The sequence below is a fragment of the Calliopsis andreniformis genome, chromosome 3 (genome assembly GCF_051401765.1).
Source record: "Calliopsis andreniformis isolate RMS-2024a chromosome 3, iyCalAndr_principal, whole genome shotgun sequence".
Lineage (NCBI taxonomy): Eukaryota > Metazoa > Arthropoda > Insecta > Hymenoptera > Andrenidae > Calliopsis > Calliopsis andreniformis.
Window position 1 is genome coordinate 10,285,473 of NC_135064.1, and position 115,484 is coordinate 10,400,956.

At 38.8% G+C, this 115,484-nt stretch overlaps 2 protein-coding genes across 2 annotated transcripts; both read left to right on the plus strand.

Moving 5' to 3' along the window:
• The first annotated feature begins 2,156 nt into the window (after window positions 1-2,156).
• On the plus strand, window positions 2,157-79,422 carry LOC143177277 (uncharacterized). The gene is made up of 3 exons (XM_076375141.1): window positions 2,157-2,324; window positions 2,381-2,896; window positions 79,320-79,422. Exons 1-2 carry the CDS (start codon window positions 2,157-2,159, stop codon window positions 2,666-2,668), a joined length of 456 nt encoding a protein of 151 aa, XP_076231256.1. The 3' UTR covers window positions 2,669-2,896; window positions 79,320-79,422.
• Window positions 79,423-95,362: 15,940 nt separating this feature from the next.
• Tinc (transmembrane protein tincar) lies at window positions 95,363-108,722 on the plus strand. Its single transcript, XM_076375142.1, has 13 exons — window positions 95,363-95,438; window positions 97,451-97,727; window positions 97,896-98,120; window positions 99,443-99,574; window positions 100,277-101,041; window positions 101,110-101,297; window positions 101,369-101,568; window positions 101,671-102,173; window positions 103,159-103,354; window positions 103,842-103,974; window positions 104,587-104,637; window positions 105,436-105,642; window positions 106,871-108,722. Exons 2-13 carry the CDS (start codon window positions 97,457-97,459, stop codon window positions 107,990-107,992), a joined length of 3,993 nt encoding a protein of 1,330 aa, XP_076231257.1. The 5' UTR covers window positions 95,363-95,438; window positions 97,451-97,456; the 3' UTR covers window positions 107,993-108,722.
• The last annotated feature ends 6,762 nt before the right edge of the window (window positions 108,723-115,484 follow it).

Consider the following 115,484-nt stretch of genomic DNA (forward strand, 5'->3'; position numbering starts at 1 on the left):
GCTGAAATTATAATAATTTTAATAATGATTTATTTAATGTCGATTATTATGTCCTCATTTAAGTTTTATTATTCGTCTTCATACGAAAGTAACATGTATTTGATATAAGTATGATTAACAATTGAAAATATGAAGATAGATATCAAAATTCTATTTTATAAAAAATTTATTATTTTAACGAAACACATATACGTGTTGATATACAACGCAGTTCTGAAAATATAAAAACATTTACATACATAAAATAATTAACGCAACTTTCGACGTTTCCGCTAAGCGCCATCAAAGTTTGATAACGATTTGTGCGTCACATTTTAGTTATCGTTTAAAGTGTCATCAACCCTAAACTGCAACTCCGGATGCTGGGACAGCACGATAAATGCGCATGTCCTACATCCTATTCAGCAGCTACACAAATTTTCGGACACATGATGTTCCTTGTTAATTTCAACATTTGATTAATATTTCATATTCGTCTGTTCGATTTAGCTTTTAATTATTATTTTATTTGTATCTCATCTATGGTAGATAGAAATATAGAAGCACGATACCTACGATTAAAAATTAAAAGCACAAACCAGATACTAACCGTGAAAATTAATTTAGTGCCTTTATAACAAATATTCAAGTTTTATTTAAAGATCACATAATAGTTACAATTCTTCAGCGTCTTTTGAAACTGTTAAGAGGCGGGAAAATATTAAAATTCAAAATTAGTTATAATTAGATATTAGAAACGTGTGAATTTACTTAAAGGTACTGATTTAATTTGCATACTTAATACATTCACGACAGTTTCCATAGAGATTATTAAGTTAGTAATCGCCAGATGCACCATATGAGATTTCGAAAATGTGTTCATGAACGAAAAGTAGACACAGACTATACAAGACAAACCAATAATTCTTCTTTCCACATGCATCCGTGACCATCGACCGCTGCGACTATTTTCCTCTTCCTAGTCCTAGCGTACTCGGTGAATCTTGTATGACAAGTGGCAGCATTTTATACTCAACCGTACACCCCGCGCCGTATCGTTGCGAATTGCAGCCGAGCGCAATTTCGCTAAAACGTTCGCGGAAAGTAACCGAGGTCAATGCATCCGCCGCGAATTAGGTCGCATTTTTCAAAAGCCCTGACGTTCAAAGAACAAACGACGGAAGGCGAACAATCGGACGTTTACTCCTTTTAGAGTCACTGTTTGCGTTCGGCGGTTTTCTTTGTCACTCGGAAGACTCGTTTCCATTGACGCGGCGAACGAGCGTGTACACGCGCCGCATGCCAGGAAAAAGAGTAAACGCATTTCTACTTGAGTCAAACCAACGGAACCGTATTTGTTCCAGCATCGCAACGTCAGAACTCGTAAATTGAAAAAGTTTAACGATGCTTCTCGAGCGTGGTCGAGTAGCTCCTGTCGAGATTACGCCATTTTCCAGTTGCACGCGTACCCCGCGCGCTTCAAATTTCATTTATTAAACGTCCACGTCGTTGGCGGACCGACCGACGAAGCGTAAAACTCGTTCGCGTCGTAAGAAAGCTACAGCCTTGAGAGAAATTCCCAGCATTAGTCACAGTATATTGAAAGGCCGATAGAGAGCAGGAGCCGATCGATTAAAGAAGCATAATCGAGCGCCTTGTCGATCGAAGCCGAACTTTCGTATTCTGCGGAAATTCGATCTCGGTAGAATCCAAAAATATTACATCCCTGCGCTAACAACAGGCAGAGTTACTTAAACCCGCCCAACATTAATCGCACATTGTGCTCGTGAATACGAGATTACAATGATACCCGTAAATCCTGTCGGTATTGTTCAATGAACGCGAACGCTGTAAACCCCGCAAATGTATACACTCTCCCGTTTGAAAGTGTTGCTCGGGCAACACCTACGACCGCGCTTTGTGTCGCAGCCGGTCATTGATTTCGTAGCTTTATGCATTATTAATAACAGCAGGATAAATAGAGAGCAGCTGATGTACCAGCGAGGAGATTCGAGGCGATTCGATTATACGTAGATTGTACCGTTGTTATCCGTGAAATGAAAAGTAAAAAGAAAAGAAGGTCGATAAAAAAAAGAAGTAGTCAAAGCGGTGGTTGTCTGGGCCGAAGAGAACCCCTGTAGCCGAGGAAGTAGAGGGGGTAGCTACTCGGTCAGCCAATGAGAGGAGCGAGTGCGCAGCGCAGACGCGCGGTAGATTCGAGCCGCTGGGCTGCTCAGAGCGAGCGTGAACGTTTACCGCGGCGCATCCTTGGACGTTTTTGCTCGATTCCTCGGCCTCCGGGACCCCTTCTGTTCGCTCGCTCGGGATCAGCCACGAACCTGGCGGTTTGCTCGTCCAGACGTGTCGGGGGTGTTTGCGACAGTGCTCGTCCACGTGAGAGGGATTCGCCGCGGCGAGGACCTCGCTAGAGCGGCCAGGACAGGTACGGTGTGTTGCGCCGAGTTGCGACAACTTCCGGGATAGACGGACCCGCGATCGACAGTGGATCGGTGAAAGGTGCAGCGGGTGTTTCTCTTGGACGTTGACAGTCTCGTCGAGATTTCCCTGTGGCTCGGTGGCTGGGTCGGACATGGTAGGTCGCATCGCGTGTCAAGGACATAGAAGAGCTGCTCCTTCGCTGCTGGCCATCGGTGCTGTCGACCCACGAGTGCGTGCTCGGCCGATGTAAATAGAAGTTCACGTCGTACCTGATTTGTGTCCTTTCTGTGCGGGGTCGAATCGATCGGTTGTAATACGTGTCAGTTGTCAGTAAATAGACCGAGAGCAACCGGTGAGAATGTAAGGTTCTTCCTTCAGTTCTCGCGAGTGCTACGGACTTCCCACTTTCGCGAACTTGACTCGGGCCACGCTGATGCTCGCTGGAGGCCAACGTTGAGTCCAGGATTGGAGCAGAGAGGTGAGCGTCTATGTATGATTCTATTTGTCATGAGCTTGGAGGCTTGGAGTATTTACTCGCCGTCGATTTATGGCTGTTATAAATTTCATGGGATTGCTATTTTGTTTTTTCTTTTTTTTTTATTTATTTTCAGCCTCGACTAGAGAAGTGTGTTCTAGTTTCTAGTATGCATTTGTTAATTGTACCGTGTAATGAATTTATAGCTGTAGTTATCGTTTGGAGTATTTACTCGTTATACATTTCTTGCTACTATTCTTCTTGGAATCGCTCTTTCACTTGTTTTTACTCATGTTTAGTAAGACAAGTATCAGATAGAGTGCAAGCACATTACTGTCCCGTCATGTGAAATCACGTTGTATATTATAGTAAATTTGTTTCACTGCCCTCGTTTTAAATCTGTTTTGCCATGAAAAATCATACGTTCTCACGTGATGTGATGATAGTGTACTCACACTCTAATTGTCGCGTAAGTTGTCTTGACTATAAAAAGATAGTGTTCACTCGGTATAATCTCACAGTTCATTGCAAATAATCATTCTTCAGACTTTAAATGCACGCTTTTAGAATTACTTAAAGGTATCTAATTTCTGAAATTGAGATTGAAGAAAGTGAGATAATGATGTCAAGTAATAGTAGGAACAACTGTGAGTTTATAGCGAGCAAATATTAAACTCTCCCTATTCTCAGTAAATTCGTTACTTCTACCGTGTTGCAAGTTTATGACGAGTATAAATATATCATGGCCTGTACTTTGTGTACACAAGGTTTATACTCAAAACTGAATATATTATTTAGAATTTAATCACTATACTAGCCCACACCAAGTCGTAAAACTTGCGTCTTTAAACAAAGGTGCTCGTAGAGAATTCGGTATCGCATGACATCGAATTGGAACGTGTCGTTCCTTTACACACAACGGAACCTTATTATTTTTCACGAAACAGAACGCCACGAGCGTGACTCTTGAACGCGAGTCGAGTACGACTCGGAGCGCAATTAAGATCGATAGCTCGAGATTAGATCCCGTGGATGGCAGGGAACGTGTAACGTAGGGGAAGGATGAGTTTAAGGATAGGCGCGCACTAGTAACTTCAGTTAAGCAACTTTTTAGAAGCCCTGCTTCGAATTCGTGGTTTTTCATGGGGGACGCAAAGTGGTAACTTTCCAATTGCGGCAACTCCCCCATAAGAAACCATGTGTTCCTCTCTTAGATAAGTAAAATATAGTTAGATTCATTGCAGCGACCATGCTGTAGCTTTTCATGTGCTCAAATACAGTGACTCACGAGATCGTGCATGAAAAGTCATTACATTTATTAATGTGAACAGTTATTAAGTTTACATTCGAAAAATAAATGTGGCTTCACTATGCCAGTTCCACATTAACACTTTGAGTACGGTAGTGCTACAAAGGTAATTTAAATATCTTCATCATTGGTATTGTAGCAGTATTACATTAAGACTTTTTTATTAGAAAATTATCCACGTTATCAACTAAAATCTCTCACTATTTTACAGCTCATAATTCCACTTTTTATAGTATCTATTTAAATGGTGTTCTGAGTCTATAGAAGCAACTTTGCAATTCCGTATTTTTAAAAATGTATTAATTACTAGCAATTTGTGGTAATATACATTATTACACACATACGGGGTAATCTGATAATAAATCTGTACCTGATAGTCAGACTAGCCCAAATTCTTTTTTTTTTTAATTAGATTCTATACACCATGTTACTGCCTTCTTTTAATTGCTTGTATTAGGATAATAGGAATCTATTTATGCTATATTTATTATACGGAAACAAAATTTAAACCAATATGTTAGTGAGTACCAAGTCTAACAATAAGTAGCATAAAGCAAAACCCCTTACCTTATAGTTTCTCGTAGCTTATACATCAGACTTAATATATACAGCACGAAGTTTATAACTTGATTAATTAGTGTATAAGCCATTATTAAAGTAAATGCATAAACCACTAGCTATTCCAAAATTCTACAATTTCGCCTTCTGTGATAAGTTTACCAATGTAGCAATCCTTGCTGGGTCAGTCCATGCGAAATTGGATATTTTTCGGAGTAACATCTCGAATCTTATTTAAAGGATATTTCTAGTCTTTAGCGATGTTTAAACATATGTCAAAGGGTTGTCATAATTTAAAAAATTGTGTATTTTACAGTGCTCCTATATTTGAACCATTTTTATATTACAACTGTGTCGTTCCTATAAGACAGGGGACTAAATGAGGGAACGAGAGCAGCGTCAGTGCAACAGGAACAAGTGAGTCGTTCCACGCGACCGTGGCGGTTTGGGAACCGCGCACAACGACGCCCGTTGTCCTCTTCTCCGAATTTAGAATCGATGTCAACTGCCTGCACGCGTAAACGGTTTTACGGGTCGTGTAACGAGAGCCTAGGACAGCGTTAGGTCGCGGGACGCGATAAATCGTGGAGGCTCGCTCTCTCGGATACTGGGATAGCGTGTAAGACCATGAACAATTTAATCGTTATTCGACATCTCGGACTTGACCATGTTGCGTATTTGCCAGCTGAATTAAATTAAGAGGTACGAACATTGTAAGTTCTCCCTCGCCGTAAATTCGATTAGCTGCTGTGACACACGAAAACTCCTCGCTAAAATTCCGCGTTGCGTAACCTGCGCGACACCTGCGCGCAGAGGGCAATCGAATGAGCCCACGTTCGCGCCGTTCTAAATCGCCCAGATTCTTTAGTTGCCGCGTAAACCGAGTTTCCCGTGCTGGAACTGACCTTTTCACGGTCTTACGCGCTCGATCGATTCTTATCGAATCGTACGTTCCAGCCACTTCGGCTGTCGATGCACGACGGCGGGCATCAGACGGTTGATAATTTACCGCCGCTTCCTCTCGTGAAAGTCAACGTACCGTAGAGCGTAGAGTCCCTCTTGGTTCATTCATCGTTACCTCGTTGCGTAATAATTGCCGCTGGCACGTGCCGCGTACGTATATAGGCTGCTTCGAAGCGAGCAGCACACGTACGACTGGGCAGGAGATGATTCCGCCGTGTGAAAGTAAACACATCATTGCGGAGAGCAGAACCTATTTTTCTCACGGAGCTTCGTTGGCGAAACGATCGAATTTTGAGTATTCGTGGGTGATTGCGCGTGGGTGGTGAATTAACCCCTTAGTGGGCAACGTCGTCACGACTCGTGCGTGATAGTTGATTGTGGATTGCGCTGTTGGGAAGCGTTTATGTATTTGTCGTAAGAAGGTAAATCGTTACAGTATTGCCCTTAATAAGAGTAATGGGAGTTTGATCATTTGAAAATCATGCGAACGTCCTCGCATATATTATGCGAGCACTTTCTTAATCGTAATATGTATTCTGCAGCCTGGAATCTTTTACATTTATGATACTTATTTAATATGTAATACACTGTTTTGAAAAGTTCGGGAAATTTAATGACTTGTTAAAGTTAACAGTCTTTTATTTATATTTTTAAGGAAAATAATTCATACATATTATAAATACAGATGAATATAACAAAAATTTCTATTGATATTTATGTAGTTAGAGAAAGATGATATTACAAAGTGAACAATAAAGTTAACAAAAATCATCTGAAATATAGATTAACTTTCGCGACATCAAGGAGAGTTAAAAATAAATCTTCAAACTTTTATATTATTGTAATTTGTTTTCATAAAATAGTTTTATATACGTTTGCAATATTTTGTAATTTTTTGTTACAAAATAATTGTACTTTCTTTTGTTTTAATTATTACGTATGTATGTCCTCTTAGAATCTCAAGTAAGTAAGAAGCGGTAGTCAATCGTCATATCGTTACGCAATCTGTTTTAATTTTTAAAATGTTGAAAGGTTTAAGTGAGATCAAGTCCCCTTGTGAATGAACATTCCGATATAACATGCGATATGCGACACGTGACATTCTTACAGAAGGATACTAAAAAACGGAAGGAAATTGTACGTTATATACACATTAAAAGTCGGTTCTATGGCGAGTGTTTCATGTTGTCAATAATGTCAATATCGTCAATATCCCGTGTTTAGTTCACCAAAGGACAGATTTTAATTAAAAAGAGCCGAGGGCAAGAGAAAATGAAGAAAAAATGGGGATTTGCTAAAGCAGCTTCCATGAATGTTGCGGTCAGATCGTTAAACCGGCAAAAAGTAAGGTAGAAACGATTTGCAGCGTGCCTGCTTTCGCCCTGATATTGGAGGGTGGTATCGAGTTGAGCGAGGACTAGGCAGCGGCGGGAAGAACGTTAGAGCGGCTCCCTCTTGTAGCTAATATTTACCACCCTTGCCCTATCTCGTGCCATACAGCTATGCAGGTCGCGTATATTAAAGAAACTGATGGAAGAGGCTTGTTGATAGGTTACGCCATTACTCGCGAAAAGCTGTCCTCGCTCTACTTGTACGTACCCCTTGCTTTTCTGCTTGGGTATCTCGTTCGTGTTCAAAGCGACGAAATTTTCCCTCGGGGGTAATGAAAACAATTGAAATATTGATCGGTTTACTATTTAGTTGCGGGTGGCACGTATGAATGTAACTCTTTATTGTATCTCTTGATTGATCGTTACGATAAAACATTAATGTAGGGATACACTGAATGGTATAAAAGCATCTACGTAATTTTAGGGTGAGTCACGCAACTGTATCACCCGAATTTTCTTATAAACTATTAATTTGTTGTAGGAAAAAAATGTTTGTTTCTGAATAACTTTTGCTTGGAACACTTTTTCATAAAATAATGGTTTACAAGAAAATTCAGGTGATATAGTTGCATGACTCACCTTTTATAATAGTAGATATTTCTTTCTCAGGCACAACGGTGTGTGTATTAATTGAATCGATTTATGTAAAAAGAAAAATGTCTTACTCACAGAGAGACGTGTTGTTGCATATTGCATATGCATCACTGCAGTATATTTATAAAAGATAAAGAATAGGCAGTGAATAAAATTCTATTTTCTCTTCGAGATACATATATAGCTCTTTTCTTACTTGGAACTCAAAGGAGTAGTATTACAATATTATCGTATATTGGAACACAGTTCACTGGCCACGAACTTATAGTGGGGATAACATTCTAGAAATCGATTTACGTATTGGTAACTTATTTTTCTCTTCAAAGTCTAAATAAGAATTCATAAAAATACAATTCATCTGATTGAAATAATTCCAAGATATTTTAGCAAACTTATAACGAAGAAATACTATACAATTTTTTCCAGTTACGTGACTTATTTTATACATTATAGGTATAACTAAAAAAGACAATATTTATTCACGAATGTAGTATATAGCCCTAACTGTGAATTATTGTTCATATTTATCATTTTCTGATTTTTATTGTAATGGTCAATGTGAAATTACGATAAGCACATACCCACTTGTGAGTTAAGCAAACGACTGACAGCCCCTTTTAAACAATTTTGTTTTAGCATAACAATTCTATCGATACTCTTTATCAACTACTACCGTTAGGTTGAATTATAATAGAGTCCGTTTATTCGCACCAGGGGCGCGTGAAATCATAATCGTGGTGCTATTAGATCGATTATTCGGCGGTCCTTTGAACAAGAAACGGGGGCGGGGGTGGTCGATGATATCGGCTGTGCGGCATAATAGATCCTTCTTGGAAGGAAGTTCGTTATCGAACGATAATTAATTTCGTTAGGAGGTGGTAGCGCGCGCGACGTTACAGCCGTGGTTGTCGATTAACTCTCGCGAAATTGAGAGCAATAGAATTTCTATAGGCCCATCTCTCGTTGTATCTTTTATCGGGAACAATCAAACATATCCGTACTTTGAATGAATAACGCTCGATTCACCGATTCGCTATTGAGTACGCGTAGAATTAAATTGGACGATGCCTTTCGAAATCTGCTTCCTTTCACGGTAATGATTGCATTGTTCATTTTTTTTTCAATTTTTAATATGAAGTAAACCAATCAAGTTGTATAAACAGCGCACGATATTTGCGAATAATCGTATTCAGCACGGCCTGAAGCCATAGACGCCGCAGGCACGCTCGGGCAAACTACAGATTTGTGATTTCAATTTTAGCGAGGTGTGCAGTGTATATCGCGGTAGGTATCGTTGATCGCGCTACGCTGACTCCTACAACCGTGTAATGTAATCTACGCTTTTCGTTGCTGCAGTGAAGAGAGTATTTAAGACCAGTTGGTTTCAATGTCGTTAAATTGCAGATTCGTTTCTTTGCTCGGAAATTAAGACGGTAGTATGTGTTACTAGGATAGCCTGTAAGAGGAGTTTTCTGTTGTTAAATTACGGATATAGGAGGGTGTGTATCATTTAGAAATTTTTCTACGTAGGCTTGTTTCTAACTAAACGATGTTTTAAAGTTGATGTTTTAGAATTTTCTGTGTCCAGAATTACGTACTTCTTCTTTTTATTGTATAATGCGTTTTTTTTTTTAATTATGTAGGAAGATAGGATTTGGAAAATTATTTAGATGTCTACAGAACATTTTAGTATCTAATACGAGAAATTTTTGTCCGTGAAAAACTACAACACGTAGTAGTTTTAATCTTCTTATACCAATTTCGAAATTTGTTTGCATATTAAAATTTGATTGTAGTTTTATAAAATCTTTTGTATTTATGAAGAGATTTAAGTACGTATGTATTACATAATCGTCGATATTTTCAAACTTTTTCTGTGTTTCGAGGTATAAAATTCACTATTATTTGGTTTTAAAAATATTTGTTTACATTACTATTTATAGATCGCTAGTAGACTAACAATTCATTAAACAAACAAGTAACTAAGTATGTCATTAATTGAAATAAATTAATGTGAAAGACCTCCAGGAATTTTCTAAGTGATCCAACATACTCCTATACAGTCGTATGATAAGATATCAACATTCTACACAATATTGACTTTTCCCTTTAAATTTAAAAAATCTAAGAATCACATCTTTAACTGAATTACCCTCTCAATGAAATCCAATTCATCTAAAATGTGTACCAAGAACTACTTTTCAGCTACTTAACGTAAACGATCGTTTCGATTCGAACACTGTCAAGGCATGGCCTCGAACGTGACCCGAAATGGAATGAGATTCAAAACTGTGCCAGGTAGATAAATCCGCAGAAGCTTCCGGCGTTTGTTAACGCGTATCCTGCGCAGCGTGTAGGTTACAACCTTCTAATCCTTTTTCGACAACTTGTCCACAATGAAATTTGTAGTCACGTCATCCAATCTGTTCTATCGCTTTCGGAAATTAGCCTACCACGATCCTCGAATTTATATCGATTCATTCAACCATAACCACATTAATGGAGTCGTTTGTCGAGCTATTAGTGGGATTCGGTAGTCGGATCAATTACAGACGGACGGAAGGTGAAAAGAATCTCTTCGTTGCTAAGTGTGCACCTAGCCCGAGATCTGATGTTAAGTGGGTCGAGGATTCTTAAAGAAGCGGCGACTTTTACGAGGCTTTACATAATTCATTGAACTGAGAGAAGGGAGGCGGTGGGCTCTGAATGCTTCTTCCGTTTTCGCGACAATGAATCCGACTAGTAAAGCCTCTCCTTTTATCTTCGTCGCGTCAGCGTCGATAAATGGCGTTATCCCTGGAACGTTTACGACGACCAGGCCGCCGACCTCTGCACAGCTCGCTGGGGAATTTTTTTTCTCTAAGATGGTGAAATTTTCGACTGCTTTCATCGCGTCGATGTTTCACGCCCAGCCACGACTCGTCCGCTGCACCTGGTGGCCGGCCACTGATTCGACCGATTCGCAGCCTACCTTCACGATGCATTCGCGAACGTTGCAGGCTGCGTTGCATGTTGCATTATGCACGCGTGTACCCAGCCAGAGAACGTCCCAGCGAAATTGTCAGTTTTAATGAGAAATGTATGCGTTAACGTCCGATGTATTTTTAAGCGGGCTCGAAGGCGGATGGCTCGTCGCCGTTTCGCTTTCGAAGAATTTATAGCGGGAACTTAAACGGGTAATGCGGCGTGGTTACGATTAAGAAGGCGCCCTTGCAGTTTTATAACACGGAAACTGTTTAATATACCAGTTTGGATGTTTTCATCTTTATTTCTGCATATCTTAGAAGACTGTCATTTTTATAGATATATGAGTCGTTTACAGGCCAAAGTGATTAAATCCGGTTTTTGAATTTTTTTTTTTTTAATTTTAATGCTAAAACACTTGATTATTCCTTAACATTTTATGTTATGTTTAATATAAATATAAGTATTTCTGTCTTGTGGAGTTAATTGATTTGGCAGACGAGTTGCTCATATGCAGATGGCAAATTTGAGGATTATTCTGTATGTAATGGTAATTTTCGAGTTTAATGTTAAGCAAAAAATTAATTAATGTGGCAGGAAGAATTATGTATACATTATATGACAAAATATAGAGGGTAAAAAGAAATTGAATCGTTAAAATTTTACCGTTTAAATTTCTAATGTTAAGCCTTTTAATGACTTAATAAATATTACTATTTTTATTAAGGAACATAATGAGGAAGAGAATAGTAAAGGCGAAGTATTGATTGAAGTTCCACATCATCAATTGATTGCACACCTTAAGCGAAGGTGCGTGAAGGTAAATAGCCTAGGCATGTAATGATGCTTAATGAGTTAAGGCAACATAACTATTGAGCATCATAGGATTGATCGATTACCACATTTTCCGCTGTCTGAAATGCTATCATTTTCTGTTCTTTTTCTTTTTTCTTTTTCAAGTAATTACCTCGTGATTATAGGAACAGGATCCGTGGCAATGACCCCTTCCTTGACATATTAATCGATACTAGTTTTATAATCGCAAAGATTTTTCTAATTCCCCGTTAGGTTCTCACAACTTTACATTATTTTCAGTACCTTTATAATCGTTGTATATAGCCTCTTAAGTTGCATTAGGTGAACATATATCTAACTACCTTAATTTTTAGCCCTCTGCATTGGGTAAATAAATATCATTACATAACAAAACTACTTATCAATATCTACAATAGAACCTCGATCAATCGGCCTAGTATGAGATTATTGAAAAGCCTGAGGCGCCCTCTTTTTGCCTATTTTAGTTTTTGCAATAAGTAATTATTAATTGTTATGGTACCAAGTAAAAATAACCCTGAATAAAAGAGACTATAAATAACTAAAATCCCTGTTGTTATTCATATTTAGAGAATTTCACATAAATTGAATTCTTGGTAAAAAAAGATAAACCCGTTTGGTACCTCAGAGCCAGCATATCGGCTTCGCGAATTTTCCGAGAAATAGCATGAACCGATATTTCCCTTTTCCATTTTCAATACAATTTAAACACGTACAATGATGCTTTATTTATATAAAATAAGTTTCTATAATAAAAAATACATATATTGAATATGATTGTACATATAAAGCTATGTCTACACTGAAGCAACAACGAGCAACATTTTGTGACCTTTTGTTTAAAAAATAAGAAAGACATAGGACACATTTGAAGTATAGGTTCTAGAAACAAAAATAATGAAAAGCAATTACACATCATAAGCAACAAGAGGCGACAAAATGTTGCTCGTTGTTGCCTCAGTGTAGACAGCTTTACCGAGTTTAGAAAAATATATTGCTTTCATTAAACATCTCTAAAAACGCCCATTTTCCAAAATATGTATTTCTGGGCGGTACTAGGAGAACTAGTGATGTAGGTACTAAAAGGGTTAAAAATTAAAATTAAATTTTCTCTCAGTTTTAAGTGTAGACCCCAACAATGCACGAGGCTCTGAATCCTTAAGACAGTAGATCCAGGCGCCTAGAAAAATGATTGTTTTGAATCGATAGAAATAGAAAAAGCAGCAGAGGGGCGGCGTTCCCAGCCACCGCAGAGGAAATACGACCGGTGTGTCTTCCGGTTTCTCTTGTATCGCCTGTGTGTACCGGCTGTGCGCCACGGTTTTGACGGCGTCGTCTTAAAATAATCGCACACTGAAGGGAGGGTAATGTAGAATTTTGTTTGGAAGTAAGCGATTAAAAGGCACCATCGAGACGCAGTTTCCGCACGCAATGGTCCGGCCCAGAGGGAGCCCGTGTTCTCACGCAGCGAATGTGCCTCCGACAGTTACTTCTTTTCAATAGAGTGCGCAAAATGTGCTTAATTTGCACCGAGCAACATCACGCTGCTCGAAAAAAATACAATTATTCTTCTGCGTCTTTCTGTCGAGTCGGTCCGATGTTCGCGTATCGCAGCTGCAGCAATTTCGCGAAAGCATCCGGCCGGCTGAATGCAAATTATACTTCCCTTGCTCGTCGTTATTTTCATCGAGGTATCATTCGAGAGACGCTTGGTCCCGGCTGCGCTCGTATTTCAACTTTTCTGTAGAATCTGTTGTTCCTGGGATTTCGAAAACTTGGAGAACAATACGTACGTAAAGGGACACAGCCAATGTAGTATTTTCGCGTTACAATCGCGTCTCTATCATTTTCTGGAATTATTCTGTGCTTTGTTACTGCCTTTGGTAGGACGGGACGAGTCTTCTGAGCATGAATTTCGTTTAAAAGTGTGCCTTTTGTAGTTTATGAGTCCTTGGCAACAAATTGCGAGGTTATAGCACATAAATTGTTACATTCCAGTGGTGGTCAAAGTTTGTTATGATAGAAGCCATAGTTCGCTTATCAGAAATACTCGAGAATTGCAGCCTCTGTTGATGTGGTATTATATAATAGTGCAGGTTAGTTAACAATAAATATAACAAATTGTAAAGGGTGATTTTACATGTCAAAATAGAATAAAAATCAAGAATGACGAAATTACCTCCTAAACTTTGTTTCAGAGTTGTTAATTTTTTCACGAATGTATGAAACTCGAATGAAATGTGTCTGACTTTGCAGTTATTCTACTGAGATTTCGCTGTCTGGCTTGGGGCTTATTCTACTGACGTTGCTGTGTCTGACTTGGAACTTATTCTACTAGCGTTGCTGTATTTGATTCGGGATTTACTCTACTAGTTTAGCTGTAGAATGGGAAGAATATCTTAGAGAATAGGTGTATTATTAACTAATTTTAATAATGTGAATCTGGGAATCACAGTAGATATTTAAAAAAGCGATTTTTTAATTCAGCAGTCTATTTAGTATCTTTCGACTTTGTTTTTCCCAAATTTACTGTGATACCTACAAAAGAAGTACATACATAGTGAGAATAAGAATGACTATTTGCAGAAACAGTACTACATATATTATTCAACAATAATGTAAAGATTACTAAATAGAAGATTGAAGAAAGTTACTATTAAATTTAACTCGTGCCTTTAAGTTTAATTCGTATACTTTGCTCTGCGTAGCCTAGAACTGAACAGACACTTCTTTGAGTTTCATGAATATCTTGATGACACGTGTGTTTATTTTAATAGTATCAGTTAGCAATTGAGAAGTTGAAATGGCAAATAACGTAATTCCAAAAACTCCGTAGCACGCATAAACTTACAGCAAGTAACTATACATAAAACAGATCCACGGGCCATAATTTCACATAAAAGCAGTAGGATACATAATCACTCTCCACCAGCAGAAAAGCAGTAGGCTACATAATCATTCTTCACTAGAGGAAAAGAAAAAAGAAAAAGCCCGAGCGCCTTAATTTCTAAAATCGTACTCCGCTGGCGTTACTTTTATCGCCGCGGTATCTCAAACACGAGACGCGTCCCATTTTCGTCAGGCGAGATACACGTGCAGCGACCACCAGACGATTCAGCTCTCCCTTTTTTTCCGCGCAATTTCATGCCGCGATAGCCTCGTAATGTTGCATTCCAGCTGCGTTCCAAGTCGTATTTCATTTTTACGTTTGCATCGAAAGCAGCGACGCGTCCCGCAATAAATTCCCCTGCCTCCCCCGCGACGGTTAATCGCGTCGCGAGATTTCGCGAATATATTAGCCAGTAAGGAAACAGGGGAATGGGGAAAGAGGAAGTACCGCGTCGGCGGTAGTCGAGTTGCTGGAGCGACGGGCGCATCCTTCCATTTGGTTCTGCATCGGGCTGTCGTAGAGCAGCCTTCGGGGTTATTTTTGTCGTTTCGTCCACCCTCGTTGAGCCGAGTCGGAGGATGGAGAGACCCTCCCGCGGATAAATTTATCGCCCGACAACTCGTTGCCGAGGGCGATTCCGTGAAAGCCGAGACTTTGATGGAAAAACGCGCGCGACCGTCGTGTTCCATCGGTTCCGCGAGGTTATCGTCGAACGAGGACAATCGTGTCCCGCCTTGTGGATCTGCGCGGATTCGCGCGTATCGATCGGGCAAAAGAGGCGTCTCGCGTGGAACGAGCATCCATGCGAAATGGCCCCTCGCTTGTTTCGCGATGATTCGACGCAACGGAATTTCGTGTCCACTGTTTTCGCGCCCTTTGCTCGGTCGCCGCGTCGTTCCAGCGCGCCCTTTGTCAGCGTTGCGTTGCTAGTGTTCCCACCGATCGATACGTTTGAAGCGGGCAATCTACGGAGAATCTGGCTTACATAAAGCTGCTGTTTCGCCGACAATTGACACGCGATGGGTTGCGCAACGACAATCACGGGAGTCGATGCTGGGAGCGTGTGTGCATTTCACGAAGGTCAGGGTTCGCTTGGACCCCTTTCTGGAAATGCATAGAGTGATGTTGCGGGGTATGGACGTGTTCAGGCGGGCCACGGCTGGACGAAAATTGGGGGACAGTTTTGCACTGCGGTTGCGCGTAACTCGAAATCGATTCTACTTAAATTTTACGGCAATTAATCGCGGCGAATAAGGGTGAACGCACGCGGTCCATTATCTGAAACGAAAGCGGAGCAGTGTGGGATACGTAATTAAAACGCGGTAAATTTTGGCGGGCGTCGGGCCAAGCGCGCTCATTTTGAACGCGTGGAGGTTCGGGCAGTGCATATTCGCATGTCTTGACGGGTTCACCGCTACGTTGCATTTATTGGAAATTTGATCAGCTTTGCAGAGTTGATTTTTAGCGGGTACTTTATTTGTTCGATTTATTTTCTTTCTTTTTTGTATTTAGTGGCGGCTATAAACCTTTAGCGGTCCAATTTATTTTTTACAATTTTAATGGAGTGGTTCCAATTGTTTTGTTCGAAGTTTTCCAATTCATTCTCGTTCTAGTAACTTTAATTGATTTTTTATGATTTCATATGTTGCTTAAATGTATCAGTAGGTATGTGAAGTCACACTTGACGTTTAATGCGAAGGTTTAAGTGTTTTTGATAATTTAATTTATTGCTTACAAAACAGCGCAAACAATTTTTATTATGTAAAATTACAGTGTGCGAAATTATATTGCATTGTCTATGGTCGCATCTCGACTGACAAGGCATTGTCAGCTTACATCCATCACTGAGAGTGATTGGAAGATTGGATAGTTTTTCTGAACATGCAAGTTTAAAGCATTCGTTCGAGTATTCGAATTTTACAAAATTTATTACAATGTTCTACGTATATAACATTTTTAAAAACTGCAAATATTTCAATTTTTAGGAACTAACAAAGTGGTGTATCCCTTTACAGGAGCATTGAAGTTTGCAAGGTAGCAAAATACCTATGTATAATTTTTGGGGCTATGTAACAGCTGTAAAATACAAAATGTTTTTTTACAATGTTAGAATATTATAAACATAGTATAATTTAATAACATATTGAAATTTATAATGTGTGTATAATTGTTTCACTTATTGCTATATTAGATTGTTACACAAGTAATTTTATTTCTGATTACTTTATCTTTCTTAAATCATAGATTTGATATTTGTTTGTTATTGATCACTATTTTTTACTATTTTTGAATATCGCCAATATTTTAAACCTCTATTCCAAGAGAAGTTCTAATACATGATATATTCTTCTGATATTATCATAACGATATCTCCATTTTCAACCTCAGTAACAATTTTTCACACATAACTTTCCTCTTTTTCACTCATAGGGCTCCCGTAAAGCTTTTGCGGAGCTCTCAAATAATTCTACTCCACAGAAAATTTTCTACCTCGTACTAGAATAGGACAAGAATGCAGTATCATATATCGTCCATATCCTATATCGACGTCCATTTTCGTAAGAATGGAATTCTCATCTCCTTCCTTGGTTAAGGGAAACTAACGTGCACTACTCAACTTACATCGCGTCGATTGATCGAAATAAAAAACAGAATTCTTTGAATGCAAAATTATTTACGCGTCAACGTAACAAAACCTGATATAAATTCCAAATTACTCACAATCAGTCCGTGTAGGATATTACGTAACTCGAAGTTCGTTCGGAAATCGAATTAAATCGAGGCAAAGTACCTACTCACGTAGACCTTTCCCAATTACGAAACTCGATCGAGGAATACGTCTGCACGATTTGAAAGTGTCGAGGGGGAATCAAATCGAGGGAAGGTCGATGCTGTTAAGAAAATGTATATACGCTAGGGTCTTATGGACAAGGCAAATACGAGCGAAGGAACGAAGGCGCGGTCGAGGGTACGTAGTAGGTGTGCATGCGCCACGGTCGTTGGTAGGTGGAAGCAGCGCGAAGGGAAAGAGGACGAGGAGCCGGTCTTGGATGAAACACCTGCTCCACAGGTATGCGATCCTTTCGACTCTTCCCCTGGTCGGGTTGCCTCGCCACGCTCGCTCGGATTTCTCCCCTGCGCCTCTGCGATTCGTTATCGCTATCGTTTCACGTTTGCTCGTTCCGTTTGCCGATACAAGATTATCGGAAGCGCACGAGACGCAAGCCTGTCGTGCATTCCGTGTTTAACGAAAGTGTACGTGAAAATCTGTCGAGGAGCAACGCATATAATCCACAATTGATCCTCGGGGAACCTTGTTTGCAGAAGTTTGTCAGTGGTTCTTACAAGTTTAAATTATTTCAATTCATACATTTAAACCAGGCAAGGAGAGTGCGAGCACTCGCATATCTTCTGTATGAATATGAATATGTATTGACTGAATAATATTGAAATCTGTACCCTTTCATACCAAATATTTATGGATCTATTATTCATATTGAACTTAATGATGCAGGTGTCGTGTAATATATGTATTTCACATTTCCATATTATTAATTTGCTCCTTTTGCTACTGACGGTCGAGAAATTATTCTGACGATAGTTGCTGAATTTTTCGGTTTTTAAATAATCATCGTATTTTTTAACTTAGTATTCACAATGTTGAATATTTTTTTGCCAATATCTGGGTAACCATCTATTAGCTTTAATAGTAATTATTATCAGTTGAGTAATTTTTTATATTCTGGATTTGTAATTTGTCTATAGTAACAATTTTTATTGTCCTCTAGCAATAAATGAATTTTCTTTCTTAATATGACATCTTTCTCGAAATATTAGGCTTATTCGCTTCATAATAATTCACCCACAGTGTCCATCATTTAGACATTTATGTCTATCTATTTATATCTGTCAATCGTTCCCAAGCTAAAAACGTAATTTTACCTCGGCATTTCAACAGCACATACGTATCAATTTGTGGGAGGTTGTAATTTTATGCTACCACTCGTCATAGCGTTAAAATCGAACCGACCAATCCGTTGATTTATCCGACAGAATAATCACATATAGCACGTAGCATTCGATGACAAAAAATATCCCACGTTCAACACTGTCATAAATACAGGAGCCATACAACCAATACGAAATCAGCGCTCGATTTTGCTCGCGTGTATTCGAGATTGCACGATGGGCCCCATCATCAGTACATTTGCGGTAGCGGCGTGCTATATTTTTCGATCAATAGCACTCTGAAATATGTATATAAAACCGAAAAGCGGGGACGCCTTCCCGCGGGACGCGGTACATTGGCCACATTTTCCGTAGATGCGACGCGTTAATAGCGAGCGTGCCATTTAAATCCGTGGACCGACAATGGAGGAGAATGGTAAAGCGAGAAATCTGTTCGCCAGCGTGCCGCGTTCCGTTCCACCGCCTGTACGGTTCTCCATCGTTTTGCTTTTAATGCAAGCCCAACACAATCGTCGGCTCTCGCTCGGCCGCCCGCTCGTTCACTCGCATCCGGCATTGTGCGTTTCGTCGTATCGTTTGCCGAGCTCTCATCCATTCCGGTTGTGTCTCCGTTCGATGCGAGCCTTCTCGTAATTCTTGTTTGCTTTACGCGCCGCCACCCCGTCACACTTTGAGCAAACGCCAAAGCACTCGAGCACGAAAGCTCTCCTGTTTCGCTCCCGAGCGCGAGCCAGCGCTGCCAGGACGTTCCCACCGATCTTCATTGGAAACGCCTGATCGGTGTCTAAACTACTCTGAAACGAGCGGAACGTTTCGGTTTCGACAGCAGCCGCTGATGCAGAGCGCTGAACGTTTCGATGCCTTTTTCGCTGGAAAGCTTCTCTTGTTCGATTAATGGGAATTTTAATTCGCGTTAACTGGACACCTCGTTAGAGTTTGGGTCGGGTCAATTTCGCGACTGGTGCCATGAGGAATCGTTGAAACGACAAAGAAACTTTTGGGACACCTGCTCGCGAATCGATACTGGCCTCGGAACAATTTGCATGGGATAGTTGGGAGCAGATGAGGTTCGAGTTGGTTTTGTTGGTCAGAATGGTGAATTTGAGAAACGGGTGTCGTCTGTAGGTGTTGTTATCTTGTACTGTCTGCATGGGTGACTGATAATGATTTATCGTGTGTGCATTTTACTTTTTAGCAGAAAGAGGAATTTTGTTATGGCATTTTTAGTTCTTAAATATTTAATATGGTCAGTGATACAGTATAGTAGAATTACATACAAAATTGAATATTATTTGAATAAAGCAATATTCGTTATTCATAAATAAATAATTGATTTTGTTTGTAATTTTGATTCAAAGGTTATTTGAAGTAATCGAAAACTTAATCCTCTGTGATTCTATTACAAAAAATAATTAATATTAATATAACGGAAATTTACGACTTTTCAGTTTACTAATTTTTATAGTCTATAGATACTCTTTTAAATTGAACATTAAAAGTTAGTTAAGGATTAAGTTTATAATACCCTTTAACTTTAGATTCACGCTCATAGGAGGACCATAGGGTACGCTTTTATTTCTTCTTTGAAACTTTTCTTCGTTTTTCTTCGAAACTTTTTTGAACTGTAGAAGTATAAACCTTAGCTTCGGTCAAAGATCTAAGAGCGAGATCGCAACTTCCGTTGTTCATGTTACAGGCTGTTATAATTGTCAGGAATGAAATATAAGTTTTAATATTACAGTTTTTAACTTGCCATGTAGTCTTTCGAGTCGTTACTAGCGGCGGATATAAAGTATAAGATACCCATTTCTGATAATAAATACTAAGTTAACAATTTGTATTTGTTTCGTCAAAAGAGAGATACATAGAGAGTAAAATAAACAGTATACATTTGCAAAAAATAATTTTCACACTTTTGTTAAGGTACTTTTTGCATTTCCGTTTAATTGATTCTTGCTACCGAATTACAAATTCTACGCCATGTAGACACTAAATAGCAAAACTTGTTTCAGGATCAGTTTTCCATGTTTTCCCAAGATACGATTGCTTAAATTGATAATATGTATCAAACCAGTTACGTATCAGACCAGAATCAAACGAGTCGACTCTATATCTTCTACTTACTAACATCTATTCCTCGACCCAACAGGTACAAACCGATTTTCCTTCTTGAGTATAAATTTTCCTCAATACACAAGGCGAATTATTTTGTCCTCTGCTGCGGCACAAGACGCATCAGCCGATTAACCGAACAACGGATCCTTTAGCCAGACACAAGCTGGTCTTTAACGATACGCATAACTCGGTGATGCATCGCGGTTTATCTCGCAGCCGCGTCATTGGCCGTCGAGATATCGTTTCGTTTCATTGAAAGGCGACACGAGTGAGTAAGGAGTAACTGGTAATCCGATAGGCAGATTAGCGGTAGCGTTTCTAGTTCGTTAGAAGGAACGTTGGTCGGGTAGACGGTGCACGAGCAGAGATCGACTGCGATCGATTCGATAGCGCCGTTTCCTCCAGACAGCTCGATTTATCGGAGGGTGGTTTCTGAACGAGCGTCAGGATATTCTTCTTCTTTTGATGGATGCTTTCGGTGTACTGCGGGTTAGCCGTGTGCACCGTGGAAACGCTTTATCGTACTTACGACTCGCTACATTCTCGCTTTCGCGTCGAATTGATGTAGCCATTTAGAAAATCCTTTCGTGTTGTTACTTCCTATTACTACGATTTCCTGCCTCTCGATATCTGCTCACTTCCCACACTGCGCTATTTAGGTTGTATTTGAGAACCCTTTGTTCGAGTACTCTCTTTTCTTTTCATTTTTATTTTCCATCATTGTGGTCATTATGGTGTAATTACCCTTTTCCTTTGCTACTTCTTCTTACAACACTTTTAATAATTTTCGTGTTGTATTTAGGTATTATATTATTCAGTCTAACTTCAGAATAAAAGTTATTTCACTTTCTTGTATCTTTTTAAGGGAACTGAACATTGAGAACAGCATGAGCCATAATATATTTTTAATACAATAGTAAGAGAAAATGAAAAATAATTTTCTTATTTTTCTCTCATTTTCCAGCACTTTTTAGAAGAAGAATGATTTCTCAAAATGAAAAATTACACATTGTAGGATTCATATTAGGTAGATTTTAGCATAGTTGAAGATTCTTACTGTAAGAAATTTTAAGCTACAGAATTACATAGTAAAATTGATTATTAAAAACTTAAGAAATATAAATTACATTCGCCACGTGCAAGCAGAACCATCGTCTCGCCCATGCACCTTATCTTATAGAATCAACACTATTAAATGAAATACAATTAAACTAATCTGAAACGGCGTCGTAAAGAAGAGTTATAGAAATTCTTCGAGTGATACTAAATCATCTGCATCCCTTTCGTACGTTATCTGTAGGCGTTTAGAAGATCTAGTCGACCCGCAACTCCGTGCCTAATGGTCGAATTACATTGAATTAAATGCAATGAAACGCGGACTTAATTTCGCGCTCGGTTAATGGACAGCTTCTCTATGTAGGCTACAGTGCGGTCTAGTATCGACCTCTCGTAATTGCTCACAATACCCGGTAATACGTTTCGCGGCGGCATTGTTTTATTATACGATCGCGTGGCTGTAAACCAGAAGAAATCCAGCCACGATCCATATCGCCTGCCGTTGCGTTCGTGACATTCAGATAGAGAGAAACGCGAGGCTGTCGTCGGACGAACTTCGCGCGAGCGTGGCTTAATTATTCTGTAGAAGAACCGATTCGCGAACGCGAAGATACGCCGTACAAATTGTGGAATGCACGATCCTCGAGGCATGCGAGGAATCTTGATACGTACGTGTGCCACGGTACGTTCACGCTTTACACTGGAACTCGCCGATAATGATTACGTCCCGCGGTTCGATGTATAGAACTACACACGTGCCTTCCTCCCACGCGATACACACTGGTCTCCTCGCCTTGGTTTATTGTGCCTGTAAAAGAAGTCGCGTATTCGGGGAGGTAGAAAGGAAATTCGAACAGCCGAATCGAGATTTATGTTCGAGACCATGGAACCAGGTGTGCTTTCGCGAATTTAAACCTATATTTTTTATAATGGACTCAACGTTTCGTTTCAGTAATGCAGCAGTTGCATAACAAATTTTTATAGATTTTATTGTGACGAGTAATTCCAAATATTTGAAGATTTTATTGTTTTATAGTGGTTATTTCCTGAAATTTTTTTAATTGTAGAATTGTAACTTAAAGTGACAGTATATAATAATGAGTAAATAATATTAACTTATATGACTGTTACATAATTGAATGAAGAAGTATTTGTCGTTATCAGTATATTTGAACGAAAAATATATTATTTATGAATTATGTATAAGTCTTGATATACTTACAGCTACGATTTTCTTTACAAAGGATGATTAAATTCACGTATAAAATTCTGTTGTTTATTTTTTGTATTAAAATTTATGAGCTGGATAAGTATAATAAGTATGTAAAGAGATCCTTGAGTCACTGTATTTCATAGAATAAATGTATTGGAGCTATATGTTCTTTGATAGAACTATATACAGTGAACAAGACGTGTCCAATTCGATCACTGGGAAAAGTGTAACAGCCTGAAGAAAATGAACGGATGTTCTGCAATGTGTTTCCCAGAGGGTTGGTGGTGTTGAAGTCTCTGTTCAGACTTAGGCGTGAAATTTATGATTCCAGGACCCATACTGTGGGAAACTGGCATTTGGTTTTCGTTTCCCAAATGTATAGAACGCTTGGTGCTGTACAATGTTATATGCTCGATAACTAAATAATCACTATGAGTTATATACGTATCAAACAATTACTTTACCTTAGATAGAAGACAAGACACAGGTCTTTAAATTCCGCGACAAGAAAAACATTAGCTGTATTTGTCAAGAATATTCGAATTTCGAAATAACATAAAATCACACAACATAGATAGCACTTTTAAAAACTGCTACAAAATGAACAAATATTTTAATTTATAATAGTTACTAGAAACTAGTAACTCTAAAGATAGTAAGACAATCTGTATGTTCGAACAACTCAATTAATCCTTAACTGGGATAGTGTCAGTGTTATAAAACAGTGGTAGGTCATTTATTTTCAACACATTCTTTGGAAATTAAAAGTCTAAAAAAATCTGAGAAACTCGTAACTTCTTTAAACATTCTATATCTACAAAAATTATAATAATAGATAAATTTCTTAAATTACTTTCCGAGAAGTCTGAAAATATTTTTTGTGCAGTCCTGGACAAAAATGTTTCATGTTCATACACAAGGGGTTGAGGGTACTAACAATAAATATACAGAAAGTTCGTAACTTTCCAATTTATTAATCTCTAAAATATATATGGCTATTTGTCTTATCGAATATTAAAACTTGAATTATTTGTATAGTACAAATGCTCTGACCTCACTATACCAATTAAAGCTAATTTCCCAAAGTCATTGCCAGGCTTTATACATGAGAATGCGTCTCCCGATCGAAGTTCGCGAAATCGGACAACAGCCTTCTGATGAATCACGCAAGATGATTCATGCGTGTCGCGATAAACGATCAACAGGATCCTCTGGCTCGTACGACCCGAGTCTTATGCATTCTGTCAGAGTTGAAGATATCAAAACTCTTCCCTGTAGACTTCAACACATACACACCGAACTTTATCGTGGACCGCGTGGACGTTATGCGTTTCGTGTCGTTATCTCCTGTGCATACAGTTAACGTAAGGTATCAGGACTCAGGACCAAGAGCACGAGTGGCAAGGGCACACAAAGGGAGGAAGATACGTAGAGAGCGAAAAGTGACACAAGGGAAAGGAAAGAAGCAGAAAGAGGGAGAGGAAGAAATATGATAGGGAAGAGGAAAAGGAAATGAGAGGGAGGAGGAAGTGGAGAAAGCTAAACAAGGAAAGCTTGAGGGAAGGGGAAGAAGCGAAGGTGGAGAACACGACCTCTATTCACGTCCAGCCTCTCAACTTTCCAGACGACAAAACTTTATGAAATTTCTCAAAAGCGTGACCCGCGCGATGACGCGAACGTGGTCGGTGCGAGGACCTGAAAGGCTGCCATCGAGAACTCGGGAGTTCAGTACAGTGGTGCGCGTTTATACTAAGGAGCAACTCGTGAGCTTTCAGTTGGTCAAATATTCTTTTGTGCTCTGCTATTAATTCTGAGCACTCGACAGGGTTTCTCAGCTCGATTCGTCGACTGAGAGTAGCAAATTATATAGAGTACAGAAACATGGGAACTTTTTTATTATTTCGCATTTTGTATGAATCCTTGGAATAGCACATTGTTGCTTAGATCCATTCTCACATCGTACTGTATTATTTTTATAATAAATTGTTATGATCGGAATTTACACACATAGTTAAAGAAAAAGAAGTATCCAAGGTATCTAATCTCTACGTACGTATTTAGAATAGACATTAGACAGAAAAGACATTTGTTATTATAGGGACAACAGAATGTTCAAAAATTAGGATATTTAGATTTTGAATGCGTCAAACTCTACCATATGCCCTAGTACCTGGACATTAACGCAAATTGTATTTAATTTTAAGCTTAAATTGTAATAAAAAACAATAGACAACTTAAGCATCCGAGTATTGGCACAGTTAGCTTACATATTTGCATAAATCATCGTTACATGCTTCATAAAGTTAGTTCCAAGAACTAATGAAAATGTAGAACCACAGCTTACTATTTATGGACTTATACGTATAGGCAAAAGTCCTTGTAGCCAAATATCTAAGTTTCACAACCTCAAAGCGATTGAGAGTGGTTCCTTTTACGACGAAAGGTCCGGATGTACACGTAAAATCTTGCGTCATTTTCTGTTTTTCGTAGTTGTTGCCTTTGGAGTTGGTTTCGTGTCGAGCCGCGACGCCTTTGGTTGTCCTTTCACCTCGACTTCCCAAACGATCGCGTGGAACAGCGGTGACCAGCACGCGCCACGCCTACGTAGCTTATGTTCAATTCACGGAAATGGCAATAAGTGTGGCGCGCGAAACGAGCAAGACCATTTGCTCGGCTCGAAATTGAAGCGGGTGGTCGGCTGACCGGCAGGAGACTTTGTTCTTGATCCTTTGGGCCACCTTCTCGCTACGTGACCGTCGTAACTTTGTCGCTCTATGTCGGTAATCCGATAGTTGAAGCCTGGCTGCACAGTTTCGAGCACATTGCTCCGGCAAGTTCCATTGTTTCTGGTCAGTTTATCGTAATCCAACACTTATTGTGCATCCTGCGCATGTTGGTTTAGCGCTCTTGGTAGCCGGACGACTTGTTCAACGTTTGCTGGGCGGTCTGTGTTGTTGCCCTGTCGGTCTGTTTTCTTGATTGTTTTTTCGTGTAGTATTTTCTGATCGTGGATACTCCTTGTGGATACTAACGGAGCACTCTAGTTGATGAAAGGAAAAGAGAGACCATTTATGGAATTTTAGATGTTAGATTTGAATACAAGTTTATATAATACGTTTACTCTAATTTATTCTAATAGGGTTGGATCCCATTGGGGTGGAACTGGTGTCGTCCATTCCATTGTGACCTAGCCCAGAGCCATCTGGAGCAGTTAAAGCAATCCAAGCAAAGTCCTTACAGCCAAGAAAGTCAAGGGAAGTAAGTCTTCCTGACCTATCCTAATGATTCTGGAAAAGGATGAGGACTAATTCGTTCTCACTTGGACACTTTGTTGTAGTGGATGCTGGGGAGTGGATACTTATTGTAGTTTCCTTAATGAGCATTAAGTTGCTTCGAAAAGGAATGGGGTCTTTCGGGTCTCTTTGCCACACTTTACGTATATATTCTAGTACTTTTTGTCTGGATAACGAGTTAAATTGGTTTATAAGAGAAATATCTCTGTTTGAAGTTATTTGAAACAGAGTGCCTTCATTATTATAACAGTGAGACACAAATTTTAATTATAACCATGAATAAGAGATTCATAATTTTTTTTATGCCAAGAGGATAACTTTTAACATAACATTTCAACTGTTTTTATTGAATATATGTATGGGTTCTTTTAATTTGGTTTAATCAAAATTGTGAAAGACAGTATGCAATCCACAACACTCGCTTGCTGCAACTAAATTTAAAGTACAATAAATACAGTAGTAAGCTTATAACGAGGGAACGCTATACATATAATCCCTTGCTTTCATCGATCTAAAGTCAGAACTCTTTATAATTCTATATCTATCCAATATAGGACACTTATTTTATTTTAACGTATCTTATATCCAGTATGACTATACAATCAGTTTTGCATGTTAGGGGACTGTTTCCTCAGTCATATTTCATATAAAACTAAAACTAATAGTGGTATACGAAGGTACTAAAGAATTAAAGCAGTTTATTCTTGGAGAAACTCATGAAAAATCTCGCGATGAAGGGCATAGTTCACAAGTTTTGAACATGAAGTCGAATCTTCAGCACAAAGGGTCGATAACAGTTAACGCGAAAACTTGCGTGTTGACCTGTAAGGCTATTTCTAACCGGTCGATATTACGAACCTCGTGTTCTACTCAGCGGGGTTAAAGAATAGTCTAGTCGGTGACAGTGGTTGGGGGCCACTTACGCAAGTCTTTCAAGACGATTAGAGACTCTATATTCTCATAAAATATTCAATTAGAGCTATGTAATCTGTTGATACTTTAAGAAGCTTCATGTTAGAAAAGCGACAAAAAATTTAAATAACGATGAAAAACATTTTCCCACGGACCTAGAGGCAGACTTGAAATAAACAAGAGTATAACAACGTGGTATGTAGATCAAACACGAAGTCAAGGAGGCAAAGCAGATAATCTAAGTACCTGATAAGCTGCGATATGTTCAACGATGAAATGAAAGTGGATCTAGTTGTTTGGGGGTCTGTGAGAAAAGATCTCCCTTTTGAAATAGCTAGTCTAGAGAATGCAGTAAGTCATAAATATTTGCTGTTCTAAATAGCACAAACAATTCTCAAATGATCATGATCTCAAGTTGCATCGTTATCAACCCAGCTACTTTTCAAACTTACCATAAAATTTAATGATACAAAAATGTATAAAACATAAAGTCTAGAATATATAGTAACTGTACCGTTAACCAATCGTAGGTGCGTTTAAAGATGTCAAAATGGCGACACGATGGTAGGACACGATATCATCGATAGTCTTATCACATTATGGAGCTACTTAATTTCGATGGGGCCAAGTTTACGGCGCATCAAAGTCCGGTTTGTTTCCTGAATCAGTTTTAACGGTGCAAGGGAATGAAGATCTAACTCTCAGATTTGCAATTAGAATTATGTGGAAGTTGCTGCATCGGGGCACGACGTTGAAAGATTTAACGAACATCGATGCAGCTGGTAACGCGTCTTCATTACGGAGTGGTTTGCTGCTGCATTCCTCGGTGTCCGTTCTCGCGTGGAATTCACGTTCCACCTTTAAACGGAACGAGTTTTCTACCCGCGAACCACTAAGTAATCTCGTCACGATCGGTCGAGTTCACAAAAAATAGTGTAACGTGGTAAAAACGTGCGAGCAGGCAGCGTTGGCGATCCTTCTTGATGTTTCTGCAACGATCCCCGATGGTAAGGGATCAGATGGGAATACAGCTTCCGCGCGATCACCTTTGCTACGTGGACCTGACAGTGAAGCAAGGATGTAGGTCAGGAGGCGAGACATTCACAGTGTTTGCCGCTGTTCTGGTCAAAGGAATTAATTTACTGCAAATTACGTGCCAATTCTCGCTGTCTCCTTTGGTTTTTGTCGACATTCTGTGATCTCTCTGCCAGGCAGCGAGGCCTCGACGTGCTCGTTACAGTCCAATCTTCTTCTGTGAACATTTCGTTTCTAGCGCCCCTTCTTATTTCTGCTGTTTTTCCTCCGGTTCTGGTTACAAGCCTCAGTAAATGGAGGTTTTTCCTTTCTTGAAATTGGATTCACACACAATTTGATCATGATTGATAGTTCCTAGCTTAGTGTAGTGGAGTGGATTAACGAGGTAGTGCTAGATTCTTGCACAAAAACAGAATGAGAAGAAAGTTAGAATATACAAACAAAATTGAGCGTTCAGTATACAACACTAATCTTCTTTTAGTGGGCTTCTTCTTCGTCTTTTTTAACCCTAGACTGACTTCTGTCACATTTAACTTCTAAGGTCATTTGAGACTCCTCGGAGACGTAGATCTTATTAGACCTGTCATAAGAGGATTTGCAGTGTCTATAAGCAAAGTGAAACGAAAGTAGGAGGAAGGATATCATTATAATTTACATATGCATGGTAAATCTATATTTTCTATATAATTTTATTGTGAACAGAAGATATCATTTTATTAGAATAATTTATTTTGATCTAACCAATGTAGTACATAGGTTATCTAATCTACTCGTTTACTGTATAATTTCTAGGTATATTTACATCTCTTAATTTTATAATTTTTATCATAATACGATATCTCACAAGCTGGCAAGGTAGTTAGTAATTAATGGAAGTGAAACGAGTCGTAAGTAAGACCGAAGTGCAAGGTGTTCGTGGTGACCTCAGAACTTGACTTAGGGTTATTCTGTATGCAACAGTCATAGCTGTGAATATAACTGCGACAATTTATGGATCACCGTTATTATCCACTTTGTTATCCATGTTTGCACGAATGTGTTCGCCCTTTCCGACAACTAAATTCTCGACACCGTGTTTTGACAAATAGGCGCGCAGACACCCTGCTCATTACTTGGTAAACAGTTTGATAGATAGTTTGTAAGTAGGCGAATACTCGTCATTCATCAAACAGCCAATGAAGAACATCTACACGTAGCTGTAGAAATAATAATTGCACTTTTATTCATACATATCGTGTCAAGTTATACATGCAATTAAATTGCTCTAGACAAAAAGGTAAACTAGTTTTGAGAATTTATATACAAGTTACTAAAAACCTGTACTGTTAGTATAATCGAAGAAATTGGTTCGACTTAGAAAATAACCAAAAAAGAAACAAAATAGTTTGATGCCTAAGTAATAGGCATTATGCAGACTCCCATAAGATCAACATTACTTTTTCCATTTTCTCGCCAGCCTAATAGTAGCTTCAAGATTTCAAACTACAAGAAGCTGCAGAAAAACGTATAAAATCGTTTCAAGTTTTATACTATGCAAATGACTTCCTTAAGAGGGAAATATTCATAGGATCGTGGAATAAGAAGCCGCGTAAACTCTTCAGCCGTGAAATTCCTGCGAGGAGGAATACCACGAGAAGTCCCTGAACCGTCCCTATCAGCCCCGACGGAGTTTCTACCAGCCTAGTGCCGAAACACCCCCGATTTTCACGGGTATATGTTGCATGTAAACGTATTTACTTGCCCGTTTACAGCTGACTTGCTCGCCATCCGATACACCCGTATTTGATTACTTGCAAGTGACACATGTGACTGGCGCGTTCACGCACACTGCTGCCCGTATGCCCACTGACTCGCTGTACATATTATTGTTTGGGTACATGGAGGCTGGTCGAAGTAACCGATGAGATATGCGCCGACCGCTCGCCGGCTGCTTTGAACAGTCGATTAACGACGACCACCGCGCCCGTCGACGAAACTTTGCGAAAGTGAGACGAAATTCCGTGGGAAACCGTGGAACCGACACCCTGGGAGGATGCTGCCCCTGAAAGTAGGACCACGTCAACTTCGGATACTTTCCAAAGTTGGGCTGAAGTTTCGTCGCCTCTGTCTCTCGTGACGCGTGGAATAGGGGCGACGCGATGTGAAAGGCAATTTCTTCTCGTGAGCTTAAATTACAAAGCTCGATTCGAAGGATCGCTTGAATTACGTGGGAGGTCTGTTTGATGGATCTGGAGATGGTTTATTTGTTCACCGTGGAAGCCACGCAAGGGTGGCTCTTGCTTCGTTTTTGGTACAGTTATTCGGTGTTTTATTAGGGATCTGTGGGATGTTGATTTTTGTACTATGGTTATAGAAAATAATGTCAATTCAAAAATGTTTGTGGTAAAAGTATTAGAAATACCTGGTTTGAGTCTCGTATGAGCTGGGATCTATTATGTTATTGAGTATTGAAAGTTTATCATTTTCTTTTTGTGAAAGTTTGATTCATAGTGTGATTAAGTTTAGTATAACTATCTCATTTGCAATGTTTTTATATTTAAGAAATTATATTTTCTTGTTTATAAAATAGTTTTATTTATTGAGAAAATCAATCTTTAATACTTCAGTGTACCTGTAAAGAAAAAGATTTGATGAATTTGACTACATTCTAATTAGACATTACTAAAATATGTATAGGTATGATCTATAAATAGAAGAAAGGGTAGGAATAGATATATGTATTGTATACCTATTACCCATGTGTTTTAAGGAGGGTGGAGGTACATTACATATGTAAACAAAATGTTTCCTATATAATGTGCTTACTCTTTCTTCCATTAATATATAAGCAAATATAAAATATGTATATCTAATAAAAAAGACCAGTGTCTGCTTTCTTCTTAATCTTCACATGGGTTCTAAGATCAAATATTTGTACACGGGTAATAGCATTAAGAATGTCATTTACATTAGGTGTCTTCGTGCTCAAAATTGCTCATATAACATAATTCTGTTTATAGAGACCAGACGATAAATATCAGTTACTAGAGACCCAAATGGTGAAAAGACAACCACTGGTCCATTAGCAGAATAACGGTGTAGCACACTCAACCCCACTTGTTCGCGAGTTTATCAGGAAAAACTCAATAAGGGTATTAAAATAACCACCCTATTCACTGGATTTAACTCCATGTGATTGTTTCCTCTTTTTCAAATTGAGAGGAATCATGAGCGGTTGTTATGTCAGAGATGTGGAGATGTTAGCCACTTGGATACACTTCTCGAGCTCGGATTATTATTCTGCTTGAGCTAATACATGTACAATGTTTCTTTTTTTCAGTCATAACTTACAGTTACGTGGATCAAATCTCGAGCTCATTTTACATAAAGTCATTTTGTTTAAAATACTTTTTAATTAAATATATTTAGAAATATGAACAAATTCATTATTATCGGCTTCTTCACTTTACTGGAAGCTTCAGTAAACTGCAGAATATACACAGCGTCTGCAACAACATTGTTTAATAACTTAAAGTTATCTGGAGTATTATATCATTCGTTTCATGGAGACTAACCAATTATTAATTGAAATATATGGATTCCTTCGTGGTATGATTGGAGATACGGAGTAAAATTAAGTCAGGTCTGTGCGGAAAATTTCTTCAAATTAAATCAGTATCCAAGTACTTAAGAATGAATCGAACCGTGTGGTAAAGGGAAGAATAGACGAAGAGTTCCAAGAGTGTATCCACTCCTGTAAAATTCGCTGTAATAAGAATACATATAACTTCGTAGCAAAGGCTATAGATATAGTTTTTAGGAGATACACTTGATATACTACGAACACATTAGCGATTTAATTATTTTAACCAACCTATACTGTCGACCAAAAGTTTCGAATTATTTTCTACGTCGAGAAGATACAGATTACATCATTAAACATACAATTTAAAGAGCAATAAGGAATTGTAATAACTTACTGCATGTATTAAAATAAAGAATATTGTAATTATTATGGAAAATATTCAATCTGAGTGAAAAATAAGTACTTCATTACATAGTATAATTAAATGATTCCAATGACTTAGTTAATTATGGTATAACTAAAACTAACTAGTTATTATACCTAATTATATGTATATAAATAAATAAAGTTATATAAATAGTTCAATATACTATAACTAACTAAGCAATTGTTTTTTAGTGTACATTAATGTATACCTACTCTATAAAATCTATTAGGGAATTAAATGGAAGATTAATTTTACTCATTTCCGATTGTGCAAATGCATTAAATTATTCATGCATTACAGTATTGTATGATAATTTTGAATCGATTACACGGGACATTTTACTAACAATCTTACGAATTCACGCGAATAGTTCAGATAATGCGATGTTTCGATCCATTTTCATCAGGAATACCTCAATAATCCTAATGGCTGCAGAATATTTTATCAGTAATTATAGTGCATTATATCAGTGCCTTCGTGCAATGGTTAGTAGAATCCTAGTTCCTCGATAGGTTAATACTGTATTCAAATTGAAGGTACGTTACCAAGCTGTCGCCGCGTATACAGGCACTTGTTGGGTCTACCTAATGAGATTTACTGGTATTCAATTACCTAAAGTGCTTTTCTGATCGTCGCTTCGCCTCCTATCAATCAAATTTTCGATTGGTTGGCCGTGGCTCGGTTTTCATGCTTTGTGTTGCTGCATATTTAGTTTGGCGTATTAATTTCCCGCGATTGCATCGATGCACCGTGAATGTGTCGGATAGCCCCTCAATGCGTTGCGATAGTACTTGTCGCGTCTGCACAGTTTTATGGGGAATGATACGGTTGTATTTCAGTGGATGAATGCGACCACCCCGTGGCTTTAAAGCGACGCGGTGTGTGTACGTCAGACTTTCAAAAACTATGAGTTCAAAAGTTAATTAAATTGCAGGACATAGAATTTGATATTTTTAGTCAAAATAGAGTGTATAGCAGAAACTTTTCCCTTTTAAAACAAATATTTTGCAAATGAGACACAAGTCCATAACACGATCAAGTCATTTGCATTGTAGATGTCTGAATTCTAGAATAAAACTGTTGTTCATAAGTTCATAGTCTTGGCTATGCTAATTTTACGCAACTGTCTAGCCCCTTTTGCTACGTGAGATTGTCAAATATATTTTCAGATTTATAGTGTTGCTGATCTTGTAGTACCTGACCACTTTTTGTCAATTATTTATTTTGCTTCCCACATTCGATGTTACCTGATGGTTAATATGAAACCTGAAAGAAGAATAAGATAACGTAAGTTGCTTGGGGCAGTGTGCATTTATCAGAAATAGGTGCTGCAAACAGGAAAATTCTTCGCCTCTACATGTAAGAAAACTTCCCTATCTTGCAAGACCAGTTCCAGGAAGCTTAACCTTCGTCCAGTAGAATACGCATCTCGGATTATATCATACGCAGCGAAATTACCGTAATTGATGGCACTTAAAAGTAATTCAACTACAATTAATGAATGAGCAAATTTACTAATTAATTAAAAATGGTAATTAAAGTGTGTTTCAAATATTTACATACCAAAATGAGTTTAAATTAAATGTGAATAACAGGAAATAACGTAGTTCATAAGCGTGATATCAAAGAGGTAATTCCTGTTGGCCGAGCATCGCATCCTGGCACTATTATCGAATCGATTATACGCGTTTTATAGACGCACGTATAAAACGTCGAAATGGCGTGAACGTTGCCTGTTTGATATTACTTTACCCCGAATGGATACGGAGCATTCATAAAATTGCGAATTTCGCACTCACTTGTAGACATTTTCGTGAAATTGCTCGGGCTTGAGAGCCGTCACGCTTTCATTAAATGGGAATAGTATTTGACGATTGACGTACCGAATAGGGAGATTAAAATTTTTTCCCAGTTTGTAGCGTGAAACTAAAATAATCAAATTTAACGTTCCCGAGCGTTTCTTTCGATACTGCGCTTTTATACTACTTCCTTTTATCACATACGATACTTTAAGTTACTATTCACTTTCAAGGAATTGGATAGCAAAGTGAGGAATAACAGCAGTGCAAGAATAGTGTCAGAAGTTAATACAACATTTAACTCTCAGAATTCTTTATTACAGAATAAAATAATTCATACGTGTATAGACAGAATTCCTGATATTTCAATTAATTAAATTCTACGGTATCTGTAGATATTTTGCATGTTCCTCATTAACAGTTGTGTCAGTATAAACATTGTGATCTCGCTAGACCAGTTGAAGATTAATGTGCTAAACATCGTTAGAGATTAATACCATATTTCTCACTTTGGACAGCGATACAGTTTCCATTTGCGATTCGATACGCGATATGCGACTTCGTTTCGCGATACGATATTCGCATTGAGTTTACTGAACATGTCGACTGTATTTTATTAAAACAACTTTTCTGTACAAAAAAATTAGAATTTATTTTGAATATAACGAATAACAATTTTTCGAGGGTAACTTTTATGCTTACTCTGTGAAGCTAACTTTTATGAGTGCCTACTACGCTTCGTTGAAAAGGTGAGCCTCGAAATCAATAGATCTATATTCTCGCCAGGGCTTATCTTGTCAGCGCAGCACTATATTAACTTTTTTATGCTCTTCATATGAACGAATTATCTATATTCTATTATTATCATCTTACTTTATTTTCACAATCTTCTCTACCATAGCATCTAGCCAATAACAGAACACTCTCTGTGCAAACTCAAGATTATAAACTGCATTCTATGGTTCGAAATCCGACGGCGAAGTTTCCTCAACCTCTCCATCGTGGCTCGTCGGCTGAGCGTTTATCGTTTACTATATCGCGCATAAATTCACAGAAGCGGCCCGGAAATCCTTCAGTTTGCACGCGCAGTTGCTCCTGATTAAAACTTCGAAAGCTCTCGACGCAATTCCGGTACATTTTTACCTTTCGACCTGTAGCCGTGTTTCGCGGTAAAGAACGCAGAAATAAGAAGCCAAAGTCGGCGAACAAACAATAAAGTTTCCCGACAAAGAAGCTTGCCCGCTTTGTGTGCTGCCCGTAACGAGTCCGTTTCTTGCGCTTGCGTTCCGCTCCTTCTTCTCGATCGTGCAGCAAAGTGCTAAAGTCGAAGGCGACGCAAAGGGGAAAGCACTAGGAACTTGGCCATCTTGTAAAAGTTGCGCTGCCGCGGCCGGCTGTGTCGTTAATAACGCCACGTATCTCGAAAGTTGTTGCGCTGCGGGCCGTGAGCGCGGCAAAAAAGGAGCACTGAACCGGGAACTAAGGATACACGTGCTATTAAGTGTACGCGACCTCCCTTTGAATCCTTTAAAGGAAGTTACCTCTTTGTTCGATCGAGCCGCGACGACGTCTTTTAAACGCGATTGTTTTATTCGGTTGGACTGGGGCTTGGAATTGTTTATCCGAGTTTTCTGTGTAAGATGCTCGGATACTGCAGCAATTCAGGTACATGGTGACTGGGAGGCTGTCGTAATGTTCTTCGAGTATTTCTGTAACCTGTATTCGAATATTAATGGAATACTTGTGAAGGCGAATGTTATTTAAATGTGTGTGTATTTGAATATTATTCGAATGTTACTGCAATATTTGACTATTTGAATATTTCTCGTATATTTCAGGCTGTCGTAATGTTCTTCGAGTATTTCTGTAACCTGTATTCGAATATTAATGGAATACTTGTGAAGGCGAATGTTATTTAAATGTTTGTGTATTTGAATATTATTCGAATGTTACTGCAATATTTGATTATTTGAATATTTTTCGTATATTTCACTGTTGGAGTTATTATTCGAATTCTTGGGTATTTTAGTATTATTAGAATATTTAACTGTTTGAATAATATTTGAGTATTGAATAATATTCAAATTTTTGAGTATTTTAACATTATTCGAATATTATTTGAATGTTTAACTATTCGAATATTTCTGAATGCTTATTTCGAATACAATTTGAATATTTGACTGTCGACGTACTATTCGAGTATTTAAATAGTACTTGGTATTTGAATCGAATATTTTTAATTTGATTTTGATTTGATTCTGATTTGCCTATATAAATGCTAAAGTACTGGAATATATTCTAATACTGAGTATTATTCTGAAAGTCAATTTTTGATTTGAACTTAATCCTTAAATTAAAGTTTCAAATATTTCAAACTACGAATTAATTTTAGAATATTTAGAATTCATTGTTAAAATAAAGCTCGAATATTCAAAAATCAATTATTGTTGATTTTAAATACTTATCTATTCATAAAATATCTGAATTATCACTTTAATTTCAACGATTGTCACATCGATGCATTTGTTCAAATTATATTGGCTACTGCTGAACCCTGAATGTTTGTGTGTACACGGTGAAAACCGACAACGAGATTGCGTGATCCTAATGGGATTTCCAGTAAGATCGGTTAATACCTTAAACGATTTATTAAACACCCAACACAATGGCGTGACGGATTCATTAAAGCTTAAGGTAATACACTGTTTTAATTACATGGATGTTACTTTATAAAACAATAAATCCGATGGTTCGAGTAACAGGATACTCGATAGATATCACGCTCTCCTGTTACATTTCCACGCATTCTGCTGTATTATTTCAGTAATTGCAGAGTATTTGCAAATGATCTTTAAATTTACATTTAAAAGGTAAAAAAGGGTAGAAGGGAAATTTGTACTATTTAAAATATACTGGAGTAGTAAAGTTTAATCAAATGAAAATATTACTCTTACTTTCCTATTTTTACTCATTTTAAAATTGTATTTAATTTTGTTGAATGAGATTTGTACCTTATTTTTATGTGATATTTTATTTAAATAGAGATAGAAAGGATTTAGCAATGTGCTTTAATATGACGCCTGAAGCAATTCAGGGCCACGAGATTACGTGCCAAATTATGGTGAAAAATGTCACTGCACGCGCTGGCTGACTAGAACGATTACTTCTACTTCCGCAGCTAGACACTTCTCCCGTTCTACACTTCGCAGCTAGCGGGGGCGATTCCCAATCTATCCTGTGCGAAATGTCTGCGTCAGAAGTGTAATATGAACAGAAATATTACGGTGGAGCAGATTGAGAACCGCTTTGAGTAGCTTGGCAGAGATGTGCGGAAAGTGGAGGATCTAGCTATAAGAGTAGAAGTAGCTGTTTGAGTCAGACGACAAGCAAAATGAGCTTTTTCTTCATAACTTAACGTGCAATTATGCGCCGTTATATTGCTTCGAGGTTATATTTGTCTGACAGCTTTATCTTTTTAATATTAAGAAGAAAGAGGTGATATCAAATTATGAACATTCGCTTTAAAAAGCATCATGCTCACTTTAAGCTGAAAAAGCATCACGCTCACTTTAAGAAGAAAAATAGAAAAAGGAAATGAAAGAACTATCCAGACGGGGATTCTATTTTTAGAAATTCTTTAGAGACACCCTGTATATCGTTTATCGATAACGCTGCGTTCCGAGTTCGCCCAACTTCGAAGATAAATATAAAATGTATGGTAATCGTCGCGACCCTGGCGTAATAAAGTTAAGAAGTTTGCCATTTAAATGAAGGGCAGAAGACGGAGGGGTGGGAAGATAAGCTACCTTCTCTTTTTCAGTGTCCGCTAGCGTCTGCTATGGTGTTTCAAGGTTTTCACGGAGCAGCACGCTTTTAGTTTAATGCGTGCGCTTCATCAGGCCAGGCTAGACCAGATAAGGATCGATGCGATGCGTCTCCGAGTTGTTCGTTAATATTCAACGAACCCTTCCAACCGCACCTTTTCAACCACCGCCTCAAACAACTTCCTACCGCATCAAAGAGATGTCCTAGCGACGTTACTCATGCACAAAAAAATAACAAAACATTTTGTCCCGTTAACGCTTCGTTATCGATAAGTGTGCGTTCAATGAATAGGTAGAGGCAACGAGGAATGGATAGGTATAGGAACTTGTGAAACTTTGAAAAAGAATTTAGGGATCTAGAATTATTAATTAGAAACTTACCAACTTATGAATTTAGAAAGTTATAAATTTATAGACTTACAGTTTCACAAACTCACAAATTTATAAATTTACAGTTTCACAAACTCATGCATTTACAAATTTATGAATTTAAGAACTTAGAAACTTAGGCTTAATATACATAAGCGGCTTTTTAACGCACAATCGTTTATCTTTCCTTGTTTTCTCAGCTAAAAATGATTGTTGTACATACTTAAGGAATATGAGGTGGATTACAACTGGAGGTATTATACAATATTTCTAATACCTATTAGAAATAATATCATCATGTATTAATATATGTATCAATTCTAATAGGTATTAGAAATATTGTATTTCTATTCTAATAGGTATTAGAAATATTGTATTTTGATAGTTATCTGATTGTTTAGAGACTATACTCTAGATAAGTACAGTATGTCCTAGCAAATTTATGTATTTAACACATTCAGTGTCATGTCGCGAATATGTGAGTAATAGGTTGTACATGAACATACATGAATAATATTATTGTACATTAATGATATTAATAGTACATTATAACAAAAGCTGATATATAAAATGAATATAAAAATGAATTAAAAAGTGCTTTAATTTAAAATTAGAATCAGTGTATAATGGTATCTTTAATCTATGCAATATGACCCTCAAACTGTTGAAACCCATGAAATTAATTAAAATTCATTTCTACCAGCATCTTATCGTTTAGTTTACAATGTATAATTAAATCCATAAATTTTGTCTTGGAATATGTATATTAAAATGTTATACCTTTATTAAATCGAATTTATCTCTCAAGTCAAACTCTCAAATTAGACACATTCATTGTTTGTCTTCTGTTTTAAAATCAAAACATCGTCTACTATAAACTTCAAGCTCCGTAACGCCAACATTTGACTAACCAAAGTTGGTCGACTTGCAGTCCTTAAGCGATTCGGGAGTACCTGCATCTGTAGAGTCAGCCAACAGTGTGTACAGTGTTTCCAGCAACTGTGTCTCAGTCCACACGTTAGTTAAATACCTGAAAGAAGACAAATAAGTATCGGAAAACAAGGGACGGGTGTTGCACAGAGGGAATACGGGAAAAGAAAGCGAGAGGTGAGGGAGAATTTGTTTGGGCTATACGCGAACACAGTCGAAGGTCAATGCCCAATAGCCAGCTTGACAGAAGGTATAGTCGACTGTGAGGTATAAGGTAAATGTCTCAACAGTCGATCATGTCCTGGTACCTGAATACAATTTTATTTAATTTTAAGCTTAAATTCTAATAAAAGACCAGCATTACTAATTAAAAGAAAAGACAGATAAAAAATAATACAATAGCATATTTAGTTATTGGGACTCGATTCAAGTGTCGGGATACGTATTTTTTAATTGTCCACTTACTGGGATATTTAACGTTTTTAGTGATTGAGTATTAGGACATTTATCTTAGCGATTCTAGTAAAATAGCAAGTTAACAAGTTATCGGTCCTTTATACTTCTAGCAATGGATATTGTTCCTTTTGTAACTACTTGATCTCTAAATTGTCAGGCATCAGGAAAAAATATGTTGCTCGTTCCTAGATCCCTAATTGGTCACTGCAACGTCAATTCTTAGAAATGTGAAGGATGGATAGCATGCTGTTTTATTGAAGTCGCTATATCTCGTTATCGATTATACATCTCCTGTTTTTCTCCGCTGCAATCGTAATTAAATTCCAACGATCGAGTCGGTCGAGAGCCACGCGTGATTGCACGCACTCGGTCGTCAGGCATCCAGAAATTTTCTGGTTCTTTCACCGACCTACAGAGAATATTTGCCTCTTTGGGACCTTTACCCTTGATTCTAGCTATACCATTGAGAGCAGTATTTCCATCACGTTGGAGCGAATGCGTAATTTCTAACTGGGTAGCACACGAGCACTTTTCGAGACACGTGCAGTTAGTGGCGTATTTTCTGAGGAAATTCGCGATTCCGACGAAAACCTCTAATATCCGACGCGAAGCTTGGTCCTGAAAAACGGCAAGTTTCAGGGAATACCGTATGAGCGGAAGCACCGCAGCTCGTCGAATATGCTAAAAGAGGTAGAACAATAGACGAGAGTTCAATGAACGAAAATGACAAAAGTGCTCGCATTTGTCGAGTGTCTCAGTAGCTGTTTGACGAGTTTCAATCTCCTCTTTCCACGCCATAATTTCCTAATATCGTGTATCCTAGATGTACGACTGTTTCGTAGCCGCGAGCAATTTGAGAGGCGATTTTCTAAATCATCCTCGTCCTTTGTTCTCTTCATGAAACCGCTGCCCACTAATCGCATTAACGAACCGCGGATTTCACTTTGTCCTCGGCGAAAATGCAATCGGATAATGAGAGGCGACAAACAGCAGAAAGATTTACCTTATCAACGAACAAAGGGAGCACGCGATCTCGATGGTCTGACGACTGTCTAATTGAGCTCGGGTGGATTTTCTTCGTAAGTTACTCCCCCGCGTGGAAGCTCCGTGGACAAACTAATAAGTTCGAGAAGGCGTCTTGCAAATGTACGAGCGCGTAGCTGAGCATATCAGAGGCGAGGAGGATTGTCGCGCTGCAATCAGGAAGGAAGCGTTGGATGCCAACCGCAGACTAATTGAATTCTTCTCATTATCTACCACAAAAGATGCCCGACTCCTTTCTACCACGAACGAGGCTGCGATAGGTAGCCGCGCATACGTGTGCACAATAGCTTAAGTGCCATCTACTCTCGTCCTCCCTCTGATCCTCGTTCTCCTTTCTCTACCTCTGCCTCTGAGTACTCGCTTCTGAATCACGCTGCCATCCATAAGTAATTTGGACACTTGGCGAATTTGGGGGATTAGAGTGTCGGTGTTATTGTAATGGAAATCAGGGAAAGAAAATGGAGTGTTGTTTTTTTGTATTGTTCAATAATTAAGTGCTGATTTTTAGACTACCATTTTGGACTCTTTTTACTATTCACTTAATCCTTGTGCACTGCTCAAATAAGTAAATTATGGTTTCATACAGGAATATACGTCTCAAGTACTATTGTAGTATTGAGAGTCATTGAATTTTATAGATATAAATTGAATTTTGATTAAAAAAGGAGCAGGTGTCTAAAAATTAAAATTGACATATGAAAAAGGAGAATTCTCATTTTAAGTCTGTTCTAATGTAATGTGTTACATCATTAAAATTCTCTATCGTTTAGGACAAATTTAGCAAAAAATTGTTGATTGTCAGTGTGTTAAGTTTCGGATTAAATTGATCCGAACAGTGCACAAGGGATAAGCTTTTTTTCAATAGGTATGTATTTACCTATTTGTTAGGGCTTTTGTAAGTCAATTGTACGATCGAATGTTTATTGGATTTCAGGGGGACAATGGTAAGAGACTCATGGAAAAATTGAACCTTTCACCACTACGTGTCATATGCTCGTAGCATTTTAATTTGGTGATATGAATAAATTGGCACTTGGCGTCAGTAAAATAATTGTACTCCAGTTTTTTGAAATACTCGAATTGGATAATTTAAACGATATTAAACGTACATACATTAATTTAATACATTTTTTGTTAAATATTGAAAAAGAATGATAACGATGATACTTTAAGTTTATTCAATCAGAATGGGTGCAAATATGATATAGTTTTTTCTTATAAGCTCATTTCTATATTTACTGTATCCTAAAGTTATTTAGAGTTATCAATTTTAATCATACTCCACACTGGATTACCTCTACTTGCATGATCCTTGGAAATATCTATATTTATTATAAACTCGATAATGAGCAGCTTGTGTCAAGGAACTATTGCATCTGAATTTTCATAGTTTTAATTATTATTTACCAGAATAAGCTAATGTTGAAATTCGAATTTTCCTTTTTAACTTTTGTATAATATTTTAGTCATAGAATATTATACATATCGTGTTGTTTTCGTTTCTAATAGCGTACAAATTACTTTCACGATATATCGATTAAATACATATGTCCTTAATTAGCGCAAAGTGCTGGAATCTGTTACTTTTTATTACAGCCAAGCCCGTACACATTGCGTGCATGTGTGTCAACAGGTTAAGTAAACAAAAACTGTTGTAGGGATTCTGCTTCAATTATAGACAGAAAGATTGTCCCCATTGTAGCGATATTACTATAATTCACTGCTGTCAATGGGTGGAGTCCCTTAGTCTGTTTGTCCCCCTTTACACGCTATATTTCATTTATGCGGAGCACTCACGCACTGCTCGGCAGTAAATGATTTTCACAAGCATGGTAGAAGCAACAGAGTCAAGGAAGCTCATTTCACTTTCGAATAAGGCTTGGGTAGCTTTGCAGTAACTCTTTTACATTCGTTTTCCACTTTTTCTTCTCCCTTCTGCTTTCTCGTTTCACTTTGATTTCATCGATTCAAAATTCTGCCTTTAGTAGTTTCTTCTTTCGAGATTGTTTCTCAGGAATATCGTTTTGATTCTTTTCCCTACAGCCTACATTTCAGTTACGCGAGGCACTCACATGCAACTCGGAATCAACTGATTTTTACTGGCACAGTAGAGTCGAGGAAACTCATTTTACTTTCGAAAAGGTTTAGGTAGTTCTGTAATATTACCTCTACTTCCGTTTTCCACTTTTCCTTCTCATCTTTGTTCTCTGGTTTCACTTTGGTTTCACCATCACAGAAATTCTACCTTCGGTAGCTCTTATCTCCGAGGCTCCTTAAGAAAAGCGTTCTGGTTGTTTTTGATACAGATTACATTTGAACTTATTTTGACGAACATACTAGGCTAAACAGAGTCGAGAAAGCTCACTCGATCCTGGAATAAATCATGATACCCCTGCAGCAATTCTACTTTCGTTTTCCACGTTTTCCTCTCTTTTCCGCTTTATGGTTTCACTTTGATTTCGCCATTACAGAAATTCTACCCTCGGTATCTCTTGTCTTCGCTGCTTTTTTTCAAGAAAATCGTTCTGGTTCCCTTCCATACGGACGCGTTTGTCTCGCGTAGCAGATAATTGCTAACAATACGAGCGTACAGCGATGGTATCGCGGAAAAAAATGGTCGCGGCGGCAGTCGTGCACGCGATCGAGGGGCCAGCGGCCACCTATGGGTGTTGTCGCAGCTGTCTCTGGATAACTAACCGGCGACCGATTTCAAAACGGGCGTTCCTTTCACGCTGCATTATCTCCGTCATCGCTCCTTATCCAGAGATCTGAGCGACGATCATCGGCTACTCCTGTTTCCTGTAATTTTCTTGTATCCGATCGGCCCTCCGTGCCCACGCGAACGCGACGCGTGGAATCGGATCTAATTCGCGAAACACCGAAATTACGGGGTCGCCTGGCCGGAAGTGAAGCCCGCTCGGGATGATGATGATAATCGGAGCCCGTGGAACTTGGTGAATTTTGAACGCTGACAAGATCTCGCCTGCACGATGAATCCTTAAATAAAATTGCACGTTCAGCCGCATAAATTTGCATGAAACAGTCCCGAGAGGGGATTGGAGCATTATATCGTATACTGTTTCTGCTGGGCGATCTTTTTTCTGGCTCGCGAGTCACAGCTGTGGAACCAACGATTTTGAGGGAACCTTTTGGGGGGAATTTAGAACGGAAATGAGGAGACGAGTATCAGGTATCTTTGTATTTGATTTGAAGAAAACTAAGGGGTTAGAATTGTCTTGTTAGTTTTGTTTTTAACGTGATAATTATTCTCATTTAGCTGATGGTATTCATAATTCATTTGTCCTTCGGCTGTTATGATGGAGTCACAGGATGTATTACTGACTTGATTCTTTAAATTCGGTTTCAACCTAGATGTAGTCATAGGTAACTTACAGAAATTAATAAACTGAAAAATTATGAGTTTGCTGCAAACTATTATAAATAATTTATTATTGTGAAATTGTTGTAACTTCATTGTATTATGTTGTAATATTAACATCATACCAGCCAAGGGGGTTAATTTTCGATATTGTGGTATGAAACATATTTATCTATAATTTAGGGAAATTGATAGATTGAAATGTTACGACTGAAGGATGTTGGAGTAAATGTAAGTGGGTTGAATCAGATTGAAGTGTTTCGGAGCGGTTTGGGACAAATTGAAGTGGTGTGGAGTGGGATCGTCCGATCGTTTCGATTCAGTATAACTTGGTGCGGGTTGAAATGGTTTGAAGTAAGTTAGAGTGATTTCCAGAGTTGCTTGAACTCTAGGAAAATACTATGAATGGCTAATTAAAAATAGTTAGAGTGGATTGGTGCGTGTCTGAAATGGTTTAATTCACCTCGCTGATGAGTTACCATTTGGCACTTAATTATTTTCCTATCCTGCTTTTCAGAAAACGTATGAAAGTATAAACTGGTAAATTAAAAAATTATTATGAGACGATGGAAATCTCATTACAATAATTTGAAAGTAATTTTCAAAAATTAAATAGAGAATCATTTGAACTGCACGTGAGTGATTCAAGGTGTAGGGTTAATACAGGAAATATTGTATACTCGAGACAAAACTGTTACGCGTCAGGCATTTGTAGTTGTCATTTTAATGTATGGAATAACTTTTGACGTGATAGATAGATTAATAATTTTTATCTGATGCATATGTCATAGTGCCATATTTAAGTAACGTTTCAAATGAAAGTGTTTTTAACGCTCTCCTAAAAAATTTCATGTTTTCTACTTGTGACAATTTTTTTATGTCTGTGCGATATCTAATTTCAACGAATCTTCAAAAATACGTCTCATACCTCATACCCCTATCTTTGTCTATGACCAATGTTAAAGTGTCTGCTTTTCTTCCCTATGTAAACTCGTCACAGAAACTTCAGTTGAAATCAATGACACAGCTTGTTATCTTCCTTGTTAACTTCTTGAATCCTGATCCTCAGGGACGGTTCGTTGAAAAACACGCAATTCCACTTGATAAATCGTGACAACTATAACATTGTCAGAGGATGAATGAATCAATTTCTATTGCTTTTCTTCTTTGCGACGCCCTCGATGGCAGAATTTTCAAACGTTTTGAAATCTTGAGATCTGAAACTGAAGCGTGGCATGAAGGTTCTCAAGGGGGTTCATCGAATCGTAAAATCCGATAGAGGTTGTCGACCAGTTGTCAAGCGACGAAGGCAAACGAAGCGAAAGCGACAGGCGTGCACGAAGCAAGGCGGAATTCTAGAAGCTGTGAGGTCCACTGTGGGACGCTTCGGGTAAATTATGATAAATACATTGCGGGTTGAAATGGCTGTGCCGAGAAAACTGGGGTGGTTATTACCTTCAGTACACATATTTTTTTTCATCATAACGAGCGATTGGAAATATTGAGAGAAGCAACTAGGTTTTCTTCAGGTCGTTCGTCGAGCACACGCTTGATTTGTATTGCGGTGTATTCTTATAGCAATCCCCTGACGCGAGATTAACAAGATTCCAAGTATTGTCTCGCGTCCCTGCGCTGGCGTTTTTACTTCTTTGCTCTCGCTTCTCTTTCTCTGCACTCTCTTTGCTCGTTCTCGGGAGAGAAAATAAAAGTTTCCTAGTATAGAGTGTGTTTCAGGATAAATGTGGAAAACTTTAATAGCTTATTTAGGAAGTCATTCTGGAGAAAAAACTTCAAATTTTTTTTAAACAGTTCACGTTAGATTGTATTTTTTCTTGCGTTGTTTCAATTTGTTGCAGGATATTTGGTGTTCAGCTTTTGATTCTGTTGTGTCAGTGGTAAAACATTGACAAACTTGTCAATGTTTCATGTTTCATATTAATGACAAAGGTATAATATTCCTTATGAGAAATAAATATTTATTTCAAAATTTGTTAACAGAATAAATACCTTCTGTAATTGATAAGTGTAGTTAATTTTTTATCGAATTTAATACATTCATCTTTAAAAAGGAAAGCTGTAGTGACCACATAATTTATATAGTGCATTATTTTGTATACAGTGACACTTCCTAAATAATCTAGAATATTTATTTTATGCGTGCTGTTTCTAAAGCACCATGTATGTATTATGTATAGCTATTATTAGGTTTCTGTGGTTACATAAATATAATAATTGCAATAGTAACCAAACTTCATAATTCTATTAAAAGTGAGATATAATCGCTCAGCTCTCATAAACAACAAAATACAACGAGAAATCAACATATTTTAACAAGAAACTCAAGTGAGTGAAGCAGTAAATATGTAGTTTCAAAATAAGTGAAGTTAGTCAGTATAGTACATAAAAGACAGGAAGATTGCAAGGCGAAGCGACTTTGTACCTTCTATCGATTAATCAATCCATAATGTATGAACGAAAACTGTGGGAAATATAAAGCGCCGAAGAAATCGTTACTCCTAGGCTTTTCTTCCTGTGAGAAGACGACTAAAATTATATATCTCGGCAACGAGGGGGGAAATGAAAAATGATGGTTCCCGCAAAGCGTCTCTAGGTGCACTTTCGATGCGCCGGAAGCCTTTAATCTCCGTAAATACCACCTGCTTCCTATTCTGCGCGTTGACAGTGGAGTTAAGTCGACGCTCTCGTGACAAGAAACGATATCATGGTGCAGGCGTGATAAGCGCATGCCTCTACGAAAAAACTGAGTTGAATGAAAGCTTGGGGCAAATGAAATGAACAAAGACGGTTATATTAGCTTGGGTAGGAAATTAACTTCGAATTCTGTACTTTTCTGTTCCTTTGGTTCCCACCTGATGTTGTGTCACTTACATTTGGTTCTGATTTTGTATCGGAGCAGTTTAATTAAGCGTCTTAATATAAAGTGTGGTTTTTGAATGTGTGTACAGTTTTATTCAAGATATTGTGGTTTTAAAGAATTAGATATGTTAGAAAATTGCACGGAGGATTAAAAGTTGGCAATTTGAATGAAAGAAAGAAAACAACACTTGTTCTATTAAAAAGCATCATATTTTTAAGTATTTTTAACTTATTAAGAATATTAAATAAAATGAATTTTTGGATAGTGGCTGTTCTGTTCATTGAATTTAGAAAATAAATCGGTTGAAATCGCAGCAATTGCAATCGTTTAATTTAAAATTTTGACGTTTCAAAAACACTTGCCGTAATAAATACTTGTATTTCACGCGTACTTTTCAATTGTCTGCAATTTTGCGGGAAAATACAGCGATTGAAGATTGTAAACGATATTCGATTTCAATTTATTTTAAAAACTGATTCGTATCGTTTACCCAATACAGACAATTTTTCGTGCAAACAAATGAATCGTAGAGAGCCTGAAACGTTATCAATACTTCATGTTAGGACGTCCACGATCCATGATAGAGCTGATCTGTTTGGTTTGCATGTCGACGCGGATTATCGTAGCCCGTCGTCCACTCGAGTTTCTCTCTCCTCTCGCTTCTCTGTGTGCCTTCTTTTCCTTTCAGTGGTAGAGACTTTCGTGTAGAGTAGTCCACGACTTTGCAATTCGAGAGACTCATGCGCGTATCAACAGAAGCATCGGCCTTCTTTCGCTTCTCCTCACCTCAACTGCGGCAAGAGGAAGGCAATCACTTTGGGATTTTATCCAGGATTAGCATGAACATGAGAGAAGGGGGTGGAGTAGGAGGAAAAGTAAGCGGAAAAGGGAGTAATCGGAAAAGGCTCGTAGGTGGGGAAACTCTTCGATTGCGTCGGATTAAATGGAGACTTTGGCCAAGGTAAACGTCGCCACGACTAAAGCATACTTCTCATTTCTTCGCACGATTCGTCTCCAGGCTTCGTACACACGAGTTATCAGCTTTGAGATTGGAAGAATATATGAGCATTACATTCTAAACCGTCTGACGACAGAACTGTGTAGGAGGGTGCCTTTAATACATGTTGAAATACTGGGTTAGTGCTTATGTCTAAAGCTTTTGTTCTGAATACGAAAATTTAGCTGTAGAATTTTGAAATTTTACTCTTTTTAAAAAACTAAAAGTATTAAAACAGCTTAGAAAAAGTAATATTAGTTTATGTTCGATAAATCAGTTTCAAATTTCGAATCGTTGAGATTCGAGTTCGTATAATCGAAGTAAACAGTATGGTGTAAATTTGTCTGTGTGCGCTAAATCAATGAACGTGGAATTCAATATTTTTGATGTAATGGATATAGAAATAGAGATAAAATAATTTTTAGAAACATTTAGTGAGATACAAAATCAAATATCAAAACGATTTCATGAATACGTATGTTATACTATTAATTAGAGGATTTTCAATATAGTTTTTACACCTTTTTTTATTTTTCAAAGTTTCATTTTAATAGATCTCCCAAAATTTACGAAACTTATGTGTATGCAGAATGAAATCGTAGTTGATCTATATTGCTGCTGAGTCAAGGATTTTGACCCAAAAGAAACCCAATTTATTCGCCAGACCCTCAGAAACCGCATCTATGAAAATCTGAAGTGCACTTCAAAACACACATACATTATCTCGAACAGCTGAAATGTCTAGGTCAGCATCCTACATGAATCTATTTACTTACTTAATACTATACTTCAGTCATATTTCGCTCTTAAGACATGCCATGAATATTAAACAGCTATAAATCAATAATAAGTAGGCTGATTCAGTACCTAACTGCAATGAAAATATTTCATATATCTAAAAATATATTTTATTTTATCCTGTCTACGAGATCTAATTCGGCAAGCAAAGCTAGTACCTTGAAAGTTTTGAACCACTTTGATATAGAATCGAACAAGGATCGCAACAAATTCGAACATCAGAGCGTGTTAGAAGAGTAATCATATCACATTCATAGTCATCGACTGTCAGTAGTCATGTCGTTTCAATGCAAGGTATGTACTCCTACTGTTCCAAGGGAAGTCCCCTGGAATGTATTAAAGGCAATGCTATTCAGGGGACTTCTCTTGAGACACGAAGAGTACGTACCCACTCATTTTGTGCATCTCCTGTGAAGGTAATCAGATACCTACGAAATAAGAAAAACACAGAACGCTATATCTCGTAAATCAGGTGAAATAGGACATACGATTTATATGAACCTTTTCCATTGCCTTTAGGTGCTGAATAAGCTCCTGTACTATAGCTCCCTTCTTACATCACAGCTCGTATATTCTCCGTTCCATTTGATTTTTCTTACTACCCCCATAAACACTTCACCATATACCAGAGATACCTTCCATCTCCCAGCAATTGAGACCATAACCGTCACAGGGTCGCAAGATGTATCTGTAGGTTTCATTTCGTCGCAGTCTTTCCTCAGAATTCCTCCGAATGAATTTCATCGCGTGCTTGCATCGGGCCAAAGTAATCCTCGGCGCAACGCGGTAGCTCGAGCATAAAGTCTAGACGGCAGCCAGCCGAGTCGACTCGAAGACAAAGCCTCGGAACGGGAACATCTGCTCGACGATATCTTTGATGCCCCTGTAATTAGGCCTTACGGGAGATTGGGACGGAGGAAAAGGACAACTCTCTCGAGGAAGTGTTCACGCTCGCTTAGCTCCAGAGATTCTTCTCGCTGACGCAACCGACGGGAGCAGCGAGCCCCCCTTCGATCACTCGGTTATCCGAGCAAGTGCACAGCCTTGGACGCGTTCAAGTACAGGTAGCTCGGCATCGAGGCGCGAACCATAGAGATCGATCCGCGGCGTCCTCGAAACCGAACCGCCCGTGAACGCTCGAGAGCCGATGGCAAAGAGAGGAAACGGCCATTTTATGCGTCGTTCGTTTCCCGTTAAATGCAGAACGCTCGCGTATCTCGCCCCGCCCTCGTCCGTTTCTTCTTTTTCGGACTGTTTCATTGTCCCGCGCCTTTATGAATATTTATACGGAACCGTGGGACGAGTTAATTTCGCCCGTAAACCCGCTTGTATTATCCGCTCGCACGAAGACTTATTACGCGGGTAGTGGCGGAAGGGTCGCTCACGTGACAACTAGCGGCGATGACTAGCAACCTCGGAGCTTACGGGGACCGACGAAAAATTTGCCAACGTTTCATATTTAAATACAGGCAGACGGGTCGATAATTGAAAACTGCAAATCACGGGGGATGGCTGACCCGCAGGGAGGGAAAAGTTTTTCCACTCTCATGCAAATCCAGTTCCCTGTAATCGTTCCTCGGCTGTCGATCGCCGCCAGGACCCCAGCCGCTTCCGGTACCCGCTGGCTCGCTTGTCTCTCGGTTCCGGCTCGGCCAACCGCGATGGATAGATAACGCGCGAGACAGCTCGTAAAAGCTGTGCAAACGCGTTGCGCGAGATAACTCGATTTCTGCAACGTTCCTGCTCGCTTACCCTCCGCTTCCTCGCTTTCGTTTCCTCGGCACGCCCATCAATTTGCAGTTCGATTTATTGTCGATAACCGATACACGGCTGGATGGCGAACCCAGTCGAATTAATTGGTAACGCTCGCGATGGGCTTTTGATATGTAAATAACTGGGGACGAGTACCCTTTGGATTTCCATTTCAGCCTCTTGCGCGAACGAGGACTTGTGACGTAGGAAGCGGTCTGGAAGTATCTAGATGGAAGTATCCAATTGGTGTACGGTGTACTGTTGGGAGCTCGGAAGTTGTCAGTGAGACGATACAGAGGGAAAAGGGGTGCTCAGTTTGTTGCCAGTGGTAGTAATGGATGTAACCAATTCGGTCAATAAGAGTGTGGAGCCAAATGCTTGTGTGTCTTCTTTATGAGCTTTTCTACGAAGTCTGTCAGATCCATTGACAACTTTTGAGCTTCCAATGGTGCGTATTCCTGTAGCGAGACACCGTGGTCAGGGAGATTCGAAAAACACTGGCAACGAGTGTTTCTTTCGTGGAAGATTAACGATCGTTAAACCTTCTACTGCTTTGTCGCTGGTCCAGAAAGCACTTTGCGTCTGTGTTTTACGGTTCGCCTCGCGAAAAGCGCGCACTTAAGGGATTCTAGTTATTAGTGGACTCGACGACTCGAATTAATCGTGCCGCGCGTACAATGTGTGGAGCCGGAAGCGGAAGATGTACGCGCGCTGAGTAGGACGATTTGCTGGGACAGTTTTTCCGAGCGTAAATTCCTCCCTTGGTTACTGTTTGTCATGAAGGACCGTGTAGTTGGTCGCAGAAGTGTGTATATGAATGCTTTATATATTTTAAAATAATTTCAGAAGTATAAACTTGTTGATAATGAAGAAAGGCAGGATATTTATTATGAAAATTATGAACACTTTAGAAAAGAATGTTAATCAATGTATTTAAACCAATGCTACCTCAGATTCATTCTATTGATTTTTTTATGTCTGACTTGGGATCTATTCTACTGATTTTTCTGTCTCTCACTTGCAGCATGTTCTACAGACGTTTCTGTGTCTGGCTTAGGAGTTATTCTATTGACTTTTCTGTGTTTGACTCGGAACTTATTGTACTTATTTTTATAACAATTAATTGTATTACTACTATTTTTGCAATAATTAACAATTCAGGAATGAAGTCCCAAACGCAGTTTCATCATTCTTGATTTTCGTCCGATTTTGACATGTAGAGTCACCTTTTTGATTGTTGACACCTGTTGTCCAACATCCTGCATATATAGACATATGCTGTTCGGCATAAACTCTGACAAGTACAATATGACAATCAACGTATAATTTATTAAACGTATCGATTTTATCCAGTTTTTCATCAATGATACATTCTTATATTCACTAAACTCTTCCCCAATCAAATAACAAATTATTCATACTGCATTTGACTAAACCAATATTCCTACAGTTAAATATATTCTAATGGTTACTAAATTTCCTTTATCTCAATTAACGTTTAATCTCACGACCTTATTTGGTTACGAAATTGCTGACAAAATATTCATATCTTCTAAACCGTGACAAAAGAAAGTGCATGTAGTACTCCACGAATAACTGCAACTGTTGGATAAAGGGACCTGTTTCGCAGTCACGTGCGCCTTCGTTCTGCATAATTGGTCGCCGTTTTCCCTGGAGAGCTGCTGCTTTCCAGGGAAAAGTCGCAGAACTGGCAAGGCAATTCATAGCGTGCTGTGTACGCTTTACGTTCATTGACCGTTGTAACATGTATTCTCGTGCACGTTATCGCGATATTCGCGCGCGTAGCCCGAGCGTCCGATGCTCGTCTACGTGACGTCCGGACATCCGACATCCGTGCCGCGTTACCAAGGATGGCAGTCGCTGAAGACTGCGTCAGCGATATGCGTGAAGAAATCAATCGTCGAGGAGCTAACCATTCAATACGTGGAACAAATTGTATTTGCCCGCAAAATGGTTAAATTTTCCGTGAAACAATGCAAAAAAAAAACGTGCACAGGGAATATCGGAGGTTTGCTCGATGCGCTATGTAATGTTTATTTTTCCTGGTCGGTAGGGGCGCGAGCAACGCAGCGAAACCAAATATAACACCCTCCTGGCGGGGTTCGCAGGCGCGTCAAGTTTCGTAGAGCTCTGCTAATCGTGTTTGGGACCTGTTCGACTGTACGGACGAAAACGAAGTTAAGCGAGAACAGGGTTCCGCTTGTACCGTGCTAACTCTTTCCGTCCAGCGCCCATCTTCTCTGGTACAGTCCGCATCTCTGATTAATCCAGGCAAGGAGACAATTTGCTAAATTCTGGTTTCTTTTGATACAGTGATTTAAAATTGCTTTTTATTGGGTCTGTAAATTAATTTGAGGATTTTAGATTTACTTATTTTTTTAAATGATGTATTACACGGCTCGAAATTATTCGAGGATAATGTAGTTGAATGAAATATTCTATGATATGAAATATGTTCCTACCTGTATCACACTTATTTTTTATTTTCGATATATTTAGTTTGGTATTAAATTAGATTATTCTTGTTATCTTGAAATCCTCTAATTATTTCGTATAGTATGTTTTAAATTCAAATACATATTTTTTCTCTTTACATAAATCTTTAAAAAAATCTGTGATACGTCATCGCGTACCACATCACGTATATCGCGTGTAACTAATCTTGTTTTGGTTTTTTTATGTATTATACTTTATCTAATCTTGGCCACAGTTAAACCATCAGTTAAATAGTTTAATGAAGAAAAATGTTCCAAGGAAAGAATTCTACTAATTTTCCCAATGTTCGAAAACCCGAATCGAAAAATACATCTGTCTGATACTTACACATAGATATAGTACCTGTACTACTTTCATGTTCCAGCAATGAATCTTCCTCTATCTCCCTCTGCTTTATTGATCTGTAATTCTGAATCACCCTCTGTCAGCTCGTTTCCATGTGCAGCTTCCTCGCGAACGTTTTCACGCACCACGCCTATCTGCTACTTTTCTCTCGTCCCCGATTATAAATCAGGGAACGGCGATTCGATCTCTTGAACGTTTAAATCCGTGTCCACGCTCTCTGCAATACCCGTCGACGTTTTAATCCTCACCACCCTCGCATCTCTACGTTACCGTTTCGATAATCCACCCTTTCCGACGACAGTCTTTCGCGGAAACAGCCCAATAGAACCGATCAAACTCGGTCCCCTCTATAGCCAGATCTGGCCTCGCCCTACCTCGCTCTGGTCTAAACGTCGCGAATCTAATTGCGTTCGTAAACGCATTAATATTCCTGGTCGAGGTAATCCAGACGGGAAGGAAGCTTTGGTTTCAGTCGGATTATTAGGGTTTGCATGGATTTCCGATGTAATCTGTCGTAAAGCAAAGAACTTATCGCGCGCGGCTGTCAGATCGTTCTGAAGTGGGTGTTGAACTGTTGTCTTGTTGTGTCGGGAAATAACTTTTGATGAGGATTGCATTTGAAACGGAGGGAGGAGCTTACTTCGCAAACAGAGGGGAGCAGGAATTTAACTTAAAAAGATAAGGATGTAATGTGTTTTCTATATTTTAGATTCTAGTTTGAGGTGTTCGCAAAAGTGAGAGCTGTTGCTGTCTGTAGTTTTTGTAGAATCGTGTTAATCAGGTCTGGAAATATGGTTTCGAGAATAATGTATTTAACACGTTAACACCTCAGCTGACACGATGCCAGTATTATATTACATGTAACCTAATATGATGGGGTCACTGGGATTTCATTATGAAAATTGATTAATGCAATCAGAATGTGTGGGAAAGTTACAACTCTTTTCAATTAGTTTATTAATTGGGAACACTAAGGAAAATGAAAAAATGTTTACTATTAGGGTAATGACGAGTATACTCGTCACGAAGAAATAAGATACTGTTTATAGTACTTGCCATTTTATAATATTATAATTAATTCAAATTCAGTAAGTGTATTTACTCTGTGTTTGACAAGTATACTCATCATGGCTTGTTTTTACTTACGCAAGCAGATACACATTTTCAAAATAAGATTCCACAGCTAAAAGGTTAAAGGATGTGCTGCATAAAGTAGATCTTCATTTTCAGTGTTGTTTGCAGGCATTCGAGGTTAAAAATTCAAGCACTCAAGTAAACAACCAGTGCCTTTACATTTCAGTTTGTGCTTGGGGCTTTGTCATACCTCCTTCTTCTCATTTCACTTCTTCCAGTTACTAAATAGTGACATCTACCATTCCGTAGAAGATTACAGCAAACGAGATTTTCGTTGTCGAGATCTTTCTCTGTGACGCTCGCCACTGTCTTCCAAGTTTCTTCCATTGTCTACAGTTATTGTTCGATTTTCTTATAATAACTTAAAATTATTTTTTTCATGGTTAAAAGTCTTCAATATTCAAATTAAGGATGAATATGGCACTGAAAAACAAAAATAGCAAAATCCTTTTATTCTTCTTTTATTCTTCTGCAAATAAATCCTTTTATTTGCAAATATTTGCAAATCTCCAAAATAAAGCAATACGAAAAGGATTGAATTTTCCGAAGTTTTCCATTACAATATCTCTTAGGTCTCAGGCGATACCCCAAGGCTAGGCAAGGCATTACAGAATTTTCCAGGTCTTGCAACGCGAGTTTATCTAATAAAGACCCAAAGAAACGCGTTGCTCGCGCAATTTCGATTGAAGCCCCGTTTGGTCCTCAGTCAGTTTAGTGCTGCTTCGTATCTTCTCGTCTTATATTGGACAGATACGAATTCCTTCTTCGGGAACGAGATCCGCATGGAAGTGACTAGCGCAGGAGTATCGGAAATCGATGCTCTTGGAAGCATTTCTCGCGGTCCTGGCGGCGGCTCCGCCCGAGGGATCGTATGTACGCGTAATATAATCGCGGCCTGGCTAGGGAATCATTTATCGGACAAAAAGTGCCGGTTAAAGGGGGTTAAGAGTGCAATTACAGAGTGGCTGGCCGCTCGATTTGCATAATACAGGCATTACGCGAGACTGGTGGGATTTGGCGCGGTAACGCAGGGGAATCGTTGCGATAAACGTTCCGTTATCGGTGTTCGTACACGAAAAACGAACGCCACCCCTGCACGTGTCGTACAGCTTACGACGTTTGCCCTTGCGACGGTAATTAGGATCAGTTGATAATTCATTCTGTTCACCCTCACTGCTTCCTTTCCACTTAACCATCTGCATACCGTCAGCCATCGTGGATTCTCTGCGCCTTGTCTGCTGTAACGAAGTCAATGTCACTTCACTTTTCTATAGTACTGAGTCTAAAATACTGAGAAGGTTCTATTATGAGATGGATGGGATTTGGAGAATTATTCATTATGAACTTCTGAATCTCTAGTAGGATCTAGATTTGCCACCTTCAGAGTATCATCTCTGCTCGGGGAATATTATAGTAGTCTTTTTATTGTAGAAAGTAATCCGCTATTTAATTAAAGAAGTTCCTTATCTTTTGATATTAGTCGAGATGGTAAGTGAAACTGACGGGAAAATTGACGTCAATGTCGCATGCACTTGTTACTTCGTGATAACTTGTGATAATCGTGACTTTCAGAATAAACTATTTTTCGAAATTAACTTCGCGTGCTAGTTATAACAAAATTCAATTTATATTTTTCTCTGGTTTTTTGAATGAGATTCGGAAGACACAAGTGCACTTATTGAGGTATCTATTTTTCTGTTTTGTTTTTATGTACATGTTCTATAATTTTGTTTAACTTTTCTATCTAGCGAATAATTAACCTTACAGGAAGAGGCCCTCTATTCTGTACAGGGTGTTCGACAATAGATAACAGAAATTGTATTTCTATATGTTAAAATGAGAGGAAACTCAAACCTATTGAAATTGTATCTAAGGCATCGTTTCCACGTTATTAGTCGTTAAGAAAACACCTAAAATACATATTAAGTGCATCTGACTTGAAGACCCATTCTACTGGTATCACTGCGTCTGACATCTAACCTGATTAATCCACACCGTCAGGGGAATAAACCCCAAGTCAGACACAATGCTAGCACATTTCAGAAATATTTTTCACAATTAATAACTCAGAAATGAATGCTTAAACGTGATTTCCTCATTTTTAATTGTTCCCTTATTGTAGCATGTAAAATGATTTTTTAAAATTTCTCACACTTTTTATCACACATTCTATATCATAGGTATACTTATTCGTTACTAGTAACAAGTCGTTGCATTATATTTACAAGGACATGTTATGAACGTGATGCTATAGAAATTAACTCCATCAGTTTTTTAAATATAACCATCAATGCTGCTGAAGTTAAGTTTTAATGTTGCAAAAGATTATAACCACTGTTTCTTCGTTTCTCTCAGAAACTAGGACATGTTAAAAAACCCCAGTAAAATTGGTCGCTATAAAGGCTCCTAGAAACAAATATCATGTTTCAATTTTGCATAAGATTCATCAATCCCTAAGACTATCACTTTGGCAACGTCTCCATCTGAGTAAAGACTACTAAGCAATAGAAATCCTATACTACAGCTAAAGCAGTCTTACAGAGATTTCCAAGGCTAGTCAACTCAGTCGTGGTAAGAAGATCGCAGGAACCCAACACGAAGCTATGACGGATTCCGACGCGTGTTTTCAGATCGATACGACGACATTTGATCCCAAGACGAGACGTTCCGTGTGCACGCGTGCAAATTCGCCCGTGAAACGGGAGCTTTGTACACAAAGCGTTACGTCAGTAATTATACGCCGAACGAGACAGGAGGACGATACAGCTTGTAGGTGGTTGTGCGTCGCACACCGTACATAATGGAAAGCTTTCTCCTTTCGCAGTTCGGCCGCGTAACGAGACCAAATGGATTGCTGGGCCCTCTATCCCGCTGCCTATTGAAATTAGTTGATGCACAGAGTAGAGTATTAGGAGAACCATTACGTGTAGTATCGATGAAACCTGCGATTAGGAGCTATACGACCGAACTGATAATTATAATATACACATATACATGTTCAATAGGGGGTTGAAACTACTCGTCGAACATTTCTGTACTCCAGTATATTTACACACTTCGATGATTTAAGTACATGTAGAGGGAACACTCGAGAATCTTGAGTACTCAATGTTTTTGGTTACTGACAACTTAGTTTTAAGTATCCAGTTGAGTGTTCGTGAGATACTATGGATATCTGTATAAGATTAAATGACTTGAGTTACAATTTCCGAAAAATGGAGTTTATAACTTAATTAAAAGTTACACTATGGACTTCGTATTTATAAGAAAGAAAGATTGAATTGAAGGAACTTTTCGAGATATTGGTTTCTCGAAAATAGAAAATAAATCAACATATAAATAAATTGAATAAGTAGGTGTAGTACTTGAGACAGTGAGAGAGAAAGAGGTAATGAATAATGTATCTGAAAATTCATTGCAATAGATATGGATACTTCTGTAGTTAAGTATTCCATAAACTTAGACATTTCACAAAGAGAGGAACACATTAACTTGGCTTTTCCCACATCCACATAAAATGTACGTATAATAAAATAGTATTTTAATGATCAAGCTCCAACACACAAAAATTTATGAATTATTGGAACATGAAATTTTTCAAATAGTTTCATTTGCCGGAGTAGCTAAGAGTCGTTCTACTTTACGATGTAGCGAGAAAGAAGAAGCAATTAATCGTAGACGTAGCGATTCCAAGTTCTTGATGGCCCAAGTTCTGCTTTGTTCCGTGCAATTAGGGAATTTATGACGCGATCCTGTAGAGAATATAACCGATAATAAATTGTTGAAGCATGCATTGTGTTCGAACACGATCACAGCGAACGCGTTCCTATCTCCTCGACATCGATCCGAGGATTATGGGGATTATGTCGAAGTCTCGCGGAAGGGATGATTTGCCACGCATAAGTGACCAAGCAGTTTTATCGGCATCGTCTCAATCAATCGCGCGAAGCTAGTCATGTCCTTCAGATCGTTCGATTACGGCCTTCGAAGGCTGTTATTTTGCCTCTGTGCGCGGCGCATGTAAAACAAGAAAAATTACGTCTGCACGAATAAATGTAATAACGCTACTTAAGGGATAATGTAGTGCAAAATTGGTTCGATGCTTTAGGATTTCCTCATGGTTGGGAGTCTTGAGAACATCCCTTTTTTGCTGCATAATTTCCCATAAAATGAGCTACTACTGTCAATCAGATACATACTATCATTGTAAAATGTGTTTAAAAGATTTCGTTGTCACTTCTGTAGTTAGATGGCAGAACCCGATATGTCATGATTTTTTAATTTTTTAATAGGTACAGCGATTTTAATGTTAGGTAACACAATAGATACATCCACATGTCATGAGTTGCCATCTTATTTTTGTTCAGCTTATGTGATATACAGGTACTATTTTCTGCAAATTAATAGATCTCATTTAGATACACGTGGAAGAGTACTATCTCGATTTTGAAAAAAGAGTGAGATATTAAGTTTTACCATTGACTATAGATTTATAGAGATGATATAATTGAAATTTGAAGACCTAGTTACGTCTTTTTTTGATATTGCTTTGGTAGTGAATGTCAAGTTTTTACGAAATGTAGAGTAGATATCTTTATTATAATGTAGAATATGAACAATATAATATAATTGTGTAACGTTTCAGGGGAAAATAGATGTATTTTCTTCAGAACATAGTCATTTTTTTTTTATATTTTATATAATATGCGATTAAACTCGAGCTTAAACATCGCTGGGTCAGGTCTAGGTTAGCTGTGTTCATCGTGAAAGCTTGCAGACGACTGGTTCTCGTTACTGTCGTCTTACCTTGTCAGACTCGATACATCAGCATAGGCAAAAGGCTTTTCCTATATCGCGCAGTTTCAGGCTGCCTAAGTTCACACGAATACTGCGTGGAACAGCCACGATATTGGCAAGTGTATGGGCTTATATTCACAGGGAAAATCTTGGCAATCCATTCATGACACTTCTACGAACATGTAGCGAAAAATAGAAAACGTGGAATTTTCTAAAAATAAAGATAAACTCTTATTTGAAAAATATTGTAATCTGAACACACATTGGAATTATCAAATTTTATCGTAATATGAGGTTCTAGAATTATATTGTACTACTATTATTGATTTAAAAAGCTGAACTTCTTGTAGATATGTAATCACTAATTAGCAGGTGTATCAATAATAAACTAGTGTCCAGCAATCACCAAAGTTATGGGCTTGAAAAAAGAACATATCTAAGATTTAGATATCCACTTCGTTACTTTAGAATCTAAACTTTAAGAAATTTGAAATCTCTCACGAAAAAAATATATCACCTGAATAGAATAGTCAATTTTCATATATTACAAAGAAAAAAGGTGAATACAACCACTCTTCCAAAACTATTTCTAAAAATTCCAGTACACAGTCTCAGTACCTAGACATGCACAATTATCCTTTTACCATTACTTTTCTCTCAAATAATTCAATAATCAAATACTAAGATCCATCATTTAATAAGATTCTCTTTCACAGACATCAAGTAACTACATCTCTCATTTCTAAACATCTCACACAACATTAAGACACTGTGTGGTGCATTCAACCATGAAAACCACGTACTTAACAGTTTCTCCTCGACCATCCCCCGACAAGTTTCGCAAGTCCTGACCAGAACAGGATCGATCAAGAATCGCTTCCGATTTACAAGAAGATGCACTCTGCTGAATAGAATATAGAGGTCAGAGTTTCCTGTAGCTGGGTTTACTTAGATTCGCGACATTTAGTAATGTGCAGTATCGAGTATTGATTGAACGAGAGGGTGGGAGGATCGGTTCGGTGACGGGGATAGGCACGGGAACAGAAACAGGAATGGGAACGGGAACAGGAAGGCGTGGGATAAGGACAGAGGCAGGGAAACAGGGAGGGAAATGAGGGTCGGTGACTGTCGGAAGGGACTGCGGTAAAAGGGACGAAGGAAGGGTGAGAAAGACTATTACTTTGGCCGGTATCCGTGAACCATTGTCGTTCTCCTATAGAAGAATAGGAGCCAGTCCAGAACCATTCGAACTCCGGATGGACCTTTAAAGACGCGAAACCAATACTCTTCCTATCACCGCATAATCTGGGATCCGATTGCGTTCTTTGCCGATCCACTTGTTTAATCATCGACCCTCCTCAGGGGTATACGTTACTCATTCTGTATAAGCTTACGATTAGGAACCAGTAATCAGCTTAGGGAGAATATATAGGATTTTTAAGAATTGCTGATACAAATGTAAAAGTGGCGATTTTATAGGAAACAATAAGTTGAAGATGTGGTATACAATTTTTTTATCTTTTTTATGTTTTTGAGAAAATGAACTTTGAACTTTAGCTGTGGACTTAGCTTACAGTAGAGAAGGTTCCAGTGGTTAGATCGTGAGTGTTCTGCTTACACTGTGTAGCCTTTAAGTACTTAAACTGTACTTTCGTGTAGTACACTCCTGAAGATAGAAGCATGATGTCAGAAAATTTTAGTTTATGTTTTCGTCTTATTTTTTATGTACTACCTTCCCACTTGTACTACAAGTTTTGGAACACATTTATTTAAGAGGCATGGTGACTCGTTTTTGTATTATCAGAGGAAGAATATGAAAATGTGAGAATAATTTCAAGAACTGGAGGATAGTGAATTTTTAAAGAGAAAGTAATGTATAGAGTATCTCTTGTGATGTTTGTGAAGAGGAGATTTACCTAATTCTGAGGCCAATTTATGTATTAACTCATTCTTATTGTATCAAAAATAAGAAGAAAATATGAACATTTCAGAAACTAGAAATTAGTGTATTTTTACTTTAACAAAGAAATAGTGTATACAATGTCTCTCTGATGTACAGAGAGACATTTTTTGATGTATCAAAAAATTCATTGATATCTACTAATCCTTGACTGGTCGCTGATAGAATAGCTTTAATCCTGCCAATACAGAGCAAGTGATAAAAAATACGAGAAATACTAAAAGCTGATGAAAAACAGTCAAACTACCTACGTGACGAACCGTCATTCATAAAAAAGACAAATGACGTACATATATCTCTTTCTGTCTGTTGTGTGGCGTCTCGTTGACACACCCTGTTTCTTTCGCCGTACCAGAGTTCATGAATTTTGGCCAGTCAGGGTTGTTGAGGGGTAACCCCTACTATATCATTCGACTATTTAACCCTTCGCACCCCTCGGGAGTCACGCAACTCTGAGTGTCGAAGCACGCGCCAGAGTTGAAAGGTGAGGATCGATTCTGATTCGATCGTTGCTCGTGAAGTGATCTTGACAAGCCTCAATCCGTGTAGGGTGCTTGTCAATATTTCTGCGCTCGTACCTACTTTTGTTTCTTTCAATTCAAATCATTTATAAAAACCGTACTTTTGTACATAGACTGAGGAATTATTTTTTTACTCAAGTTGACTCAGTAACATGTAAGATTGAAGAAAAAGTATTCAATAAAAATTCTCTTTTTGAAGATGATTTAAATCCAAAGACATGGAAATATGGCCAAGTACCCTATTACAGTACAGATAGACGAGATACTTTATGTGCGTGTAAATACGCGAAAAGCTTATAAAGTATCACGGTTTATTTTTATGATTATTACATAGGTGTTATTATAAGCGGTTAACCATGCTTCAGTTACTTAAACAGTATACGTAATATGTAAATAATGTTTTACACAAAATTTGAGCGATGTATTCTCTAAAAAAAATATTTAAATTACCAGAACATTTTTTTCATGAGAATAATAGCTCGGCATGGGGAAGAGTTTCGTATTGTCTCTCGCGTGTTTTCACCCTTTGCCACTCACTTTTATTAGTTCTCCACACACCCGTCGCCGCTTTAGAATGGATCATAATCAAGTTTTTTGCTCACTAACTCAAAACAATATTCTTTAACGACGTGTTAATTACATACTGTTCTTTTCATACAGATCTCGTTTTTGTTCCGAAAAAAGTAGCTGTCTATTATACTGCCATAATACCTTGTAGCTATATGCATCAAGCTATAACTACTTACTACCTTGAAGTGTTATAACTACACAGTATTCCCTCGATATAATCTCATTGCCACGATATTTTATTATTTTATCGTAACGACTTTTGTTAGGCTTGTTATTATAATAATTGACAATATGAAAGCTTGGGCACAATCTAAATAATGTTTATTACATCTTGAAGTGATTTACAGCAGTTTGTGCTGATACTGTCACGTACACTTTTACTAAAATCATATTAGACGACGAGCAGGTATATGACTGCAGGAACATACTCTTTGGCAGTGAATTCGCTAGTGAATTCATCAGTAAACATGTCAGTGAGCTGTTAAGTACACCTACATATAGGGAAGAAAGTTTACATAATCCATTTTCTTCAGCTTTTATTAAATATACTAGCGAAAGAATCAGTAGAATGATTTTACTAAAATCTCAAAAGCGAGTTCATGTAATTCTGATAAGAAAAGGACTCCAGAAGAACGACTTGGATTATAATAGATTTTTGCAGGACGATAGCGTGTAGGTTGTTAATGATATGTGTAAAAACGCTGTAATAATTCGATAATTATAAAGATACAAGCAATTAAAGTTGCATACCTGAAACATGCATAATATTAGTTGTGGCTGGTAAACCAGGGAGACTCTGAGATTAGTCCCCTTTATTGGAATTGTTTCTAAAATTTGGTATAGTTTTATTATAGCGATGGCATATATGCTGGTAATTTAGTCTAAGTTTAAAATATTATCATTCGGCATACTGGATGACAATTATCACACATAAATTTAGAACATGAAGTTCAGCACTACGAATACACAATAAATGTCTGTGTTATTTCATGTTAAGTAATAACTTGCAGGGATATTATCAGTACTGGATAAAATTTCCTTTTAAATATTAACAATTTTAATAGACTATTGTTTTAAAATATATTTCTTTTGACGAAGATACGATTCGTACTGCAAATTGCGTAGCGCGATCATGAATGCCGATAAGCTAATTGTAAAAGCAGTATATTTGGTCTTCCAATAAACAAACTTTCAACTTTGATTACATATATCTATCTTCAAAATTATCGAGTAGCTGCACCTAATATTTTAGACATACTATTAGGGACGTACACGCTATCATCCTGCGAAAGCACCTTATAATTAAACTTGACCACTCGGGGTCCTTCCCTTATAAGAGTTCCTCGTCGACCCCATGTCACGAGAGCAGGTACGTATTTCGAACAAACGCCACCTACGGCCGCGTCAAAATCATTACGGCTCCCCTCTGGTTGACTCGCGAGTTCCGCGAGGTCGCAGAGAAGTTGCAACTTCGTTGGAATGACGTTACAGCGTAACGACGTTTCCTGATCCGATCAGAGTTTATTGAATTTTAATGGGCGCAAAAAAAGCGAGGGCGCGGAGGCACGGGAGGATAGGAGAGCGATGCAAACGAGCCACCGCTTCGACAGATGCGCGTCCATTATCGTTTCCCTCCGCGGAGGAACAGGGACAGCTGTGAGCCTTTTCGAATGGAAATAGATTCTTGCACGCGCAAAGTCTGCATCGTACTTCATCGATTTCCTTTTTGCCTCTTAATGGCCGTAAGTGAAAAAATCTGAATAGACTTTCCTCAGTATTGAGGATAACGTCCGTTTCTGCTGGATCTTGATAATCGCTAAACCATTGTCGTTCGGAGTGTATGTGATAGCAGTAATCGCAGTGTGCTGCTCTCGTTGAATGTACGAGGTGGGCGAGGATGGGTGGTACTATTGACAGTGATATGCAGCGATTATTCCTGCAAAAATGTGTCACAAATGTGGAACAGCAATTTGTAGGTATTGATTAAAATTTACCTTCGAGGCTATTCAACTTCGAATATTATTATTTTGTATTTCAGTCGTGTCGTAACCATTGATAATTGTTAAATGAGTAGGTATGTTTAGATAGAAATTCGGAAATTATCACAGTTTAATATTTTTGATGGGATCATAAACGATATCAGTTAGTAAGATATATTTTCAATTTTAGTAGGTACTTCTTTTTAAGATAAACAAGAATTATTCTACTCTGATTTTGATCTCTTACAAGCTTGTTGTTAATAAATACTTATATAAACATGGATGGAAGTAATAATTTTTAAGCGATATTTGTTGTATGTTTAAATTTGAAATAATTTGAAAAATTGAATATTTGATCAAAATTTTAAGTTTGAATCAAAAAAATACTTGACATGATCTATAACTGATAGTTCTCCAAAATGAAGGATGATATTAATTAATTCAAATTCCATTTTTCTAACTTACAAATTTTTGTTCAAGGAATTGTTTATTCTTATGTAATATCTACTCATGTAGGTACAGTTTAAAAGAATTTCAAATAGTCGAATTAAACATTCGTTTATTTCTATCGATTTTTTAAGCCTGTAAATAGAGTTCATGAAAGAGATCAGAGTTTTCATGTTATATAAAAGGCAATAACGAGGAAATTCCGATGAATGTCCCAGGATAAAGTAATTGGTTTGGTCAGCAGAAATTGAATCGTGTATTAAGCTGGGACAGTATTCTTTCGACTTAGCTTTGATCGATTGTACTGCTGGCTCTGGGTATTGCAAGCAACAGCACTGTTTCATTATTGCAATCCCCGATAGTTGTTCTCCTCTTCTCGATGCACCTCGTTGGGTTATCGGTGATATTTTTTTATGCTAATTTCAGAGAACTATTGTTACCTCACAGCTATTGAAAAGTTTCGATCTATTGCGATTAATTCCGTTCCTTTAGAATTCGTTGAATGAGATACCGAATCGATACCACGTCTCGAATTGAAAAAATTCTAATTATTCCGTCGTTGAAAGCGTATTCCAAGCACAAATTGCAACTTGCAGAGGCGAAATTTTCGTGTGGGTTTCTTGACAGCGTCGATAACTTTCGGGAAACGGGTTAATAATATGATAAGCTCGAGTTAATGGCTTGTTGGCAAAGTGCAACGAGACGAAAAGTTAGGAGAGTATTTTGACCTGATTTCATTACCTAGAAAAGGAGTGGAAGCTTGTTTCTATGTGGGACGAAAGTGTTTTGGAAATTTGAGGTTGCGTATCAGTTGAGATTGCATATTCCTGTTTTAAAAAGTAAATTATTCAAATTTTCGTTAGTATAATAGAATCAAATTTTAAATAATATTTGAATATTTGGAGCTTTCCTTCACACCTAACTAAGGTTTCAGTCACCTCCAGTTTAAGTTTACAAATGGTAATTTACCACACATGACCAATATTTGTGGACAGCCTATTCACTTTCGGTTTTATATTTCACGATGATGTATCACGAGAAAGAACAAAGATAAACAAGGACGTGGGCGTTTAAATGCAAACAATTTTTTCCATGAAACATTATTAACCCTAAGATAACTTTGAGAAATACAATATCTACTTGAAAGGTTTCCTCGTGTATATACACTTTTTTCTGTGTATTTTTATGTTTATAATATCATTAGATTGCATAAATGTGTGTACGTACAAAAAGTTTCTTGAATTGTAATATAGACAAAAAATAGAAATATGTTTTTCTAAAGGGAATACAAGTGCTTATCATCACTTAAAAAAATTCTTAAAAAATATCTAATAGTAATCTCTAATAGATGAGGCCTATATTTATGTAAACTTCTTTCATTGTTTTTAGACGTACAATCAGCTCCTGAAGTGGATCTCACATATTATGAAACACCCTGTTTATGTATTTAAATGCAGAAAATTTGAAATCCAAAGGTGGAAAAGTGGGATCAACCTGGATACTGTTCTAACCTCACAGGAACATATAATAAATACGATTAAATATTGAACAGGATCAAATGTATTTGATAAAGTATAAAGGAAGCCATCGGTAATGGCGATGATAGACGTCGACGCGACGTTAAACCCTCACAGCAAAAAAAATTCTTAAAATTACTTTCACATCTCCCTTGCAATCAAGTGTCTCCATCGATCTCGACTGTCAAGACTGCTTCAAATAATATCCTTCGGTCAATCACTATCTACAGGCCACAATAAAAATATTTCAGTTTCATCGCGCCGCCTCATGAATACTCCAAGTATTGACAATCCGTCAATCAATATCCTCGCAAGTTCAATAATATTGACAGTACTGAAATGTTGATCTTTCGAGGGTCCCTTTTAAAGGCAAAGCGCTGCTCTGGTTTTTCTGCTCGCAATCGCCGAAATAACAGCATTGGGGGGGTCTACGGTTCTCGTTGGAGCGCGGCGGGTACATTCGGGGTCACGAAGGGTCGATGCTACGGAATGTCGTGGAAAGGCGTGGAGGGTAGATTTCGAGGGTGAGTCATCGGGAAAACCCCGCAAGAAGGCTGGGACTATCTTGCACGAGCGTCTCGGGGTGTCGTGACTCATCGAAGCTGATCGAGACGCGGTGGGACGTATCATCGAGAGGGCGACCTAATTTTTCCTTCGACATTGCTCGCTCTCTCGATCCCCCGAGCAGGAACATCTCGTAGCAACGCTTTCCCTTTCGTTCCGTGGGATGCATCGAGCATCGAGGGGTGCAGCGACGCGTTGCTGCGAGGCTCTCTGTCCTCGTTCCTTCCCTCTTGGAGGAAAGAAAGAGTCGTGGGTCCTCCTGGCTCCGGTCGACCTCGTTCTATCGATTTACCGGGGAAAGCCGGGCAGAAGCGGCGGCGAGAAACGTTCTGGCAGCTATGGACCCGCGTTGCAGCGTTACGGAAGCACGTGCATGGAATGATTTCGGCCCGTTCGCCGTTTCTTCCCTTTCGAGCTGGGAACGCCTCCGGGAGGGAGTTTCATGAAATAATACGGAGACGTTCTATTGTAACGAATCGATAGAAATTGTATTGAGCAATGCTTCTTTTCATTAAGGGGGAACTAAAATCGCTAAATGGAAGGGAATTAAAAAGAATCTGGCTGACGGTAAAATTCAATGCTATAACTATTTCTTTTATAGGATAATTTTTTTTTAACACTGTGTGGCAAAAGAGGAAATTGATCTACTTTGCTTTTTGTAAAAATTTTCATTCATTACCCAAAAACGGGAGTGTTAATTTTTGAAAAGTGAAAGACTTATTTGTACAATCGAGGGATTTATGAGAAAAGTTACTTCTGTTAAATTGTAAAATTCATTTTATAAGAATACTTTTAGTAGAAGGAAACAAGATTCACTACACAGTGAAGTCTATACTATGAAGAACGTAATATAGTAGATATGTAGTTAATATCATGAGTATTTTGTTCAAGAAAATTTTATCTGTAGATGTTAGAGTATTCTTTTCCTCGCCTAGAGAAAGGCAAAAATTGAAAGATTCGTTTTTGTTATGAACTCCTCATTTATATGTATGATACAACTGATACCTATCGTTATGAAATCATAAATTTATGTCGGCTAAAAAATAATGTTTAACACATCTGTATATTTCCAACGATATTTTGATCAATTTTTAGTTTAAAGTTAAAAATTCAGTACCGCAAGAACCAAACTGATTTAATATCTACATGAGCATATATCAGTTTATTGCTTTAAGTTATTTCCCATATTTTGTTAATATTTCTACAGCATATTGACATTAGGGTGTAAACATGTGTACAGTTGTTACATTAATATGTGTATAATATTGCGTGGATATTCGAAGAGTAATATTTTTTCATTCCAACATAATAGACATAAACCATAACTTTCCTCTCGCGAACATTTAGAATAAAATATAATCTCGTTTACTTGGTGCATCATATTTTACACTATGTTTCAGTTCTCACGTAGAATTTACTAACTGAACTACGAATTTTCATAAACAAATACTATGTATAATTTCGACTCTATTTTTCATATTTTTTGTGATTTTGAGTATTATATGCATCCTGTAATTTTTGACATATTTCAAATATCCATCATTGCATAAAAATCCGCAGTCCATTGATGACACTTATTCATTGTCAAACAGGCTCACTTTAAAATCCGTTTAAGATCCCATAATGCTGAAAACCTTCATATCCCAATGTCACAAGACACTTTGGGGATCCCAACCCGATGCCGAGAAAAATTCCTGACCTGACATCCTGGAGTCCTCTTGCATCCCTAATTTATTTCCATCCCAGTGCAGAGACTGGTCTCGGAATCGGAGACGATGATTTTCGTCGGAACGATTTCTCTTGCTCGAATATACGTGCGCTGAAAACGAGACAGCTTTTAAGCGAGGGACAAGTTTGGAATGTCGAAGGGACGAAACGATCATTCCATAGTTCTCGCGAAACACCGTATCGTTAAAGCTGCCGATCTAAAAATAATCGTTTCAGCTTTAAAGCGTATTCTCGTTCCGTGCAGATCGCTCCCTGCAATCGCTCGACCGTTTGTTGCGCCCGCCAATCGTTAATTTCGAGCTTTTATTCGGCGACGAATCGCTGCCACGTTCAGTTTTTCTTTTCAACTGAACGATCGTTCGGTGAATTACGAGGAAAACTTTTTCAGAGGCGTTGACCGCGCCGTTTCACTGGAGCTCCTAGAATCGGTCTTTCGCCCTGTGAAACGTCAAAGGTAGACCGTAGCAGTGAGAACAAGGAAATTGATTTATCAGACCCTGATCGGTCAGCGGCTGAAACCTACCACTCGACGTTACACGGTAACAGTGTTCTCCACGTTTTCCTATCGAATTAGAAACATTCGACTGCTACCTTTTACGTGACAGTTCTGATTGTACGAGAATTTTTTTCTTTTTCTTTTTCTTTCTTTTTAGGGAGGGAGATTTAAGTGATTTTCTGAAGTATCAGTGCAAATGTTGTGTAACTGAAGTAAAAGGAAATTGTACAAAAATTATACAAGTAAGGTTATACGGATATTTGTAATACAGCTCGTAAAAATTGAGTTAATTTTGGTTCATATTTTTACGTGGAATAGAACTTCCCAAAAATTGAGCTCATTTTATGTGGGATGTATTAAATATGATTTTGTTATTTTTAAAAAAACAACTCAACTTTAATGAGGAGCCAAATTAACTCAATGTGTGTGAAGAGTAAAATGAAATTCAGTCTCTCTAAAATAAAAGTTTTAAGTAAAAGTAATTTATTTTTCACGGTGTTTTAGATTTTATGAACTTTATTTTGAACTTATGTAATTTTTATACTTACATAATGGTTTCAATTTATGCTTTATTAATCTGCAGTGGAAATTAAAAATTACACCTACTTTCAAAAATAAGTTACTTAAAAAAAATACAAGACCTTTGTAGAATGGACAGAGCTTAATTTAATTTTAAGAGTAGCATCATGTTCAGTGGATATAAAAATGAAGTGCAGTGAGAGAAACACGCTACTGATTATAATATAAAAATTTACCTATATGTATTATGTGGTCCTTAAAATTATTTCATATTTCACAGTGATTGAAAAATTAACAAATAACTAGATCTACTTGGAATAAAAAAATGCTTACTAATAACTCGTTTTCAAAGGTGATTGACACACATCTCTTACATAGAATACGAAATGATTGAAACATCTGTATTTGCAGAGAAAACCTGCTCCACTTTTGTCACGCGAATTGAAAGTCGGTCGAAAAGCACTTGTAGGCCTCTCTCCCTTGACGAACGTTACTCTTCGATCGAACTCGAGGGGTCGACGAGCTTTACCGGATGGGAGAAACAAAACTTGATTTCCGCGGCATCGGGAAAGCCCGCGGAATCGCATTTACACTAGTTATCGACGGTGGAATTACGAGTGACACATAGGAAATCAAGGTGTCTGAAAGCGCATGACGACGACAGAAGCATTCGCGCAGGTAGAAGAAGTGTCGCAGTCATGTCGATGGAAAGTCGATTTCCGGTAAAAGCTCGCTCGGCACGAATATAACATAGTCACGTTAGTGTGCACGTTTCATTGTTCCTTCGTTTCTGGCAGTGGCGATCGATGGGAGAATCGAAATGCACGCTAGAAATGTCCGTGTTTACTCGCGACACAGTTATTTCAATCTCCGCGTCTATTCCTCGGGATTCTCTCTTTCTAGATAGTTGCGTCGCAGCTAGAAATCTGAAAATGTGGAATAACTTCGGGAGACGGCTTCAAAATATTATTTGAAAAAATGAAGGTAAAATATTCAGAAATATTCGAGCGACGAATTACTTTCGAAATTAAAGTGAAATTCTACTGATTATGAGGCAGTGTACAATTCGGAGCGTTTTCTTGTGAATAGGAGTAGAAAGTCATTGAGAGGAAGCAGATCGAGTCTTTAGGAGAAATTTCATGGCAGGTTGGATTTTTGAATGCAGAGATTTTGACTCTTTTGTTCTGTTTTTATCGTGCAAGGTTTTATTTACATTATAATTAATAACTTAGAGATATTATGTTTATTTGTTATAGGTTCATTGGTTTTGTACTGTATTGTAGAGTCATTGTTTCATTTATAAGCTCATTAGTAGGAACAAATCGCGAGATTGGAGGAAATACATACATTCATGGTTCTATGAGTAATGAAAAGCACATTTGTTAAGAGTTTTGTTTTAATTTAAAACCACTTACTAATAGCGAAGCAACGCAAGACATGTATTTAATATGAATCTATGTATGAAAGTTTGAACGAAGAGACACGAAACGTTGCACACGACAATCTTGTTAATTTATATGGCACGCTATGTGACAATATTTTTGTCGAATGGCATAAAACTGTCTCGATACAAGGGTGTGTCAATATGTTCGTTGGATTATAAAACAAAAACTTGTAGTAGTATTTTTCTTTTTTAATTTACTTTGCCTGAACTGAAATACATTTGTTACATGTAGCAATATTTTCCAATCATAAACAAAAATTAATTCCTATCTTTATTTTAGTTACTTCTCTCTAAATCTGTTTCTTCGCAACAATATGTACGTATTGTGATTTCGAAAAATCAAGTTTCTATATTTGCTATATTGTCATGACTGCTGTCACAGTTCGGTCACATTTTAAAATAAAATTGTATGCTAATTTTACACATGACTTTTTCATGAATTTTCGATTTTACTGAAAAATATTTTAAGTATTTGATTGAACGATTATATGACGTACAAGAAATATTGTTAGATATCCCAAAATTTTTTCAATTTTTTGAAAACCTAGAACAGTAGATATTACATATGCATATTTAAATATCTTTGTTCGCAAGACTGTGAAAAACTGTGTTCACTTACGGAGGGTTAAATGAAAATCTATTTCCTAATATAATAAAATGCTGATATATACCTATAATAGCACATATAGGTTATTTGATAGCAGGTATCAGAAATTTTAGCAGGTGATATAATATTATGCTAAAATAAGACGATAGTGAAGATAGACAACATTACATTTGGGACTTTTGAGTTATCAATTGTTGAAGGGACAGCAAAAATTCACATTAAATGTGTCTGACTCGTGGCATATTCTACTGATTTCGCTGAGTCTAATCCGACTAATATACACTAACAACAGAACAAGTCCCTAATCACACATCACCATTTCAGGTGTTTATTAACCCTTTACACTTGAAGGTCCTGATTTACCATACATCTTATCCCTTAGAAGGGATAACCCAGTCCAAAAAGTTAAACATTAATAACTCGTACACGAAGACCCAGACACAATTTCGTCTGTCTTCATTTCAATCTTATTTTAGCATGTAGAATTATCTCCAAAATTTCTGTCAGTATTTGTCGAACAGCTTCTATAAAATCTCTCATCAAGACATACGTCTTTATCGATTTATATCTGTTACTTTAGAACCAATTGCCACAGAACTCCAGAGTATTACTGTACTCACGGAACAACTAAATAAATTCAGTTTGAACGATGCCATAACGTCGCTCACGGCACGTCGTCAAACATTACTTCAGTCATTACGACCCAGGTAGAATGACTACACCCCCTATTTACGGTTAGTTAACGCGAAGATGAATGGAAAAACGGCGATCGGGGGATCGACGCGGCATGAAAGGAATTCGCTGAAGATCGATAGGGGCGATTCGCGACGTGTCGGTTGTTCCATCCCGACCCTACGATCCGACGAATTCGTGGCTCGGTGTAATTCGTCGGCGAGAATTTACGGTCGCGCGATCGTCTATACCGCGGCACGCGTATCGGGCTATTTCGGTGGAGCCACGGCCAAACCAAACACACAGCAAAAATGGAACGAGCGACGGGCCTATGGGAACGAACGGTGCACCCGATGCGTAACTGGGGATCCCTCGCGTCTAACGCAAATAACTGAGCAACTGCAACGGGCACAAACAGCTCTCGGCCGAACTGTCGTTATCCGCGCGAAAACGCAAAAGCGAGCTCGCAGAAAGTTATTGACCTCGCGTCGATACGTTATCCCAGCTCTCGCTGCATGGACCGCTGGATCAGGGTTGCCACACGAATTCCCTCCTTGGGCGTACTCGGGAGGCGAGGGAAATTGTTGTATTGTGTTGCTAAGGTCTCGTTTGGGTCTATAGTCGGATTAACGAGACGAGTCAGCAGATGTAAGCAAATGCACGAGCTTGACGCGGCAGAGTAGAATGGAGTTTATAGTTTTGAGATCTGTGTGTGAGTATCAGGAAAGTAATATTTAATGTATCTTTTAAAAGACGATGTTCTAATGCTTTTTCATTCATAATCAGAATTTAGGGAAGTTATAATGAAAGCATATAGCGGAAGCAAGAAGGCAGATGTAGACTTGGATTGCTCATGGAAACCTGACTGTTTATTTCAGTATTTTCTCAGGTTCGTCCCTGGATGTATCACTTGTTATTTGACAGACAGGCGAAAATTTTGTTTTTCTTTGCTGACTCGTCTCGCTGACCCGAGTATAGGGCTCAGACTTATACAGAGTGGTTTTCTAGTTAGGAGACTCAAAAACAGTATCGTCATGAAAACATCGCAGCGAAACTCTATTTATTTATTTATTTTAACGTGTAAAAGTCCTTTAGAAAATATATATACGAAGATATTATAAATTGATGATTGATAGAATGTTATACAATTCGTGTCTGAAAGAGTACAAAGAAGAGAAGAAGTCAACCGACTGGCAGAATTTATTTACATGTAATAGTGAATGCTATAAACCCTTCTAAGAAGAGCTTGCTTTCTGGTTAATGTCGTAGATGAATTAAGCTTCACGCATTGCAAGATCCTCTCACAGTGGATGAGATCATTTAAAACGTTATGAGCAAACAGTAAATTAGATATAAGACGTCTACGTTCCAGTGGCCATAAGTTGAGCTCAACCTGCAAGTGCGAATAGTCATGGTCCAGAATTGACACAGAGTCTATTGTAACCTAAGAGGCCCAGAGTGCTCTTTTGTACTTCTTAATTGAAAATCGAGGGATTTTACAGACATGGTAATCTCGCTGCAATGACTTTGTGGTGGCATTGTCTTTGAGTCTCCAAGGGAGAGGATCATTCTGTACTAATAACACACCCTTTATTTCTGGCCCTACCTCTCGATTTCCCCCACTATACCCAAGGAGGAAATTCATGCGACAACCCTATGCTGAATTTCCTCGGACCGAGTGCGCTCGGCCAAACGTGGATGAAGAAGAGTCTGGAATCGAATAAAGCATAACGATTCGATCGTCGACGGCAAAGGCAAGCCCCGCAGCGTCGCGACGTTCAGAGACGAGCGTCACGGTCGCTTCAGGTTACGTTTCTTTGTTCAGCTTTAGCCATTTTCCAGCCACGTTCCATAGAAAAGGGACTCTCGGAGTTCTCTTTCGGGGCCGAGGGCGGAGGAGCGATCCACGGGGGGCAAACGGTCGCTGGCAATTTTCCAATAGGATTTTTGTATGAATTCTCGCGATCTCCGACTCTGGCCGGGCTTTCTTCTGCCCTCTGAGCTAGACGAAGGGAGTTTAGTCGGAAAAGCGAGGCTGGCCGAGGCGAACGTGCGCCCGTACGCGGTCCAGCGTGTCCGTAGTCGATAATTGAGGTGTCGATGGCTGGCTGGAAGCGCGCTGGTCTATGGATGACTATAGCGGTGGCCTCTGGCAGCCTACCAACAGCTCGTCGCTATCGATGCCTTTGGTGTTGACCGACAAACAAAGGGGCTCTCGTTGTATTGTCCTCGACGAACGAATGCAGGTCGAGGGATGGCATCCATTCAGGAGCCAGCTTCCGTCCGAGCGATATTGAATTTCGTAAAGATTGATTGTTCGTCGAGTATGTACGTCGAGAGACGCTTCTTAACCCTTTCAGGAACAAGGGACATATTTGTTCTACACGTTCCAAATGCTTCAGAATGTGAGTAAGTTATTTTAGGGAGATTAATTGTATGTAGATATACATATATGCAGAATGTGTTATTAATTGCGAAAGTGGCTTAAGTCAGAGTTTATAAAAAAGTTTAATTTATTGCCTAGTTTGTGATGCAAATAGATAAAGTAAAAAGTAAATGATAAAATTTATATTCTTAGATTTGTTGCTTACTGTTATGGTTGATGTTGACTTATCGTAATTTCACAGTTATTAGTAAGTCTAAGTACTTATGATGGTTTAGATAACTATTGACTTTTATAATGACATATTTCCATATTGATTTGTGTCAATAATTATTTTACAACTAGAATTTCGATTTTATAAGTTAAAAATTTTGTACATAAAGGTGGTTTTGAGGTGAATAGTTGTACTGTCCCTGATAAAAAATTTTTAGCCCAAACCAACAGTATGAAGTTGTTTAAAAACATTGTAATTTTTGGAATGTAAAATACTATCGTATGAATATACAACATATGGGGATATTAGATGGGTTTGGTACAGTAATACTTTACGTTTTCAAAAAGGACAATATTAAATAGTACATTTTATTGCTTTTGGTCGAAAACATTTTGCCAGAGGTAGAACATATTTATCTCAGTATATCGTGAGTGTTTAGCAGACAGGTGATTATAGTTTCCCGAAACCGTGAAAGGCTTGAAAGACAAACTCGTACTGCTCAACGAGCAATTTACTGTAAGAATGTTTCACCGTTTCCATGGAGCATGTACGAGAAACTGGATGGAGCAGTGGTCATTTTTCTTCCTCTTCTTTCTTCTCGTTGCTTCTTTGTGCCAAAGAATCGACGAGTGCGAGTAGCCGTCACTCACAGTTTCCGTTAACGAAGATCCACAAAGAAATTGACTCTGAAGACAAATCGCTGGAAATTCTTAAGAAAAGTTTCTTTTTGATTGAAGCTTCTCAGATACTTCCTTTGATAATGGAGCTTCGTTTCTTCTGGAAATGGTATGCCATTATTGAGTATGAAAAACTAATTAAATACGAGCAGATATTGGAATGAAAATCAAATACGTAAAACTCTTTGTTCTAAAATTAAATTACATAATATTCTAATTTCCCTCATTAAACTGCATTCAGATGTTGAAGGTAATAATAATAAAAAATTCATTTTAACCCCACTGTTCAAATATCATTAACAAGTATCTACGACAAATTCATTTCTATAATTAATATTAAAATACTGTAAAATTCATTTTCATATGAGAATGAGATCATTGAAAATGATCTTTTTTCTCTATCATTGAAAACTAGCAAATTTGATGTACATTGAATTCTCAGAACATATTGAATTCTTAAAAGCATTAATAACTAAATTATCTCTCGAATTAAACCGACCTCATAGTATCGTAAAAGACTAATTTTTTAGAATTAATTTTTTTAAACTCCAAAAACATAGGGTAGGTACTTAAATCTTGGAATATTCGTGAACGGCAGTGCATTTCTGTTTCAATGGTACAACGCAGTCATTAATTTTTCCACAGAAAGGCATTTTTTTTACGTTTTGCCGTGGTTTAGTGGCTGTAGGGGCGTTTGAATACCGACGATTCTAAACGATGCTTCAATGAAAAACGAATAGGCGCTTGCTTTCCAAGAGCACCGTGTGCAAGTTCAAAGTCGATCGCTCTAATCGAATCTCGGCTCGGTGGGAAGACCGCCTGTGGTTGGGAAGCAGTTGATTGACGCGAGCACGAAACGGCAATCGCTGGCTAATGCGGCGAACGCGCCCATCTCTCTTGCCAATCGATTTCGTTGTTCCAGTCTCTATTAACTCTAACTACGGTTTGAGTGGTCCTACTACCTCAGAATCCTGAGCAAATCGAATTTTTCCCATGTTCTTTAGAAGTTTAGGATACACTGTTGTTAGGAAGAGTTTAATGATCTCCTAAACACATTCACGATAGCGTGACGTGAGTTACTGGATAATGTTCCTATCAGCATGCGATAAGGAATATAGTATGTGTATTCTATCAACATTTATTTGTGCATTTATTTATTTAGTTTAATATACAATGCACATTAAACTAAAATTTAGATATTAATGTGGTGTGTTGTTTTTTGGTTCTGATTATATGATACTCTCACTTGGCAATGGGTTTCGAGGTGGATCACAGATGACTGAAATATTTAAAGTAACGACATAGCTGGTGTATTATAAGAAATCAGTAAACATGTTTAATAGCTTAAGAAATTAGATATTGGAAAGGTAAATAGGTCTTAACAAGTAGATATATGATAAAATCAAGCCATATAATCACAAACAATATTAACGACTACGAATTTTTTAACAAGTTCCCCAAATACGTAACCTAGTACATTGGTAGCTAAATTACCTAATTATCATTAAGAAAGCCACAAGAAATATTTTACACTAAAATACTACCTTAACACACGAATTCCTCTATAGCATTATTAACCAGAAGTTACCGATACGATCTGTTCCCCCAAACCATAAATAATGCCATATAAAACAAACGAACATAATTGATATAGTTGGATCTCAACTAAGATGTACGAAGTTTACCCCAGCAAGTAGTTCCCGAGTTGTGCTTTAGATCAATTTCGGTAGCGGCGATAGGCACAGGGAGTGGAAAGCGGAGCAATGTCGAGGAAGGCTACGCCGACTTAAGACCGTTGCCAAGGAGTTCGGAATATATGGTTAATAGGGTGTTGTGGCTTTCCTCGCTTAGGCAGCGACGTAAGTAGCTGTCGGAATGTCGGAGGCGTTCCGGAAGTGTAAATAACGACCGGTAGCACGATGCAGGAGGCAGGTTACGTACGTAGGTGGTGCAGGCGAAATAAACGGTTGGCGCCAGATAAACCACCTCCTTAGATTGCTGCTCAGCGCAGACTAATTAAAGGGTGAGTATTTTATGCATGTCGGTGGCCGCCGTGTTGCAACCGAAAGTTTCTCGATTCGTTGCAATCTAGTTGGACATCAAGTCGAGTGTCCAGGCTCTTTTGTTTTCGTAGAACAGACACTTGTCTGCTTTGCTATTCCACTCCTCGACGTGCAGACGACTCTACGCCAGCGTTCGAGGTACAGAGTTTGACCTCGACGAGAAGGAAGTTTGGCGATCGATGTAGTCGCTGCAGCGGTTAATTAAGGTTCAACGGTATTTGCGTCGCGAGGCGTAGCAGGATCGGTAAATTGACGCTCTGAGCTGCAGCTTGGTTTATTTCGGAACTTGTCTCGCGAAGACAATACAGGACAAATGGCTTTCGACTGCTCGACTTTTGCTTCTAGGGGGCGATGGGTGGGTCATTTGTAGCCTAGACTCATGTTTTATCAGAGTTCTTAAAGTGAGCAAGTTTGTAAGCTTCTTTGGAAATCTCTGGGGATACTTCTTTTAGACCTTTGATTCACTTCCTCTTGTCTACCTGCTGGAGTTCGGACTTGTTCTAACTCATTTGAATTGACGTGGATTCAGCTTAGCATGTTGTAGGTTATTTTAGATAGTTTCAAATTATTTAAACACATCTCAACTTGCTGCAGGTTACTTTAGTCTGCTTCTTGGTATTTTCAGTTTACTTGAGTTTATCCTAACCTGCTTCTATTTACTTTAATCCTTTACTTTCTGGAGCTTTTTTCTTACGAGGAAATATAGTCAGCAAGTCTTACCGCTGATGAGCAAAAGGTTTACCAGTTTCAGATCGCTCTAACTCGTTCCAATTCCTTTAAATTTGTTTCTAGCTACTTTACTCAACTCTGCGTCGCTTCAGTTAACTCTAAATCACTCTAACACCCTCCTACTCAATTCAGATTATAACTTGCTTCAGCAACTTGCTCTAACTCGCTTCGATCTGTTATAATTACTTAATTCGAAATCCCTGCATTCGGCTCTAGCTTGTTTCAATGCGCTTCAATTCATTTTATGTGATTCTAATCTGCTTCGAGCCACTTCCACTCACACTAACTTGCTGTAACTTGCTTTCTCCTTCCCTACACAAATTCAAACTTCTCCAATCGACTCTAGATCGCTTCAACACAGTTCACTTCACTTCATATTATTCCCAACCTGCTTCAGGTCGCCTTAGCCCTCTCCAATTTGCTCGAACTCACTCCCACCTACTCTAACCAGCTCCAGCTTGCTACAGTTCCCTTCAGCCCACTTGGGTCCGCTCCAACCCGCTTGGATCCGCTCCAACTCGCTCCAGACAAGCTTCGCCTCGCTCTAACGCGCTGTAACTGGCTTTACTTTGCTCATATCCACTCGCAACGATCTCAAATGACCCAAACGCCGCAAAGAGGAGGCTAAAGTATCTTCACGCCAGGTAACAATCACCACGTGTAGAGGCACACTACTTGGTCGTTGTAAGGGGAATAAAGAGGAAAGGGTAAGAAGCCAAGTGGTATTATCAGAATCTACGAACGTGAAGAACGGAACATCGGAACGGTACTTTGCGCCGTCTCGAGAGCGTCAGACGCGTCAAATATTACCTGGAAATATCAGAGGTGAAACAAAGAATTCTCACGTTCCTTTTGTTGCGAGGAGAAATGCAGACAGAAAGAGGGATGAGAGGACGAGAAAAAGGAAGGAAAAACGTCTTTACTGTTCTTCCTCTTTGAGAGGAAAGAGACGGGCGGTGGGAAAAAGTTCATAACCGTTCTTATGACGCAATTAGGAAGGAAGACGACGAAGGGCGGTTTAATCGGCGGGCTCGTAACGCAAACGATCAAATTCCGTGGAGAGTCTGACGGTTTCTCGGAGACTCTCAGAATCAGCCGTGTGCCAGCTGCGAAATTATTCCCTTTGGTCCTGGCAAGGGATAACATCCATCGGTTCAAGTGGCCGAAATACATTCGAAATGCATCCGGCATCCCTTCAGATCTAATAAAAACTTTGCTTTCCATTTCAGATCCATCCCCACGACGTCGAGGGTGTGTATCGTGGGCGGCGGCGGTGGCTGTGGCTGTTCTCTGTTCGGTGAGTTATGGTTTTGACACTTTTGCGCATCGAGCACGCTCGCGCTAACTTTGCCATTTTAATGATCGACGATTCGTGGCTCACGGTTCGTACCTACTAACGATGCAGAATTCAGCCGAACGCAAATTAATTTTCTAGAACTACATTTTTTTTTATCCGTGAAAAATAAGTTGTGAAACAGGTAAATGGAAAATATCGATTCTACAATACACTAGTATATTTATAACTGGTCTGCAGTATCTGAATATTTTGAAATTTATAAAGTATAAATATTTAATTGTAATTCTAAATATTTATGAATTAGAAAAATTATAATATAATAAACCCTCGATTACTTGGGTCGTATTGTTTTTGTTAGTTTGTTTTATTCAGCGATATATCTGTTTCGTGTAATAATGATAAGAATATAGTAGAACATCAACTGAGACTTAATATTTATAGCACCACAAATAAATTCAATAAATAAGTGAAGATCTAGAGTCGTGTACTAGCCATTATTCCAAGCAGTTTTACGAAATTTTGAGGAATGAATCTAAAAATCAATCAATTATTGATATACTACAAATTTACTTTTCTTTCATAAAATGCGAAAATGAAGCAAGTTATGTATATGTATATACAAATAAGAACGAGTTTATAACAAGTAAGTATTCAATAAGCATTAACAAAGTTCTTTTCAGAAAGTTTATTTCAAGAAATCATTCCTACATTTCTATATCTACCAAGTAACAAACTTTCGCCATTTAGAGAATTAATCTATCTGGGCGCACAGTCCCTGTTCAATCGATCCAAATATATCGCCAATGATCAATGGGCGGTTTCGTCCCAAAGAAACGGCTCGCGGGAAATTTCGGCGTACGGGGCCGAAATAGCCCGGTGTAATTTCATCAGAATCCGTTTTGTTCCCCCTCGCCAGCAGTTTCTTTTCCCTGGAGGAGGGCGCCTAAGAACCCTCCCACGCGAGCCAGATGGTGGTTGTGCCCGCCACGTCGGAACGTCCATTCGATTTTCCATTACATTCGCGGCTATTCGTCTCCGCGAGTCTCTCGAACGGACCATCGGCCCAAGCTGCTTCTTCGATTTTCCTTTCCCTTAGATATAGGGGAGTCTCCACTCGGAACGACGCTGTCCGTTATTCCAGACAGCGCTATGAATTATTTAGGGGACGTGGCAGTGTATTATCTAATTTATATCGCGGCGCGTAGATAAATATGTTCCTGGCACGATCAGCCGCCATTCAGGGGCTAATGTTAACGGTTCAGTTGACTGGAACGCAACCCTTCACGCTTTCGCCGCGATTGTTCGCTGGCTCTCCGACGAAACGGAAAAGCTTCTGCAGCGAACCTTTCAAACGCAACGCGATTTTTAAGCCTTTCATATTCTCGAGAAACCCGCCTACTTAACCTGGACTCGTCTGGCAACGACCTCTTTCCACTCTTCCCACACCGACAACGCGGCCCGCTTTACTACGCCGACTGAACGGGGATCTTTCATCGCGCACGGGCCAAAGTATTTCTGAAGGCTCGGTGAAAACGGCAGAGGCAACGCCTGGGCGTACTTTGCTCGCATGTGACGATGGGGAAGAGGGAATTCAGGATTCTCCTCGAAGGATAGTGAATTGTACGCGCGTGCACTTACACGGACACAAGTGTTCCACGATCCTAGGCGGATAACGAGGGATGCTCTGTAGCCATGGTGACAAGCTGACTCATGGGGAAAAGAGTATCGGTTGAAGGATATCGGGGGTAGTAAATCCTTCGGAGGAATACTCGTTTCTTGGATTATTGTTCCGGGTGAGGAGCTTTTTTTTCGACGGGGTGCGTGGGATCGATGGGAATTTGCTTATCTTTGAATGTTGAAAGTCTATTTGGAGGGCACTTTGGTGAGACATTCAGTGGTGATCTCGAGGGAATAGAAAGCTGGAGTTTTGTATCAGGTGATGCTTTTATGCCGAGGCTTAGTTATAAAAGCTAAAACGCAGAGCATTTTGGAAATATTCTTATATAGTGTAGATTGGCCTATTTGCAAGTGCATTGAACTACAAATACCACTGCAGGTAAACAATGCGGAGAAAAGGAGTATATGTTTGCGCAGTTTCATTTTAAACACATCAGTAATCTCTAAATTTTATTCAGATGTTTTTAAAGATTCCTTTATACTATTATAGTATTATCTAGTATCTAGGGAATTCAGTTTTATATCTATTTTACGATCTATTTTATATATATATATGTATATATATATTCATCTTCTGGTAGCTTTCAGTATAAGTTCTTGATAATATATAAAGCAACTAATAATTTAGATAATAATCGTTTGCAAACCAAACATTCTAGTTTTAGAAAATGATGACGTTTTGAAGAATCAAATGAATGTTCCTCATGATGCTGAAAAAGGAAGAGTACTAATAGATTCTATTTACAAAATATCTTTACTATATTATGTAATATTATTTGCAAAAAATTCCCGAATATACTTCCTATATACATATACAATATAAATTTTAGTAAAAACTCTAATACAATATGGATTTTAGTTTCCCAACAAGAGCCCCCAAAAATCCCTCTCACAATTGGTTTTCGAACGGGAACAACCCTTAAGCTCCGATAATACAGCTTCATTATTTCTACGACCGAATATTAGAATAGAGCAAGAATCGCAATATCGGCAGATTGGAATCCCAACTGCAGCTTCCTCGAATATTCCACGCAGCAAGTGGGTCACCTATTGTGGGATTATCCTCCTGGCATCAAAAGTAATTGTGCTCCGTGAAAATAGACTTTTCTCTCTTCTCTTTATCTTTAGCTTTGCCTTCCTTTCCAGTGTCTCCTTTTTCTAACGAACGAGGCGTGGGTAGGGAAGTTTCATCACTGTTCTCGGGTCAGTTTCTCCAGGGCGGCGAGTCGGTCTTAGGGTCTCGACGGTATCGCTTCTTTCTTCCGATTCCTTGCACGAGGTGAGGCCGACCAATATCTATCTAGGACAGAAATCTTACCCAGAGTAATCACCTCGGAAGACCAGCTTCTGTCGTTATGGATGCCAGTGAAGCCAAAGGGGAGCCTTTGCCGAGCCACCGGTAAAAGGAATCGTTTAGTTTACTACCGAATCGGGAGCTAAAGAAGATCGCGACCGTCGTTGCTTTTCAATGGGCAGAGAGCAGCGCTGCAGAAGGAAAGGTACTTTAATTTCCTGTTATTAACAGGAGCAAAGGCTTCGCTAGTTTCGTTTTAATGGGATTCATCGTTTGAAACTAGTATCGGGATCGCTTTTCGGGCGAGTCTGGAATTACACGTAAACTTGGGAAACGAGACTCAAAGAACGAAAGAACGCCTGGAATGGGTCTAGCAAATAGGAATACACCCTATCTCTGGTATACGGTGGAAACATTACACGAGAGACAGGGGAGCTGTGTGCAATGGAAGAAAAGATGTCTCTTGACAATGCATTGTATTTGTCTCCGTTTTTCCAGTAATGATGTCTTCAACTTAGAGTTACGTTTTTGGGATGCAGAATGGATGCTGTGCATGCATCGGTGAGACAAACACAGTTGAATGAGTTGTTGACGTAAACATTTGGATTGCTGAAGGAACTGGTGTATGTTTTAGAGTATGTTTATGACTCGCATATACCACACACTATGCATTTGGGGTTGCAATAAAGTACCTCTGGATACAAAGTTCTTGCCTACTGCTGATTCTGCTGAGCTGTGTTTCTTCCCACAAATATATCAAATTTTAGGTCTCATGAAAGTTAAGCTGCCATAAAAGATAGGAGATTAAACACTTCACTTGGCCTTCTAAGCACTTACTGTGGCTTGTTAGTTCTTATTCTCTTTGCTATTAAAATTAATTTATAATGAACTAAATTTCTTAAAAACATGTTTCCCTAGGTAATTTTTGTTTATTTATGTACACAAATATGTGCATTCTAAACCTGCGTAGTATAGTAGCAATATGTATTACAAGTATTTAATTATTTACGTAACTATATAATTAGAGAAATGTGTCTTGTTTTGGTTAGAATTTTGCTTTGCAAGTTGGTCGATACTATTCCCACCACTTCTTAGAATTGCTATCACAGATGGAGTTCCGAAGATGTCTGTCTAGTATAAACAAAGCTAATCTAAACTATGCACCACTGTTTCAGTCTGTTTGTCTGTTCATTTCATGCTGAGGCAAAATTCCTAGTATAGACCTATCCTTGCAAGTTGGTTAGATTCGGTTCAGAGCTGTCGCCAGGATGCAGGCACTACTCTATCTAAGATATTTCAAGCATAAATACTATAAATGGATAGTGGTATTTCCACTGATTTTTTTATGTCGAATTACTACATTTTTGTTTGTACCACCATTTCTGGGACACCCTGTATAACACTAGGGGATGGAGCTTCTGAATATTTCTGATAGTCGAAATACGGCTCCTGTCAGGGGAAGATTTGTCATCTAATCCCTCACTTGATACGGTAGGCTCATAGTATTTACATGTACTAACTTTTTACGAGTAAATTTGATATAAAAACATTCACAGATCATTTACAGAATTTTATAAAACATTGCGAATTTTTCTATACTTTATTACGAATCATTTTTCATAATGGAATCGCTGTAACTAGTTTGCAATACAGTCGAAGATTAAGACTTTTTTCTTCTACCAGTGCTTTCTAACCAACCTGCAAAATTATAAAATCATCTGCCCATAAATCTATTCCATAATTTACAAAATATTTCAATATTAAAGCGTTGCCACCCAAACCATGGATTAAAGTTTAAATTCTGAAGTGCATACAGAAATTTCTATTTCAAAATCAAGAGCAAACAAAATATGCTACTCGAGCTTCTTCGCTTCAATTAACGAGGGTGAAGAGTTATCAGTTAACGAGGCTATGTTCGCCAAACGACTAACGACGTTCAAATATTTCCTAGATTCCAGAGGTCGGCTGGGAACTGGCATTTAATCACGGCACGCTTGTCACGCGTGTCACGCACTTTACAGATCCCGGCGCGCTTAGCCAATTCCCTCTTGAAATGTTCAAGACTCTCCACTGGCAGAGGGGGAGATTAGAGGGACGAGGAGTGCACGTGTATGTAGAAGGGCGAGGGTAACAAGTAATTCTTGTTTCACGCTTTTCGCACCGATCAGCTGTGTTTAGTACACTTCCTCGAGTGGATCGCCTATCTTCGAGCGCTATCGCGGACCGCTTATCTGTTCAAGCGTCGGAGCGCGGTAACGAGACGAGGAACGATGCCGAGGGATAACGGTTCGACCCTCCGCGATGCATGCTCGACCAAGGAATCGTTCTTTACGAGAAATTGTTCAACGTTCTTTTTAAATTGTGATCGAACACACAATGAGAGTGGCGGAAGAGAAGGTATCGCAGTGAAGAAAACAGTGCATGTGTAAACACTATTATTCGAGTTCCTTGCGGGGGTCAATGGCGCGAGGAGATCACGTGGGAGAGAATGCGTTACGTGCACGCGAGTATCAGCAGTCGATCGACCCATCGGCTGGCTATGTCTTATTTTATCAATTTACGTATACGAGAATCAAAGTTTTGGCTCTTTGGGGATGATTTAAATCAACGCAGCTTTTAGAATAGATAGTGTGGTACAATGCTGATAAGATTAACTTGATTACTCGGGTTAATTACACTTGAAGCGTGTAGATATAACTTGTGATAAAATACTTTGTTAATAGTGAAGTAAAGGTAATGTAAAAGTACAGTAATAAATATGTAGTAACCTAGTCAATTTCACGTGGTGAACATTAGTGTGACTCGTTTACTCTAAGAAATACTTATTATCCTAGTAGTAGTACTTATAAATAGTTAATAAAACATGTATATATGTAGTTTATATTTCTTGAATAAGAATCAAAAATTCTAAGTAGAAAATTACAAAATTGTAGTGAATTACTACATGTATATGTAAGTTTGAAAACTTTATAGTAAAATACCAATTTCACATAGCAGTCAACATATTACAAGAATATGTTTGTCTTTCTGGTAAAAGAAAGCAAACATTCTGAAAACATAATTGTAGCTATAAAATGTTATTACTGCCAAGGAAACTAAATCGTTTTGCTATAAAATATTGTATTTTCTGATCCATTTAAGCTCTCCCAACATTCCTGTATATATTTCATAATTAACATAATACATATGCTGTAAAAAAACCTAACAGTCAAAGGGTTAACATATTCACGTTCAGATTCCATAATACCATAATAATGAAACAATCTGCTCTGAAATGAGGTATATTTTAATCATAAAGTAATGAATTTAATTTAGCCGTAGTAAGGAGAGAAATAATTCAGGTAGTTAGACGTTTACCCGATGCGGAATAATATCGAAATTTTACAGGCAATTAAGGGAAGACTGTGGTCAAGGGAGTAAGAAACGGGTGAAGGAGGAATCCTCTGCTAATGATTGCGCTATTGCGAGCTGGTTTGTAAGTTAGGTAGCTTTCATCTCAGAAGGTAATTCTACTCGACTACTTTTTTCGAAATCTCTTTTCATTATGTTCTCTTTGTCGTGGTAAGCTGCTTTCTGGACGCTCCACTGCAACAGTCTAAGGGTAATGGGACGGATCGATCGTGAGGCGATTAGTATAAGTCCTAGGTCCTAGAATGAGACTATTTCAACGTTCTGCGTTACTTGAGTTAGTCCCATCTCGTAACCAGTGCAACAAGTTAACTCTTTATACTATTCATTAACTTGAAAATTACGTACTAATATGTTATATGAGACTTGTCAATTCCATGTCCATTAGTTAGAGTTAGTCCACTGGAGGTGTTCTAGACTTTTGTGTCCAAGATTAATAAATAACGATAACACTTCTTTGGCTCTTTTAATATTCGATATAGTCTGTTATATTTTTGGTAGATTACTGTCAATGGACTCTAGAGAAATTGGAAAAATTTATATTTATATTTGAAGTAGTTTTTTCAATCTCTTATAACAAACTATAATTCATATAATAAACGTAATATTTGTATCCTTTTATGTAGATTCAAATTATATAAATTGCTTGGTTTACGTTTAATGTAATGTTCTCTTAAAAACGATTGTATAAGAAGAAATCTGTATGGAGAAATATATCAGTAAAAGTGTTCTAAGATTAATTCTAGGGTTTATTAAAAAAATTGTCTTATCTTGCAAAATTTAACAGATACAGTAAAAACATTTGTATATTATAAAATATTATATTTTAATAATGTAGAGTTCAGAAGTTGGCACTACGAAGAAATGCTGCTCAAAGTGATTGCAATATAATAAGTCAGCCTACTCGGGCTCAATTATAAAGACAGGGCAGACGCATTTTCATGATTGGCTCAATCGATCACACCACTAATCGATGCCTATTAGCATTGTATGATAAGTAAAGACGGGGATACACAGAGTATTCAATGAACTCCTCTCTGTCCTCTGTCGTCTTGGGGGTCAACTTCTGAACTTTGCTCAGGACTGTATCTTTGAAGATTATCATAACAACTAGTCAATCGACATAAATAATTCGTAATGAAACGCGAGCTGAATAATATACATACATACTACTTACGGGATATTTAACTACAGGTGTCTGAAATTTTAACAGGTAATTCCACATGCCAAAATAGGATGAATATTAAGAATGATGGAATTGTATTCGGAGCTTCATTTCAGAGTTATTAATCATTGCAAAGATGTCTAAAATTCGCGTGAAATGTGTCTGACTTGAAGCTTATTCTACCATTAATGTACATTAGTCAGGTCAGACTGTCAGTCACAGCAAAGTTAGTAGAATAAATCTGGTATTCGACTACAGGTGTCAGAAATTTAAACAGGTGATTCTACAGGCCAAAATAGGACGAATATTAAGAATGACGAATTTGTGTTCGAAGTTTCATTTCAGAGTTATTAATTATTGCAAAGATGTCTAAAATTCGCGAGAAATGTGTCTGACTCGAAACTTATTCTACTATTGACGCACATTAGTTAGGCCAGACTGTCAGACACGACAAAGTTAGTAGAATAAATCCTGAGCCAGACACATTTCACGTGTAGTTTTGCCGTTTTTCCAACAATTATTAACTCGAATACGAAGCCTGAAACAATTTCATTTTATTTTAGCATGCAGAATCATCCCTTAAACTTTCTGACATTTATCTTCGAACATCCTGCATATAATCGAAATTCAAGTGTAGTCGAAAATTATCGTTATGGATTTATTAATTTCGTCAAACACGAAGGAAATCCTCAGTTATCGCGTTGATTCATTGATACGAAGAATTTCATTTCACGTGAAATAACAATGAGGCAACTCATTGGAAGTGAGCGAGATAAGACAAGAGGTTCTCCTTTGATACTAGACACTAATTCCTCGCGTATGATAGGGAGTGTAACGCACCTTGCGTGTTCGATGATCTCGTGTCTGGTTTCTGCTCTCATCATCTCCCTCGAGGGTTGACCTCGATAGGAACGACGCGAGGCATCAGGCTCTCGGCTTATCACCTTAATGCGATTCGACCAATGCTAAGCGTATTTCGAGAGACGTCCTCCTCGTTCGGTAAACGCAATTTCTCACAGGATGCGTTCTTACTGTGAACGTGGCTGTATAGAGTGCCAGAGTCACCCTCGTGGAATTACATCTTTTCCTACTTTTATTATATATTGGACGAGGAGAACGTTCCCGTTGGATTGAGTGCCAATGCCGATGATGACTCACGAAATCGAAGTACTTCTAGGCGTTGTCGGTCGCGTGCCCCCACCTTTTCTTTACACGTCATTCCTTTGTGAACGATACGAGATACATTCTTCTCGAAGATACATGGAGCGATGATTCAGTGTGGTATTGAGTGTTAATGAAGTGAAATTAATTTCTTGAAGTAGAAATATTTCTATAGAGACTTTGTTTTCAAACATATTCAGATATTCAGTATTTCACATATTTAGATACTCAGATATTCAAACATTACAAGTTATTAATATCTAATTTTTACGAATATTCAAATTGTCAAACATCAGTTTTCAAATATTCACATATAAGAACTTTCACATATTAAAATTTAAAAATTTTTTAAGTATTCAAAGCTTTTAACATTTGACGTGTTAAAAACTCACAAATATTAAGAAGTACAAATTTAAAAAATTTCAAAGTTCCAAATGATGAAATCACCAAATATTCAGGTTCTCAAGTTCTGTGACTCAATTTTCTATAAAAAGACATCGAATTAATTTACATACGTAATAAGTGGAGCCTTAATGATCTTGCCACGTCAGCTAAGGGTTAAATCCACCCTAACTGCATATAGATTACAACACGTTCCAATCTCATTAAAACTCCTAATGCAGAGGCGCAAACTGATGGTATAGTTATACAACATCGCGATGAAGTATCATTGCTAGTCCAAAATCGTGAGATTGCTTCGAGTAACTCTCTATTACCACCACTATCCAATGCTCATTGAAAGAGACTCGGATGATTCAAAGCGATGGCATTCACTGAGCGAGCGAAATTTTGAATGAAACTCTGTTTCAATGTTGCCGGAGAAGCTTCGCGGTTAAAAATTCCCGTGGCATAGACAGGTGAAGTGAACTTGACCGAGCTCGTTCGGCGGAAGATCTCTCTTGAAGCGGTCGTTCAAGGGAAAGCAGAGGGAGCTCCAGTGCCGAGACACCGAAGGGTAAGAACTACAAAAACAGTCGGTGCTCGAGTATGCTTTTCCACCGTCGTTCAGACTTTAAACTCTTCTAACGGTAACTCGTTCCTAAACATTTTCACATTTCCCCTCTCAGTTGCTCTTAGGCAGGTACTTCTTTCATTCGTTACTGATATATTTCCCCTGTTACGGGAATAGGACTGAGTTGCTTTACAGTTTATCCCAGGTGGTATAAGGGGAAAGGTAATGATTTTGTGTGAAAAATTAAGTTGAAAATGTAGAAAAAAATTTTGTAATAGTACTGTGCGTCTTTTTCGAGAGCAGTGAATTTGAATTACGATCGGGTATAAGCGTATGGAAGTACAGTTTTGGGTGGTTGAAGGATACTAGGGGTAAGAGGAACACTTACGATCTGATCCTTACTATAAACTAGAAACATTGTCCTATCCCCGTTTATTTTTCAAGTGCCTAAGGCTGTAGTTCAGTGCTCTCGTCTTCGGTTTGAATTTAAAGTCAACTTCCTCGAAGACAAAGCATGACATCAAACAAGTTCATTCTACATTTCGACTTACATACTTTGTCATGTATTCCATTTACTTGTACCACCCGTTCTGGGACGCCTTATGTACAGTTGGCTGCGAAGCCAAGGGTCGGTAGTCCAGTAAAAGTTTGTCAGTAACTGAGAAAGTAGTATATGAGTAACTGGGAGTTGTTGTTTCTAGAAAATTGGAAAAGGTGGACAAATAAAAGTATAACACTGAGAGCCACTAAGGATAGTTTAATTTCGCAACTCTTCACTGTTATGGTCAGTGTTATAACATAATACAGTAGAACTACTACCATTTTATTATTAAAAATAATAAAATTATTAATAGTAAATGGAAAATTAACTTTTAGTAGCTTTTCAGTTTGTTATTATTTATAAGTAATTTACTGATATTTTACATAACAGAGATTTTACAGATATTATAATTAAGGTAGATGGGGGGATCTGTTCTGTGACTTTATCATACCAGTTAAGGGTTAAAGTAGATGTGCACAATTTCGTGAGTGTTACCCATATGAAATTCATAATGTAATAATTAGAACCCTTAAATGTTCTTTATGTGAGATAGTTTCTAGGCCTTTTTAGGCTTATCTGAGCTTGTGCATCTTAACTTTCAAAAAGGGGTGGGACTATGGATCCGTCATATCCACCTGAGAGTTTTTCACGATAGTTCCCCTTGGTTAAAATATTTCAAAATGGTCGAGTACCATTACTCAAAATATATTTTGCACTTTAACATAAACACATCACCAATATTCAGTTAACTATACATTATATACTCTTGTGTTACAATGCAAGGTATTCTTTGATCAGTAAACTTGACTCTTGACACTAAATTGCGATACTTGTGCTCTCAGGTAGACACATACCCTAACACGTGACCCTTGCAAGCTTGAGTCATGAAATTTTTCACAGCGCATCGCTATTTAGGGGAAACGAAGACTACAGTGTAGCCAGGCTAGCGTGTCAAAAGCCGCGAGGTCAAATACCCATTAACCCTGCTCCACTGGGGAGCCAAGCGCTGCATACGTCGACAGGGGACGAGAGGCCATCGATAGTCCCTATTATAATACACCAGCGATAATTGGTACACTCGATGACGTCAAACATCGCGTTTGGTTTCGCCTCCACGGCTCATTTCGCAGTCTAGCCGATCGCAGCAGAAGTCCTCTCTCCTCAGATACGAAAAACAGAGTGGTATCGTTGCTTGGTAATGATGTTTGCGCGAGCCCCCTTGTGAGGGCATTTCCGAGATAATTAACGTCGGTGCCGTTGTAGTTTAACGAGACGGGGGTTGCGCGCCATTATCTTTTGCGTCAGCGCCAGGATACCTCGCAGGATTTTTAATTAACAGCGAACTGGCCCAGCCATCTTTCATGGAGCCTTGTCGGTGGCAAAATTAAAACGGACACTAACTCCTGGAAAATTAAACGTTTCGACAGGTATTGTAGAGACAGCGGCCACTCGTTTCAGTATGCGCGTCTGGGTTAGCAATGTTGACTTGGTTCTCATGTGGAAAGCAGTCTTCATTAGCTATTATAAACTGTTGCTAACAGCAAGCTTAGTGTCACTCGGTATAATTGTCACGCTCATTTTTCATTGAGTCCTTCCCACTTTGTAGATCTCGAGAAGCTGAATATGTCAGCACATACCTTGGTCCCAGAGGATACTAAGTCCACTTGTTTTCCCTGTGATTTAACTATGGAATGGCACATTGGGGGTTTTCATGGACCCTGCACAACACTGATTTCTGTTACTGCAAAATAATTGTAAAGAAAAATGTAGTTTAATTTTTCTTTAATATTTGAATTTTATGGTCTTAAACTATACACTTGATAGTCTTTCAGTGAATTTTTACAGAAGTTTTTACAAATTCAAAATGTGTAAAGAGCATGTTAGACTTGATAGATCTAGTGTCTTGTGTGCCAGTCTGAAAAGCAGTGTATCATTTCAGGGTTAATATACTTTTGCTGTGGAGTTCAAATATACAATCTTGGAAACATTGAATAAACATTCCAATATTTGGAAATTTAGAGATGAAATATTTAAATACATAGTTTAAATATTCCAATCCCTAAATCTTTTAAATGTAAAAATCACAAGCGGCAATCGAAAATTTAAATATGTGAAAATCTGAACATATTTAAAGATCTGAAGATTTGAATACCTCTGTAAGGTCCTGTGTATTTGCTTGCTATTTGTGTATTCGAAAATTTAGAAATTCGATATTTGAACATTATAACAAGGTCCTTACACTCAGGTAGCTCTCCCCTAAATCAGAACAAAAATAACACTAAATAGCTTCACAAAGGAAAGTACAGACAGTAGAAATATCGACGAGCTTGCACCGAATAGACACTATAGTAGCTGAAATGAATGCTCGATCGCGCGTGAAATATGCGACGAATGTGCAGTCATTGTCCAAGAAAGGCAACAGTTAACCTGTGCCCGGGACGGAGTGGTAGGGTTGGGGCGCTTTGAGAATAGGACGAAGGGACCGAGAACCGCGTCGTAAGGGCACTAGAATTATCACGGTACGCTAGCCGGCTCTTCTCTGTTTCCCGAGCCTTTTGTGCAGCTCGCAGCAACGATTGCCGGCAGTCACGCCGCGGCTCGATCGTTTTCGTCGCTGCTGCATTGTCGCCGGCATCTGCTCTAAGATTAGGGCTACGCATCCAAGTGGCTGCGCATAGATGCGACAAGTAATACCAACTCGCTCCTTCGCGAACAATGGAAGTCCCCTCGGCGCGAGCCTCTCTTTTTTCGCCCATTCTTTCTCGAAATGACACCGTTTACCAGTGGGAAGCGTCTGTTTCAACGCGCATGACATATTGTGGTGCGTGGTTGTTTAAACGTTCGCGATGAATCTTCAAAGGGGATGCTGGGAGTGCGCGAGGGATTCGTAGGGTGTGGATGGTAAGGAGCGCGCGTGAGAAGAAAGGCAAAAGATAGTGTGTAAGCGGGGCAGGTTGGACGAGGATGGAAGAGCGAGAGTGTGCAATTGGTAAAACCTGAATATGTGCAGTGGGTGGAAGGAAAAAATGGGGGAGTCGTCAAAGGGGTGCATGACGATGTTTTGAGCTTTATTTTCGCCGTTTGGGGGGCGGAAATTGAATGCGTGAAATAAAGAGAAGGAAATAGAAGTAAAAAAGAGAAAGAAGAGAAAGCGTGAATTTTTTAACTGAATCGGTGAGTTAAAGAACAATACAAGCTCAAAATTAGCCATTTTCAGATAATCTTGAGATTATACTTGGACTCTAGAGTTCAAGTGTATTTAATCCATTATGGCCAAAATTTGTGTGAATGAAACGTGATAGAAAAACGTAAATATGTACGTTATATACATTATACACCTTATATATTATTTTGCTAACATAAGAAAAAACATTTCATAATAATAGATACTGTATCTGTATACATAGGTGCCCAGTAAATGAAAAAGGTCTGCAAAAGAAAATCTATGACTTACAAAAAATTGGTGTACACTAGTGTTAGAAATACTTTTTCTTCAATTTTCAGAACGTTCAGATACACACATGTAAAATACGCAGAGCTATACGTTGGAATCAAATATCTCTAAATGTGGTTTTTGGATTTCTACTGTTCTTCAATTCACTGATTCATTTACATAATATCTGATCTACTTCTTTTTTTTTTTAAATTCAAGTATTATTCTGTTTATTCAAGTTTAATTCTGTGGCTAGGAACATCAATCTAGTAGATGGTAAATATTATTAAGAATCTACCGAACGAAGAAGAGTACCCCAGAGCCACCTAAGAAAATAGTATTTCCAAACCTCTGGTAAACGTTGGAAAAAATTAGAAAATAAGATTATACAAACTAAAAAAACACATATTTCTTCTCACTATTTAAACACCATTATAATAGGAAAATTTGTTCACTATTAGAACTTATAAATTAATAATGAAAAGATTCTATCCTTGTATCTCCGTTCCAGGCTGTTGTACCCGCGTTTATTTCTCGTTCGTGGCTCAGTCTATAAATATCGTCCCAGGGAAGATCGTTTCGTTTATCCCAAGAAAACGAGTCCTTCGAATCAAGTTCAATTTACATGCCAGTTAGGACGGCAAGCAACCCCAAAGTCTCTCAACCGCTAGAGAGAATATCTACCGAATCAGCAGTCTCCGTCTCCGAGCGTCGACAGCTTTAAGTTCCTCTCCCGTCCGTGACTCGAGGAAATCTCTCGAAAGCAGCCTCCCCTTCTCAGGCGATTCTTCTAAATCGCGGTTGGAGAATTTGCTGGAAGAGAACGGCTGCAGCTCCCTGAGATTACAAGCGTGAGATTCAGACGTCGGACGAGGAACTGGCCGATGAACCGAGAGAGTTCACGAGTGAACGAACCGTAGTGAACGCGGCCGTCCGATCAGTTGTACGGCACGATCACTGCGGGCCACGTATACGTACTGCATAAAGCGTCTCGCGCGGTAATCAGAGGATCGACACCGTGGAAGTTGTACCGTGAATAGAGCGTTAACAAATGTTCGGAATTTTAGTTCCCGACTTGCTCGCGTTTGTACATGCTAGACGCGAGATAAAATACAGAGGGAAACAAAAGGACCAGGTGCAATGCAAGCTGTGTATGATATTGAGTCGGCGTATGGGAAATTGCTGGTTTCAATGGGCAAACGTAAATCGTACAAGTTATTTGTTGTTTTCAGTTATTTTGCTTGATCAAGTAATTATGTACTTGAGAATCATGTACTTGACAATTATGTACTTGTTTTTTGTGACAACAGGAAAATAAATGTAATCACATGGTTTTTGTTAATATTGCACTTAAAGGAGTTTATAGTATGAGATTTTCTTTATTTATTATAGAATGTGATGAGATTTTTATTGTGTAATGAAATGAAAAGAAAGCTGTAAAATGGTGTATAAAAGTTAATTGTGAAAGAAGTAGACTTGAGTTAGTCTGATTCTCAGGGATTATATTTGCCATTCAATACAAAACTGTCTTTTTTTTAATTGCAAGTATATTAATAACACAAAACTAGAAAATTTTTTAGTTGTTACATTGTTACAGTAAAGTGAGCGATACATCAATAGAATTATTATTACTGAATATTATTCAATTTCCAAGCAAAAGGACAATATACAGTAGCGGACAAAAACAGTTTAACTCTTTAATAGTCGAAATTGCAAATTTTTGTACAAAAATGTGTTTCTTTATTCTTTAAAATACTTCTGACTATTGTCACAAATGCAGAAAAAACCTGTTTTATTTTTTATTTCATTTTTACCAATGTCTTATCATGTTCGAGTCTCACTCAGGATAAACTGTTAAAGTTTAAAAAGTAAGCTAAATAAAGACACGCATATTGTACAGAATGTGAGATACCTCAGAATAGATAAGTCTTATCAGTATAAAGTAACATATCTGTTACAGAAGTTATTAATAATCACGTATACAAAAATCAATCTCAAACTTCCTTTGAACCACCACTGTTAATGCACAGACAAGTTACTTAACCAAAAACATTTTCTTGTATCGTTTCTTCATCACCGATGTACATACAATTTCGAATCTCTTTGCAGACATCTTTCTTCTCTGTTAAATATGCATGCTTGCCCAAATCTTCAGTACACACTTATTACTGACGCGTCTCAGACGTCGCTGCCTAGTTCAGCAAATATCCATTGCAGACTACTTTACCCATTAAACAAAGTTACCTTTTCCTTCACTCCCTCAATCTTTTCCCTTTCGCCCCACGTCGCTCCTCGTTAAAGTCGTTCTGCGTTTTCTGTTTCAGGCGCTGTCACCGCCAAACATGCCAGAGCTCCGCATCGATTGTTCTGAACAAGACCGCCCGAAGCTTTAGACGACCGGAAACGAAGCAGAAAACCCGGTAAGCGAATAACGCTCGATTTCGAAACAGAGAGGAACGTGTCAACCGTTCGCGTTATCGCCGCCCGTTAATAATACGTTTCCACGGGAAATTTTCGAATCCCGTTATCGTTCGAGATATCGTTCGAGACGGTCACGCACGCGCCTGTTCGCACGCACCGAGCTTCCTTCTCTAAACTTTATCGCGGAACGAATCCGGCAAAAACGACCATAAAGCTCGGGGCTTTACAGCCCCGCGCTGTCGAGAGGACGGCAGCGACGAAGCGAGGGGCTCGGAGCGGAGGCACGCTCGAAGGGAACAGTTCGGCTATCGGGCTCGGGAACAGAGCGCTCGTTTCGCGAAAGTCGTAAATTCGAAACTAGGGGCGCGCGCGGTTAATTGCTCGCGTATGCTAAATTACTCTGGTCTCGATCTATCCGCGGGGAATGGGAAGTAATTTTGTTTACCAGTGGTCTTTTTTCCCTCTCCAGTTCCATTCGGTTATGGTACGAAAGCTCCGTCTTTTGGCTCTGATGAAAGCTAGCGCGTCTGGGGTAATTGATTCCTGGGTAAATCTCGAAGGTTCACTGTTTCACTGGTTACGGTTTTGCGTGAAATGTGAGGGGAGAAGATTAATCCTCGAGTGAATGGTTAGTGATGCATGGAGCTCATATAAGTAAATTGCTCTTCGCCATGAAATTATGGTTATACGTATTTTAAGAGTAATTTTTAAGAATAATGTTGATATGAGGTTTTTAATTGAGGGTGGTAGATATTTAAAGACTGGGAATATGGGATTATAGAGAAAATGAGTAGAAGTAGAAATTATTGAAGCAGAATTAGGTACCCGAATAATATAGAAATTAGTAAAAGGAAGGTAAGATTCATTGTGAAAGTATATTAGTGAATATTACGAATTACTTATTGTTTTATACAGCTTTTATTTGTCATTTTGCAGAATTTGTAAATTGAAATTTATTCTGAATATATGGATTTCTAAACGATATTCCGAAAATGATCATTTTTTAGAAATATAGAAGAAAAGACATTACTTGTCAATTTTACATTTAAACAGTTCATATATATAGAGACATTTTTTGAAAGTATTTCGAGAATTAATCATTTTCTTGCCATTATACCCTAATAATCTTTTACATAGAATGAACAGAGAAATCGATCTGTCCAACAAAACATATGCATTTCTATTTTAAAAATAGAAACAATGCGTGGCCCGCCCTATATGTATGTATTTATGATACTCCTGATAGTAACAAATGAGAATGTAGGTATATTTGTAAAATATGAATTTTCATTTTTTATTTTATACATATACGTATAGTGATTCACAGATTCATTCACATATCTGAGATGATATACCTGTGATGGATGAAAAAGATTTGATCTGGTATCAATTCCGGTTACTATCCATAACTTGTTACCTGATTGATTTTGAAACGGTTCTGTATTGTCTCTATATCAATTCTGAAACAGTTCAACGTCCCACTCCCTTTATTTGTAAAGTAATACATTCCTCTATCACTGTGCTACTGCACCGCCTTTATCTGCAATGAGCTAAACTAAGATGACAAGCAACTACTCTTTCTTACACTCCTGTGAAAGGAACCGATCCACTCAAAAACAATACTGAAAGTTATATTCTTCTATCGTTATATTATACATATAAAGTCTGTCATTCAAAGTGATTTTTGGAACTGTGTCAAATAAAAAGTTTCCACTCTTGTATGAAACCGATTTAAAAACCGTTTGATATGAATACAGAATTGGTACAAAACTGATACAGATCCGATATAGAGCCGACACAGAACCGTTTCACAACCGACATAATAAAAGGCTATGGTGAAATTGTAACCGAAATCGATATCAGTCAAACCATTTTTCACCCAGAACAATCGTACCATGCCACATCGTTTCGTTTCTCCATAACCGTTTCAAGAATCAGAACCAATGTCACAATCGTTTCCAACAACTGGCTGAAAGCGTCCCTTTAGACCGTCACGTCGTTCCTTTTCCAGAACAAGATGTCCATGACTGGGAGCTTGATGGGTTACGAAAACAACAACGAGGTGAACCAAGCGAAATGTAAGAAACCATTGAAGCCACTCCCGATCGTGTCCAGCATCAGCTCGAGCGGCGTGTCGACGACCAGTAAGCCAAGGAAGCCGCGGAAATCGGCGAAACGCAACTCGTGCATACCGGGCCACGTGAATAGTCTGTGGTCTGTCTGGTACGGCATCTTGGCGGTCGCCTTTCAGGCTTACATCGGCTTGAGATACACGAAACGGTTTGGCGGTAAGTCCAGTCATCGTCTCGCCTCGATTCATCGGGTAATTCCCTTCGAAAGCTCGCTCCTCGACCGATAAATCTTGAGGGCGACGCGTTTGAGGAGTGATAAAGCGGAGAGACCACCTGACGAATTTAAATTCGGAGGCTATCATTCGCGATTTCTCGTTTCCACAGCGTACTTGTCGTTGCCTTGGCCCGCGGATGCTCCACCGCCGAGGGTCGAACTGTATGGCTGCTTAGTGCTGGCTGGGACCGGGGTGGTTCTACTTCCGGTCCTCCTTGGCGCAGCTTTCCTTAAGCTAGGAAACCTAGCCAACGATGGAATAAAGCTCGGCCGTCATCTGAGCGCGTGCTCGCGCGATCCACCTTCGTCGCTGCTCACCAACAATCCTGACAATAGTAAGTACTCTCGCTGCCTTTTGTTTCCTCGTTTTGAGTTATGTAGGACGTTACGAGAAATGTGGGACACTTGTGAGGTGAGCTCTAAACACAAAAATAGTGATAATTATTTAAGTATTAAAGCTGACGTGAAATGTAGCTGAAGGTATAAAATTCTTGGGAAAAGTAAAAAAAACGTATCTGATTGCAAAATTACTTGATTACAATATTGTGAAACATTTTAGTTCAGAAATATTAAGACACTTGTTTGATCGTAACAAATACCTGAGAAATGTTGAGTAATCATTAATGACTGTCATTGGATGTTAAATATTTTGTTTAATACGATATTAGAATACATATTTAATAGATAATTGACTCAATATCCTATCGAGGGCATTAAATAGTATCTATTTATATTTCATTAGACCTATATCTACATATATCTACCTCATGTTTTTATAACTGCTTTTATAATTTTGGACATCGTAACTATTACTTTCTATATTGTTTGATGTTATATATTTCTACTGCCTTTATAGAATTATTTAGTAATTTTAAAAACTGTGTGAAGATATCAGAACAAATTACAGCAAAGATGTATTTTATAAATATTTAACAATTTTGCAGATTTGAATGGTTAATGAAATTGTACACATTTATACAGCTAATGTATCTTAAGTGTGAAACCAAAACTGCGGATAAAAACTATACGCGTAAGTCAGAAGATAAGTGCATAACTGGAAGACTAAGCATTTTTAGATATTGTACAAGATATTCCACGAGTAACGTCAGAAATAATTTTACAGGATGCTTTTATATGCTAAAATAAAATAAAGATCAGGTATAACAGAATTATATTTGAATTTTCCTTTTCAAGTTATCAATTGTTAAAAATGCATTTAAAGCGCTCGTAAAATATGTTTAACTTGACTTATTCTACTTGTCGCAACATTTGGTTTGGCTATATTGTAGGCTGTCACTAGAAAACGACCTACGTCAGACACATTTCACATGAAATTTAGAAGATTTTTCACCAATTAATAATTCAGAAACGAAATTCCAAACACAATTTCGTCACTCTCAATTTCCATTCCATTTTATTATATAGAATCGCCCTTTAAAATGCCTGACACCTGTTGACGAACGGCCTACATAAACATAAACTGTTCTCATTACTTTTGTGTTCAGAACCTATTCTCTAAAAGTGTCCCAAATTTCCTATAACAACCTATATACTCTCCTCGTCATCGACCCATCGAGTCGAACGAGGTGAAAAGCTATGTCTGTAAACTTCAAAGTTCCAAGTTGGCTAACAACCGATTCCTTCGGTCGCCTCGTAGGCCTGGCGAACAATTTATGGCGACACGGAGGTCCCACGGCGGCATTTGTACACCTCTGTACAGCCATGTGCTTCCTGCTGCCGTCGCTGCTCATGGAGGCTCGACTGATACACGCTGGATTTTTGCCAAAAGGTAATAAAGGCTTCCCATTGTACCAACTACTTCCTCGAAGGTCTGCCTGCACGCGGGCCACGGTGTTCAACAACGCGACTCAAGACTTCGAAATTGCCGAGACCTCGTTGCTGCATGCACGCGTGCACAAACTTTCCCAGATAACGCGAAACTTTTCCGTCACCTCGCTATCGTTCCTCTACTGTACACGTAACGCCCTATTCTTTGACGAGACAGAGATGGCAGAAGTTCGTCTCGTAACCCAACGACGCGAAGATCTCTATCCGGTCGCGAAAAGGAAAAGGAAAATTATTCCAGCGGGACGTTGCAGTTAATCGGTATCGCCAGAGTAGAAGGATCCGCGCAGGGAGGTAGGGAGGAGTGGGCGGAGGCGGTCGGTTGGTATGTAACAGGGCAACTTTGGCCTGACTACGTCCTGGTTCGCGTATTGATCGGCCAGGTGTGTGCATACAGTTTGCCGCAGGATTTCCCGTTTGTAGAATCTTTCCACCTTCGATCGTTCAACCGAGCTCGAAGTGCTGGGCGGTCCGAGTTGTTCCGTTGCAATAGTGTGCAACATTTTGTACTTTTATTGCGCGATGAATGGGGCTGTTAATTCTATGAGAGGTTTATCCAGCGAGTACACACATGGATTAATCTCTTTTCAATATTTTTATTGCTGTCGTCCGATCAGTCATAAACTCGATGTTCCTCCCTTTACAGAAACGATATGGCGCACGGATCTGGATTGGCTAGTGATTCACCGAGATCGATTGGTTGTGTCTAGTTTCTTCAGTCCGAATGTGAACCTTAGTATCCTCTCTGGTCTAATAACTCCTCAGCCTTTTGTCACTTTATCCCCCGACGAGGAGATCGACGAATCGATGAACGATATCACGACTACAACCCCAGAGCTGTCGGGTATTGTCGACGATATTGTCGAGTCTCACGCTCAGGAGACCAACAACAGGTTTCTCAACCCTTTTCGACCCGCGAATACTGATCTACCTCCTCCAATACGCAGTTCGAGCACTAGTTCTGCTTCCATCGCGTCTACTAGTAAAACTGCTGCTTCCGTGGCACAAGAGGTCCTTACACCATCGCCAAAAATTACGACGAAAGCTACAGCATCTACGCCTAGCACAGTGACAGTGGCTGTGACAACGACGACAAGAACAACAGTAGCAGAAACGACAACGTCAGTGTTGACGTCGACGTTGCTGCCTACCACCACGTCGACAAGAATCTTTAAGGGTTCCACAGCTAGATATGGCAGCACTGTTAGGCGCCCAACCGCTAAGACGATTGTTAGAAATAATACCTCGAGAAGCAGGTCGAAAACGAGGAATTTAGGAAGAACTTCGACGACTGTCAGACCAGGGAGGACCTTTGGTGGAGGGAATATGACAGGACAGAGTATGTCTCTGACGATGAACAGCTTGTCTGACTTGGACCATCCGGAAAAATTGAATCTCGAATTTGATACGGGTAAGACTGTTTAACAAGAAAGTCTTTGGTTTAATAAGGAATTGCTATGTAAATGTTGTCTTTCCTAGCCGAATCCTATGGACCTATTACTTTGGAATACTTGAATTACGCGATCGCTCTGGGAGTGTACTCCGTGAGGTACCCTGCGGTCTTCTGGTCGTGCAACAAGGCTCTAGGCACGATCTTTAGTCTACAACTGGTTATGAATTCTGCTCAGAGTTTGCTGGCCTACGTTGGAATGTCCGTTCTCTATAAGGCAAGTTGACATAATGACAGCGAATTGAAATTAAAAAAACCGTTACACATTAATGTTTTTAATTCCCTCAGGTACAAGTAGTGGGACCCTTAAAAGTGTTGCCTGTTCTACGACAACAGTATCGAGGTGTATCCAGCAGCAGCACCATATCGACCATTTTTGGGGACTCCTATTTCTTACTGAACCCACACGTGACTCTTGTTTTATTCGCTCTTTCATCTCTTCTAGTGCTTTGCTCCAGTATGGTGATGTACTTCTACGCTTACGGCAGGTAAGCTTTGATTATAGATTCGAACGATACAAGCGTAAATAGAAACGTATTCTTGAAGCGATACCAGGGAAGATATAAAACGGTCTACTTGCGATTCCACAGATTCACGGCGTTCCTGAACCAGGAACGCGAGCGTCGAGTGATCTTGTCGAAGGAGAATCGTGAGGGAAATGGCTGGGTATACTTCATTCACTGCACCGCCTTGGTTGTCTTCTTGGCGATCGCAATCTGCAGCGCGCCTCTGCTTTACGACTATAGCGTCGTTTATCGTGGCAGCCTGGATGGCGCTATCCTTGCTTGCATCGTCGCCACGGTCCTCCACCTTCTGCTCTGGTTGCTTCTATGGATCTTCCTGACGATAAAGCAGCGCTGGGTATTCAAGCTGAGGGTCACGATCGGTCGCGCGACCGTGAGGTCAGCGAGGTCGGTGAAACTCGTGACCGACGTTGATCTGTTGTCGGCCAGGGACGACGAAGATGGCACTAGCGCTCCGTTGCTGGTTGTCGGTAACGGTAGAACCTATACCATTGCCGACGCCTCGCCGAAGAAGGCTATCATGAGCGTGATACAGAAGGCGGCTATTGAAAGGAAGGCGCGCTCTCAAGGTAAGACTTTTTCGTTCAGTGTAGTGTGTAGGTGGTGGTATGAAAATATGGGATAGGTTTTCAGAATGGATTTTAAAGATAGAGTTGGCGAAGGAAATTTATGTGAAATTATTGAATCAGATTTAGTTGTTTGGTTGCACAGTGAGTTTGACGAAAATGTCATAAGTTTTAAGGATTGATTCTATATACCAAAATAAAATGAAAATAAATGTCCAAATTCCATTAGGGGCTTCCTCTTCAAGTTATTAATTGTTAAAAATATATTGGAAATGCGAGTAAAATACGTCTGACGTAAAGGATTTACTGTACTGTCGAGATTCGTTAATCAGGTCAGACGCAGTGATTCTTCAGTAGAATGAGTCAAGTAAGGTCAGACGCAGTGATTCTTCAGTAGAATGAGTCAAGTAAGGTCAGACGCAGTGAGTATTCAGTGGAATAAGCTAGATCAGGTGCCGTAATGATGCAGTAGAATAAATCAAAAGTCAGACATTTCAAAAGCTAACATTTTTTCAATAATTAATATCTCGGTATCAAAACTTTGAACGCAGTATCGTTATTCTTAATTTTCGCCTTAGTTTGGCTTGCATAATCATCCTTTAAAATTTATCTATTGTCGAATAGATCTACATAATATTGATTAAAACAGTAACATGGAACACTTTTAGGATAATAATCGTCATTTCATCTTCATCAACTGGTCAAATATTTTCACCGTATATTACATACATACAGTATGTGTATATCATACATTTTACTAAAATGTTTTTTAATTAATATTAAAAATTAACAAAGAATACTATACCTAATCAAACTATTCCATATTTTCATTCATCTCTTTTACACTTCATATACAGAATTTGAATTCGTCAACTAGGTATCGTCATAAATAAGTAATGAAATACCTAATTGACAAAATGAAAATTTCGCTCACTATAAATTCTTTTTATACTGTTAATAGGCAATCATATTTTAATGAATCGTGCAGGGAACGCAGATTCCGTCGACGGTGAATCGACAGCCGAGGACGAGCAGATCTACTGGTTAAGGCCGAAGCTGCGTCCATCCCCAACTCAATCGCCGAATGAAGCCAACGTGCCAGCGACAACCGAAAAGGGCTGGCTGAACAAGAAGCTGAAGCCCAAGGTCACCTTTAACGACCTGCCTAGTACGTCAGGCTCGCGGTAACTACCCTCCTCCCTCCTCTTGGTGTCTTTCTGTACATTTCGCTGTGTCCGCCTCCCCCATCGCTTCGGTCCCCCTTCTGCCACCAAGTACTATAAACCTTGCACATCTCTTTGTAGATCTACTGGAACTTCGTTTCTATTCTTATCATTCCCAACTGCTTTCAATCCGCTTGGACAATCTTCGCTTTCATGGTCACGTACTCGTGTCTCTGTAATCGGTCTGTTTTTACTCCTGATTCTGATTAGACCTCGAAACCTTGACTTACCAGTAAATTACTGTCGCTTCAAGTTGTCTCCCTCTTATGAGTCTGCTAATAGTACATCTTGTACGCATATGTATGTGTATTAAGCAAAGTCTGCGCGTCTAATACTGTCGCCTTTCATCAGTCATCCACTTTCTCTTACCCTTGTTAGTAGCAACCGCTAGAAATGTCTGATGACGAGGTGCATTGATGTAACAGATTCTGGTTCCTTTATATTTCAGTAATAAGGGAAAAGCCAGACGAGGCGCCGACGGCGGAGGCCCTGAGGATGACGGAGATTACGCCACGCTACGGGAATTACCGCTAATAACATCCCTAGATCCCGCTGACGACTCGACGTCCGAAGAAAATAAGGTATAAATTGTTTTAATACTTATTTGATATTTCCATCGTGACTCGTTCTTCAATTTCTACGCGATTTCTCACTGAAACGCATACACTATGGCTTAAAAGTGCGTTATACATTGCACGGTTTTAGTAATTGCAGCACGCGACGCAGTGACATCGAAATGTCTGTCATCAATAAGTTAAGTTCCATGTGAGCTTAAAATACACCATGTTCTCGTTAATTGATCGCGAAGCTAGTTCTTTGGAATTCAGTTAATAAGGGAAAATTACAAATCTTATCATTCGGCTTGATGCAGCCCTGAAAGGAAGAGAAGACCTTATAACCCGTAATTATTAAGTTTCAAAAAATCGATTGGTGTCATTTTTATGAAAACCTATGGAAATATATAAAATGTGAATTTTTCTCATTTCTTTCCATCTCCAAGCACCTAGAACTTAAGATATCTGTAGCTTAGTAAGCAAAAGACGTAGTGGGGATAAGTTTCGTTCAATTAACGAGGGTGAAAAGGTATCATTTACGGGGGACTACTGTACTTCGGTCTTGCACCGATTCAATCGTTGTGCGACCATTCTTCTCATCTCAACGGCTTTTAATTTCGTTTTATTTTGCTTTGACAGTGGGGAAGATGGCTGATACCCCGTAGGGACGGTATACCTAGATTTGGAGACGTAAGACGCACAAACATATTGTATATTCATTTCTGTTTCTACGCTTCGAACATTGTCGTTTATCAGTTGCGCGTGTCTGTTAATTGTGCACTAACACGCATTAGCATAGATCGCATAGAGAAACCTAGACCTGGCTAGAATATTTTACAGTACTGTCTTACATAAACTAATACTAATACATTACATCTGTTAATTATACTAACTCCACTTTTTAGCAGTCTGCTGAGACTTGTACTCTTCCGTTTACCGTTCCACCCTTAGAATTTTGCCTTCGACCTACAATCTCCAAACAGTAACTATCTGAATCCATTACCAATGAAGACAGTCTCGATATATTAGACAAGCGGTTTACAGTGACATAAGTTTCAAGAGAAATAGACGACAGCTTCATCAACACGACATACGAAACGTTCGAACACGATACATCTTTGTGATATAATTTACTCCTTTAGAGACGTTATAGCTGCTGATATTTGTTGGTATCTAGAGTGATAGTTTCGGCTAGCGCGGTTGCACATATCGCAAAATCATCAGTCTCTTTTATTCTGACTTTTCTTTCAAGTTCTCCAGTATTTTCGTTCGAACTCATAATTCATTCTAAATTTAAAAAAAAAATGAGAATCTGTCGTATCCGCAGCATCGCGCTATGCTCGAGACAGAAAGTATTGACTGCTGACAGTAAGTTGCTCTCACGACTTATCTGCTGTTTGAGGTCAATGTTTTCTAGTCCTAGCGCAAGTTTCTAGTTTAGTACAACTCGAATCACGTTGGAATTAATCGTTGAAACAATTTCAACAGCTGCTCGAGTGCGTGAACGACGACCAAGTGACGTACTACGCGAGTGCGAATCGCGATCTTCAACCTTCGGAGGGTGATCCCTCGCCCCTCCTCACCCCAGACCCTCTGCCTGATCCTATCTCGGAGCCGCTTCCACTGCCACCTCCGACTCCAACTTCTGCACCGACTACCGAAGTTATTACGGCGCCACTAACCACTAACACCCAGGTACTAACCAACTTTCACCTTAGCTTTCACTGTTTAACAAAGGGTTGGGCAAACTTTACAGCGAACACCTTCAAAGATTAGAATACTGGCAAGAGACAAATTCAGTCGGTGAGTTGAAGAACAGTGCAAGTCCAAAATTAGGCATTTTTAGATTAACATTGTATTTGGATCCCAGAGCCAAAGTGTATTAAGTCAGGAACCAAGTAAATGGTGTTGCAGTCTTCTTCAACTCATCGACTCCATTGAGAAGTTGGTTACGTGGATTGTATGTTAAATTGGAACACGTGCGTTAAAAGCGAAAAATTATTTTTAAAGAGCGTCTTCTGAAGTCAAGTTGGTAAAAGAAGGGACTTGGAAGATTTGAAAAATGTCTTTTCTTGTAATTCTTAGTTGGTATTGTGAGGTCGGAATATTTATTCTCATTCAATTTTTAATGTAGTATCTAGTACAAGGAATTTTCATAAATAACTTACAAAGACTGATAAATGGAAAAGATATCAATTTTCTGTATACTATTGTAAACTATCTTTTGTAATAACATAGTAGTAATTTTATTGTACCTACTATGTTACGATAGTGACACGAAACCAACTAAGGATTAAGGCTTATGATCCCTTCAATGACGGTGCGTTTTAATTGTAGAAGCAAGTGATGTGCAAGCATAAATAAGAAATGTATCGTTAAAAAGTTTGGTTTTCTAAGTTAAGTGATTCATATGCACTTTACAGTGGCTAAAATTCCGTGCTTCAAAGACTTAATAGTGATACAAGGAAAAAACTAAGTCAATGTAACATACAGAGCCCGCCATTGAGGGAATAAACATTCAAACAGTAGCATTAGAAATAAGAATATTACAACTTCCTACAATGAAGTAGTTGATCTTACTAATCATCTACTGTAGGTACTTAACACCTCTAGAATAGTACCTATAGTTATAAAAAAGTATAGAAACTGAACATATTTTTATCTAAAACACTGTTCCCACTATCCAAGTCTCATTTTGCCAACCCAACTAAAAAACGTCAAAGTTTGCCACCCCTGTTTCAACCCTTTCACCAAAAGGCAAGACCATGAAAGACCAAAATTAAACAATGAAAGGGTTACCACACTGACCTCGTTCATAGTCTCAACAAGCGTGTTTGTGTTCGTGCTTAACCCAGTAAATGAATGACTCATCCCCTTCCCACCGAAGCCTACGATCGCAATCAACTGGTACCATTGGTTACAGACGAACGGAGGGCAAACGCCGCGTTGCTTACGCCGAGCAGATTCAGGGATGCCTCACGAGGAGTTGACGCCTCGGTCGGACTCCTCCAACTCTCCACCATTGGACACAGTCGGTGGTAGCAGCGGAGCAGGCTCAGTGACTGGCCACAGCAACACGAGCAGCCACAGCGAGACGTCTTCAAGCGGCGTGCACAGCAACGCGAGCAACGCTAGCAACGCGAGCAACAGCAGCTGTCAGCGGCGAGCGACCAGCGTGGACGACCTGGCAGGCGAGCAGCGAGGCGGCGAGGAGCCGCGCGAGCAGTGGCGCAGCTGCTCCCTTCAGCGAGGCATGCAACCGCCCACAGCGACCAGCGGCCCCTTCTCCCCGCCGACGAGTCGCCCTGGTACTAGTCAGTCCTTCTCCTCGCCGCAGTACGTGAACCACGTGCCCCTGTTCGCGAACGTGAACGCGAACCAGAGCATCAATTCCACCACGAACGTGACCGAGTCCACTGGCCCAGGCTGTCCAGCCGTCATCCTGGAGAACCCAAACGAGGCGACTGTCGTGATACGAAGCAAGCTTTCAAGGACGAAGATCACGGACCCCCTGAACCACAACGAGGAGCCGTTCGGTCGCTCTACTAACATGAGGATGACGTCCTTCACGGAGAGCAACGATATCCGCGTGCACGCCTTGTCTGCCACCCTTCCCCACTATCCCACTCAGCCAGTGGTCACTTATCCCCATTGCTCTACCATGCCCCTGCCCCACGCCTCTCATAGTGTGGCTGGCTCCCACATGAGTGGGTCCACTGGGAGCTGTGGATCCGTGCCCAGGCACACGTTCGTCACCCATCCGCCCCAGGTGCACGCGACGGTCCCTGCGCACACGACCCTGCCCACCCACAACGGTGTCAGACTTCTGCAATCTGGACCACCGAACAACCCGTTCGTCAAGAGGTTTCCGCCTGTGCAGCTGCACACACAGCCCTGGGCCCTGCCTGGCCACCACACCTTCCCCCAAGCGCCGCAGACAAATGGCAAGCTGTCGGTTACCGCTCAAATCAGACAGAGTGACCGCGACTCGGCTAACTTCTCCATGGCCAGCAGCGGCGACTCCGACACGTGCTTGCCCCATTAGATGCCTGCTCACGCCTTGCCTCTGTTCTCTTCGCAAGGAGTCAACGTGCCTGCAACGGGCCGCCGTCGGGGCGAAGGCTGAAGCGAGTTGCAGTAGAACGCTGCTACCTGTGGCTGTTAGGGAAGAGACCCCTCGAGGGTGGACAAGGTTTCCTGCAGAGTGTGCGTGTGTATTTCTTGAGGTCTATACAGTAGGTATTTTTTCAGGGAATCTGAACCGTTTCGTCGTTCGAAGTACAGGGAACCAGAATTCAAATCGCAAAACTACATATCACGTTTTGACAATGCGACAAAGGGAAGAATATCTGATCTACCACTTGTATTTTTCATAAATATCGATTCGCCCTGTCTTTCGTCTATAGGTATTGCCGCGGACGCATGAACACGGAGACACTTTGTATCGTGATTAGTATTAACCTCCTTGGAAACATATCCCGCGAGCTGTCGCTTAAGCCGCTCGTATATTCAGCAATAACGCTTATATGGAACTTGTACAATACTCTTAGCAGTAACTACGATCGATCTTGAAGGCTGAGGAAACCTTGTCACCCTCCAGGGGAAATGTTTGATATAGGCTAAAAATTAGCTTCGGCGTTGGAAAGCAAGACACAGAGGAAGAAGCTAAGAAACTACGTTAACGAAGATAAAACCCAATTGTTGAGTCACTGAAACTTTTAGCACATCTAATGAGCCTTCTAGTAAACTTTTGAGTATTTAATCCTGTATGAGGATGTCTGAAGAGAAGGCTTTATTAAATGACCCGAAAGTTTTATAAAAAAAGAGGGATTTTTTCTTGTACGACGTTACTACTTGCAACGATCTCGAGAAATATTAATGTTTCACTCGAGATCGGAAGAGCAAACGGGAGTGTGTACAGTGGTGAAGCAAGGACAGCTGATTGATTTGAAGGAAAGCGGAGAAAAATCGCATATTCGTTTCTGACTGCGAGATCGATCCATTCGATTCGAAAGAAATCCAATCGAATCGGATCGAACCGCAGTTTCGGTTAATTATTGTAAATTTTGTTCAAACGATGTATATCTATATCGTAATCGTTCTCTCGTATATTTTAGTCGCTCCTTCTGTAACAGGAGGAGCTTTCTTTCTTGCGTTCGGCGCTGTGCGCAAGTGCAAGTTGAACTTTCTTTTTTTTTTCTTCAAGAATTTTCATTTGCGCCAAATGCTTTCTTCCTGTTCCTTTTTTAAGTTAGTCGAATCGATACTCTGCGGAACGTGTGTGCATAAAGTTAAACAATTATGCAAAAGTTTTGGCAGAATTTGCTATTAGGCAACGCTCGTTGGAAGGTTGTGCGAAAAGATCGATCCATGGATCGATTCATATATTATGATTTTGATGCATGAAAGAGATAGAAGACTAAACGAAAAGCGTTGCCCAATAGCAATCGTATCGAACGTGTACGTTAAGATATTCTAACGAGCGAATGGCGTAAGCTCTACTCGATGATCTCTACAGCTTACACCTAGGAATTACTTCGATATGAGTGGTCCGTAATGGACGATCGTACGTCGATCGTGTACTGATCGTTTATATACCTCTGAACAGAGTCAGAGTTAGTCAATGATCATCTAATACACTTCTCGCACGTGCTGTCTCGTGTAACTATTCTATTCTTTCCTCTACGTTCAACTCTTCCTCATACTCTGAATTGCGTTCCGATTCATAATTGCGACTTCATTTTACTTTTATTTATTTATTTCCTTATCACAGCAATCTTTCCCCCCTCCTTTCCCTCGTAAACGAATTTGTTTTTGTAAAGTTTTTTGTAAATAAAAGTCTGTTTAGAAGCAAAACTAATTTATCGAGTAAAGAGTACGTTTGGTGATCGAACGGGAGACGACTGATCGATTTGAACCGATTGAACTGTCCGAGGACAAAGTGGCTGTTACGACGAAACGTTAGACGAGGCCAGCACGTGGCTATTAGGAAAGGTTAAGGGAACGATTACTGCCATTAGTTGCGAGGATCTTATGGACCTCCGTTGTACGTATATTTACTTATTTCACCAACTGCCATGTTATTTCGTCCTTCAGCGGTTTCGAGCGCGCAACTGTTGACGCTTGTCGCGCGCCAGTTGGAGAATGTGCGCTTCTTTTCGCGACAGTACAAGTGTTTTCGGGGACTCGTTAGACGGCAGAAATTGAGCTCGCGAGCACGCACCGCGACGTACGTCGCGTGATTCGCTGGCATTTGCAGATCGACGACACTAACTGCATCGATTCGCGGGTTTTTTTAGGACGCCTTTGCGTGTCGAACCATGGGCTCCACAACTAACGAGCTACAGCAAGCGAGTTGGTGTGGAGATCACGAGAATTAACTGTTTTATATGTTTCTGTGACATAGATCTGTAGGGACTATTGATTCCTGGAGGTGAGCAAAAGCAGAAAGCCTATATGAGCAAGTGAGAGGATATTTGAGAATCTTGAAAGTGTTACAATACAAAGAGTTCTTCACTGTAGAAGCTTAGAATCTTTGAGTCTCAATTGGTATGGTGATGGTCCTTTACACCTACTCAACTTTTAATATCGGTATAAAAAATATCCATGGATAACTTACAGAAATTAATACTTATTTTGTAAACAAGGGTCTTTTTGTCTTGGTATTTTTGGAAAAGCTACTGTTTACACAGATGAGTATTGAACCTTTGGTTCTACCCTTAAAAATAAAGTTTTTATTCGAATCTCAGTTTAGCATGTGTAAAGATGTTACATGAATTTTTGTAACACTCAAAAATGTTTTGGATAGAAAATGACTCCTGTTTATAAAGTAAGGTATACTGTGTCTCCCAAATATAGTAATTTCATAAAAACACCAGGGGTTCAAGTTCTTCCTGCCAGTGTATGGTTAGCTAATGAGTATTTCAGTGGCAGGTCAGACGGGCAGAAATGGTTCTATCAGTATTGCCATATGCTGGGACAAAATATCTTTCAGTGACGTCATAAAGTACAAGAGTGAGGGTACTGCAGGCAATACAGTCAAATACTGTGCGGTACTCTCACTTTTGTACTCTATGACGCCACTGGAAGACATTATGTCTCTAAATCTGTCGATATAAGATACTACGTATGATAGTTGATGCAACGAGTCAAGTCGGTAAATGTAAACGTGTTGTCCTTGTTCTTCGTGTCGTATCGACTGTCTCTGTCCATGTCCCTCCCATGTACATTTGTTTGCATTCATTGACTTGTCTCGTTGAATCGACTTTAGTACTTTGGAACCCCAGAGCAGCGCTGACTAAACGAGGATTTGTGAGTCCTGCGAGGATAAGAAAGTAAATGTGGTCAATATGATACAGGCCTAAACCAAATAGCAGAGAACATATTTGGTGGCTTGTATCCATAAAAGTACTGGAAAGCAGGCCACTTGTGTGGGTTTTATCTAAGTCACTATTTTGGAGAGACACCATAATTGAAGAAACGTTAATAGAATAAGAGTTAATACTACAATGATCGCTTGACACCACATTGGCGTCATTTTGACCGATTTTCGAAACTGGCGGTCATCATGGCGTTAATTTACCGAAAGTTTCTGAAATTTCTGTATGTTACTATCAATTATATTTTATAATGGACTTACAGTAATGCCACTGTTTTACAGTATTCAGATTTACTACATATGCTAAAAATTCTCTGCGTGTACAGCATCAAGTTTATGAAGTCACATTTTGAAGATGCATTGACAATGTACAACTTACTTCATCTACCTAACAATGTCACTTGCTCGTTACTTTTGCTCTAGGTAGCCCAACAATGCAGATCTATCATAATATATACTGTAGATGTGTATACCTAAAATTGAAATGTGGAACAGTAAAACAGTTAAAGTGAAAATCCATGAAAATTCGGCTAACAAAAATACTAAGCATATAGCAAATACAATTGCGAAACATAGGGGCACGATACGAGGGAAAGGTGAACGTTTTCTGCTCGACAAGATAAATATCTAGATTTGGACAAGAGCGTTTTGTACGTCCATATCTCGAGATCTATAAAAAACTACATTTCTTCCTAACAGAACGGTGATATAAGAACGATTGTTCGTCGAACCGTACTACGATATCATTTCTAAAGCCTGAGACGTATCGAAGAATAGCTGACATTTTTCGATGACAGAGTATTTTTATGGACGATCTTTACGAAGAATTAGATGCACAGAGATTAAAAGGGAGTAACAAGGCACAGTGACGCACCACTTGTAGATGAGAAGCAAACACGATGCACGATCTTTTTTGTTCGAATTAGAGACTTTCTCCTGAGAATTTTCTGTCCCAGTCACCTCTAAATCATCTTCTACGTAGATACTGAGCATAGTTGCGATAAAACGTGAAATTAGAACGAAACGCTGCTCAAAAGAGTTAAGACGAAAAGATTACCTTTATTTTTCAATACCTTCGGACCGTGTTGAAGCGGAAAGTACGATTAAGTAGTTGAAACAGCTGTAGGAGGTGACAGTCGCGTCGATGGACGCGTTTCCTATAATACTTCGTAAGCAAAGATGGAATCGAGGTCACAGCTAATCGCGAACATCGAAAATAATCGAACGTACGGGTGTCTTTTTATACCTAATCGGATAGGAATTTGAATCGCGATTCCTCGTATTTTTTATGGACCTTTTTGGGCGGAGGAAACAGATAGGGATCGGTACGAGAAGTTTCTCGTTTCTCGTGAAACTTGAAATATGAATTCAAAACTTACGAATATATCAGAATCCATCGATTGACCTCGACGTTGATCATATTATCACTTCGACTATCACAATGCTTGTATATATATGATAATCTTATTTATAAAATTCTGAATAACATTCATTCACGCAATTAGAAATCAAGTCGTTAGGGACTCGTAGCGAAGTCTAGTAGAATTAAAACAAGCAGTATTAAAAATTGCTTCATTTGAAATAAGAATCACTGTGCAAGGTCTAGTAGGTGGTGAACATATCGTGGCAGTCAGTGTATTAAAAATGAATATTTTTACATTCGAGCGCAATTAATTACGATCTGCTACGCGTCTGTCGCTCTTATTTAGGATTTCGGAGCTGAAACGAAATCGACGTCAACGTCAACGAATAACAATCACGAGCAATCGCTTTTTCTACTACAAGGAAACTTCCTTCAGTATTCGACTGGACGAAAATACCTGGTCATAGATATTTGTAGTGTGAACGTAGAATGTTATCACGTATAAAGAGAACGGAGGAGACACCTCCAAATCAGCCAGATAACCATCGAAAGAATTTTATCGTATAATTTGCGCGCTTATATCGCGAGCTACATTTATAACGAAAGCGTCGGCAAATATTGCACCGTCGAATTTCAGTTTAAGAATCTTTGGTTATCTGGAGCAATTTCGCACAAAACCTTGGCAATTTTTATATCCTGTTAGAATTGAGTAGATCAGTGTTCTTGCGAGCAAATATTCGAGTCTATTCTTCTAAGAGCGAAAGCATAGAAACAAATACAGTTGAAGCTTTATGGTATCGACAGAAGACAAAGTGTGCAGCATGCTGGGCAGTCGTGGTTGGAGATTGTTGGGAGCAGATGAGTTTGGCTCTCACTTTAAATCAAGAAACTGAAATTTAAAAAACAGCCTCTTTTATTGGCTAATAATTGCTTCATGTCACTTAAACGCGTGAATGATGTCGATGAGTTATAGTAGAAATTTGCAACATGCATACATAAGTACAATATTCGTTCAAAAAACACTTTCAAACTCGTAACAGATTTTAAAGTTGATCTTTTCGTAGATTGTGAGCATTCGATAAGAAGATTGTATCTTTTATCTTATTGAATATAAATTGATTATAAATTTGGAGTTAAATATAAATAACGAGCTTAGAGATAGTACGAAGGTTTTACAGCCATATTATGCTAATAACACTTATATTTTGTCTCATCAAAGCTGAGGTTAAATACAATAGAAAAATAACTAAAAAAAACGAAGAAAACAATGATGAGCTTATAACAAAAAAATATTAAAATTGCTTACAAATCCAAGTTCATCTGTTCCCAACTATTATACATACCTATTTTCAAAACTTATTTTTTACATTTTCACTCTACGAGCGCAGGTTGAACAACGAAGACATAGCCTGGGTCAGCCTTGCATTATTAATTACCAGGCTACAAAGATTTACACATTTATAGGAAATTCCTTACAAAAAAGTACAGATTGTATATAAAATGCACAAATAGATAAATTATTGAAAGAAAAACTTCTGCACATTATAATAGTTAGAGACAGACAAGTCTCTATTTAAATTAATTCTTTAAAAGCAATAGCATTATAGTGAAGAATAATAGTCTATAAACGTAGAGTGGCGAAAGACATTAATGCAGCATAAGATTAGAAAGATAAAAGAGCAAAATTTAATAATATAAATTTAAACATCACGCAGCACTGTGATTTATATGCATTTTATTGCAGGTCTGGCCTAGTCTACACTTTGTTCGATTTTTGAACAAGAGCGCCCGATTAATTTCCTTTATTCAAGGTAGATTAAAAATTAGAATCCTAAATTTGCTTCTTGGTCAAAGGCTAAACAATGGAAAGAGAAATTAATTGTCAAAGTTGCAAAATGATAAAGCTTTCGCTGTACTTGTATATTTTTTCAAGCGAACTTTTACGCGTCCCCTTAACAAATATCGATACGGTATCGATTATTTGACGACATCTCGATTCCATCTCTGCAACCAAACAAAAACTTACAATAAAACAAATAAAAAATTATAAAAGGCGAGAAAGAAAGAGAGAAAGAGAGAAGGAAAGTGTGAGAAGAACAAGAGCTAGTAGAACAGAGCTTAACGCAATCGTTATCAGTGGACTGCCGATTTTTATGCATTTATGCAAATTTGAAATATGTAAAGAGCTACAGAATGCATATAATATTCAAAATCACAGTAAATATAAAAAATGCAGTGCAGAATATAGTATTTGAAAAGTGAAACAAACTTTTACGTAGATTCCATTTCCTCAACTGTGTTTACGAGAATACGAAATTGCATAAAAATCTGCAGTCTAGTTATCAGCGACCGAGATACGGTAAATTGACCAAACTGTAGATTCACGAACGGCAGGACAAAGCGAGCCTCGTTTACTGAAATGCTTTACTAAGGACCGTTTTGCCATGCTGCTCGTACATATCATGATGAAAGGACCATCGATTCGTAACGACGAGGACAACACGTATTAGTCGCATTCGACGAGGAAGAAGCTATGTTCGTGGACAATCGCGCGAAGAAGCGCCACGTCGCGTAGATTTCGTTTTGTCCTCGTCGTCATGGGATCGTGCTCGTTCGGTGATCGAGGAACGACAGTAGAAACAGCAACAGCAGCAGCAGGATTGTTCAAATGGAATAAACGGCGATCGGGCCAGTGCTGCCTCTCGCGGAATTATTTTTTTACCGTCTAGCGTCAGTCAGCGACCATACTCTGTTCGTTTTAGATTCGCCTAGAACCTAAACGCGCGAACGTGGACT

What these genes read in the sequence shown, in the direction of transcription:
- Tinc (XM_076375142.1), top strand. Translation starts at nt 97,457, where the DNA reads ATGTCCATGACTGGGAGCTTGATGGGTTACGAAAACAACAACGAGGTG. An exon ending in GAATCTCGAATTTGATACGG is followed by an intron (nt 101,042 to 101,109) that starts GTAAGACTGTTT and finishes TGTCTTTCCTAG; the next exon opens with CCGAATCCTATGGACCTATT. An exon ending in TACTTCTACGCTTACGGCAG is followed by an intron (nt 101,569 to 101,670) that starts GTAAGCTTTGAT and finishes GCGATTCCACAG; the next exon opens with ATTCACGGCGTTCCTGAACC.
- LOC143177277 (XM_076375141.1), top strand. Translation starts at nt 2,157, where the DNA reads ATGAGAGGAGCGAGTGCGCAGCGCAGACGCGCGGTAGATTCGAGCCGC. An exon ending in GATCAGCCACGAACCTGGCG is followed by an intron (nt 2,325 to 2,380) that starts GTTTGCTCGTCC and finishes TCCACGTGAGAG; the next exon opens with GGATTCGCCGCGGCGAGGAC.